This window comes from Gymnogyps californianus, chromosome 28 (genome assembly GCF_018139145.2).
Source record: "Gymnogyps californianus isolate 813 chromosome 28, ASM1813914v2, whole genome shotgun sequence".
Taxonomy (NCBI): domain Eukaryota; kingdom Metazoa; phylum Chordata; class Aves; order Accipitriformes; family Cathartidae; genus Gymnogyps; species Gymnogyps californianus.
In genome coordinates this window covers 7,559,420-7,674,149 of record NC_059498.1, presented here as the reverse complement: position 1 = coordinate 7,674,149, position 114,730 = coordinate 7,559,420, and the positions used below count along the sequence as shown (strand labels likewise).

General features: G+C 41.8%; 5 protein-coding genes across 10 annotated transcripts; 2 read left to right on the top strand and 3 right to left on the bottom strand.

Moving 5' to 3' along the window:
* The first annotated feature begins 3,513 nt into the window (after nucleotides 1-3,513).
* On the top strand, nucleotides 3,514-21,996 carry ETV4 (ETS variant transcription factor 4). The gene is made up of 13 exons (XM_050911875.1): nucleotides 3,514-3,684; nucleotides 3,774-3,870; nucleotides 4,054-4,101; nucleotides 9,719-9,772; nucleotides 13,471-13,597; nucleotides 14,218-14,376; nucleotides 14,767-15,011; nucleotides 17,363-17,437; nucleotides 17,537-17,605; nucleotides 17,980-18,149; nucleotides 19,235-19,336; nucleotides 20,000-20,509; nucleotides 20,602-21,996. The coding sequence occupies exons 1-12, from the start codon at nucleotides 3,640-3,642 to the stop codon at nucleotides 20,219-20,221; spliced, it is 1,413 nt and encodes a 470-aa protein (XP_050767832.1). The 5' UTR covers nucleotides 3,514-3,639; the 3' UTR covers nucleotides 20,222-20,509; nucleotides 20,602-21,996.
* Nucleotides 21,997-29,619: 7,623 nt separating this feature from the next.
* DHX8 (DEAH-box helicase 8) lies at nucleotides 29,620-45,185 on the bottom strand. Of its 3 annotated transcripts, XM_050911655.1 has the most exons (23): nucleotides 45,116-45,185; nucleotides 44,570-44,655; nucleotides 43,919-43,991; nucleotides 43,389-43,474; nucleotides 42,651-42,760; nucleotides 42,231-42,542; nucleotides 41,784-41,928; nucleotides 41,016-41,219; nucleotides 40,423-40,510; nucleotides 39,978-40,075; nucleotides 39,284-39,431; nucleotides 38,714-38,895; nucleotides 38,104-38,298; nucleotides 37,715-37,900; nucleotides 37,009-37,219; nucleotides 36,496-36,677; nucleotides 35,579-35,719; nucleotides 35,138-35,293; nucleotides 34,142-34,279; nucleotides 33,588-33,716; nucleotides 32,315-32,511; nucleotides 31,986-32,165; nucleotides 29,620-31,417 (listed from the first exon to the last, which is right to left on the bottom strand). In XM_050911655.1, exons 3-23 carry the CDS (start codon nucleotides 43,950-43,952, stop codon nucleotides 31,198-31,200), a joined length of 3,342 nt encoding a protein of 1,113 aa, XP_050767612.1. In that variant the 5' UTR covers nucleotides 43,953-43,991; nucleotides 44,570-44,655; nucleotides 45,116-45,185; the 3' UTR covers nucleotides 29,620-31,197. The 3 variants fall into 3 exon arrangements, with proteins under 3 accessions (XP_050767612.1, XP_050767613.1, XP_050767614.1); XM_050911656.1 differs by lacking the exon at nucleotides 45,116-45,185 and having other exon boundaries at nucleotides 42,231-42,461; nucleotides 44,570-44,610; XM_050911657.1 differs by lacking the exons at nucleotides 39,284-39,431; nucleotides 39,978-40,075; nucleotides 40,423-40,510; ... (6 more) ...; nucleotides 44,570-44,655; nucleotides 45,116-45,185 and having other exon boundaries at nucleotides 38,791-38,881.
* A 708-nt stretch (nucleotides 45,186-45,893) lies between these two features.
* On the bottom strand, nucleotides 45,894-53,521 carry TMEM106A (transmembrane protein 106A). Its single transcript, XM_050911982.1, has 8 exons — nucleotides 53,300-53,521; nucleotides 52,399-52,620; nucleotides 51,877-51,940; nucleotides 51,317-51,476; nucleotides 50,657-50,797; nucleotides 50,042-50,085; nucleotides 49,348-49,401; nucleotides 45,894-47,561 (listed from the first exon to the last, which is right to left on the bottom strand). Exons 2-8 carry the CDS (start codon nucleotides 52,601-52,603, stop codon nucleotides 47,441-47,443), a joined length of 789 nt encoding a protein of 262 aa, XP_050767939.1. The 5' UTR covers nucleotides 52,604-52,620; nucleotides 53,300-53,521; the 3' UTR covers nucleotides 45,894-47,440.
* Nucleotides 53,522-54,584: 1,063 nt separating this feature from the next.
* On the bottom strand, nucleotides 54,585-74,342 carry NBR1 (NBR1 autophagy cargo receptor). 3 transcript variants are annotated; one of them, XM_050911664.1, is made up of 21 exons: nucleotides 74,209-74,342; nucleotides 71,783-71,845; nucleotides 70,448-70,466; nucleotides 70,040-70,062; nucleotides 68,986-69,204; nucleotides 68,345-68,419; nucleotides 66,983-67,200; nucleotides 65,717-65,881; nucleotides 65,018-65,224; nucleotides 63,565-63,724; nucleotides 62,766-63,053; nucleotides 62,174-62,326; nucleotides 61,624-61,699; nucleotides 61,191-61,301; nucleotides 60,531-60,719; nucleotides 60,273-60,407; nucleotides 59,296-59,659; nucleotides 58,898-58,992; nucleotides 58,257-58,335; nucleotides 57,380-57,485; nucleotides 54,585-56,996 (listed from the first exon to the last, which is right to left on the bottom strand). In XM_050911664.1, the coding sequence occupies exons 1-21, from the start codon at nucleotides 74,308-74,310 to the stop codon at nucleotides 56,820-56,822; spliced, it is 3,024 nt and encodes a 1,007-aa protein (XP_050767621.1). In that variant the 5' UTR covers nucleotides 74,311-74,342; the 3' UTR covers nucleotides 54,585-56,819. The 3 variants fall into 3 exon arrangements, with proteins under 3 accessions (XP_050767621.1, XP_050767624.1, XP_050767623.1); XM_050911667.1 differs by having other exon boundaries at nucleotides 54,585-56,993; nucleotides 74,209-74,338; XM_050911666.1 differs by having other exon boundaries at nucleotides 68,345-68,416; nucleotides 74,209-74,338.
* Nucleotides 74,343-75,519: 1,177 nt separating this feature from the next.
* On the top strand, nucleotides 75,520-101,832 carry BRCA1 (BRCA1 DNA repair associated). 2 transcript variants are annotated; one of them, XM_050911600.1, is made up of 22 exons: nucleotides 75,520-75,601; nucleotides 77,728-77,781; nucleotides 78,113-78,193; nucleotides 78,705-78,793; nucleotides 79,721-79,866; nucleotides 80,566-80,671; nucleotides 81,627-81,672; nucleotides 82,721-82,863; nucleotides 83,364-86,744; nucleotides 87,416-87,501; nucleotides 89,069-89,243; nucleotides 91,582-91,714; nucleotides 91,906-92,072; nucleotides 92,552-92,877; nucleotides 93,546-93,633; nucleotides 95,154-95,231; nucleotides 95,724-95,764; nucleotides 97,100-97,183; nucleotides 97,607-97,661; nucleotides 98,870-98,943; nucleotides 99,475-99,535; nucleotides 100,653-101,832. In XM_050911600.1, exons 1-22 carry the CDS (start codon nucleotides 75,522-75,524, stop codon nucleotides 100,754-100,756), a joined length of 5,598 nt encoding a protein of 1,865 aa, XP_050767557.1. In that variant the 5' UTR covers nucleotides 75,520-75,521; the 3' UTR covers nucleotides 100,757-101,832. The 2 variants fall into 2 exon arrangements, with proteins under 2 accessions (XP_050767557.1, XP_050767556.1); XM_050911599.1 differs by having other exon boundaries at nucleotides 80,563-80,671.
* Nucleotides 101,833-114,730: the final 12,898 nt, after the last annotated feature.

Here is a 114,730-nt window from a genome sequence, read left to right as displayed (position 1 = left end):
TGGTTTCTTTGCTTTTAAGGCGACGTACTATGTGCTTTTTGTTTCCAGCCTAAGAGCTCGTAATACAAGTGAAATGTGTCAAATAATTGGACTAAGTTGCCCAGACCAGTGGAGGAAAAATATTTTTCTGTTTTTATGAATTTTATGCTTCTTCTCTCTTCATCACTAATTACTGCCTGGATACTGGAACCCAGAAGTAGCCTATTGAATCCTACTCAGTGGAGTCAGAATGTTTCCTAGAGACAAAAGGAACAATATATCAGTTTATATTAATGTCAAACTCAGCTAATCGAAACTAAAAAAAACCGCTTCCCCAAATCTCTTGAAATTGACCAAAATCATGAGGTACTTTAAATGATAAGTTTAGCAATTTAGTTCCATGTGTCCATTTGCTTTCTAACCTTCTTAGCATTGGGATTCAAGCTTTCCAGCTTTTTACTGCTAGCACATTGCTTTGACAAACAAAAGATGCTAAAACCTGAATCTGCTCTAGGAGTTTGTGTTTGAAGGGGAAAAAGAGCTACAATAACATAAAAGTTATAATACATGGCTTGATCCGGAAGCCCCAAGTTCTCAGTGATTTTCCCTTCAGTGGCCACTATGTCTAGCCCTAATTAATACCGTCCCTCTAATTAGGCTGTATGGCATTTTTTACAGGCTCAAAAGCAATAAAAAACCTGCAAAGTTTATCCCAGATCCTGCCTCTGTGCAGCCCTCAAAAAAAAGCTTTTATGTAGTTCATCTTCTACAGAGTACTTTTATGGGTGTCAGGAAAATTTCAGGTATACTACGTAGGTATGCACAGACATAAAAACACATACATATGTAAACATGTATATACATTCACATTACAGAAGGATCCCAATACAAACGAAGATGAGTTGATCTTAATTTAATTCAAAGAAATAGAAAAAGTCATTGATGGTACTGGCACCACACCTCAGTCACTGCAAAAAAAATAGCATTACTGCCTGGTTAGTACAAATGGTGACTTTGTTACGTCAAATGCATGCAGTCAGTCACTGCAGCTCATATCTATGCTGTGCTCTTCTGCTTTTTCATTCACACATATGCACTCATGAACCGTAGTGACCACTCTGACTAGGAATCATAGAATCATTTAGGGTGAAAAAGACCTTTAAGATCATCAGCCATAAACCTAACACTGCCAAGTTCACCACTAAACCATGTCCCTAAGTGCCACATCTACACATCTTTTAAATACCTCCAGGGATGGTGACTCAACCACTTCCCTAGGCAGCCTGTTCCAATGCTTGGTAACCCTTTCAGTGAAGAAATTTTTCCTAATATCCAATCTAAACCTCCCCTCACGCAACTTGAGGCCGTTTCCTCTCATCCTATCACTTGGGAAAAGAGACCAACACACACCTCGCTACAGCCTCCTTTCAGGTAGTTGTAGAGAGCAATAAGGTCTCCCCTGAGCCTCCTTTTCTCCAAACTAAACCCCAGTTCCCTCAGCCGCTCCTCATAAGACTTGTTCTCTAGAAAGTCTCTAGTCTCTAGTCCCTCTTAGTCTCTAGTCCCACAGCAACAGGGAAGTGAAAAGACAACTGTGCTGAGACCTAAGGCTCCTCCTACATCAGCAGTTCCGTTACTGCCAGTTGGACTGGAAATTAGAACATCATAAAGTAAACAAATGTTACAGTAGAAAATCCCATCCGGTTTAGAGTTCAGAGCACAGCCATATATTGAAATCAGATCTAAAGTAACAAAGGTTCCATTATCTCTTAACCAGGAGGTGTAGCACTAATAACTGAGAGTCAAACTGCTATTTTGCTATGATATGTATAAGTGCAAAGAATGAGTATCTGTTGACACTTAGACTTTGTAAGACATTTAAAGTATAAATTGCCTAACAACAATCTAACCAGGAGAAATATTCTCTTCCAGTTCTCCAATAAAACTAGATTAAAACTAACAGCCTGAATAGATTGTTACAAAATATGTGGAGCGGAAACAAATTCAGTAAAACTGGAAATTCAGAAGATTAACTCATATGCTTCGGTGATCTTCTCAAACCAGAGTAAGTTCAAATTCTAGTGCTGCATTTAGCCACATGTCTACCATGTTTGGGGATGCAGGACCAGTTGCTGGATGTAAACTTCCTGACAGTTAACATGTTTTCATTCTGCTCCCATAGACAGGTCAGAATTGTGTTTCAGTCAGGTTTCCTGACAGAGTGGGGTCCTAGGAACACAAGCTGTAGCCTGCTAGCAGAAAGATCAAAATATATGTTGACTAGATACTTAAACATGTTATTCTGCATAACAGATACCCCTTTCATAGTAAGCATATGAGTACATCACACTCGTGGTATTAGCTATAGAGAAAACATGTCAAAAATGTACAGTTTCCATCTAGCTTTAGGGATAACTTTTCCCTTTCCTTCTTCTTCTCTTATCTACTTCTCTTCTAGGAGATGACATTCCATGAATGATTATCTTATGATTGCCGGGTGCCAACTGGTACTGACATTTTTTGTAAGATAAATAGGATCAATAAATGTTAAATATGATCATGGAACTTTAAAGGAGAAATTTGAAAAAATAACAGGATGCATGCACATGGCACAGAAGACAGCACCTGGTATGCACAAAAGCATGCAAACCCACTTTTTTGGTGTGCAAATCCCAGGACTAGATTTTTATTTTATGTTCTTGTCCCTTAATATTTGTAAAAGTAAAAATGATTTTGGTAGCCAGGGCTTTAATTATTTTCACTCCAGATGAACAAATGAGATTTTTTCCAAATCTTGTTGAAACTTCAAGAACTTCCCCAGAACAGAACTGAGCATACCTGAAGACTGTTTTAAAATGACTGCAGTGTGCGTGAGAACGGGCAGGCCTGGTCGTGTGCCATGCTGGGTGCGAGTTTGAAAGTGCAGGCTAAGCATACTTCTGCCATGCACAGTAGGCATAGTTGGAGAGCCTTTGCAGCCTTTCATGAATGAACTTCAGGAGGTGCTTTCGTGAATGGGAGCACCGTCCTTGAATGAATACCAGAGTACTGCGATCTGATTGGCCCTGAAGGCTAAAGCGACGCCCACCTCCCACTGGGTGCGGGCCAAAAAGAGCTGGGATTGGCGGGCGTGTCCCAACCCAGCGCTTCATTCACAAATTCGATGAAACAAAGGAGCAGGCGAGCCGAGCCCGTGGACGGGGCGATGCGCCAATGGGAGGCCGCCCCCGGGCCCACGGCGGCCTGACCGCCCGGCCCGGCCCGGGCGGGGCGGGGCCGCTCCCGGCTGCGCGTGGGCCGCGAGCCGCCGCCGGGTGAGGGACGGGGACTCGCCCGGGCGGGGGCCGCTGTCCCGGGGCGGCGGGGGCTCGTCCCGGAGGGGAGCTAGCGGGCTCGGTCCCGCCTCGTACCCCGAGTTTCGGCAGCTGCGGCGCGATTGCCGCCTCTCACGGGCGGCGGGAGTGCCGGGGAGCCGTGCCGGTCGCGCCGCCCGCCCGCCCGCCGGCGGGGGGCGGCGGGCGGGCTGCCCCGCTGCGGCCGCTGACCTCGGCAGGTGGAGGCCGCCCCGCGGCGCCGGCCTGGCCTCCCTCTGTGCCTCCCCCAGGTGCCTGCCGAGAGCCGGCAGCCCCGCGCCCGCGGAGGCAGTGCACGGGCGGCAGGATGAAGGGGTACCTGGACCAGCAGGTGCCGTTCACTTTCCCGCAGGTGAGCGGCGGCTCCGCCGGGCGGGCGGGGGGCTCTGGGCTGGGGCCGGCTCCGGGCAGGGACCCCGCGCTGATCTGCTCCTTCTGCAGCAGCCTCCGGGACAGGCGGCTCCCGGTGGCGGAGCTCTGATGGGCGCTAGGAAGAGACCCGGGGACCCGGGCTTGCCGGCGGCGCAGGATTCGGAAGGTAAGGGGGGCTGGGGGGTGGAGGAGGGATGGATGGGGATGCTGAAGGCTTCTGGGCAGGGACCAGGTCCTCCCCCTGCGCCTCCGCCCCCACCTCCTCGTTCCGCCCGGCATCTCCGTCGCTGGAGCATCCTGCTGTCCCTCCCCAGCGCTCCACTGAGGAAACCTCTCACTTTTCGTGCAGACCTCTTCCAGGACTTGAGCCAGTTCCAGGAGACTTGGCTGACGGAAGGTAGGCTCCTTCCCCTTGCTCTGTTTTGTTTTGTTCGCCTTTCAGTTGTTTGTCTTTTGATGTTTGTACTGCTCCTTTGCTTTGTTTGCCTAGCTCCAAACATTAAGTGTCTTTTTCAGACTTGCCAACCTCTGGCTTGTGTAAATGAAGACGCATGAATCACACTATTGTGCTGGGTATTTGCTTATGAATGGAACTTGGCAGTTGGCCCGCTTTCCTGGTTGCAATTTTCGTTTCAGGCTACTTGTAACTGGTTCGATTTTATGCTAATTTGTCACTTATCTTTGTTGGTTGCCAGAAAGTTGATATTTTCTTAAACAATAAAGTATTCTTTTAATTTGGGGAACAAAGTGCTTCTCAGGTTTTTTTTTTTCTTTTTTTAAAGATAATTCTTTGAAGGGACCTTCCTGGAATTTACACACTGTTCAGTTCGGTATCTAAATTGTTCTGCCTTTTGACTTCAAGGAAGAGAAAACTTCAAATTGCAGGGAGTCCCATTAATTCCAAGTGAAACTAGCTTTAAACAGTCTGGTGAACTTGCTCTAATTCCAGTACTACAAATGATCTATTTTCTAGAAAATTCAAAACATATCCTCAAGTACAGACTCTTGATAAATATAAAAGTACTTACTGTGATATAGGTTCTTAACAAATATGTAACAATAATAATATAAAAATATGCATGGTATTTTGAGCAGGGTTATTCCCCTAATTTTATCATAAGTGAAGGACAATCCTGTCGAACAGTTCTTTTTTTAAGCCTCCAAAAAGGTATTTGCCAACTAAGTAAGATTATTAAGGGGGGGGAGGGGGGCGCAGGAAATCAAATGTTTTATGTTCATTTCAAACTGAAATGAAAGGACATTGATCAGGCAGTGTTCAGGAACGTGAGGATTGTAAGGATGCAAGAGGAATTAACTGGAGGCTGTACCAGGATTGAAATGCTCACCTAATTTACATCAGAGCAGAAAAACAGGTATTAATTGCTGGTCATCTAATAGATCTGCTGAATGTGCACACATGCTTGAGACTGGTTTCTCTTAAATCTTCAAAAATCTTGAGCTGCCAATAAGATAAGTCTACCTCGGAACTGATTTCTGGTAGACTTTCAATTTTAGGCTTTCTAATGTTTGGTAACATTTTTAGCTCGCTAATCTAAAGAATTTGCATAGAATCTCTTACAATATGTTTGTCAGTAGCAGAGTGCTTGTAGAATGAATTCGTAAGTACCCTAGGGTGAAGGGAAGGTCACACGTGGTCTCATAGCACTGTACAGAAAGAGGTAATCTGCTATTATACATGATTAGTAAATGATAATGCAAACCCTATTGCATGTTTTTAGAATATAGGCAGATACCTTTTTTTTTTAATAGCTCATAGCATCTAGTCAGAGTCCAAGTGAAATCTTTGGGTAATTCAGTGCATGTTTTAATATTCTAGCTTATGATTTTAGACCGCATATATGGGGAACTACTTTCTCCCATGGTGACTCCCATTCCCAGACTTTTAACAAGAAAAGTTGCCCTCTGAAGCAAACTACCGTTTGTTTTTCTGTATTCACCAGTATGTAAAATTATTTTTCTGAATGGTGAAAATAATTTTTTTATTAGTCTTGCACATGTCTATATGTTAGCATTTGTTCACAAGACAACAGCAACTGAAAACTTAAGAGTACCTTCCTAAACAAGGCAGAAGAAAAAGCAAAGAAAGTGAAAATATGAAATATGTTATTTATTCTCTGCCTCTACTACACTTAGTTAAGAAATCTAGCTATTTTATTATTTTATTAACAGTTCTTGGTATTACTTTTGAAACAAAAGAGAAACAAACCTAGGAAGGAAGCAAACTGGAAATATAAATTCACAACAATCAGCCATATGAAAAATGTTAACAAATTTAAACCACATAGACGTGTTTGTGTATATGTGTCAATATGTATTTTTGTGTGATTTCATTCACGTGGTATCTCTTTGTTAGCTTTTTAGAATATTTTTAATAGTGTCAATTAACACCTGATTTCTCCTTTGCATGGTAAAAGAATAATGTCTGCATATAGATCACTCTTAAAAGAAACAGATGCTGAAAAATCCTAGGCCTTGTTACTAAAAATCTCAAGTTTTCCTCTACACCATTTTTACCAGAATCTGTTAGAATGCCATGATGTGAAGTTGGCAGTTGATAACTGTATGGAACTGATTTCAAGCCAAATAATTTATAAAAGTGATTTGGCATTCGGAGAAACAAAAAAACTTCCTTGGAGAAAAGTTGCACAGGTAGTTATCTGTGCTGATTGCAAGGAGGAGAAAGATGTATTTCTTTGTGTATCCTTAGTCAGAAAGCTTTAGTTATGGTGCTCCAGATCTTGAAAGCGGTGTGGGAGATGGTGAGGCACATGTTGACGCATGCAGTCTGAGTGAGTAAAATAAGCCTGGGGTTGGGCTTTAAATGTCTGATTAGGTATCCCAGTTATTTTAAGTATAGATGCTGGTTTGGGGAGAACAAGAAACTGTCTATCTGTATTGCAACTATATGAAGTAGCTAATGAATATAAAATTTAAGTTTTCTTCTGGCAACTGGCACTTCAGCATTCTAGTACAGGACTGTAGCTGTCTGCAAGCATGACTGTCCAGCAGTGAGGCTGCATGCTCTCACTCCAGCCATGCCCTTCATTTCACATCTTTTCTGTGGTCTATTGCTTTTAGTATGTCATTCTCTTAGCGAGATTGTCAGCAATGCGATAGACTGTAGTAGCTTCAAGGCAGTAGGCTGTGAAACCCAAACTCAGCTCATACAACGTGATCCCCATTATTTCTTCTATTACAATGTTGCCTGTTAAAGATAATTCATAAAACTAATTTTGTAGGGTTTTTTTTGTGTTGCCCACCCTTCATCATTTGTATTTCCAGTTTGTTGTCATACAGGTTATTTTAAGGAACAGTGATTGCAGTGCAAAGAGCTTGGCTAGTTCCATTCTAAACCACGGCCTCAGTGTTATTCCCTAAGGTTTATTTTTGGCATGTCTTCTCTAGCTTAGCTTCAAGTGAGTGAGATTAGTGGGCTTCCACTCCTCACGTCCCTTTACTTTGACTACATCACCTTTGCTTTAGAGCTGAGAGAGTGCAATCTTTTGTCCACTCTGCAATAACAAAAACTCCAGGTTTGTCTGCTATGTATTAGCAGCAGCATTTCTTTCAGCAATAGTTTGTGAGGGATTTTGTGAAATAACGATCTGCTGCAAGCTCTCCCTTCCCTGCAGTAAAAGGGATGTAAAAGTTATTGTTAGAAGTAATAAAATACTCTAACACGACAAGTGCTCTGGTTAAGGTTCTCCCCCTGGTTTCTCCCAGGGCACACCCAAAAGCTTAGTTCTTTGTCAGACCTGAATTTACCAGATTAGTTGCTATCTCTGGGTGATGGAGGACTGCTCGGGAGGTGGACTGAGGCCATATCTGAGCCAGGCTCTGAGTAATGGAGAAAAAATAGCTGTGTATCAAAATACGGGCTAAATTCTGATTAGTAACGTGTTCCTGTCATCAGAATGGTGTGCCTCTCTTGCTTCCTTAACACCTTTTCTTTCTGTGGTAGGGAAGAATGCAAAGGTATCTGTAAATAAATACAGATGCTGCTGTCTGGGGAGAAAGCCAGACTGGATCACTTGTTTTGGTGTCCTGTTGCTTAAGGATGTGATTTTGAGATGTGCTCCAACAAAACCATACATTCTTGACTGTGTGTAGGCTGTCCAAGAGTACTGTTCTGTCTTGCTTATATAGCTCTTGCAAAGGAAAGACAGGCACAAACCATCTTGTAGAATGGGGCAAGCATGCACAATTATATTTACAGTTGGAAAATCTGAATGAATTGTTCCTTCTGTAAATGTGCAAGGGCAATGTTGATTAAAGCTTTTCTCAGCAAATAAGGGAAGCAGGAGCTAGAGGAGACTGTGTAGCTGATTCCTCTGTGAAATCAGAAAAGCACTAATTACATATGAACTGTTTCAACACAGGAATTTTAGTATAATAGCAATATGGTCTATTATAACATTTGATTTTTGTATGTTGGGATAATCTCTCAAGGACACACCTGTGTACCTTGTTGAGTCAACCTGTGGGTGAAGAAGGACAATAAAACTCTTTTTCTTCCACTGTGCCGTTTCATTGTTTTATTATATGTTTTGCAATGGCTTCAATGCAACTCAGACATGGGCTAAGGCCACATTGTGGTAGGTGATCCATGAACAGAATGATCTAAGCTGGAGACCAGAAAAGGCAGGCAGCCATGTATAGGCAGATGAGGAATTCGGACGAATGATGCCATAAGGGTCAGCACAGCTGCCAGATTCACCAGATACCGGCTTCCAACCACTGTTGCATCTTTCATAGGCGTCACAGGAAGAAGAATTCTGATATTTTACATTCTAATTTAAAATAAGTATTTACTCCAGGAAGTGATGAAACATACTGTGACGTACATAGGGAAAGACTCTTCTAGTGCCTCTATTTTGGATGCTGTGGGAAACTATCCATGTGGGCTTTACAGCTTTTGCAAAGTTTAGTCTTTCCTGTAAATCAGAATAAATATGACCCCCTGAGTTATGAAGAGGCATCAACTTATAAAGTGTGCCGCTGACTTTTCAAGTCAGCAGACAAACACACATGAGCCTGACCAGTTTGTCTAAAGGAGGCATTAAGCCTGAAGCTTCTTAACATTGAGATGCTAATGTTGTTAACTATTTCACTGCTTACCACATTCAGCAACTTCTTGTTCCAGTGAGGTAGGCTGTTCCAAAGTAAATGAGCCCTCTGCAGATTTTCAGATATCTTTATTAGACAATCTTTGAAATATTCAAATATCTTAGACCTTGCTGTTATTCTTGGAGTTGTACTAACAATGCTGTCCACAGGGCAGATGCCTAGGAATAAGCTTTACTGCACTGATTTGTGGGGAAAGAGCAGCTATTTGCTGTCAGGTTCTCTATGACTACACCAGCACTTCCTCTTACATTTCCCGTTTGCGAAATCACACATACATGCAAGGCACTACTAACAATTTCTCTCTCCTGCTACTGGATAATTTTATTTTTTTCTTCTGGAATGTTCTCCTCCTGCTGATTTACAAATTGTAGCCTATTCCACTAGTGCCAAGCGATCCACTGCTTCTGGAGCTACTGAAAAGATTGTATATTAAGGCATAGATGTCTCCTGTTCTGCTCATCACTTTGGCATAACCTTTCCAAATTTATCAGTTGGTAGTTGTTTTTCCTACTCTAAATACTTAAAAATCCCTGCATGTTATGTTTCTAAAGAAAACTGTGAACCCTGCGATAATAAACTTGCTGTTGTCCTTATTTCCAAGGTAAGGGAGAAAGAAACTGGCAGGCTGTTAAGGGGTAAATCTGCAGGCAGAACAACTGTATTCATTAAACCCAAAGGGAAACTATCCTTAGTCACTAAAGTGCATCCCAGCAGAAAGCTCCGATCTTTCCTGCATATTATTTCTGCCTTACTGTTAATTATACCATACAACTGTCAATTATACCATACAAAGTGCCAAATCTAATTCACCTCTCTCTCTCTCCCTCCCTCCTCCCCCCCCCTTCCTTCCCTCCCGCCCCTGGCAGCTCAGGTTCCAGACAGTGATGAGCAATTTGTGCCTGACTTTCATTCAGAAAACTGTAAGTAGCATGGGGGCGATCACACGTCTCAGGGGAGAAGGGCAGGATACACTTAAACCAAACAAATACGTAAATGCAACACACAGACATTGAGGCTAAAGTACTCGTTTTATTTCTACGTTGTTGTGACGGTGACAAAAAAAAACAGGCTAACTGTCCACATCTGGACAATGCAAAAGTATCTTTGTGTGGCGGTAACTACCACAGTCCCTTATGCAGAGTGGTTTCAAAAGTTGTCTATTTTAGTTGGTGTATGTGTGAATAATAGGCACCCCTGAACAGCTGAGAAAGTGCATTACTGTGACAACGGTAAAATTTTTGTTATTACTCCTCCCAAAGCAAAAGAAATTGGACTGTACATGGAATTATGGGTGCTGTGTCTCCTGCAGGTGCTTTTTTGGGGCTCTGCTCACCTGCGAGGCCTCTGGCTGAGCATCTGCTACCAGCATGGCCTCTGTGAGATGATGGTCCTGTCTTGCTGCCTGCCACAGCATGAGGGCACAGTATCCCTGAAGAGATATGCTCGCTAGCCTGCTTGCTCTCTGTTCTTAGGAACTGTCCACTGAAGAGATTGCATGTGTTTGCACAGGATTGTACAGACTGTACCACAAATGTTTGCTCTGAGAACTGGTCAAAGCACTTCACCTTACAAAGGAGCTGAATGTTGCACAGGTACAAGTGTACATATAGGAACCTTCCACACAATGGCCATGCAACTCTTTCTGCTTTTCTCACACTGGACCTGCTTCAGGTGGTCCTCACAGCACGCCACCGTTTCATTTGGAAGCTGATGCTGGGCTCAGACCACATACCTGAAGTGAATACTGACTGTTGGGAATAGCTCTGTGTTGCAAGCAGCCGCAGGAACCTGGAGGAGCCTGACTTTTGACAGGCACGTCAAGGTTACAAGAAGATGCCTCACCATTCCCTGGGCATATACATGTCTGGCAGCTAACTGAGAGTAGAGATGTCCATTTCAAGGTGGTGCAGTCGACTTTGGCACCCTTCCTATGCTGATACCCCTCTCTGGCCAGGGCAGTTTTCCCCATGAAAACTAAAATGAAGTACTTTCACTGGTTGTTCTTGTCTACCTCCTTTCCCTGGACTTGGCCCTGCAGCACAGCCGGGCTTGCTCTCTGAGTCATGTATCTTGTTTCTTCTTCTTTTTGACCTAGAACTGAGGAGAGGGCTGGTCCCGTGTTTCACTCTGAATGAACGAATGAGCTAGTTGTAATGCAATAGCCTGTTCCAGCTATTAGGGGCCGGAAAGAATTGGCTGCTCCTAGCACATCTAGCTTCTTGAAACTTCATTTGCAGTCCAGTGTACTGGACAGAGCAATTTTTTTTTTTTCTCCCAAGACTCAGCCAACACATCGGCATTTTTAGATGAGTCTATATATCTGTTTACTCCCTACATTGAAAAGAGCTGCTGCAGACAGAAGGGAAATGGATGGCCCAGGCATAGAAAGACCCTTTTCTCTTTCGACCCTTCCCTGGGCCTGGGGTGTTTGCACAGATGCAGGAGTGTCATGCTTGGGATACTGAATCCATCCTGGGTGTGGGGCAGGGCGGCTGGGTCAGCACACTCACACCTGCCATCAGTTTGGACGCTGCCAAGAGCTGTTCGTGAACAGGCCCCTCTGCTATGATTGATGGCAGCCCCAGGATTGGCTGTGGGAGCCAGAAACAATACGAGGCTCTGGTATCTTATGGATTTATTTATTTATATTGATTTTGTCAAGCTGTTTGGATCCCTTTGGGTGCTGGTGTGATGTAAATATGGGCTTTTCTGGTGTAGGCTGAAACCAAACACAGGCAAAAGGAGTCAGGTTTGGGGTTTCTTGGCAGGTTTTCTTGCTGAGAAAATTAATTTTGGGAAGGGATGTTCACAATAGAAATTGGCCTTAATATCCTGTGCTAAGAGAGACAGCAGCAGCCCTTTCTCCAGCCTTTTTGATAGCTGCTTGCTGCAGCACTTCTGAAGGGACAATTAGTTCTTTATGTGAGGGAGAACCAGCTTGAGGATGGCTGGTGCACGTACAGTTCAGGTCAGTTCTGAAATAAACACAGCAAAAATATGAAGTATTAACAGATCAGGATGTTACTTTCCATCCTTAAAACTGTAATCACAGCTCTGAAAGTCCCAGGCTTTGTAAGCAGCGTCGTGTCAGCTTGAAGAGGTGGGAGTAAGCTGGTGAAGAAGGACTGGAGCTAGCTTTATTAAAAGCTTACAGTTTTGATTTGGAGGGTAGATCTTTCCCTTGTTTAAAAAACAAGCCTAAACCTATGTACCTTTCTGGCTTTACTTTTCTTTCCTTCCTAAGTGTCTGTGATGTCCTAACAGCACCAGCAGAGCCCACAGGCAAAGGTAGAAGATGCTTACCATGTCCTTCAGCCAGGATAGGCTTTTCTGAGCAACTAGTGAAGGAAGTTTTGCTCCCTGCTGGATTTAATTAAGCATAAGTAACAATACCCACATCCTACTTCCTGGTGCTGTAAACTGCAACCCCCATTTGTTATTCATGAAATTCTAACCAGCCCAGAAATATCCCTCCTCGTCTGCATCAGGCCATGACCACAGACCAGTGCACTGAAAATGAAAAGGAACCCTTTTACTTTTTTCCTGGACTGTCACTGGTGTTTTGGGTGAGCAGAGTGGTTACAAGATTCCCCCAATCCCACATTCAGGGATGTTGGACTGTTAGCGCAGAAGAGATTCAACAAAGGGAAACCTGCATTTGGAAATTACACGGGTAGCTGCTGAGTGCCAGTGTGGCAGCCTCCTGCCCAGGAATCACAGTATCCTGTAGAAGGGCCTGGCCTTTTTCCTGAGTACTGAAGTATAAACCTGATACGATTAATGAAATTAGATACTTCAAAGGGAGGCTACTGAGAGGACTGCAAGCTGCTCTTCGAACTTTGAGGTATATTATAGTGAAAGCAAGGACTTGGAAGTCAGACTTCTGTTTTGTACTGATGCAGTGCCTTTGGAAAAGGGATTTTAGCTATCTAAATTGGTTAGGTGCTTCTGAAAACACTACTTGTCTGTGAGCAAGTTAGCCTGGTGACAGCCTGTAATAGCATGCGATACATATAATAGTATTTTCCCACAGAAAACCTTCAGCTTTTGTAGCTGTGTCTACAAAAACCTTACATTTATTGTCCTACAGGACAAACAATACTATCAGGAAATCTACAATGTGTCATCATATTAGTGTGTTATAATTTAATGCAGTGCTACTTGGTAATGCTACTCACAAGACATGCTTACCACGTATGTCAATGAAAGAACATTTTGCATGATGCAAATCAAAACTTTGCTTTTATGTGTTGAAAAATAGAGTATGTGCATGCTACCCCTTATGACATAACAGAAAATGTGTGTCCCAGCTCTGAACAGCTTAGGAAATACCCACTCTAAATCCTTTTCAAAAAGTGCTCTGGATTATCACAGAGCATGTTAACACTACCTTAGATTTGCTCTTTTAAGGTTGATGTATCATACAAACCTTACTAAATCAAGGGCAGAGCTCAGGGAAGTCCAGTGAACAGTTGTGCATATTGGTATTTTATTTCTCTCAGAGCCAGCTGAACAAGGACAAGGTGGTGGCATATCAACTGACTTTTTACTGGCTGATAAAAATATCTCTGCATAAACAAGAAAAGTGTCAACTTGATCTTTCATTTCTCTCCCACAGTAGCTTTTCACAGTCCTCCTGCTAAGATTAAAAAGGAGCCGCAGAGTCCCTCCTCAGACCCCACACTGTCCTGCAACCATAAGCAGCCATTCCAGTACCACAATGGCGAGCAGTGCCTTTACACCAGGTAACACAGCTTACACAGGGGAGGGACACAAGCTGTTACGAAATCAAGTGTACTGCATTACCTAATAATGAAGTGTTATGACAACAGTTGGGTCTATCTGCTGGGTAAGGGCAGTGCACACGTGTTGCAATACAAATTAACCAGTGGGTCAGCTCATGGCAGCCTGCTCAGACTGCCATTTGTTGCACTGGATAGCTCAGACCTGTGTAGAGTAGATCTGGGCTTGCCTCTTTTTTTCTTCTCCCTAGTGCTGTTCCTCAGCTGTCCTGATGCTGAGAGCAGACTTGACATCTGTCACGAGCCTCTCTCTCCCCATTGCTTTCCAAAATCTGTCCCGCAAGGAGCTCCCTGACACCATTGCCCACAGTCCCAGCTACTTGCCTGAGTTATAGTATGGCTTCTTCAGTACAGACACCTCCAGTTTTCTGCTTCAAAGGTTATTGCTATTGTGCGTGGGGGCAACCAATAATCAGAAAGGAAGGAGTTTATGCTAGGAGTTTTCTAGCCTAGGTGGCTGCATAGAGGGACAGCGTGTCTGCCTATGACGCGTTCTCCCCAGGTGCTGCCACAAGTCCTTCTCGGAGAACTGTAATGCTCCAATATCTGTTTGATTGTCCCAGTGCCTATGATCAACCCAGACAAGTTGGAATCAAGTCCCCCAACCCAGGAACGCCGATACAGTCACCGGTCCAACAGTTCCCTAGACAGGACAGGAGCTTCCTGACCCCTGCGGGGCCACCCCACTCCACATCCAGCTGTGGATACCTCAGCGAAAACAGGTGAGTTACTGCCAGGAGGAGGCAGCCACTGGCAAGAAGGGTTGCCCTCCTTGGTGATTCAGGGAGGAGGGGCTGCAGCATCCAGATTAAAGTGCTCAGTTTCCAGCAATCACAGGATCCCCCCCCATCCAAAGTACCTGGGACCCACCACTGCTGCCTAGGGTTTGAAGAAGTCTAACCCGTCAGATGCTGTGAATGATAGGCTGCGTAGCTGCCCTTGGAAACGTCTTTCATTGGGGTCCCTTCCTTGCCCCAGCTATGCGTGCAGCTCCTACAGCCCTAGTAACAGGCTGAGGCCGAGGAAGTTTCTGTCCCTCAACCAGCCCTGCACCAGGGCCGAGATCAGAGAGCCGAGAGAGCAGCCATCCTATGTCCTCTCCCCTCTTCCAGCTCTGCGTACCAGCCACCCGTGGAGATGTGCCATTCCTTCCCCTCCTCCCAGGGCATGGCCCAGGAAGACCGCATTGCCTACCAGCGCCAGATGTCCAAGCCCTGCCTCCAGTACCCTCACCAGGGCTTCAAACAGGAGTACCACGACCTGCAGTATGACCAAGCAAGCCGAGCGGGCAGCAGCCATCAGTACCCAGCAGCTGTGGTGATCAAGCAGGAGCAGGTGGACTATGTGTATGACTCAGGTAGGCAGAACTAGTTCTTTCTGACTGCGTAAACCAGGCACCAGTGGGGATGAGAAACCTCCTGGGTGAACATCCATCACTGGTGGTCTTTGGGCTTTGAAACAGTACTACTTCATCTTCAGGAGCACGTGTGGTCTGGGAAACTGGCTGTGTAGCAGGAAACGCAAACAGTTCTGTCTGTTGACTGCATCCAAGAGAAGGCTGGGACGTTCACTTTCCATACCGTGTTCTGAGAGGACTTTCTGGTAGATAGTAGAAAGCTTTAACAAGACATAGGAGCTAGAAGGTGATGTTAAATGGATTCAAACTAGATTAAAGGCATGCATTTTTTTCCAAGGGAATAAGTAGCCATTGGGGAGACTCTCAAAATTCATAATTAGCCCACTCACACCATCAGAAATGGAGAAAAGGGCATTCCCAGTGTCACAGGGAGTTTTTGTCTTCAGGGGGATGTGTGAGCTGGTAGATCATAGAAAGGGAGAGAAGTGAGGTCAGTTTTGAAGAAATTATACTGAAGACGTTCTGTAAATGGCAGCAGAAAGGAAGGAATCAAATATCTTGGAGCTTTTACAGAAAAACTGTCTCAGATCCCTGCAGCAGGAGGGGACCTTCAAGCACTGGCAGAGGAAGGCTGCTCTGGGTGTGTGGATTGCACTGCACAACCCTGAGCTGCAGCTCATGACACTGTCTGGCCCTGTGCCTTTTCCCTGGCTGAAGGCAGAGGAATTTAATTCACAAAATGGAGGCAAAGATGCAGCTCTCCCAGCCCAGCTGGTGGGTGTCAGCTTTCACTGCTGAGGTCTCTCACCGGCAGCTGACACCCGCTGGAAACTCGCTGCAGCAGGTCACAGAGGAAGCTGACACCCCATTTTGGAGCTTACCGTGCAAGATAAACCAGCTTTGTTCTGACAAACAGATCTAAAAGTCTAAAACTAAAACAGTCTAAAGAGACTTGGGTGGCTAACAATAAACTGGCCAATTCCAAGGACAGGCATAAGCGCAGGGCGGCGTCTGGGTTGACTCGGCTCCGTGCAAGTGTGCTGCTCTGTGTCTCTTGTGGTGTCAACCTCCACCTGCTACTTCCCATAGAAACAGGGCGCACAGAGCAGATAGCAGAGATTTTAGAGGATCACAAGAGCAAAAAGTTCGTAATTCCAAAAACAGCTCTCTAAATACCAGATCAATCAGGTAATCCTCTTATTTTTCCACAAGGGATAAGTCTTATTTTTTCAGCAGATCTGTCCAAAGACTTGCTACCCTGACATCACGATACCCTCTTCTAGAGGGAATGTTACTTCTGGTTTCCTGGTATTTTAATGGACATTTTGAATTGTTTCCTTTAGCAGAAATAAATGCATAAATGAAAAACTCCTATGAGGGTATAGAAACCACCACCGTGGCTATGCTGATACTACACTTTCACTGGGTCCTTCTGTCCAGACAGGGGAAGGAAATGTGCAAACCCAGAAGAATGCTTTTTGTGAGAGTAGTTTATGATTGTAATAATACACAGTCTGTCAGCTCAGAGTACCCTTCTGCCCTTAGCATCAGCAAAATGTCTGCTGAAAGCAATGGCTATACACAGGAGTATGCGGGAAACGTAAGGTAAATCTTTCCAAAGCTCCCAGCTACAGCTTCCTTTTCAGCTGTGGATGGAAAATAGGTTTGATTCAGAAAACACAAGATACAGAAGATATAAATTGCAGTGCCCAGGCAACAATATATGCTGCACAGAGATCATGAAAAGACTTTCTGCTTGTTTTCAAAGTCAGGCTATTTTTTCCTTTATGTTTTCTCAACTGTTGGTGAGAATGCCCTATCATGATGTGAAAAAGCCAGGGAGACTTAAGACATCTGAAATGACATTTGTGAGACACTGTCTGTAGTAAACATTCAGATGCTGCTGCTCTCTATTAACATCATCACAGTACACCTGGAAAAATGTAATGCCTTCTCACCTGTGAAAACAGTAGCAGAGCTAATGTTAACAGTAGTTATCTTAAACTAAGATGAGGGAGAGGTGTCATACAAATTTATTGTATGTATTGTCCAAGATTTTGTATTAAGAGTGGTGTATAGGTGACTGACTGGCTACCCTGGCTACTCTGAAGGACGTCATGTGATAGTACCACAAAAATTTACTAGTGTAATTCATGTTTGGAAGCATGATGGAGACAAAGTTGTGGTGGGATGGCTGAGACATAAAAAATTATCAGTCTGCCACTAACGCTTTAGGAGGGCCCTAAGAGGACGTTGGTTAGACAGCTGCACTTACCTATCCACCTCTGGAGAGCAAGATCATTCTGCCTCCTGTACTTTTTAATTGAATGAGTTTGTTAATTGTTCTGTAGATGTTCCTGGCTGTCCTTCCATGTACATAAACGCTGAGAGTTATCCAAGCCATTCAAATACAGAAGATACATTAGGTAAGAAACTCAGTGACTGTCGTCTTTTCCCTGCGTTGCATTGCCCTCTAGTACTACCCTGTCTTTCTCTATTACTGCCTATGTTGCTTTCTCTTTCAGGCTGCAGCTATGACAAGCAGATGAGGTCCTTTACAGATGATGTCTGTGTTGTTCCAGAAAAATTTGAAGGTCGGAGAACGAATGGCTTGCAGTTTGCGTGTAAGATAGGGTTATCCAGCATCTTTGCTAGCCACTTGACCACTGTCTACATAGTTCGTTACACTATGTTCTTGCAGGTGTGTTAGCTGTGGTTCATACCTGGCTTTTTGGTATCCCATTTTTTGAGCTTTTTTAGCAGCGAACAGGCCTTCTAGCATAAGTAGCTTAATTGTGAAGTTCATCAGAGCTCCTCTTGGAAGAGCTGCTGGTGAATTGGCCGCTCTGTTTTATGTGAACTGAAATATTCCAGGTAAACATTTGTGAAATGTGCTTTTTTTTCTTTTTTTTTGCAACTGTTTTTGCACTGTTACCCTTAGAAACATCCTGTTTGTTCTTCTCAGCAGGAGACGTCAAGCAGGAAGCCGGAGGGTACCGGGAAGGACCTCCATACCAGAGACGGGGATCTCTCCAGCTCTGGCAATTTCTTGTGGCTTTATTGGACGATCCGACCAATTCCCACTTCATTGCCTGGACTGGTAGAGGGATGGAGTTCAAGCTCATTGAGCCAGAAGAGGTGAAACTAGCTTCTCTACAGGCTCAGGGGGAGCAGCCACTATTTCTGAGGCTGCAAATTCCCAAGTGGCTTTTCCTCTGCCCTGTGAAGGCTGCTGCCTACCAGTGCTGCTCGCTAGACCCTTCAGCAAGTCAAGGTTTTTAGAAGAGGTCAAAACACTTGGGGGACACAAATATCAGGTTTAAGAAAGGCTGCTTGTGAGTTTAGAGTCCCAGCAATGCAGTGAGTCAAATTACCCACTGCCTCCACTTCCCTAGACACTTCACTCTCAAGCTTGCAGTGACCTGTGCTGTCTTATCACGCTCCATACTTGAGGCTGACATTGAGGTTTTGAGCTCTGAACCCTACTGATCGCAGAAGTTTTCATAAAAATCTGGAAGAAAATATGTCCTAGTCTAAATATATTTTTATATCAAAATGATGTCAACTAAGGCGTAATTTCTAATGCTGCCGTGTTCCAAAAAACCCAATGACATCTGACAATATCTGGGAGATGTGTCTGTAATATCCGTTCATATCTTGCTCCAATCAGAGCTGCATTTAGCACTGTTCTTGCTACATATCAACCTTTATGGGCACTTTCAGTGCAGATGAGTTGTTTTGGTGGGCTGATATAGGCTTACAACAGATTTCTGAGTCTCATGGACAAAGCTGAAAATCATGTAGGAGGAAGAAAGGCACATGAGTCTTCCAATGGAGGTGTTCCCTCGTACTTGGGCTCCTGGTAAACATGGGCTCCTGGTAAACATGGGCTCCTTGAAGATAAAGTGCAACATAGGATGAAGCAGTCCTTTGGCATCCTCAAGCTTTCAAAGTACCGGAGAGTGAGGAGAAGTGGTGATAGCAAATGAGCTCTGTAGTGGCAAGGAGAATGCCTCTCTGTGATGTAGGGTGCTTCAGTTTGAGTTCTACTCTTCTTGTTGAAAAGCTGCTAAATAATTATTGTTTGAGTCTATTATTTAAATGTTGTAAATGTTTGTATGTGGTGTGGTACCATTCCTCAAAAAAGAATCAGCTGGATAATGTTCTTTTGCCCTTGGGTTGGGTTCACAGACATTCATGCATTTTGATGCTTTATTCTACAGGTAGCCAGGCTGTGGGGTATCCAGAAGAACCGTCCAGCCATGAACTATGACAAGCTGAGCCGATCCCTTCGCTACTATTATGAGAAAGGCATCATGCAGAAGGTCAGTTTGCAAAGCAGATGGAGTTTTTATGCCTTTAGTGATGCTTATCTTGTTTGAGACAGGAAGTCTTATAGGTACAGAATGTACTTGAGCTAGCCAGGCACCCTGAGCTTTCTTTCCCCATAACTTCTCTTCGCAGCAGTTAAATGAGGAAGGTGTAAAGGAGCTGAATCTAGGCAACATATGGGAAACAAAACAAAGGGGAATCATGATTTCTTTCTTTTTCTGTATGTCTGCAGTCAGAAGAGTTGGAATTTATGCAGCTGCAAGGACATATAATCAGTCTAGACTTGCTGTCGGTGAGAGAAAGGCTGCCTGGGGGTTGGTCCTATGTGGTAGGGATGGTATCTTCCAGATCCAGGGTACTGGAGAGGATAACTGTGAGTGTAATTATGTCACAGTACAGACTGGTCAGGGACTGTTGATGCTGTTGCTACCTGGACAAAGAGTCAGCTGGCAGCTTCCCATTTCCCAGGAGCCATTCCAGGGGAGACCAGAGCAGCAGAGACGCAGGAGGACAGCACAAGAAGTTTACAACTCTGACGTGTCTCAGGGCAATGTGCTAGAGCATCCAGATGGTTTTGCAAGCCTTCTCCGCTGCTGAGGAGCATTGCCTAGTGCTGCCTGTGTGCCTGCAGCATTCATCTCGTATCTTCCCTGCAGGTGGCTGGAGAGCGCTACGTGTACAAGTTTGTGTGTGAGCCTGAAGCCTTGTTCTCTCTGGCCTTCCCTGATAACCAGCGGCCAACTCTGAAGGCAGAGTTTGACCGGCAGATCAGTGAGGAGGACACAGTGCCTCTTTCTCACCTGGATCAGAGTGCCACTTATCTGCCAGACCTTGGGAGCCTCCCTCCACAGCTTTACAGCAAAGGCTACACATACTAGCATTGCTGGGAGCACACTGTGCCACCCTTGCTTGTGTATATAAGGAGATGTCTGGTTAGTATTCAATCAGTATAAGCATTTTTCCAGGCCAGCCTAGGGCAGCAATAAACTATGAATACCTGCTTTGGTCAGGAAAAGTGTTCAGGTACACATGTGGAGAATCACCTGACAGTTGACAGGGCTCTTGTGTGCTTGTGATAAGACCCTCATATTTGTCAGGATGGGACTTGTTCTCAGTGATGCAGACATCTTATGCTGCTCAAGCTGCAGCTCCGCTGCTCGGATCAGGTAATTGCTGCCTCCAGCCAGAACAAACGACCCTGTCACAGTCCCTCTCTTTGGCGAGGGAGGAGATGCCATCCTACTGGGCTTTTTTTCAGATATGAGGATGCTACAATGTTGCTGCTGACTCCATTCCTCCAGTACATGTACTGAACCTCTGTGTAACCTGCCCTCAGCAAGGGATGGCTCTGACCCACATGGACTCACCTCTGCAAGGCCAGTCTTGCCTTCTCCCCAGGACAGCTGCAACACAGTGGTCACAGATCATATGCCTTCCCTGTGAACTGCTTTGTGGGAATGGGGAATACTTGTTGTCTTGTATGTGCATGCTCCTGCCTTATTACCTCCTTGCTCCTAACACTTCAGGCCAGGGCTATCTGGTATTTAGGCACTGTCTGAGCAGGGTAGCTGCAGGCACTGGCCGGGATTAGAGCAGTCCTGGAGTACATGGCACAACATACAATTTAGGGGAACTACAGAGCTGCCTGATTGCATCGGTCTGGGGCACAGGTCAAAGCCAATGTCACCTTCAGGTAGAGGGATTGCAGGAGGCAGCAAGGCCTGAGCCACCAGTTCATTGTAGTGGCTTTTCCAAACTGAACAACTTCTTCAACAAACATCCTCACGATCTTTGAAGACCTGTCAGGCTCTTGAGCGTGCCCATCCTGGGCTGAGCTAGAAAATGATCTGAGGCAAGAAAAGAACCTGGCGGAGGTGCGTTAAGAAAATGCTTTACAAAGTAACCTAAACCATACATAGTTCTTAATATCTGAATTTAGACTTAACCTCCACTGATGTTTGCATGTTTGAGGGAAATCCAGATGTGCTGGAAAGGCAGCTATGTCTACAGCCCAATGCAGCACATGCAGCTTAACTAGACTTTGACTGGTTTTCCACAATAGTGAACATTTATAATAGGCACCACATCCTCATTGAGAGGTGCCTCACTTTTTAATTAGCAGCTCCAACCATGTGCCCAGTTAGACAAGGACCAGTACAGTGTACCCATACAGAAAAAGCCTGTTTCCTACTGCTTCAGATGATTGATGTTCCAGCTGCTGAATACAGAGCATTGCCAATCCTGCCACTGTAGAGGAAACTCTGTATATTGATTGAAAGCCTGATTTCCCCTGATGACTCTCCTCTGCATGGCTAATGCCAACCCTCCCAGCCTTGTCCCCGGGCATGAGGGCCAGGAAAGGCAGCTCTCCCTGCCTGAGGAGAGGCCAGATACTCAGAGCAGCCTGCTCTGCTGATGCCTTTGTGTGCCCTGAGCAGTCCAGAGACTTGGTGTTCTGGCAGCTCCTGGACATCCTGCCTTGCCCTGCTCCCACCTGGCAAGCACTCTTCCTCTGGTGTCCCAGAAGTGAGGGTGAAGGGGAATCCTTCCATTGGTATAAGCTGCCTTTACTATTTATGAGTGTAAAAATACTACAATTAATAAATTGGTCTATGTCTTTGGCCAGTGCACCTTCATTCAGCCCTTGGCTAGTCCTCCCTTACCTCCTGAGCTTGCTTTGCCTGTCTCCTTGGCACCAGCTTGCAGCTTTGGGTAGCTGATCCAGAGAGTTTAGGGATGCGTGTTTATTTCTGAATCTTGGTGGAGTTCAAGAAATGAACACTTCACTCCCTTAACATCCTCACCACCAGTCATGCAACCCAGACTGAAAGATCACAATGAAATATGTAACCTCTGGCTGCACCTGGTATCAGGGGAACAGTTCTCTGCAGCTGCAGAGAACATCGCCCACGCTCCCACACTGACAGTACACTGGCCACTGAGCCAAGCCCCATGGTTTTAAGTAGCTTTTCCCGGAACGTCATCTCTGTCTTGAGCAGTGGCACTTCCAGGTTGCTTACTAGGAAAGTGAGCATGTTACCACCTGCTGAGCTGGTAACATGATCAGGGCACGCCAGCAATGAGAGTGGCACCCTGTCCCAGGCAGCAGAGCTGAGAGCTCTGCCAGGACACAGCCACCCATGCGGGCCTCAGTGAAGGCTACAGCAAGGACAGGAATTACCCTGAAGCAGAGGAGTCCTTTCACACTGCACCTACCTCAAGAGAGTCAGGTACCTCCCTAAGGGAAGTATTTATGCCTTCTGGAGGCAAAATGTAGGTGCGGGCTGTACCCTGCTGCAACACTGTGTTTCTAATGAATGAGACTAGTAGCTTGCTTTTACTTAATATCTCAGTCTGCAGGATTCCCGAGGATTTTACATTTATCCAGTATTCTTTGGGCTACCCTCTGCCCAGCCAATCTTCCTTCCAGAAAGGGAATTCAGGGAGCTGGTTCACATTTGGGTGAAATTTTAGCTCCATGTTTCACTCAGGTTTGTCAAGTCAGTGCAACAGATCGATAGCTGCAGAGCAGTTCTGGGAATCAGCAAGATCAGGTTCTGATAATTGAGGGGCAGTGACTTCCGAAGGGCAGAGATTTATAATAACCAGATCAGAGAGCTGGGAGTCAATAAATACACTCTGTGTTTCCAGTTCAGCAAGACAGAGAGGCAGCTGATTAGGGAAAGATGCTGGAGGTAACAGACAAGTGTCATAAATTTCTCATCCTGGTCCTGAAGGTGCCAGCCTCATCCCACCACACAGAAGATGTTTCAGCTTTGCTATCTAGTCACTCACATTCCTGTTCATACAGCAAAGTTGCAACAACTCGATACAGACAGCAGAGCTGTCTTTTCCCGAGCCGAATACATAGTGACAGCATATACAGCCAGTGTAACACACCTTTGACTCAGTATCCCTTCACCATACAAATTCACAGCTGAGCTTTGCTCTACATTAGGCAGGTAAGAAAGGTACGACAGAGATTATTCTTCGTCATGGAAAACCCTCTAAAGACAGGGTTCTGCTCATGACAAACACTCTGACATCTGGATGCAAATATACCTAACATTCTCACACTTTTTTTACTATTGTTTACTCATTATATTCAAGATTTATTCTAGTGGCTTATTCCTCAGAATGTGATGACGCTTTGGGACCAGCCAGAAATAAATTCTCAGCAGTCATTTTTTCCTAATGTAATTTTTTCTAGAATTTTTTTTTTCTGTGTCGTTGCTATTATTACAATGGCTTTGCTGTTACTCCTGCTGTATCAACAGTACAAAGCCAAGCAGGAAGCACCATAAATCTATTACCCAGAACATGACGCAAAGTTCCTTTCTGGTCATAGTAAATAATTAACATGTAACATTACAGCATGTCCCAGATGTACCCTTAGAGTGTACTGTCTAGGGCAAAGGAATTACCCCTAATATTAATGGGTTGCCAAGCAGAGCTCAACTATCTGATGCAATTCACTGAGGCTAACCCAGGAAATATTTCTATTACCAGATTCCATACCCTGAAATAAGTATGAATAGTGATAACGAAGAACAAGGACAGCAGCAAATCTCACTTTATGGGTTGAGCACTGAACAGGAAGACAAGGGAGTTATTAGAAAGTGCATTTATCGTTTTCAGGCTGTATACAACACAAATGGCTGATGTCATCTGGCTAGGCAAAGCCTTGACAACGTGCCTAGGGCCTGCAGGCAGGTTGGAAGGGGCAATGCATCATTCCTAGCAGTGCTGAGAAGAGTGCCAGGATGAGATCTGCCAGGAATGAATTTTGGCCTTGCCAGGCCAAGACTCCAAAAGCCACATGAACCGAGCAGTGTCACCTCAAAAGATGAGGAGAACAGCAGATACCTTTTTGCCCCTTTGGTGCCATTCCTGTCCCACCACACAGAGCCTGGTGGGAGCATCGAGCTCTCTGTACCAGACAGACACGCCCGTGTACAGCATATTCTCATTCACACCTATTTAAGAGGCTCAGCAGAGCAAAGGAAACCAGAGCTGGCCATGATCCCTTCTGGTCAGTACTTTTAACCTGAGCCCAAGAGGGACTTGTCTCCTTTGCAGCACTAAGCCTGTCAGTTACAGTGTGGGGTCAGCATGTGGAACTTGCCAGCTCCCTGCTCTGGTGAGCCACAAACCTTTGGCTTTGCCACAGTTGAGCTTCCAGGAGGGGGATAAGCAGCTCCCACGCAAGCCTGTAAAACACTCCCATGGAGGTTTCCATAAGACAGAGTCTTAGGAAGAACTTGTGCTTGCTCTGCTCAGCATTCAGGCTTGGGGATGAGGTGACCCCAACAGGAGCAGTGTGTCATTTACACCATTAAGCCAGCCACAGGGGAGTATAGGTAACTCCAAGGGCAATAAGACCATGACATTTGACTCCTTGTAATGTTTTATGGAGGTATAAACGCTCCCAAGAAGGACATTGGCATTAGTTTTGTGGATACACTCAGGAGATTCATTCTGATAAATGAATCAGCCCTAACGACACCTATACGCATCTCCCCATCCTCCTCTGCATTTGAATCACAGCAACATTGTAATCTACCACAATGTTGGAAACCATTTTGCATGATGAATATTGACCTCTTTATGCCTTGATGGCTGACACGTTGATGAGACAGCAAAGGGGGAAGTGCCCACCAGCATGCTGAACACAGAGGCAGAGACGAGCAAAGCTGAACTCAATGGAGGCCTCAGCAGGAGACTACCATTCAGTCAACCCTGAGGGCAGCATTTACTGCCCCAGAGCAGTATTTACCCCTCAGGCTGGCAAAGAGAGTACATTCCCCTCCCTGCTTCCTGCAGCCAGGGAGGGCAGCCATGCACAGCCCTCCTCTGCAGCCCACTCCTTTCTGAAGAACACGTCTACAGATACCAGCCTATGTAGTTGTAAACTCCTTAACGGCTTTCCTGTGTCTGGCCTCTTAAGAGAGTAGCTGAACAAACATATTCCTTTGCACTGCAGAGAGTCACTGCTTAGTCAGGGCCTCTGCTTAGGAGATTAATAACCATTCTCTTGGCCATTATGGAACTATGGACAGGTATCAGGTGAGAAAGCAAAGCAGTAGAAAGGGAGGTATCTCAGGGGAGCTTATTAGCTGAAATAGCTAATGGCACCTGAAGTGCCTCTGACATTCTTGCTGAGCTGCTGCTTTGTGGCACCTGTTTCTATTTCCCTGAATTAGCTTCAAGCATGTTTTGGAGGCACTACCATTGCTGTCCTTTTTGCTTTGATTCTGAGAGACAGAAACATGGATCCCCCTCAGGCAGGGTTACCTAGGCATGTCCCACTGGCTGACGCTGCATCTGCTAAACTGATGTGTACTTATTTGAAGATTTCCACATAATTAAAGAATCCCAGTACAAATGAACTAAACCCCATGAAGGGGAAAAGTTATTGAAGGAAAAAATGCTTTTAAACAGTCCAGCAGATACGGGGTTTTAAAACCACTTGCAAGAACACATAACAGAGAAATTATGAAACCTGCCTACTTTTGTTAAGAGAAACATAGCAAGAAATCAGCACAGCAAACTGCACTAACATCTCAGCAGAAGCTGAGGAGTGCCTATTCTGACCATTTATGTCTGTAGGGACCAAGAGACCTCACCAGCTTGCAGAGTCCTTGGGAGGTGTCCCAGGCTCTGATTCTGGAGAGGTTTCCTCAAGGGTTGTTCCTAGAGAAAGAGGTCAGTTCACTCCCTTGCCGGGGTGGGGTCCATGCCACCTGGAGACCGCTTCACCCCAGCTTGCCCTGACACCACCCGCCACCTCAGCCCGGCCCTGTGACACAGAGAACAGTGGTAGCGAGGCGCCTTTGGCTGCCCCAGCTCAACACCGGCACTTCTAGCTGAATGTCACCCCCACTTCTCAACACACAGCAAATACGGTCCTGAGTGCCTCGTACTCTATCAGCCACTGCCTGTCCTTTCATAGGCCATACAATTGTGTTTGCGAGCAGCAAGGGCTCAGGAGCTGGTGGGGCCTGGGGAAGCACCCAGGCCAGAGGCTTGTGCTGCAACAGAACAAGCTCTGCGCACTGCAGCAGGAGACAGCCCAGCAATGCTGCTTTAGCAACGTGCGCTAATCCAATGCTACTCGAGATACCTTGAGGTAGGGCATGTTCTACCCTAACTGCCCCCAAGTCCTAAGGCTAATTAGACACAGAAAAGACCCTAGAGACCCAACAACCCCCCCCCGAGATGAGACACAGAGAACAGCCTCCAGCTACTGCCCCTCTCAAAGGAAGGGGAGGGACTGGGAGCTCCGCTTTCTACACTGGCAGCAGCCCCCTGTGTGCCCTCAGGGCACTGATCAACACCTGTCCCCCAGCAGGTCCTCATCCCTTCACTGGCTCTGCTCAATTCGACTGTGCAAATGAGTGCTCCTTACCTCCGCTGCACAAGAGCTTGTTTGCAACACGGCATGTGGCCTCAGCACATGGCTTTCTCGGAAGGCAGGCTACCTGCAGTCCTGTGGTTGGTGACAGCTGGTGTTTTTCACTCTAAACACTCTAAATCCTGGATGCAAAACTGGCCAGGGAATTCCTGCTTCAGAGCGAGGCTGAGAGCTTCATGTCTGTAGAGAAGAGCTTGAACATGAGTGCAGCCCGGGGCGGGGGGGGAGAGAAACACAGCATTCAAATTACTTAAGTAAAAAACAAATCCGCCTCAGGGCTATGAGTCCACCTCGACTTTTCAGGGAGCCAGGCTTACGTGTAGGGGGATAAGGCAGAGCAGAAGCTTCTACAACATGCCTGTTTAAGTCCTAAATGGACATGGTGGAGAATTAACCAAAGGCAAGAGAGGCGTAAGAATTTATAAGGCTTTTCCCCACACCTCTGATAGATTTTATGTTTCTTAAACTTGAAGAAAATGTAACACTGGATTTCCATCAACAGGCTTTTCAGACACTCTTACTGTGGCAGACCTAAATGGTGGAAACTGACATTCATATTCCAAAATAGCCAGGATCTGCCACTGAGTATGATTCAGTTCACTTCTACCTCCTTGCCTTTCTTCTAGTAAAGTGAACTAATACTGAACTTAGATAGGAGACTTTTCTACATTCAATAAAAAAGCACTGCTTTCAGTGTAGCTTGCAGAGCAGAGCTGTGTTTGGACAGACCCACAGGCCTACCAGCTACAAGAACTACAAGATCATTTTTGATCCAAATAAACCAGCATATCCAGATCAGTGCAGCCCTGCTTCTCCACCTCCAGTGTATGGACAGACCAGCCAGAGGATTTATGTAGGTTACAGAACATACACATACAAAACACATTTACTAAAATTAGATACTCACTCACTGTATTCCCAGCTGGCTTGAAAGAACAATACATTCATAAATGAAAAATTCCATGAAACTGCTAATGGGTCAGTATCACAGCCTTCTGCAATTGTCACAGAAATCTCATGAAAACTGAATTACTAAAAAACAAAACACCCATTGTGTAAGTAGCACATTGCTGTCACACTGGCTCTGGTAACAGGCCCATTAATGAGGTTAAGGTAGTCACTATAACAGATGGAGCATGTGTGGGGCTGGCTGTAAAAATCATATTTATCTTTCTTGCATTAAGGGCAAAAGGTTGTTTTTGCATGTACATGAGTGCGTGTGCATGTACACATGAATGTGTGAGTTATTCTTTTGCTGTGAATCCTTTGCTTGTGACAATCAGCCCACGCGTGGAAATAGGCCTATGGCACATGCTGCTGGAGTTTGAGACAAAGGGTTGTTTGCTCCATCCATTCAGAAGGATTGACATCTCCACAAGCAGAATGAGGTCCCCAGCTAGGCGAGGGACATCACATCAGGCTCTGGGGAACCAGAGCGGGGGGCAGGAACCAGCAATGCTTAGTCCATGCTACTTGCAGTACATGTTCCACAAGCCACAATGTTGTTGAGCAATAGAGAGGTTCACAGATGGCTTGGAATTCCTCAGAGGTACCATTCAGCATTTCACATTGTTCCTTGGTCTTCCAGGAGGAGAAGAGAAGAGAAAAAAAAAAAAAAAAAAAAAAGACAACCATAGCTTGAGCCTTCATCTACACCCCCTCCACACCCCGAAGGCTGGTGCCATTTTACCAGCCTCTTGTGGGAATGGCACTCATTGTGATCCTTCAATTTATTCTTACTTGGTTATTCTCACCCTGTCTGTATCCGGTTCTCCCCTCTGTTCACTTGTAGCTAACTAGCATTACTTTGTTCTCTGCCAGCAGGTGTAAGAATAACCCCAGTGCTTTGGCAGCCCAAGCTTTCTCCCTTAATTACAGCTGAAGCCTCTTTTCAACACAACCAGGTATTACTGGAAGCAGGGAGCCACACAAGCCTGAGGGAGGGCCCTTCAGCGGCTGTAGTTGCTGCTGTTGCTGGCAGTAATGAGACTGGAGACAGGGCAAGCACATCTATCTCCTCCTGGCATGTTCAGGGAAACTTCCACCCCACACTAGCACAGTCTGCAGCACAAGACCTGCTAAAGGCAAGGAGGCTATTTATTGCTGACAAAGGGACACATGCAAAGATTGCATGCACAAATACGTACTTATATTACTCAGGAATTTTTAGCAGTTATGCTAGACATAACACCTCCAAAAACATTACAGACTAGACACATAGCCTCTGCTGGCAGAATTTTTGCTTTTAGGTAAGAAACTTGTGTTACCAGTCCTAGTGCATTAACTCAGTACAGTCAAAATGAACCAGAAGATCTACAATTTATACCATTTAAAATGATGCAGTACATTTAGACAGAGGCAGGTTGGCAAGTGCTTACACAAGCACCTCACACAGGAGAGCTCAAGGAACACTTTCCCCAGCAAGGGGCTAAAACACCTATTCAGTCATGTAAGTACTGCCAGAATAAAGCATTAAGTCTGTGGTTTTATCCTCGGATCAGGCAGCTTATTTTCAGGTTTTTACACAAGATAACCAGCTAAAAAATCACATAAACAGTGGAAGACATTAGGATGTTACGCTCAGAAACCTCAGAGCAGTAATGGGTTGACAAAACTTTCTTTAAAAAAAAAAAGTGTAAGTGGTTCAAGTTTGTAAGCCAGCATTCTTGTTTCACAGGCTAGTTTTGGATGCGAGGTATTCCCAAAGCAAGCAGCTGAGGTTGACATGGAAAAGTTTCTGTAAATGAATTAAAGGATATCACTGAAAAAATTACACCAAGGAAAGAAATAACACACACAAAACAGATGACAATTGTTCACTTAAAAAAAAAAAAAAAAAAAAAAAAAAAAGAAAATCCTCTCTGTTGATGCATTTTCCCCTACTGTAAAGTCAGAAAGAGGCTACACTGGAGAAGCAAATACAAAATGAATTTGGAACAGAAATACCTCAAAGTACACTGTACAACTGGGTCTTCCACTGTGTACATTTTCTCTTTTACATCTTTCATTTGACTTTTGAAAGTCAAGTGCAAATCTTCATAGAAAACAGTAACAGACGCAGCTGCAGAGTTTGTGGAAGGAAAGTATGCTTGGAAAAGTATTCAATAGGACAACCTTCTCTGCCTAATGCCATAACGCAAAAAGCCTCCAAACCTACAAACTTTCTAATTCTATTTAACTTTATGATGATGTAACACCACGGGAAAGCTCAGGGCATTTATACAACATAATAAACAGTATATACAACATCCCTGCCCACCTTTGTACACAGATACAGATTTCCAATAGCTACTTTTCAGTGTGAAACATACTTCAAATTCATTGAGTGTAAAACAACCAGCCAACTTCATTCTACTCATTTCAACAATAATTTTAGCAAGTGTCCTAGCTTTGGAAAAAAATAAAAAAATAAAAATAGGGTATCTGCAGCTATGGAGTCAAGTTTCAATTGTTTGCCACAGAAAAAATAATTTACAGATAGCTTCAGCATGACATAGCACACACTGGATAGTCAATTTCTTTTTAAAGAAGGAACTGTTACACAATGTTTTACAGATATTTTAGCTGTAAGAGCATATTCTATTAAAAAACCCAACAGTTGTGATGTCACCAAATGTTTTAAGAGGAAATAAAACACATGACACATTGTATAGAAAGTCTAAACATCTGTAACCACTTACATTCACAGACAGAGCCGTGCTACAGAGTGGATGTGGTTAATTACCATTTGATATACTACCCTTCAGCACACAGGAGTTGGTGATGAAGGATAAGACTTGCAGTCTGACCTGTGCCATTGTCCAAGTATAACTGACATTCTAGCTGGGTTTCAAGGGATCTTTCCTGCCTTATCCCAAAGCCACAGATACTAAATATCTCACCACAGATGGCATGCATAAAAGACAAATAGTTACAGTGAACAGAAAAATGCATAGAATAGGAAAAATGGAGAACAAGCACCTCCCAAAAAACAGCCACTGTCCAAAAGCATAAGTAAAAATAAATCCCTTTTAGCAGGGTAAAGAAACAAACTATTCCAGCCTCTATTTGTCTGGTCATTCAGAACACAGTTAGGTTGGTGAACAACTATTTTTTAATCATTATCTTTTTGTTGTTGTTCAGGTCAGTGCCCTGATTTCTGAGTCTTAGGTTTTGTCTCTTAAAAGGGGAATGACTAAAGTAGTGCTTCAAGAACCATTTCTGAAATGATGCAACACACTGAGGAGACTCAGGACATTCGTCATGCAGCTGTGGAATCTAAGGGGCAGCTGACATGAGCACACATCGCCCCCTTGTGCTTTTGCTCTGAAAATACTTATTTTCTGTTCATTTTGTAGGTAAGCTTCAATTGAATGTCCTTTCTTTCAGGACACTTGCAACAGTGCAAAAATCACAGTCCCACAAATATAAAACCAGTAAGAGTCCATGAGGGAACTAGGCTCATCGCCGTCTGAATGCACGCGATATCCTCCAAGCATTGGGCTCCTCATAGCGATTGTACAGGGGTTCCAGCCGCTGCTGCTTTTTCTGTTTGCTCAGCTTGGTTGGATCAGAAACCTTGAAGAAAGCTGGTGCAAATTCCACCAGCCAGCGAGGATCAATAGTTGTCACTTCACGCATATATTCCTTGGTGGTCAGCACCAGTTCATGATACACCACCCTGTGAAAAGGGACAGCAACTCTGGAAATGAGTTTTTCCAAACAAGAAGAGACAAGGCAAGGGCTGGAGTACCTAAGCTTGCCCCTTTATCTCCGTTTCACCCTCCGTCAGCATAAGGCTCCTTATAAGCTCCAATGCAGGCTCCAAAAGAACCATCCAGAAGAGCTATCTTCTTTTTCCTCTCCTGCTTCACAACTACTCTTCAGCATAGAACTACTTCATTCCATCTAAAACAATTCTCTCTCTCCTCCCTCCCTCCCTCTCCCTCCCCCCCTCCCCCCCCCCCCCCCCCCCCAGTGTTTTAAACTCACTCCCACAATACAGAAACACAGAACTGCAAGCTTCAGGCCTGGCCTTGCCTCAAAACATAAGCCTCATTGCTGCCCAGGCACTAATTTTAGCAGCAGAAAGACCCAAAAGCAGACTTGAAACTCCTCTCACTCTGCTCTTTGCTGAGAAATCAGCAGCCTATACTTTGATCTGAACTCCACAAATAGCGCACACCACAACCTTTTCAGTTATAAAGTCTGAACTGAAATAGAAAATTACATGATATTGCCTTCCTTACCATTCTGGCTGCCTGTTGAAGAGAGCGCTGGATGGGTGGATATAGACTACTTGTTGATCAATCAGTGTCCGATAACCTTCCTGGGGATCCTTCTTTGCTGCATTTCGGAAGAAGCCACTACAGATGGCCTTCTGAACTCGAACTGTAGCCTTCCCACAGGATACCACATCCAGCTTGTGCCTGCCAGACAAGAGTTAGAGAGAAAAAAATTAGAGTTCTCCAGATTTGGGTGCAGCTACCAACATCAGATCAGCAAATTTTGTTTAGCTACTACAGTGTAAGAACACTAAGAAAACAAAGTCACTACTTGTCCTTCTCGACATGCTCACCTGTCCATAATGCCCAACATCTGCTTGCGGATGTCCTGTGCCCTGCGTAAGGATCGGGCCTGGATAAAATTTTCATAGCACCAGGGATTTGAAAACTTATTATTCTTCCAGGAATTGTACACAGCCAGCAGAGTGAGGTGGTCACCTTCTGTCTGATGGAACTTGGCTTTCTTTTGATCAGCAAGTGCTTGCTTATCCTAACACATAAAATATGTGTCAATCAGGTATCTACATCATAGAGACAATACTTGTGCAACATGAAGGACACGGGCTCCTTGTCACTCATACCATGACTTAAGTCTACCAAGAAACAGATGATATAAGAGTGAGAAGACAACACAAAATTTTGAGTGGTGAGTGACTAAGGACCAAGTGATGAGAATCTAAAGGTCACCAGGACTGCTCTCACTAAGTGAAAACTATGCCTGTACGAAAGGAAAGCCTAGAACTGTTCTTGCCAAAGAGAGACCTCATGTAGACTCTCCTGAAGACTGTCCCATGGGTGACAAGGAGCTGACTAGAAAAGATGAACTCTTTTTTTTTTTACTGATATTTTTTATTCAATGTCAGTCCCAATTTTTGAAAGGACACTTCAAAGTAAATGGCTCATTTATATTGTAGAAAGTATATACATGCATTGAACTAGCTAGTTTTTTATTGCTCTAGAAGCAACCTCAATTACTCATCAACAGAAATGCTGAAGCAGCTTTGACCCTGCTGACCTATGCACCTCTCCCCACTTCTCCAACCTACAGATAAAACATTAATCAAACACTGTGCCTACATAGATCAAAATTGAAGTTAACAGACTAAACTGCAGCAGGCTATCATAATGAAGAAATAATGGATTCAAGAGGAGCCTGCTGTTGAGGAATCCTACCACAGCATAGTCTGCTGCTTGCTGACTTAAAAGAAATCAGCACAGGATAGGATTGCCATGAAGAAATACATTCTCTGTATCTGAAAGTGACAAAGGCATTCTGAACTCCAGAGCTGGGACTGACTTGGTTTAGGGTTGCATGTGTTCACCGGGAAATGCAAAAGAGAATGAGACTTCTAACTTCCATCTTCCCATCTGCAAAGAAACTACTAACATCCACAGCTACAACAGGGTGCTTAACCAAAAGGTACACCAGAAATGTAATGTATGAGCAAACAGCCTAATCAAGCTACAGGTTTATTTTGGCAAATATGCTCACTCTCTAACACCTGAGGCAGGCACACAAAAAACACCCAAACTGTAACACTGCTGCTTCTTGGCTGCATTCCTTACCTTTGGCCTGTAGAACACGTTCTGTACAGACAGCATGGAGACTATTGTCAACATTTCCTCACTGCAACCCAGATGTACAGACATGATCAACATCTTACACAACATCGGCTCCAACGGGAATTCTGCCATCTGCAAGAAACCTGTTTCAGGGTACCCTGCAACATCTTGGAAAAATCTTGAACTCTCTCTGTGCAAAAGAGAGCAATGCCCTTTCTTCTGTGCTTCCTTTCCAGAGCAGTGTGCTTTACCCAGAATAACTTTACTCAACATAAAGCAAATTATTTGTCTATATTCACTGTCACAAGAATATCCCAATACTTAGAGGAAATTTTTAGACATTAGTAAAAGTAACCTTATGAATAAGAAATAACAGCTGCTCCTTAAAAAGCAGAAGGTATGTAACTATGGTAAGTGAAAAGCTACCAATAAAACACAAGAGAATAATAGGAAAAGGAAACCAACAGTGCTAGGCAAGTCCTTATACAACTACTCTCATGTCACCTCCTAAATATTTGCAACCCAGCCAGTGCTAAGTCGTATTCTATTTTGCCTACCCTGCGCCCAAGTCGAGTGAGCAGTCCCTCATCATCCAGAGCTCCCAGGGTGTACAGCTGCTCCATGGCAGTTATGAGAGTTTCCATTGGGGGAGCATCCATAAAGTCAAAGGAGAGCAAATCATTGATGCCCATAGCCTGAAGAGGGAGTGGAGAAAACCCAAGTTAAAACACTGAGAAGGAAGACACCAAACTCCAGCCAAAGATATATAACTATCAAACAATGAGGCACTACAGAACTTCAAGCAACCCTAGCCTCATGTCCTTATCCTGACTGTAACCGCAGTCATGAGTACATGGCTATATTTCTACACTTGAGATAATCCGCACTGGCCCATGGCTTTCACCCACCATTCAGTTTTCTGGTCTGTTTCTCTGGTACTGTTCCATACATCTCTGAAGCAAGATGATTCAAATCGAGGAGACACACAGGCTAAATGCTGATTCTGAGGACTTCCTGCCTTATAAACCAGTGTGGCTTGACAGCTCCAATGGACACTAAATATATCTCCACCCTTCCCCTTGTTCCCAGAAAGGAGGAAAAGCAGCTGAGGAAGCTGCTGCCATGTACTGGGTTAGATCCAGTTTGCAGACTCCTGGAGGGATGGTACACACTTAGAAGATGTATATGTTTGGAGATCAAAAACCACTCTAAAACAGTGTGTCTTATCTGTTAACAACATAAATGTACCTTACATAGGAAATCTGTACTGCCCATAAGATTCCTGTTTCTCAAACCTTCTGCAACTAACTGTTCTGTGCAGCTGAGACTTGTAATTTAGGTGGATATTCAACACTATAACCCTCAACAGAAAAATGCAGGAGCAAGCTCAGTGCCTGAGAATTGCATTTGATGCAATCTCCCTTCCAAAATACCTCTGTTCACCAGAAGGATCTGAAGTTACAGAAGTACTTCAGGAGGCTCATAAGGCAGAGACTCATTTATTGAAACGCTTATGATCATGTTGGCTTGCTAGAAGTTGGTGAAATACCCACCTTCAGGGAAAGTACTGTACTGGCCAAATTTGTTCTCTGGATTTCAGGCACGTTGGTGGTTAGCATTTCATCTCGATAAGCACGCTCTGTATATAACCTATAGCATTTTCCTGGTCCTGTTCTCCCAGCCCTTCCTGCTCGCTGCTTTGCTTGAGCCTAAAGGTAACAAGGCATCTCAGTGAACAGGTGCAAACAGGCACAGGCGAAAAGAAGTAAAATAAAATGATTAATTATTCACAATACTGGTATTAATAGAAAGAGATTTCCAATACAACCCAGGAAAGTATGTATTCCTTAGGCACAGCCTCAAGGAGTCTCAGGGAGTTATTAAATATGTGGTTTTATCATTGCCTCACTTTGCTTCCATGTGCTTGGATGCCACATCATCAAGATTCACATTACCAGCAGCAAAAAAGAAAAAGTCAAACACAGAATGCCTACCTGTGAAATCGGTGTAACAACCAGCTGGTCAATTCCAGTCTTGGAGTTATAAACTTTCTGCTTCACAAAGCCAGGATCGACTACGTAATATATTCCATCAATAGTCAAAGATGTCTCAGCAATGTTAGTGGCTATGACAACCTGCAAACAACAGTTTGATTCAGTACCAGTTCTGTGTCTGGTTGCAAGCCAACCATGCAGCTCAAATTAAACAATCCATTCTACATGATAGAGCAGTTTGTTACAAATGCAACTACTATCATTTAACATTGAAAGGAGAAATGTGTTCACAGAGGTACAGAAAGAAGTGTTATCTACAGTCAAAGATGGACAGGTTTTAAGTATCTACATTTGTTTTAGATTCAGGCAATATGGGAAAAGAGCACGATAAAATCCATAATTAAAAGCAAGTGAAAGATCATTATAAGTTTGTAAGCAGACTGCACTGACTTCAGGGAGAATTTTTTTCTATCACTCAAACACAGTCCTTATTTAGAGAAGAATCTTCCAGAGAATGTATCTCTAGATACTCACTAGCTGTTTGGTAGGAAATTTATATCCATCCAACAGGAATTGCATTTAGATTTCACTAAAGTTAATACCCTCTAAAGGCAGCATTAAAAAACACACCAAGAACATTCCACACAGAGGTTTGCTACACCAGATGTTTTTATATACATTTTCAAAGGCTTAGATAACATGTATAGGCATGTACACAACCAAAAACATGCTCTAAGCTACATATAAGCCACCTTTTCTCCAAAACTACATCATTTTGTCTGAAGTTGTAACTAACAGAATCAGAAGTGCTTAAAAAAAAAAAGGAAAGAAAAAAGATTAAAAAAAGTGTGATTAGCAGCATAATACACCCCACTATTAAAATGTATCGGCAGAAGATGAAGCCACACTGAAATTACCTTTCTGCTTCCTGGTGGGGCTGGGTCAAAGATCCTGGTTTGCATTTCACTGGGTAAAGCTGAATATACTGGTAGGATAATTAACTCCGGAACATCAGGTCCTAGAGATTTCATCCTTTCATAGAGGATTTCACAGGCAGTGTCAATCTCTTCCTGACCAGTTAGAAACACCAAAATGTCACCTACACAGGAAGTAAATTAAAACGTCCACAGAATCAATTCTGTTCAGTACAACTCCTGCATTACCACATTTCCATCCCTCACCTTTTCCATTTAAAGCAGAGGATCCCCATCTTTTGCTAGTCCCTTGGCAACAATTAGCCAGAAGCAACATACTTCAGTCTTTCACCCAACTTTTTCAGCATTTCATTTACTGTATTTTCAAACAATAGAGAATAGTGCTGAGAGCATTTTACTCATGTTACTAACACATGATCCATGACTTATAAAGGCCTTGCTCATAGGTATTAGAGTCCTTGAATCACCAATAACCCTAGACCATTCTCCACTCACCTGGTGGCTCTGTTAAGTGGATCTGCATTACTGTAATCAGACTGGCATCCAAATAATCTGTCTCTGGCTCTTTTGTGTACAGAATTTCTACTGGGTATGTTCTGCCAGGAATTGTGAAGATTGGCGCTTCGTAGAAATACTGAGAGAATTTCACAGCATCCAGCGTTGCTGACGTCACTATCAACTTCATATCCTGCCGTTTCTGCACTGTCTAGCAGGATAGAAAGTTCAAGTCATTTATTGTCTTTGGGACTATTAACATATGGCACTTGACTTAAATCAGAGAAATACGACCAGTAATATCAGGCGTTTTAATCTCTGAGTAGAGGGGCAGCTCATTCCAGTACCCAGAATTTAAAAAACCTGACCGCTAAGGTCATATTTCAAACCTTTCTTAGCAGCACCTATCACAGAAAGCCTTTGCACAGAAGGAAGAGCAAAGCAAGAACACTCCTCTGCTCATCCATCATTATAAGCATCCTGGACTGCCAATTCTCATTGTTTCTGCTGAATTTTGCTTGCTTTGTCTTCACACAGAGGCTCATCTTCTGAAAATTTGGACTACAGACCCTTACGAGCATTTGCTTTGCTTCAGAAGAGACTCTTAGAGCACATGAACGAACTTGACTTGTGTGACCTATGCGCTCCTACCGATAACGTAGCATACAGAGGACACTGACACAATGAAAATCAAATGCTACATTACCTTCTTCAGGAGTCCAAAGAGCACATCTGTATGTATGGTCCTCTCATGGGCTTCATCCAGCATGATAATGGCATACTGGGTTAGATCAGGATCTATCAAGCACTCCCTCAATAACATACCATCTGTCATGTATTTGATAACAGTTTCAGGGCTAGTGCAGTCTTCAAATCGAATGGTGTAGCCAACCTAGAAAGAAGAGTTGCACAGAAACTGAAGCTACAGAATTAAGTTATTAGCACCACCAATTCCCAGTTTGATTATTCTGCAAGCTCATTTTACAGCCTACAAGGGAACAGACGCACGGACACACAAGCAAACTAGCTCCAGTACTGATTTTTCCTACTTTTCCTCATGCTTATTTTGGCATGTTCTTCAGCATAGAAATTCACCTCTTGTCCCAAGCAGCAACCAAATTCCTCTGACACCCTCTTCGCAACAGACATTGCAGCCACTCTGCGAGGCTGAGTACATCCAATCTTTCCTCTTGATGTATACCCCGCCTCAGCCAGGTATTGGGTAATCTGTGTTGTTTTCCCAGATCCTGTCTCTCCAATAACAATCAGAATCTGGTTGTCATGCACAGCCTAGAAAAGGTCATAATGGATACATCTGTCAAAATTTAAAAACAAAAAACAAACAAAACCAAACAAAATCAACATAGTATATCTAGGACTAGACTGAGCACCTACTGCTCTTGCTCCAGCTGACCCAGACCAAAAATCATACCAGTGTTCTTACTGATCAAGTCAGCAAACTGCTTAACCATTTAGCTGACTCATCCCTTGCCGACATAATCCTAGTTTCAATTTTGACTTACATCAATAAATTTCTGGAGCTTTATTAAAATATACAGATATATGTAATCCTTTAAAATAATTATTCCGAACTACAGTTCTGCACTTAAAATTATCAACTGGCTATTCACCTGTCAACAGGCTAAACCAAGAATATTTATTTTAAATTATTGCTCAAAAAAGAATGCCATTTCAAGAGTCTTACTTGTATCAGCTGTTCCTTCAGTCTGAAGATTGGGAGACTCTCTCTCTGTTCAATGATAGAAAGCTGGGTCTTCTTACCATAAGAAGCTTTGTTGCCACCAAACGCATGTTTCTTCCACTCTGGGATATCGTTGGGCATCATCCCAATACCTCGCATGTTTGCAGCTATTTGTCTTCCATCCACTAGAAAAGAAACAATTTCACCACTACATCTAGGTTCACACAGGACAGACCCTGATGATCCTGCTCCTATTGTTCCATCATCCATGCCTTCTATACTTGTTTAAGTATTTTTTAAGTTCCTACATGTATACCTCCACTATTATGTTAATTTCCATGTAAAAAATTGCTTCACCATCCATCGCACCTTTTAGTAATGCATCCTTGATGGATAGCAGGATATACCTGTACATTTCCCTTGCCGTTCCTATTTCCACTTCAGTGGAAAAGTATTTCTTCTTTTCCTTGCTTTTGAAGTGAGGCAGACAAACACAGTATCAAGACATTTCTCCTGGGCTGCTCAACTATCACAAAAAAGGCATAGTTCACACTTAGATGTGTTCAGACATACCATCAGGGAGAGGATCCACCCAGTGCGTGTTGAGTCCCATGGGGATAGAATCCATCTCTGCTTCTCTCTGGGCTTGTTTAAGTTCTCGTCTTTCTTTAGCTAAAGCACTCTGCATCATTGCAGCCTGGGACAAGGAACCATCTGGATTCTGGAAAGCAAGAAAAAAAGATTTCAAGCACTCCCAGTCCTTCAACTTTGATTATCTCTCTGTCATCACTGTCCTTTAGAAGCGTCTTCTAAAGATGCTTTAAAAGATGTTAACTTTTTATCTTTGACTTCCAGGATATTTCCATTAGTCCAGCCTCATGAACTTCCATGGTCACGACTAATATAGAGCATCCCTCCACTGCCCAGTCAGAGGAATTATGGGCACAACCAATGAAAAAATAAGTATTTCTCTACCACCTTCTACTTTCAAAAGGTAAGAAAAAGCAGAAGAGAGAAAGCATGTACTAACACACTTATGTGAAATGGTTGCTGCTGCAGGCTAATGCGCATTTCAGTTCTATTATTTCACTCCACTGTCACCAGTTAAGTAAGAATCCAGCTTTATAAGTAAAGAAAGGATCTTCAGTTCAGTGGTAATGTTTTTCAGGGCTCTCAGTAATGTCCAGGTGGAAAACTGGTTGTTAAATTCCCAAATATTTATTTAATTAAATCAAGTATATTGGTTTTAGTCCTGGAAATCTCTTACCTTTACTATTTTGATGGGACTCATATCCATGCTCTGTTTAGTATGACCTCGAAGGAATGGTGGCTCTTCTTCAACTAACTCAATCTCAAGGTCCTCATCTAAAATCCACAAGGGACAATTTTTATAGAAAAGTTAAACATCTTCTTTCAGGTACATAAAAGTACCTCTTCAAATGGTGCTTCCTGTGTATTCGTGATTATGATGTACTTAAGATAGTTTTAAAAGTGAAAACACCACAAATTAAAAAGAATGCACAGACAGGGCACAGCCAAATATCACTAATAACAAGGCTAGAGCAACCCTAGTTCCAAATGTTTAAGATGACAGCAAATTGTGAGATGCTTCACATCCACTTATATCATCATCATCATCATCTTTTTGAATCAAAACACATCCAGAAACACAAGGAATTTACAACAACAATAAGACTGCTTGGAAATACTACCTTCTTCATCATCAACTTTAGGAAGAATCCCAGTCTCCTCATCAAAGTCAGGAAACTCTTCCTTGGAAAGCACATTAGCTGCAATCATCTGGGAACAGAATGAATACAACATGAATTTGTCCCCATGAACAAACACAACTCACCCCTACGAGTTCTCAGTTCTAATGCTATTGCCAGACTTGTAAAACAGGAACAAAGGAATGGTCCTACATTCTGGCACACCTCTCCCCAGGTCATCCAGTCTCTGAGCAAATAGTCCTTTTGTTATTCTAAATACCATCAGTGTGAGGCAGCTGGCTTATGCATGGCAGGACTGCACTGATAATCAAATACCACCTAAGTGTCACTGTATAAAGATCGTGATCCCCCAGGTCAGAGTGATCTCTGGATGTTACCTGGTCCAACCTCCTGCTCAAAGCAGGGCTAACTTCATAGTTAGAACTAAGCCAGAAGTCCCAAATCGCAAGAAGGCAGCAATTCAGAGGTAAGGAAGAAGTTACACAAACAAACAATCAATGAGCTGTATTCTAGTTCATGAAACTCCCTAGCAATTTTACCGACTGACACCCTATTTCCCTGAATACAAACCACACCTGTTTTATTTCCCATTTCTCTGGGTCTGAAATTCGGGTGAGGCGTTTCCGTTCAAGGCTATCATCCTCCACCTCTGGGGCATTCACCAGGGACAGGTGACTGGGTCTGTCCGGGTTTCTCATAGAGGTTTCTTCATTGGTTTCTCCAACCAGGTTTCTCCGCCGGTTTGGATTCAAGTCTTCCCCAGTGTCTTGATCAACATCCTACATTAGATCGATCAATCAATCAGCTCTACCTATATTGCACTTCTCCTTATCTATTAATACTGGTGCTTTCTCTAACACAAGAGAAAAAGCAGAGTACATTTCTCAGAGAGACTACTGCCGACAACAGCCCATACACAGAAAAGGCTATTTTGCATGGGGTTTTTTTTTCAGCTGGTATTGTGAGGTAAATACACTCCAAGTCCTGGAACACTACTCTGCCTTGGCAATAGCAGTGATTTCATTTAAAATGAGATGCTTCTCTCATACTGAAAAAGGAAGACAAACGTAGCAACAGCTTGAGGTTTGCCTTGTCGCTTAGCTAACATGTCAAGTCAAAAAATTGTTAGGAGCATTACATCAAAAACAAGAACCTACAGAAAATGAGTAAAAAGTAATAGGCCACTTAAATACAGAACAGTAACTCAATTTTTTTAACTCCCACTTGAAGGGTTATGTATTAGTTTTCATCAAAAAGAGCAAATAATAGCAAAAAGAGGCATAAACTTTAAAAAATTTGGCACCACAAACTCTATTATAAGCCCTATAGAATGTCTTCCATACCTTCATGCTCAGGCTGGTTTTGGATCCAGTAAAGGATAACACTTTGACTTTTACTCTTTGTCCTTTGCTCACAACATCAGCAACATTGGCAACCCGTCCTTCTCTTCGAAGCTCCGAGATGTGGACCAAGCCCTCCCAACGCTTCCTGTAGGTGAAATAAACAGAGGGGCATGAGATGTTGTACATTATTACTCCGACAGTCCGTCAGACCATTCAGACTCTGGATTAAAATATTTTGTTGTCCACTGACTGTTCGTGTACGTTCATAAACTGTTTTTTATAAGGAGAACATTCTCTGCCGACAAATTTATTTTTCTGAAACAGACCTTCATTTTGGCATCAAAACTCAGCATACTTTATTGTAGCCTCATAACCTCTTTAAGATACTAGCAGAAAAGAGAACTCAGATGGAATAGTACCAGATTTATTGTGATCATCAGAAGGTACCTTAGTCCTTCCAGCTGCACAAAGCATCCAAATTGCATTATACTTGTGACTTTGCCATTGTAAATGTCCCCAATGGACGGCTCCTCAGGTGGTGGCCGGTCTATGTGCTTGTCTCTCCATCTCTCATTGCTCTTCTCGATGTACTTCTCTCGATCCTTACGGTCCCTACTGGGACTCTGACTTCTGCTCCTTGACCGGTATCTGGATTTTCCCCTGTTCTTATCCCGAGTCCTAGAACGAGACCTAGAGCGAGATCTGTGTCTTCGTTTCCTGTCCCTACTACGACTTCGGCTCTTCCTCTTTTTCTTTGCCCTAACAAACAAACATTACATATTTGCAGTGAAATTCCACATAAGAACAGAGCGAGCAGGCAATACCAACTGCCAATACCCATCCCCCAGAGCAATACTAGAAACCTACCGGTGGTCACTGCTCCTTTGCTTGCCTTGCCTGTCTGCACTAGGCATCAGAGCTTCAAGTTCTTTAAGTGCATCAGCTGCCACTTTCACATCATCTTCATCCAGCATATTCTGCAAGAACAGAGAACCATTCGGTAAGAAGGCTGATAAAAAGTCTGTCACAGAGAATTAATCTACAGAAAGGACAATCACATGCATATCTATTTAGAAGGAATGTAAAATAAAAAAAAGATCAGACAGAATATGCAATATAGGAAAAAAAAGTAAAGCAGCTATCCTCCTATTTTGCCACAATATTGAAACAATTCTGCTTTTACACAGAAGTCAGCTTCATCTCAACACCTCAAATTACTACAGAAATATAAAAGTGCAAGTCCCTCGTAGCATCTGAATATCCAAAATTTTTATCTAGTTCGTAATCCATCATTACTTTGAACATTATGCAAGAAAGGCCAGGCTACAAATTTCATGTCACAAGAGCCTCATCTTCCAGGTATTCTGCAAAACAGTATCAACGTGGCAACTACTGTAACAGCTATTCTTGATAACTATACGCAATACCACCAGCCTTCTACCTCTTTTGTATTTTGTTTCTCATAGTCCACTTTTATCCATGCATTAGCAGGGGACACTCACATTAATGCAAAAAACCCCTTGAAACTAAGACAAACAGGAAAAAAAAAAAAAATAAATTATGTTTTCACATACTCACAAAAGAAATCTGAAATTATGACCTTACCCTGATGTTGGGATTGTCTGGCCTGCAAAGGGCTGGAAACAATTCCTTCAACTTCTCCTTCTCCGATTTGGGTTTGACAACTGTCTCTGATTTTGAGATATAAGACAAAAAACATACAAAAAACCCCAAAACTTAGAAGAGCTAGAACGATTCGCTCTTCATTTTTCTGTAACTGAATATAAACTTTAACTTTCATCTGAATGCAAAGGTTGATATAGATTTTACAGAGATTCTATCCAAAGATTACAATGTTACCTTCCTACCAATAAAATTCTGATTAGTGAATCTGTGAAATACATTAATACTCTAAATAGTGTACTCAGTATGTTTTTAGTGCCTAAACAGCTTTGCTAATCTACCACTAACAACAGAGAGAGTGCCACTGCAACAATAAGATACAAAGTCTTGCCTTACAAGACTAGAATAATAACTACATCAATCTCACCAAACACGGCCAAAAACTACAAAAGGCTAAGAGTTTTGTTTTTCTTTTTACACTGAACCAGTAAGAGAAACAAGATTACGCGTACCTTTGCTTGTAGATGGTTTTGGTGGAGGCCGCATTGTCTGTATGAGACGTAGCAAATTACTAATAAGGGAATCCTGAAAAATTTAATAAAATACTTTAATCTAAGAAATTACTACAACACTGTTTTTCATTGTTAGAAGGCACAAGTAAGGGCTTATTAGCAGGACAAAAAAAGCTCAATTCTGAAGATGCAGGTTCATTTTTAGAGCGTATCACTGGACTTCATGTACATCCTAAAAAGATACAATAACTTGAATCTGAAAATGATTATGATAATTCTATTTAAGTGACTTTTCTACTTGTCATTTTTAATCAGCTATTTAATCCAACTACAGTTATTTCTGAGGAACTCATTAACCCCGCATCTACATAAAAAGACTTACGACAACGTTTGCCTTCGTGAAAAGTTGTTTCTTCCATATTTTATATGCTCAATGAGACAATAAGTAGTTCAAGTCCTCAGAAGGATGCTTCACAAAGACTACAAAAGTTTTAAAAAAAGGAGGGAGTGGGAGGCTTGGCTTGATGAGACAGAAATACTCAAGAGCTAATTAGTGCATAGTTTTCCAATTGAAGAAGCCCAATAATCACTCCTCACACCTCTCCTGAAAACGAAAAGCTCTCTAAAATATACCAAAATAAGAACACTTACAGTGAACTCGGCACCATTCTTTAGAAGAACTGCTTTAAATGCATCAAACGAAGTATTTTTCTCAGCAAGACTTATCACAAACTCGGCTGCGAAGAGGGAGCAGAAAGTAAATAAGAACGATTAATTAAAAAGCAGTATAAGTACTTTATGTTTAGATAAAAGTTGTTCTCCCGGCAACACAGTGACCAGCTAGGTCGGTCTACCTACGGAAAAGCTGCAACGCTGCTCGCAATAGCAGCGGCTTCCTTTCCAAGTCCTTCCGTAGGAGCCCAGCTGAAGCGTTTTCTCACGCTCACGACAAGTTTTTTTGAAGAAAAATCATGGGTTTTTTCCTGAATTCGACAAGCCCCTTCGCAAAACGCGTCCTGGCCGACAGAAACGGCTACAGCAGCCCTTCCCATAGCTGCCGCCAGGCCCGTAACGCGACAGACGCCGGCTGCCGCGCCCCAGCAGCGCCCCGGGACGCGCTCGCCACGGAGATTCCCCAAAGGCCGCGCGGCCCGCGGGCGTCTGCCCAACTCCCGGGCCGGAGCCCGCCTCACTCACCCAGGTCCTTGTCGTTGATGCCCAGGTGGTTGTCCAACTCGGTGCAGACCTTGGAGACTAGCGACAGGTATTCGAGCTTCGCGAGCTCCTCCACAGCCGCCGGGTCCGCCATGATTCCGCCCCCCTCCCACGCACATCCCACACCACTTCCGCATCCGGGGCGCGACGGAAGTGGTGAAGCGACGGCGCACGGATCGCGCTGGCACTGATCATAGAGAGGGCGGACGGTACTAGAACGACTCGCGCCTGGGGCCAGTCTATGACACCAGCTTTGTGATTTGTGGGGGACGAGGAAGGCGGGGGGTGCGCGGGGGGGAAGAGGCGGCGCGGTCGCCGCCGGGGCCGGGGCCGGGGCCGTGCCCGCTCGGCTCCCTTCGCGGAGGGGTCGCACCTGGGCCACCTTCAGCGAAGAGCCCATCGCAAGAAAACAGGCAGGGCAGCCGGGGACGGTCGCAAGGATGTGGGCAAGGAGAGCGGGCCGCAGCTATGGAGGCTTTCCAGCTCGTAGGTAGAGTGAACTACTCTTTTTTTCCACTGGGATGCTTGCATCCACATATGCAAGGGCATAGCTGGCCACAGCTGTCTGATTCAGCCTCAAGTACATTTCAGGGAATGGCTGTTCCCTGGTCTTAGCTCCGCATCTTTCTTAAAGCCTTCTCCCCATAAAGTCTCCCATCTCCCTTCATGCCCACGTACCTGCTGATGAACAAGTTGCTGTGTCACTGGAGCTGTACAGCAAGGCTGAAGACTTGCTGTACAAAGACAAGTCATCCATCTCTGGTTGCACAAGGCCCTTTATTTGTGAACAGATGATAACGGTACAGGTAGATAACAGCACTATAGAAGCACAGCTGGAAACTCAACAGCAGGGGAGGGAAGTGCGTAGCAGAATCAACAATATGGCAAATAAAAAGCACTGTAGAGATGTGACGAGCAGGGAGGATTTCAGAATGGGACATGGAGCTTCTTCATCCCTGCTTCAGGGAGAAAGCTGACTAGTTACCATTTCAGTGTGATCTTAATGGATGGTACAGTGAGGAGCAACACTCCGCAACAGCTCTGTAAGAGGTGCTAGTTTAGGAAGCATATTTTGAAGACAGGATCAGAGACTTTCTTCAACTTCAATAGTCTTCAACTATTCTGACGCTTTGGTTCTATCCTTCAGTGGGACAGATGCAGGAAAATGCTGAACTGCTGAGTAAAAATTTTAGTCCAGGAACTCCCAGGCTCCTGTTTTACCATCTAGAATGCATCAGGCAGCATCTAAACTAGAACCTAAGGAATAACATTTAACCCCTTCATCATTTGGGGGATACAACTGCCAGCCCTGGGAGGAGAGAAGGCTGCCAGGGCTGTTCCTCCTGTAAAGTATGTTGGGTAGTTTTACAGCTTTAGACAAAAAAACCCAAAACACCACACCCCCACACCAGCTGTTTCCTGATATTTGTGCAAACTAAGCTTTTCCAGTCAGATATGAACTCTTTCATGCTTGTTCAAGTTGAAAGCATTAAATGCCAAAGCATTCAAGAAAACAATACCACAAACAGCACGTGCTGGCCACCAACCACCACTGGCAGCAAAGCAGCAATCTTTTTTGTTCATGATACAAAATGCATTTTCTTCTCACTGAAATGGATGCCCTTAAGGAATGGCTAGTGGATGAGCTTGTTTTAAAAATATATATATATAAATGCATATTCTCACCCGCTATACTGGACAGCTTAAAACAGCAGTCACCCAAGAGTCACCCTCACAAGGTGTTTTGACATGACATGCAGTAGTTTTTCTTAAGACTCAGAGAGAGAGACATCAGTCCTGTTTCTTGCTCTTGTTGTGCAGGTTGTGCAAGTGTCATTAGATTCTGGTGATGCAGATGCAATCCAGCCAAAAAGTCTCATCATAGTCCTTTTCCAAGTTATGAAATACTTAAAATTCAGGACAGAAGTGCAAAATTATGCAAGGAGGAAACAACCAGAGTTAGTCTGACTAATAGGGCACTGCCTCCAAAGTAGCAGTGAAACATAGTGTGGCCCACTCCTATCAGCCACACAGAGACACCCCACGCACTGGTCAATCTGCTGAAGCATCAGCCATGATAAGGCACTGAAAAAAGAAAGCTGCAATCTGAGGGCAGTAGAGTCCACATTCATAAGGCCAAGTATGTTACCAACTTTGCATGAGAGATGGAAGTCTTTCCTTATCCAGGAAACACCGAGCCTCCTGTTTAAGGCATAGATAGAGAAGAACCCCCAGAAGTTTGTCTCCCTATGACTTGCCTTTGTGGTGGAATATGCTGCACGCAAAAGCTCTGCCAATCTGGCTCTGTCATGGTGGGCAGTGGTACAATGGGTGAGGTAGCGTGGCATTCCCCCGGCAGTCCACATACTGGTAGTCTTCAAAAGCCAGTTCCTCTGAATGACATAGGTATGTGCAGGTCAGGGTACCCCTGCAAGGCAAAAGCAGACCAAAACTGCACTTGTGATTGTCCCAGATGAGACTTCTCATAATGTAAAGGTCCCATGGTGAGCTCCCACTGCCATCCTGTTTTGTCCCTATTACATAGCCCCAGAACACAACAGTCAGGATACCCTCGGCTCAGTTTCACGTGTTGGAAAGGGAAAGCATCTTTCAGACTGCATTAAAGAAAGCCTTTACAAGATCACTACCGTTACAACAAATGCTTTGGCCATTCTAGAAGCCCATTAAGACTTCCTACCCCAGCATAACACTCCTGTGCCATTTCACCATTTACCTGTTCCCAAAGTGCTAGTGCAAGTCACAGTGGATGGCTGTTTACGGAGTTAGCTAGACAAAAGCATGTATCTTTCAATCACTATCTTTTTGTGCCACCTCAAGAGCTGTTTACATCAAGTAGTTTCTCCTAACACTACGCAATCCATCAGTGGGTAATATCGGCAGGAAGAGATGTGATGCAGAAAAGTGTAGAGGTGACTGGAATCATCTTCAGCTTCTGGCTAATGGAGAGCTTGCAAGTAGAGAGCAAAGGCCCTGTCAGCCCATAGCATCAGCTAAGAAGGACAAAGTTGCCTTAGCAGCCAGAGCCATTCTCCATGTTGTCCAAAATGCACCATTTTTACCATGCTTCGAGTAGCATGGGGCTTCTCTGCATACTTTACCTGTTTAAACTTCACATCACTCAGCACTGATTACAGTTAAAACCTGCATTAAGACCCATAAAACAAGACACTTGACAATACAGCCCTTCAAATTGCAACAGAAGACCAAGATTTAAACCCCTATGTTTCAGGAGATCGCCAGTGACATTTCTTTAGTGACTTGGGAGAATTCCAGCCTGGCGTGCCTCCAAGAGATTGACATACTTTCTCCAATCAAACGCTTTTCCTAATATTCACAGTCCATTTCCAGATACAGCAGGTGAAGCCCTGGCTTTAGATTAGCACAAAAGACTATGATGCAAAAGCAGTTCCTCTTTCCTGAAGAAATCATGGACTCAGTGACAACAGTCTGCAGATGGTGAACCTAGAGGTCCACCTTCCAAGAGTGGGCTCACAGCCTGGAGTCTGTCAACACAGATGTGCAGGGAGATCCTTCTAGTGGACATGGGCTACACAAGGAGACAATTTCTGCTGCAGAGTTTTCCAAAGTGGCTTAAACTCAGCTAACGAAGACCAGCCTTCTTTCATGGCTGCACGGAGGCATTCTAGCACTGCTATACCTCCTAAGAGCTTCCCTGTCTCACATACCGGGTTTAGCTCTAACTCAGACCAGAACAGTAGCAACCTGTCCCAGCAGCAGCTGTATTGTAAAACTGCAGTTGCTCTCAGCAGCTGCTGTCAGAACACTTGGAGGCAATCATCCACGCATCCGCACAGAGTCCAGGCTGAACGAGTCTGCCCCTAGCACCACAAGGCAGGCAGGCATAATCGAACCAGTCAGTATTTCTAGCTCTGGACCAAAGAATTACTTTCCAACAGCTACAATCAGTATTCCAGAAGGAAGTCTGCCAGGCCAGCTTGCCTTAAGCAACAGTGACAGCTTGAGCTGTCAGTAAGCCTGAATCCAGGGCAGCAATGGCTTTGGAGAATTATCTCCTCCTCGCACCTCAGCACACCTATCTGGGTAACAGCACATTCACACTGTAGGCAGTCCTGGTCTTTAATAACAGTGACTGCAGACCTTCTTGAAAGGAGCTGAGCAACAATGTAGGTGACGTGGATGTTAGTTGTAGCTCTGAACCACGCATCACTTACTGTATATGCAGCAGAACATTGTGAACTCTGACTTTTGTCCAGGTGCAAATGTTACTACAAGAGAAAAGAGAGAGTTAATGTCACAGGAGCTGCCTGCATCATGTGTCTCCCGTCCTCAATTATTCCATTGCTTCTCCAAAAAGGTCCGTCTTTGCAATATTCTGACAACAGCTATGCAGGCAAAGTTCTTCAAGCACAGCAATATCTACGCCAGTAAAACATGTTTTTGCTGGTGTAACTCCGTAACTGTGGATCTAGTAAGCATGGGCCTCATAAATATGCAATGCACCACCCTGTCTGCACAGCAGCTTTGGTTGCTATGAACTTCACATAGTTCGCTGGTCATTTGCGGAGAAATGCAGTTCATACAAGGTACCTTTAGCTCCACAAATGGAGCATTTAAAGTTGACAACCCAGACATCAAATTGATATCATCACTCACTAATCAGAATGTATGGAAAACGACATCGTTGAGCCAACCCTAAGCAGAGAACACCAATAAATAGAAAAGGAAATGAGTTTAAGATGGATGTGCCAGACTTATAACCAGATCAGCTCCACACATTAAACTGAAAAGGACACACTCACACTTTGCCCTACAGACAGGACCAGCACAAGAAATCTAGTCATGAAAAGCCTATAAGTGTCAACGTTACTTACTAACCAAGGGAAGAAATCTTCAAGAATTACTCACTAGGTGTTGTCGTCCAATATCCTACTGGCCACCGTATAATAGATCTGCAAATGTGAACAGAAGAGAAAGCAGGAAGTACACAAGAACTACTGTTATGTTTGTATACAATTCAGAGAGCTGAAGTAGGGAGAACTGGATTCTCCTTAGGTGTCTGAACCTGAACTTCAAGATCTAGCCTAACAATTGTTTTTAACAGTAGGCAAGAAAATAGAATCAGAAATTAGATCTAAAAAGGCCTTAAAAAAAGGTCATCTAGGCCACACACCTGACCTTTATACCAAGAACGGATCAGCTGTGCTCAAACTGTTCCCACCAGGGTTTTGTCTAACCTGTTTTTAAGCTTGCCATCATTTGAAGGCAAGCGCACAACCCAGCCCACTACACAAAGAGCAGACAGATGTTCCTTGCCCAGGAATGTATTAGCTTCAAACTCAGCAACACGTAAATTCTTACAACACCCCTTCCCGAAGTGGGATGTGGGAAGCTGCATGTGGGAAGGCTTTGAGTGTTTGGCAGGCAGATGACAAAGGAGCGGATCAAGCATACAATAAGCACCTCCCTGTCCAGGACATCCAGATTAGTTTAGGAGAAAATGCAAGAAACAGCAGAGCTCACCTGGCCGCTCTGCAAAGGGCTCATATTCAGCTGGGTTTTCACGGTGGTCTTCCCTACTACTAGGGACTGGTGCAAAACCTCTACGTCTAGCTGCACAACAGCGACCAGGTAGAAGTTGTTATTAGTTATGTTCAGCACGTTCTAGGGAGAGAAACAACAACAACAACAACAACACCCAGAACACAAGTCACCTTGCAGCAGGGCCATAATGTTACTGTTGCAAAGCTACTTTAAATATATCCCTGCTATGACCTTACAGCAACACTGGGCCACACTGTCCCTTTCAAATCCTCAGACGTACACCCAGCCTGGCCACAAAGACGTGTACGCTGCAGTGTCTCCCATGACAGTCAAAGGGGGACAACCAAGCAGCTCAAGGATGCAAAAGAAAAAGGATTCCCAGAATTAATCACAGTGCTTCTTCTACACAGCTCCTTTGGCCACTTTGTGTGACTTGCTCACTCGCAGCCAGGCCAGCCACACCTCTGATGCTGTAACGCACTCTGAACATTGATTCCAAGCAGCCAGAGACTGGACTGAGATGGTGGGAACGCCAAGACTAACTTCAGACAGTGATCAGTTAGCCTACACGTGGAGTGGCACAGCAGATAAGCACAGAGCCCTTCAGATCCACTCTCTGACTGTGAGCTGAGCACTTACCGTCATGTTGAGGTATATACTGGTGGTGGTGGCATTAAAGCCAATGGAGGAGGCATTCAGCCCTGCAGGCAGCACAGTAATGGAGCGAGGAAACAGGAAGAAAATACTGAGAGATGTTGTCAGCAGGCAGATTGTCACAGCAAGACATACATAGAGTTTCCTGCAAAACAGCACCAGGGCCACAATCATTCTCTTGGTTTGTCAGCTGCAAGCACCTGCAGTTCTGCTCCAGCTCAAAGGGAGGAGACGATAAAAGCTTGGGTGCCAGAAAACTGGGACGGGTTTGTGCAAAACTATTTGCCAGCCACCAAATCACAGCAGAAGCAGGGTTGAGTCCTGCACGCTGACATGGTGCATTACAGTACAAATTGCTGGAGATGCCCAACAACTGCACACAGAAGACTGCCCACCATCTGCTATTGCTGAAGAGACACAGCAAACACCAAACTTACTGCAAGACAGAGCACAAAGAGCAAAACACCCAAAGGACTAAGGCTTTCCTTCATACACAGAAGCAGCATTCAAAAGGTGAGAAAAGGGGAAAATTTAACAGGACTTACGTTCGTCTAGGCTTCAGCCTCTGGTCACCATATGGAATCAGAGCCACCAGCTGCTTCTCTTGCTCTGAAAGAGGTGGCAGCAGATCAGAGACCACGCTAAGCACACAAGTAAATAAAGCAAATTGCATTGCAGGACATTGCATTGCAGGACATTCCACAGCAGCCTAGTGCCCATCTGCACTCACTTCACAGGTGATGCTGTCCAATTAGAAGGCAAGTGTGATGCAACTAACATTTCAGTTTGAGCATTCCCATCTCTGGGCAGAAACAACTCCCCAGGGGCTCCAGGGTGGGCTTTGAGTAATCACCTAGAAACAGCACTACTTGCCTTCCGACCCCATCCTCCCCCAATAGAGACAGCCCACAGAGGTCACAAGTGAGCTAGAGGTACCAAGACAGGACATTCCTAGACCGGATACAATCAAGACCAACTGGTTCAACCAAGGTCTTTAGGCAAAGAGACACATACCAACCTCAGAAGGCCCAAGAAGCACTGACACAGTACACAGAAGAATCACCTACCCCCAGGGATCCTTCCTGTTCCCTGACATGTTGGACAGTTGACATAGCTTCGACGTGCAGTGCCCACGCAGGCTGTAGCAGAGTCATTGATACTAGCATAATTGGTGATTTCATCTTCAGCATCCAGTTGCCTGGGTAAGATCAGTTTGCCTTCACTCTCCTTTTGGCCAGGTGTTTTCCAGAACAGTGAAAGTTTTCCACCCATGGTTGAAAGAATCCTCACTAGGTGTCCAACACAAAAACGCATTGAGAAAACTGTCTCTCTGAACCAACCTCCAAGAGCATCACCATTAGCATTTGTAGTAGATCACAAGTATCCTAACATTTAGCAAGTTTCCTAAAGCACAGCTCTGAAGTTGCTTTAAATGCTGAGTTACTGCAAGTAACTCACTCTTTTAAACATTCAATCTTCTAGACACCCTGGTTGCAGGAAAAGTGTCTGAGAATGCCACCCTATAGAACAGCATACCAGATTCTTCTTTATCTCGTAGTATTTGGTAAGAGGAGGGAATGCTGACTCAAAGCTCCTGAAGGTTTCAAGATGACAACATAGCGCAGAAGAACTGCCGAGTTCTTGACTGGTCATTATTCACCCACATCCAACAGGGAACTCACCTGAACATCAAGGCCTTGGCATTCCCAATCAAGCACAGCGTTACTAACAGTAACAGCAGCCTGACTAAAATGAAATAGCGTGCAAACAGAATCTAAAAGTAGATGAAAGAATCTAGTCTATTTTTAGAAGTTAAAAATACAGTTGAACTCGTTTTCCCAGGCTTCTGACAATCAAAAACTTTTACCTCAGCTCCTAGTAATCCTCCCAAAAGTATTAACAATACCAAGCTGAGGAAAAGCAACTGTATTTTCATCACAAAGACATCAGTTCAATGCAGTTTCCTACCTGTGCCAGCCTTCCCTCTAGGCAGTCTTGTTTCAGCAACTCAGATACAGGTAGGATGTTTAGCTTTGATAAACAGTAGCTTCTACATTTGCCCAGATGATCCGGAGGCTTTGCATGAATAACCCCTCAGGGCTCTATTATAAAACATACTGGGGATGAAAATCACCATCTGGCAGTGGAGAAACACCATGACAGAGTTGCCAAGCATAGGGCTCATTCCACAGCCAGCAAACCTGGGCCACGATGTCAGGACATGGGCTGATTCCAGGGGCAGCTGCTGTTTTCCTTGCTGACAAAGGAAGAACCAGGATCTCATTTAACTAGCAGAGGTGGACACGGCTGCAGCACTGCTCATTCAGCCCTGGAGGCCACAGAGGGACCATTCAGCAGCCCAGTACCCCAGACTCTGAAATTCTGCAAGACACTGCTCGGAGGCTCAAGGTAATTCAGTGTTCCCCACCCTCTTGCAGCATGCAGAGGGGAAGGGAAGGACAAAGATGCCTGCAGGATCTGGGCTTTTCTAAAGCAGGAAGGGCCTCATCATATTGTACCGTAAGTCCCCATCTCTGCAGTCTCTTGAGGGCGCCAGGCAGTGAAGCTGCAGCTTTACCTGCGCTCTCAGTTAATGTTTACTAGCTTTTCAGAAACAAGCAGCGAGGAGGAGTGGCAGCCTTTTCACAGAACTGGGACAACCAACCACGAAAGCTGGGGAAGTCATGAGCGGGTATCAGAGAGACCTAGCGAAAGGCGCAGTGTGCGCAGAACTTTAACCCCTTCACGTACTCAGGCAGTCTTTCAGGGTCACCATAATCCCTACCGCCCCCCGCCTCACGCGCCAGCACCGCTGGGGAGAGTCCCGAGGTCTGCAAGAGGGAGCAGAAGGCAGAGGCAGCAACTAACGCGAGCTTCGAGGAGCACCGCCGGCGCAAGGCGCACCGCCGGCTCCCGCAGGCCCGGCTCGACCCCGCCGGTCGCGGCGTGCTTCTCCGGGCCCCGCCCCTCGCGCCCCCGCCCGCCCCGCAGCCGCCCCGGTCGGGCGCTGCCGGGCGCCGCCGCCCGCCCCTGCTTACCGGGCGCCCACCGCGGGCGGCAGCCGAGGCCAGCGAAGCGGAACCGAAAGCGCCGCGGGGCGGCACCGCTGCGGCCCGGGGCACGTGCTCCCCGCGGGGGCGGGGGCGGCCCTGGCGTCGCCGCCGGAAGGCCGCGGCCCGGGCCGCCCACGGCCGCCGCCGGGCGCTCCTGCCGGGGCTGCCGCGCCGCCCGCACAGAGCCCGAGGGACAGCCGGAGGGATAAAGAGCTTTATTGTGGGGACGGAGGAAGAGGCGGTCCTCCCCGCTCATCACAGCTGACTTTAAAGTGCTCACCCTAGATCAGATACAGAGGTCATATCTGCGCTATAGAATATATTATAAATTATACCATGCATCCATTAACAAAATATACAAAGCCAACAGAAATAGACCTATCTTAAGCCTGAGCATACATCATCTAAACCCTAGTAAAAGGTAACCTAAAGAAAACAGCATTTCACACTTCACATTTCAATCTGCAATGAAGTGTTCCTCCTCAAACGTTTTAGTGTCTTGTTAATTTATAGAACACATTAACATTCTAAGTATGAAGGTACACACAGAAAGAACATGCGTCCTGCTGGGCATTCCAGATCAAAGCAGATAACCACACTACACCTAAAAATTTCACCAGCTACTGCACTTCATCCATGTCCTTTCCTCCTCCTCATTCTAGAGTAGGCATAAGCCAAAAGGTACTCAAAACAGGATGCGTAAGTTCAGGTGGGAAAAAACAGTGGTTTCAAGTCGCAGAAGGATCTTTGTCTGGTCCACAGCAGACAGCTGTACTGGTGTACAGAGAGATGGAAAACACTGCAAAATAGTTCTACTGTATTTGAAAATAAACATTTAAGAGCATATCTTCCACAATCTATAAAAATAGGTTTAAAACAAAAATGGTATGATACATTTTTCTTCTTCAGTTATTTTAATGGTATCTTATCTCTAAGGGTATTATGTCTTTTAAAAAGTTACTACTACTGATCACCTGGTCAGCCACAATACTGATACTGCTTCAGCTCCATTGTGACAAAACAGGAACACCTTAGTTTGAAGCAGCAGTAATATCAAATATTTTAGGATGAAAGGTCTCTTACTGCAGCAAGGAAAAAAGTTTGCTTGAAAGTAAGAACGTAGCTAACACTGCTGTCACCTTCAGAGGGACTGGACTCTGAAAAGTTATCTATGGATACACCACTGCATAGCAGTGTATGTTGCTCATTTCTCGTGATTCTTCAGAATCAAATCTCTCTCAGCACATGTAGAAGGGAATTCTTAGATTTCCAAATTAAATATGGGCATCTAAAGCAAAATCCCATGAAAAAAATGAATCCTACAGATGTGCCTATGGAAACACAGGAGCAGCTAGAACCATCACAGGAGACAGTACACTTAAAGCTGCTTAAGTTAATGCATTTTTCAAACTATAATGTAAGTCACACAATCCCTACCTCAAGCACTCTTCCCATTCCTAAACATTACCAGAATTTGTACTCCAATTCAAGTCTGGGTTTCTACACATTCTTCAATTCTTCTATGTGGTATTAACAGAATAAGAGGTTTGCACTATACTGAAAAAAGACAGTGGTCAAGTTTTTAACATTTTCACAAAAAGCCTGTAAAGATCCTTAGAAAGGCATTTCCTACCCTTACACTCATTTTTAACAAAATATTTTATGTAGGCTATATTTTCCTGTTAGAGATATGTTTTGCACTACCATTACTAGAGCTGGTTCAATTGCTGCTGGTAAATTCACTCTCCTGCTTCACTCTGCTACAAGAAACAATGACTTTCCTGGTATTCATCAGTTTAACAGTTGTTACACTTTCAGACTTTTAAAAGTTGTTTGATGGTTCAAGATGGCTTTCATGTATGAGCAACCTTTTTCTTCTAAGAATCATTTGTAAGGTTTAAGTCTGTTACACTACTATCATGCATTGGACAAATCAATTACTAAATCATACCAGAAGAAACAACTTGCTAGTTGTGGGCATCTCTTGTAAATTAGGCAAGCCTACATTTTACAGCAGCATTTTACATTGGTTCCTATTCCAAAGCTTGTTAAAAGTCAACAAAACAAGTCTCCAGCTGCCTAAAAAAAAAAAAATAAAAATCTTACACACAATAAAAGGGAAGTTCTCATCTGGGTGGAAGTTTAAGTAATTCTACAGGATTCCCTGATAAAAGGATTCAGTATGAAATTAGAGACTTAAAGACTCATTTAACTATGAGGTCCAAATAACAGTTGAAATTCTGGTCTCCAATTCATAAGATGCTGTGACAAGCACTGTTTGACATTTCCATGAGAAAAGAGTCAAAAGCTCAAAGAAAAGCCAAAGTTTTAGTCACACCTCCAAACAGAAAGCAGCTGAGGAGCGGCCTGCTACTGTTGCAGTGTTTAATGAGAGTTTACGCAAAGACGAGGATTCCTCCCTCCACGAGGAAGGTTCAGCATCTGCTGCTGTACCAGTCACTGTTACTGATCTGAAGCAATTCAGTTACCACTTGAACCATATTATTGTTGTGTTTCTTCAGCAGTCGCAGGTTTAACTGCCTGTCACAGAATCCCATCTCACACAGACTAGATAGAAGAGTAGCAGTGTGCTCTTCTGTAGCTGCAGGCTGCTGAAAACAAAAGATAGTAAGATAAGCTATAAAAAGATGATTTATTTTTGCTATTTGAAGCAGTATCCTGCATTATACTGGAACATAATTAAGGCACAGGGGCCCTTTTGTCCACAATTAAGCTGTTTATATTCACTTTCACTGTTCACTTACAAAGGTGAATTACTACTGTCACATGACTAAGAGACACGCTTCTATCCCCATTATATGGATTTCCCTATCTGCTGGTGCAGTAGCATACTTCAAAGGGATGCCATCAAGCCTAACATTTTACTGTTGCATGAAGTCCTGTATAGGATATTGATACAGTTATAAAACATACACCTATAATTTTAAGGTTGGCATTCTATGAAACTCACATAGCACACAGGAAAGACATTTACCTGTTCTATAATGGGTGGTCCAGCAAATAATGCTTTGTAGGCAGAAGCAGCAACTGACAAAGCTCCTTTAACTAGTTCTCCTGCAATGCTGCTTCCTTGAGGGTATCTGCAGAGAAGTCAGGTATTACTTTATGGTCAGTAAAGCCAAGTGTTTGTTTCATGTGAAACGCAAGTGTCTCCCTGTTGATGTGCCAACTGAGATTTAATTCTTGTTGGAGAGGACAACCTATGACCCAAAGGAATCATTGTTGTTCGGGAACTGAGCTATGCAGGAAGCTCATTCTTTCTTTCTTGATACCTTCTATTAAATTGTGGTTTTCTGCTAAAGTACATTAGTTTGCTTTCCATAACATGACCTTTTGTAAAGAATTAAGTATTCTCATCCAGAAGAGTACATCTATACATGAAAGCTGTGCACTGTGACACATCCATTCAGGCCAGCGTAACTTCCGTTTGTTTTCCATCAATTCTTAAGTCACTTAATATTCAGCTCAATGTTTTGTCTTATTCCTCCAGTCTCAGTATCTTAAGATGCTTAACTTTGTAGCTAACTTATAAAATCCCTATTTTAAGAATCCTGAGATTTTCCAGGGGAAAAAAAAAAAAAAAAAAAAATCACAGATTTTAGAAGCTTGAGCTCTTCATACACTTTTGCTTGCCAATTCTGCATCCTTCACATTTGTGTCTAAGTAGAAACCAAGATCTTATGAAAACACAGCATTATATAATTCAGCATATGTTTCCTTTAAGGAGAGAGGCCTTTCTCCAAAATATGGACTACATGAAATCTGTAAGCCAGTGCTTTTTCCTAGGTGCCTAATTTAGCAGTTCTCAGTTTAAAACAGTATTTGTGAAGTCACAGCTTCAGCTTCATTACCTTGGGTATTCTGAGCACTTCTGCTTACTAGTTAGAAATCCAGAAGATCCTGGTCCATGACTGTCTTCGCCACTGGGTTCTACAAGAGGAAGAAAAAAATATCATATCAACGTGTCCAGTTAATGAGAAGCTGAAGAGATGTCACATGTACATAAAGGAGGGGGATTCAGTCTAAAGTTAATACTTTCAAGTTTATTTATCCAGACACAAACTAGCTATACAGGATTCTCACTGCAGTCAAAACACTCAAAAGAATTTCAGAGTCAGTTGGCTGATTAGTCAGTGGGTGTTTACTTTAACAGGAGATGAACGGCTGTCTAAGCTCCCAGTGACTGTAACAACAACTTAAATACATAGCTCATTAATTTCAGAGCGATGTAATTTTCCAGATGTCTACAAATACTTCTGAGTACCCTCCTACCATTTCTAATGAATAGATGCTCTTAACTGATCTATAAAGCTAATTATTTCTTTATTCAAATCTTCTATATCGTAAAATTTCAACACCCAGAGGAAAAAAACCAATCGTTACTTGGTAGATTTCTGCTCTCCTCAAGAATAACAAGACATCAAATCCAATACTAGGCATAAGGAATAGGCAATAACAATAGGATGCACCCTTCATTAAGTACTCTCAATACCTTCTCTTATTTGATTATGAAGAGTGGAAGAGAGATTCTCTGAAGCTGGTATGTTTGGTTCTTGGAAGATATGATTCTGAAGAGATGCAAGATTCCTGAGAACGTAAGGCAAAAAAATTACTTTTACTACTTTCATTCCACATGTACACATGTAGGTAAGTCAAGATCAACAGACAAAAGAAAAAGCTTCACATGCTCCCTTCTTTCCCTCTCTTGCACTCACCTAATGAATGAGTACAGGCTTTATAAAAAGTTGCAGGATTTAGGACATTCACTCCAGTATGTGACAAAACTTGCGTTGCAACAATTTCTGTTTGGACACTGAACTTAAGCACAATACCCTGCAGACTCTACAGCAACACTAACATAATCATTTTGTTCTTGTCCAAGAAGCATACCTTTGCATTCGGGGTAAGGTGTCCACAATCTCTGGGGTTAGTGGTACTACAGCCAGTGTTTGTGAAGTTGTCAAAATATCACTGACACTGTGGATCTGTGGCTGGCTTCCCCCTTCTGGATTCTCTGCTCCTGTTTCAGGTTCTCCTGTCTTTTCCAAACTGGGCTGAGAAAGAGCTGAACTATACATAGACTCCCCTAAAGGACGGCTAGTGTCAAAGCACTCAGGGAGAATAATGATATAATCCTCTGAGGAAGCAGAGGAGCCTTGACTTTGAACATCATCTCTATCATCATCTTCCTCTTCATCAGAATTGCCAGTATCACTACAGGGGCTCGCTCTCTCATCAGCCAGTGGAAGGTCCCCTAACAGGGAAAAAAAAAGTACTAACAATTGTCCATTTTGTACGGATAACAGCAAAGGCAGTATTGTCCCAGATACGAGAGGCAAGTATTCAGAAGCAACTGCAAACCTTCGCTGCTGATATTAATGGTATAATTTTCTTTGTCTATTGGGGGGGGAAGGGTGGGGGGTAGTGTGAAAGAGTAATAGATCTTACTGTTAAGCCTATGCAGATATGTTGCTGATATATATATGCTGCTTATAACAAAAACAGGAATAAGCGCTACACTGAGAACTTAAACAGTAGTTTTCAGCTCCTAAATCACATGCATCAAAAACAGTTCAAAGCACTGACTTCAAGCTACATGTACAAAATACAGAAGCACCAGCCACGCTTAACATATGAGCACTTATTTGAACACCCAATTGGAAGCTTTATGTCTCAATTTCACTTTTTAAAGCAGCTGTTAAACTAGCTGTTTGTTCAGAGTACTGACACCAATTTTCTGACATAATAATGATTCTCTTGATCTAATGAGGATCAATTTCCTAGAACAGTGTCAGATCTTTTTACACCTGATTTTTTTTGTAGCCCGTATTACAGCTTTATCTTAAGCTCAAACCTATTTTACTTACCACAGTCATTTCCTGTCATTGCCTCTGACTGATGAATCTTTGCTTCCTTTTTGGAAGTGGAATTAGTTTTTATCCTAGGAGATTCTTCATTTATCATATTGCAACTGAAGGTGTCTTGCAATGTTTGTAAAGAGTCTAATAAAACAATCAGGAAAAACAATTAAAGCAGTATCGCCACCTGCAGTGCAGGGTAACTTGAGGCCAATGTGTGACCGCAAAAAAGTAAAGCCACAGAAGCCAGCTAAAGACAGTACTTACTCTGGAGGATCTTCTTTTTTTGTGGAGGCTTATGGTCGGGCGCAGCATCCAGGGTTAGAGAGCGAATTACAGTTTCACAGACAAACTGAGTCCCACTCATATCTTCCTCCCCTTCCTCCTGACTCAATGGATGTTCAGCTTTCACTTTCACTATGCAAGTATCTGCAGGAAAGCAGGCTTCCGCCATTCCTTTGAAAGAGAAACATAAGATTATTTTAACACCACCACAAGGAAATGTAAGAATTTTTTAGGCTAGCCAAGGCTAATATTGACTCTATGTGTTAACTCTTTTTAAAAATTGAAAGATTTTGGAATTCAGTTCAAGTTGAATGCAAAAAGTGATTGAGAAGTATGGGGGCCACACCTGGAGTGTTTGAGTATAATCTAGTCTATAAAGGGTAAATTGTTAATTCTCCCAACAATTCTAGTGGTTGGACAAATCAAGAGAAGCATTTGTATTTCTGAATTCTACATATATTATGCTCCAGACATACATATGTTATGCATCAGACTACAGGTTTGAGCCAAACAACTGTTTGCTTTTCCACAGAAGGGAAAGATAGGAGTTAGAATTCTTTTTAGACATCAAGTCTGCTGACTGCACAGAAATGACAATATCCTCCTCCCCTCACCCCCAAGCTCCCCACAACTACTGCTTACCAGACACTGGTTTAAATCCACTCCCCTCATTCTCCTCCTCTATCTGACCTAAACCAGGTTTCTCCAGCAAGGGGCTATCGTGTGGCAGAGGGGACATGCATGGAGTCATGTCTGAAAAACAAAGGTAGCAAAGATAATTGGCACTAAGAGAGTAGGAACCTCTTCAAGCTTTTTAACCTTTTAAGAAGTTATCCTTTTTTAAGAGATATTCTTCCAAGACTGAAGAAACCCAGTTATCTTACAAGATAATTTGGTGAAATAAACAACTAGCTCTGCATTACACTAGCACTGGTTGAGCAAAGAAAACGGCAGCCACCTTCAATGTCTGGAATCTTACGGTCTCGGGGATGTGAAGCTGAAAAGAAGCCAAGACTGAAAAATACAAAAGGATAGCTGTCTGTGCTAGAGACAGCACAGAATATGAGAACCTTACCAACAGGAGTATTGTGTGGCACTCGCTCCAATTCCTGCACAATATTAATGTCCAACAGCTCAAAGGACAGCAAATCCTACAGAAAGAAACACCACAGAGTTTTCATCAGCAAACTCTGAAATGGAATCCTATGCTGCACTTCCAGCATCAGATCCCATGAACTTACAAATAACTCTACTCTACTTTGTTAGTTAGTCGGCATGATCTCAGACAGAGGGCAGTTTTCCCATGACATGCATTCACATCATAGAATATGGTACACAAATTAGGGCAGCAAGAGGCTAAGTACTCCCTTGTTAGGGGCCAGAGAAAGACCCAACTCTGTGACTCTTTTTTGAGAATCTTAGTCCGTCTTGCACATACCTTCCACATAGTGACAGTCCCCGATACCAATTCAAGAAAACAGTTCTGCTACATAAAATGCAATACACTCTTCCTGAAAATACAGTGGCTATTTTAGAGCTCAGAAGCTTTTTATTCTTATGGATGTCTATGTACCTAGATATCAAACCCAGGGTGGTTTCTCTCTACCTGAATGTTAGCACTTTACCTGTGCAGTGAGGAGATCAACAGATGGGATATAAAATTCTCTCTCACTTGGCAGATTTTTGATCTTTAAAGGAATAGTTGGCAGAGGTATTTCAGCCTGCTCCATGATTTCACCCATCAGTTGAGCACCTGCTTCTGTCTTTAAGGAAGCATCCTGCAAAAGCAAAAAAATAATGCTCCTTAGGCAGGCAGCAAATAAAACAATTACATGAAACGTAAAGCCTGAATTTTGTGTATAAGAACACAAGTAACTTGAAAGACATTTAATTCAACTCATTTTAGAGCCAAAAGGACAAGATCTAACACAAAGAAATCCTGCAGTGTTTCAGTTCAATCAAAGAACTAGACAAATAGCTGCAACAGACTGATAACTAATCTCATGCCTGTCAAAAAGAATGACCATTTTAGAACTTACAAGTGCAATAAAAGTTGTGTTTCTTTTCGATTAAAAATAAAAGTTAGAAGCAAAGAACTAAAAGAATCCCCTGGAAGTCAATACAGTTAGGGACACTACATCACTGCACCAAACAATATACATTGCTCCTTCTACTAGGCAATTCAAAACTGACCCAAATATCGGATGAGTTACTTGCCTGTTTGGTGCTGGAAGCTTTATCCTTCTGACAGGAGTCAGAATCCTTCCAATTGCTTTCTAGATAGTCAGTAGTTGGGGAGGGATCCACAACAATACTGCACCAGATCCTGGGCCCAAACTGTTCCCCTCTGTGCGACAGTCTCCAGTGAGAGGTGTAAGTTCCTTCTATATTAGGAGCTACAAACTCAACTGAAACAGTTCCTACTTGTCCCGATAGAAGGGATGGCACTAACACATCTTTTTTTTCAGAAGACGCCAAGGTCAGATTTCCCCACATAAGTTTCAGCTGAAATATACAACAAAAAAAGCAAAAGTTAACTTCACAAGCTTCTCTGCAAACTGTGGGCAGTAAGGAGCACTTAAAGTTCCTCTGCTGAAAGGCGTCATAGATACTAGGCATGGACAAGAGAAGCTGCTAGTAAACATTCTCACATTAGTCACTATCACTACAAAGTAAGAAGATACCCCACGTTTCAACATGAATGCAGTCACTCACAGAAGAAAGGCTTTTTGAAGTCAGAAAAGCAACACACCTGCTGTAAACAAGGTTGAACTGTAACATCATAACAGCACTGGAAGATAGTTCAGTGATGTTAATCTTGATTGTTTTCCTCCCATAGTCTGCAGTTGTAAAGAGTAGCTAGACACCTTATCGCCCCAGAATTCCCAGCCTGTGAATTAACAGGCCAAATGAAATCCTAAACAGGTTCTGACAGAGAATTCAGATTCCTAATGCATACAAATATTATCTCCTAGAACTATTTTAGTGTGTAAAAGTAATAGCAAAGACAAGATACCTTTGTGTCTGAGCTCCATTCCACATTGCCAGTATTTTTCATTCGCCAGTGTTTGATAAACTTTGTTCCTGGTTGCAAGTGAGTCCCATCTGGCAAATTCTCATCCACAAATACCGCACTTAGTGTTGGGACAATTGCTTGGAAGGGTTGACTAGGACTCCTGGGATTGGGGGGAGGAAACAAACAAACAAAAAAGAATACACCAAAAAACCCACCAAAACTGAGGAAGTCGTTCAGCTGCTATTTCACTGGCTAAAAATGCAGGGGACGATTTAATTTGTTTTCTTCTATCTCTAGAAGTGTTTCAAAATTCTAACGTCTTAGCTACTGTTTTCATCTTAAGTCTAAACACCACATAGCAGTCTTTTTTCCTTAAGCAAAGGAAAGGAAAAACACATCAAAACAAGATTTGCTTATCTGGAAGAATATTATAATTACAGAACTCAGGTTTAACAGAGAAAAGTTCACTGTTCTTCACTTGATCTGATTTAGTCTGACAGCACTTCAGGCTATGCTATTCTGTTAAAGAATTAAGTCATTATCTTTATGATGTTGAATCAAAAAGATTGTGCTATAGTCTAAGCGCTAGTGTCTTATTTGGCCTTACAAGCAACATTTTTCAGCAAGATACCACAGTTTTTGCCTGAAAGGGGCTCAAAAATAGATTTAATCCAAAGCTTTACTGTTAATTTGGGCACACTAAGAGGACCGGTGAAGCAGCTCATATGCATGCCAACTTTAAAAGATCTAAAAGAAAGAATTTGGACCTAAATTAGCATTGGTTTTGTTCCTGTAATACTCCTGTTCAGCAAAAAAAGATGCAAAGATACCTATTTCAAGCTCCCCACAAATGTAACTGATTAATGTTAATTTGACTTTTAAATGCCCTAAATGGAAGGGATGAATTAAAGAAACTAGAACTATACAAGTTTTACACCTGTACATTCATAAAACCAAAAGGAATGGAAAATGCAAAGTGGTTGCCTGCAAAGGCTGCTGTCTAATAAGCCTCAGCATAAGATCACATAAAAAGGAAAAAAAAAAAAAAAAGCACTGAACATAAGCACACAGAATGTACTTGACTTTACGCAGAGACACTTAATATAACAGGAAGATAGACTGTTTTAAAACTGGCAGTAACGTTAATCTACGCTGTATGGGCATGCATGCGTATATACGTAATCCTAGGCATTCCCCTTCCTCCTAAACCTATATAAATCTGTAAGTTTCTGGTAATAACCATCAGTTGCTTTTCTTCTTCTACTCTCCTCCCAAGTAAAAACAGTAAAAACACTCCACCTTGCAAATTCCATTTAGACAAAATTCTCACAGGGTCCAATGACAAATGATACTTTAAATGAGCAATTTCATAACGTTCCTCCTGTTACTTTAACTTGGTCTCATCACAAAAGGTCAGACAGCACAACTAAGAAATGCTAACAACATCTCTTACAGGAAGGTGTTAGGTTGGAGACTCTCAGATTTCAGAGTGGGTGAGCCACTACTTTCCAATACATGGACGGAGTTCCACAGATGAATTTTCCTGTGCAATTTTAGCTGCTTTTTGAGCTCTCGGACCTCTGCCTTTCGCTGTTTCTTCTCTGCTCGTAGTCTTTGCTTTTCTGCCTTCAGAAATCTTTTGTCCATCTGTTTCTGGAGCCTGCAGAGAGAATAAGCCACCTTGTTACAATACATTAAATTGATTAGAATTTAGCTTTGGCCAACACAGTCTTAGTCTCAAAGGGAACACTTCAGGAAATGTCTCATGCTTCTAGACTGGATACCAGATGATTTTAAAAGAACATCTTCATAGTTGCTTGTGAAGATATTTTGAATGGCCTCAGCGAAAGAGCAAACTTAAAGGCAGATTACAGTATGCTCAAAGAAAAAGCAAGCTCTCAGTTTGCGACCCACCTATAACACAAAATTCTGTCTTTTCTACTTTGTTATTAAAAATGCTGTAAGATTTGTGACTTCGGCCATTTATAAGTATATAGCTATTTTTAGCTACTTGCAATAAAAGTTTGAGTACCATTTCCATTTCTTGTTATCTCTAAATCTAAAATAAAAGCTGAATATCAACCCCAATACAAGTGTTTCCACTTTGCTATCAGGATAATCTTGTCAGGTACTGACAGGTGCCACCATTTACCTAACTTGCTCCAGAGTAGCTGGCAGGCGAGGTGAAAACTCTGCAAGGCTGTAATTCTCAGCAATACATAGTACAGGTCTCCGCAGCTTTAACAAGACATGATTAGGATCATGTGCATATGTTCCTGCTTCACACTGTTCACAGATATTGTAGGCTGGACAAATGCTGCAAAGCATAAAAGTCAGAAGGTTACCAAGACACAGACAAAGAATTAATGCACTAGAAAAAGACACTGAAGGATAATTAATCCTTACATTTCTGCAGAGAAACAACTCTGTATCATGCTACTATTATAAGCTGTGCCTGAGTGAAACAGAAGCTGGTTCTCTCACTTATACATCAATATTTGGAGCCATCTGGAATATCTAGATCAGTATCTCTCTTCTTGGCAAAACTGCAACACAGTTCCCACCTCCCTCTTGAATATACATGGAAAAAACCTGATGCTTCCTTTAGCACAAGTGACTAACAATTGTTTCTATAAAGGATAAAACATTATACTGAAATCCAATGCCAGAAACAGCATCATACTTATGAAAATACAGAGGACAAGCCAACTGAAGTATTCAGGGATGCAAAGCAGATTGGTCCTGCAGGAACAGGACTGGTAAAAAACAGACTGTCATCTCCTGCTAGCAAGAAAAATAAACATCCAAAGAAAAACCCCTGTTGGCATTCCATTCACTGCTGCTGCCTAGTCCTAAAATACTTACTTTTACAGCAATTGCCTCATTCAAATAAAAACCTCACTTTTGACACCTCACTTAAGACCTTCATAAAAACCTATTTCATATTATTAAACTGACAACAGTGAGATCATTTAAAAAAAAAAAAAAGCATGACCTGCCTTAGTCTCATTGACTGTCAGAACTAAATAAAAGACTAAAGGACTGGTGGTTGTAAGTTTTGCTTTTTTGTTTAGTTGACTGAACTGAATGAAACATTTTCCTTTACAATTACTGCATGTTATATGCAAAAAAGCTAAAGAGCGTTTGAGAATATAGCAAGTGTTATAAAGTTCTCTTGCTTTGTTTTAACAGTTACACTTTCTCAAAATAGTATTAATCTTGCTCTTACACAGATAAGGTCTAGTCACCACAGCAGAGAACATAAGCTGTTTGTGAGACACATACTAGACATTCTGAAATGTACAGCATGCTGCAGATTAGAAATCTAGAAGTCTACGACACCAAGATAGTTTCTCAGACTCATTCACACGCCCTACGTGTTAGGTTTCCCACACTCCCATCTCTCATCATATTCTACCTGCACTGGTAGCGAACTCCAACAATTCGGGCCTGGCAGCTGCAGCAGGAGATCAGCCAGTCACACTGCTTGCCATTCCCTGATTGGCTCTCTGAAGTTGGAGGTGCTGCTGTAATAGAGCTCTCAGAAAAATCTGGAGGCTGATTGTGATGAACAAGCTTCTCATACAGCTTCTGCTCCAGCTTCTCAACAGTTTCCTTAACTACTTGTTCCCTGAACTGGAAAAAAATTGAAGTAGTCATGGATGAGACCCACCTATACAGCTTCAAAAGTTGGACTACATTGTCCCTAGTCTCCCAATCCATGTCATAAAGCAGTTCAGAATCTACTTCCCATCCCCCCAGCACATTCCAGATGAAATTAAACAAGTATCACATTCCTCAAAGAGGATTTGTGTTTTAGAAAATACCAGCCCATAGCTTTAACAAGGCAAATTAAAAATCATACACTCATGCTTACAGTATTAAGGTTCTTCTTCCATAACCTTGCACGAAGGGAAGGAAACTAATCTCTGAGACAATTAACAGAACTCCAAACAAACCCCTCTGGAGTCTCTATCATTAAGTCCTGATTTTGTCCACCAGGGGTGTTTTAAATACAACCATTAAGTTCCCCTATCTTCAGTTTGTATAAAGAGGTGGCAAAGGAAGGGAGACTCTAGGAAAAAAAGCTTACAGATAAATGCATATACTATTGTACACTGTACCTTTTTGTTTCAAGAACTCAGTAGCTAATTAATTCTTAGCATTCTTATCTAACTGCTTCTCAATGATGTTTACTGGCTGTTCAAAACAAGTTCACACCCACATCTTATTAACCTATAGGTTATACTCAATGGTCTCCTGAAAGTATTTTCTTAAACTGAACGATCAAGAAAAGCAAGGTCATCAAATGCTATGCTTCAAATCTCAGGAAACTAAGTATTACCCTACTGAAACTGGTCAAACGAGAGTCTCCCAACAGCAACACCGTATCTCATGCTCTCTCTCATGATGAGTGCCCTGAAGTTCCTACGACTATCTGGAGTGCAACAAGGATTCTATCATGGGAGCTACTTAAAACTACACTCAAACCAATCAAGTGCATAAACCAAACAATCCACTTTTCACAAGAAGTGGCATGTATCAAACTTTTTTTAAGGTAATACCTACACTGTACAGTCATAGTTAGACATCTAGTTTCCATTTATCACCACAAAAGCAAAGTGATTAGATGCCTAAATGCCCTTTAAGATCCTGGTCACAAGTACTGAGAGCAAGTGCGATCAGATGTATAGAGTTAGGCATCACAGGTATCTCTTCTACCCACAGCCTCTTATGTATTCCTTCAAGAATACTAAAATTCAGAAGAAAATGCACTTACTGTTTCCAAGTAGCTAGTAAACCATTCTGGAGGATTTTCATTTGTTCTTCCTGTTCTAGTGTGATTTAACTTCTGCTGAGGAAAAAACCCAAAACAAACAAAAAAACACACCACAAAAATAAGTCACAAACCTTAAATATGCAAAGCTGCGAAAAACCTCAATACAGCAAATTAACCACTTTCAAATAGCTCTCCCCTCAAGAGTCTTTACAAAAAAAAGATTTCAAGTTCTTCAGAAAACCGTGGAAAAGGAACACAAGGAAGCCACTGACATTTGCCTGAAAGATTTCTGCCTTATTAGCATTTGAGTGTAATTATACATCAAAGCCAAAGAAATCAACTCAACCAGAAGTTACTAGATGGCAATCAGGGCTTCAGGAGACCACCTGCTTTGTTTATCAAAATACTTAAGAATGGTCAACATGAAAGAATCTGTATTTCTAAATGCAGCATCAAAATATCCTCTTGAAGACATTCAAACAATTTTGCGAGCTTCAATGGGTGCAGGTAGCTGAAAATGAAGACCAACTTCTGAACTCAGAGCTTTCATGTATGAGTAAAGATGACGATCAGCCTATAAAGTGAATTACACTTATTAATTCTTTGTTTTAATGAACATATAATCCAGCTCTGCATCCTACCTGAATTGTCAGCTCCTTTTCATTTTTTAAGTCTTCCTCTAACCCCTGAGCTAGCATGGAATAGCGCAAAAGAGGTTTCTTCTCATCTTTAAGAAGTGCCAACTTTTCTGTCACTTTTTTTTCATGTAGTTGCAAAGAACAAGAATACGAAGTTTCTTTCAGAGAAGAGTTTTCTTCATACACGTTCATCTGAAGTTGATTTCCTTGTTTAACTGCAATCTAAACAAACATTACATACAGACACCATATTTACTCCACTTACAAACAACATACAAAATCCTGTAAAAATACAGTACTACACTACACTGGAGAGGTTGGAGAAAGACTAACACATACAAAAAGAAAAATTGAGTGAAATGCTGATATTCTGTTCTGCCTTTCTTACAGGTTACCAATATGCGTATTTAAAAGTTTATTATAAGCAAAAGGATAATTATGCAGCTACTCTGCAGGAATTTTTTAATCTACAATACAGCTGTTCATACGGGCCAGTAAACAATAGAGATTCTGTCCAGGAACTTACAGTAAATTTCAATTTATGATTATTTTCAAATTATTATCAGATTTGAAATTCAGACCATGAGCAAAAAGTTCTGAAAGCATTAATATTGTACAACTGAAATTTAAAGGAATGCAATTCTTATTTTGTCTAAGTAAAATTAACTGCTTATAAAGTAACTAAGCATTGATACTAATTAAAGTTTTAACATTGTACTCTCTGGCAATAGAGTCTACGTGGCAAGATTTTTAAGGGATCTCATTATAGCCCAGTATCTCCAAACATGGGATTAAAGTGTTTGAGAAAGCCAGTCATTTAACTAATGAATTGGTGGCTCAGGGCCCTGAATCACAACTGCCTATTCAACTAATTTATACAAATCAAGATTAGCCTGGATGGAAAAAATTGTAGCAAAACATTCAAGCTAGCGTCCAATGCTAGAAAACTGAGCTATTCCGATTTCCATGGGCCAAGTAATGCTGTTTTTGTCTCGGCTACACCAATTTTAATTGGAGAAGGATGAATATATTGAAAAAAGTCAGAGAGAGCACTTACCTTCAGAGCTTCTTCATACTCCTCTAAAGAAAAAGGGAAAGAAATGTGAATTTTCCCCGTCTCAAACAACAGATGTAAGTTTAGCACACAGTATTTAGAGACCTTTACATCAAGGAGTGTCTCCCATACCTTCTGTAAGTTCTTTTAAAATAGTGCTACTGAAAGAAGTTGCATATATGGCAACAAGCAAACATGTTCTCACAGCCTAGAGACTTAACATCCCATTAATTTAGTCATTTCCAATTTCTTCCTATGGATCAAACCCTCTTTCCTTTAGGAAGAATTTGATGCCCAATTATACATAAAATCCAAAAATCGACAAGCAAGCATTCTCAATTGCTTCTCCAAAAACATGAACAACAGTTGGGGTCTGTTTACTGATTTCACTTCAGTAAAGTAGCAGCTCACCTTTGCTATTCACGGAGACCTGCAAAGAGAAATAACAGTGAGTAATAGCCACCGATATATTTTTGTGATTCTCTTAAAATTAACATGCTTTCAGAATAAATGTACTTTTATTCAGTTTCCAAAATACCACTCCTTCAGATATTTGTTATTGCTGCCATGTTTAATCATTAATCAATGTTGTGGTGTTCTGGAGTAGACCATGTTCTTTATTAGATTTGCACAATAAGCAAGGTCTCTGGCACCTACTAGCATCCAAAACAAGCTTGGTCTCATCTACTGGAAGTGGTGCCGGTACCACTGGGTTCACGACAAAAGTACACAGAGGTCGGACCCAGTTGCTTTTAATGCCCAACAAAAGAACAGTTAAGTGTTTCACGATTTAGATACAAGCCAAGCCCATCTTCTACAGGTGCTCATTTATCAATTTTGCACATAGGAGTTACTAATACAAGAAGCTATTTAATCACTACAGTATTGCATGATTCTGAACAATGTTTACTCTATTCGTATTTGAAAAAGATCTTTAACAGATGCATCTATAGATTTATATAGATACAGGCTGGAAAATAAAGGGAGAATCTTTCCCTGAAATGTTGCTGGAAGCATCCTGACACTTCCCCTTAGGGGAAAAAAAAAGTAAAAACAAAGATGGGATCTCTGCAATTTAGTAGAGCTACAAACCAAGTAGTGGAACACAGAGCTTGCAAAAGTTACATTCTGTTTGAGAGCTACATTCTACTCTAAATCTCTAGATAAACAGAAAGAATATGAGAGGGTGAGGTTATGCCAAGCAGGAAGTTACTCAACAAGGACAACTAGAAGTAACCAATTTGTTTTCTGAGTCAGTAATCTGCTTGGAGATTATAGCATTTGCATAAAACAAGCAGAGGATTTGAGTACACCAGATCACTGAGGTAAACATATGCTAATGACAGGGGACCTACTTTTTCAGAGGAAGGAGTGTAGACTGAAGAGACAGGGCTTTACCATGGCTGCAAACACAAATGGTTACAACTACCTTATTGTAGTCCCTCAACAGAAGCATCCCTCCCTCAGAGCACATAGAACCCCTGGCTGTTTCTATGAGGCGGGAAAAAGAAAGGCAGTAGCTTCTAAAAAAATATTTTAAAATAAGTGTGCTACATTAAGAGTGAAACCACAAGACTAATGGCTGTTTTCTTCTCAAAGAAGGAAAAAAAAAAAAAAAAAAATCACCTCTGATCTGCATAATAGACACTCCTGAAGGACCCACTACAAATTATCAAGAGGCAGAAAGGTTCACACCAGTCATATTTTGGTAGACCTGTTGGGAGGGTGGGGTGGCGGGTATTTTACCTCATCATTATCCTCATCAATGTATTTGATCTGAATGTTGTCCAGGTCAAATGAAACTTTAACCTGTAAGGAAAAAAGAACACAAAACCACAATGAGACAGGACTACAGATGTTTTCAGTTAATCATGATTATTAATAGGGAAAAATGTTTTAACCCTTCCACCCCTCCCATCAGTTTCTCAGTTGAAATAAACACTGTTTTACAAAATCCATTCTTCTGGAGTTGAACAACTCTCCCCAGTGCCTTGCCTCCAACCTTTACTAACTTTCTATAATGAAAACAAAAAATTCATTTCTTTCATGTTTCACCTTCCCTAGTTAATGTTTAGCCCAAAATAAATAATAATAACCTTTCCATTAGTAAGAGGACTAGCTCAGGGTTAACGAACTCAGTCATGGTAAACACTGCAATATACAAAGGCTAAAGCCAACAATCACAGAATGCTAACTTTTACATTAAAAAGCACCAGGAAGACAGCTCACACAGGTGATCAGCCTTTTTTCCACAAACCTATTTGTGCTTTGGGAAACTAGGATTAATTAAAGTACTAAAAAGAGCAAAGTATCTCATTCTACTACTCACTGGCTGATGCACTGTACATCTGAACATATAAATCCATTATAGAGATCAGAATTAGGAGAATACAGCTGAGCAGCTATTTTGTATTTTGCATTAACAGGGCAGAATGAACAGCCTCAAATGAACCATAAATAAAGGCGGTTGTTTCCCTATGTTGCATAACAGTCTTTGAGGCTCATGTGCATTTTTGTATCATTTACATACACAAGCTGTATTCTTCTCAACAGAAACTCTCTCTGAAAAACTGATGTATCTGAGACACATTCTGCTAGCCTGGACCTAACAGAAGAACACTAGCAGCCTTAGAAGACAGCAGCTGGTTGGGACTTACATTCTGCAATGAATGTGCTACAGGCAGGTTCTTCCAGTGATATATCCCAAGTTAATTTTGAGACTGCAGCGAGAGAACCAATTCAGCTTGTCAAGAAGAAACTGTGGTCTCTATCTACATTGTCTAGTACCACAGATTGTTCCCCTAAAACTCAAGCTAGAACCAGAGATCAGGTTACCCCTTATAAACACCACACATTTAATAACACATTAAAACATAGGAAAGACACAGTTTAACTGATACTACCTTGAAACAGCGATTCACACAACATAGTGCAGAGACACCCAGTGGTACTACCTTGGTTAGAGAAACATCGTAATAGAACACCACACCTTCAACAAACACACCCTCACTCTCAGACTGCTTAAGATTAAGGGCAACACCATGCTTACATAGCGATCTGCTTCCAGCTTTGATGCAAGTAGGATTCTGACTAGTTCAGACATTCCCGCAGGGTCTACTTGCCACCAAGTATTTTAAGCCTGAACTAGTGCCTCTTCTAAAAGACTGAAATACAATGAGTGAAGATGATGCAGTTCAAACTTTGAATTTGAGTAGTTCACAATGCAAGAACCTCCTACAAGGTACAGTAGAATATGTTAGCTAAAAAAAAAAGAACTGAAAGAGAGAAAATAAAATACTAGCAAGATCTCTTAAGATGCAGCTTTGAGAGTAAGCTAAAAAAACCAACCAGAACAGTTGCTATAGAATTTAAAAAAAAAAAAAAAAAATCACTGCAGCTTCATAACCAAGGGAATCCTTACTACACAATTTCAACCTCAGCCAATACACGAATTTTCACTAAATAGCACTGGAAATAAACATCCAAACAAAAACTCTTCAATATACCAAGTGCATGACATACAGACCTTCATAAGCTACTGTCTATGCATGCATGGCCCACTAACAAAAACAGTTATATCCAAACTAGCACACACAAGGCACCAGGAAGCAAGAAATAAAAAATGCATTAGTGACTCTACCCTAGAGAGCAAAGGTAAATCTTCAGAAAAACGTTCTATAAGCAACAGAAGAGTGTTACTTCACCGTATCTACTTCAAGGAGTAAAAGAATGGGAGATAAGAGGAACAGACTGTACTTTATAGGGGTACAGTGCCAAAACCAAGTATCCATAACTGTGGAAAAGAGCAAAGCACACAGCTAAGGCCACCTGCTCACACAGAAAAACAAGCGACCCATAAGAAGCTTTATCCAAAACAGGCTTTTCACACCACTCTAAGTATATAACAGGAGTAAAAGTTACTGTTAACGCCAAAAGGAAAACTTAGACCGCAGCAGAATAAAACACCAGTTCTAACAGCCTGTGAAACGGGGGACACGGCTTAGGAAGCCGAGAGAAAAGATGCTGGGCCCTCGGAGAGGCGCTTACACTCCCAGCGCCTCAGCGAGACGGCTCCCCACGGCTGCGACACCGCGGCTACGGCAGCGCTACCCCGCGGCGGGCCCTCCGCTCTGCCTCCCGTGGCGAGGCGGGACGGGACGGGCAGCGCTCACCATGGCCTCCACATCCGCCCACGTCGTGTGCGCCGAGTCTGACACCAGGAAACTTTGGGTCTCCCCACGGCAGGTGACGCGGAGGTTCACCTGCGGCTCCATGCCGCGCTCCTGAGGAGGCAAGAGAAGCCCTTACAGGCGGCCCGACGATCCTAACATGGCGGACCGAACGCGGCCAGCCCCACGCCCTCCGCGCGATACTATTGGCGGTCCCGCCTGCCACTCGTCCTCCTCGCTGCCCTGGTTGGCCGGCGGGGGCGGGGCGAGACACTGTGGAACCACAACAATAAACAGAGCCGGGGAGCGCGCAAGCAGGGGGCAGGGCGGGGCGGGGCGCGGCGCGCCGCCAGCAGACACGCACTTCCGAGGCTGCGCCGCAGCTCCCACAACGCGCCGCGCCAGCCCCTGCGCACTCCGATGAAATACGTGAGGCGGGATCACGCGGCCGCGGCAGAGCCAATCAGCCATGCCCTTCCCTGCACCGCCCCGCCGTGGCAGGAGCGGGAGTGTCACGTGACGGGAAGGAGCTAATAAGAGGACGCTTCTCGTCCCACGTGCTGTGGCCTAGGTGTAGGATTGGCTGCTCAGGTGCGTTGTGTTCTGGGCTGGCGGAAAGGGCGCGAAATGCGATGCTATGGGGCGGCTCCTGAGGGCGGGTGAGCGGCTCTGGGCTGGGCGGCTGCGGCTTGCTTTTGCCTTTGCCTCGGCGGCGTCCTGGTGGGCCGTACCAGTGGCCACCGGCTCTCCCTGTGGTGGCGGGACGGTCGGGGCCGGGCGGCTGGAGCGCGGCGAGCTGGGTGCTGGGCCTCTTACGCTTCGGCCTGCTGCTTGGCCTCGCTGCAGGGGCCGTCCCGGCTCCCGAGCTGCCGCCGCGTAAAGGTCAAATGGTTTCTCTTTGTTTTCAGGATTTGCGATACTTGCCGTTGGGTCTTACCTGTGCTGGTTGGTATAGGCAGTTCCCAGGGTCCTTTGCATGATCACATCTGCTGTCTCCTTTACATCCCTTCCACCTAGAAAGCTCCTTTTTTTCGCTGTTATGCTTGTGTGTGCCTTTGCTGAGTTTCTGCTGAATGCTACTTCTGTAAACCCTTTCAGTTTGCCCCTTTGACCACAGGTTTTAGCTGTAAACATTCAGAGTAAGAACTCCACCAATGCTATAAAGCCTCACTCAAGAAATAGCAGCTAAGTATTCGATACTCTTCAGCATGTTATAGAAAAGACATACAGGAGAAAACATGGTCACAGGATGCAACAGATCAGAAACAAAGCTGATTACTTTTTTTTTTTCTGTAGAGTATTTTTGGATGTGAAGGATGGACTTGTCAGTGATTGCTATTGGAGATGTACAAAATGTGCTTTCAGCTATGCAGAAGAACTTGGAGTGCCCAATATGGTATGCCAGGAGAATAATGTGAACTCTATATTAGTATAGTTAATGAGTCTTTTGTTTTTCTCTCTCTCTTTCTTTTCTTTTCAAATGCTTTGTCAGTTCTATGGGTTATCAGAAAGCAAAATGAATTGTATTTTAAGGCTAAGTATATTGATGTTTTGTAAGGCTCCAGTGAGAAAGTGCAAGACAGAACTTGTATTTTGCTCTTCTGTCCTAGTAAATTTTGCTTTTCTATAACAACCTAAATGTATCAGTTCTCTATCCTGTTAGGAAAAAATTATAGCTGATTGGATTAGAGTATTGTTTGTAAAGCAGCCTGGATCTTTGTCCTTTGTCTCCAAAAGGTAAGTGAGGTCTGTAGTTCTTTAATGCAAACAAATGCTGAAATAGCATAGATTTTAGTTAAAGCCTAGATACCTAGAATGTCTGATAAGCTTTTGAAAGACTCTTGCTTCTATTGAACCAAACTGCTGAAGTTATTTTGTCCATGGTGGCAAATGTTTTTAAATCTTTACATTTTAAATCCATTTGGAAAGATTTTACTTTACTGCCATTGGAAAACCAAAATAATTTCTGTGTTGGTAATAACATCTGTTACAAAGGCACAGAGCAGAAAGCATAGAATGTCTGTAGTGCTATGCAGAAAAAAACTTGTATCCAAACTTTTCTGAAGAGGCAGCATGCTTTTTGCTGAGGTATCACAATTGGATGGTTGACTTGGTTATTCATTGACTTAAACAATGTTACAAGAGCTAGAATAGAAACTATTTCCTACATCTGTTCTTTATTGCATGTGGAATGTGATGGAATAATGAAATATCTCTGAAAGTGATTTTACACAGTCTGGTACTGCTGATTGATGGGAGGAAGCTGACTTCAACACGGAATGGAGATTTTTCAATGTGTACTTTTTTTTGTATTTGTGCAGTAAAGATCACGGAAGTGTGTACTGTTTAGCTTAAATAGCAAGACACATTGTGAATGGCAGTTCAAAACCAGGATTTTAATGCACTTAGCAGTTTTGTTGGTAGTTATTAACTGGGCAGAAGGCTGTGAATATGGTGAGGTCAGGCCTGTCTTGCTTTATTTCCACATGTGACATTAAGGCATAAAGGTATAATCTTTTTTCTCTATTATGGCAAATTAAAATATTAAAACATCCCAAAATATGAATGAATGAGATTGGGGAATGAATACTGCATGCAAAAGTAATACTGAGGCTGCTTTTGGCTCTTGGTGTATGTTTTGCTATAGGCACAAGTTAGACTTCTGCAGTAATAACATTATATTTGTTTTGGCTGTTTTCATCCAAGTTCTGTTGTTGTGGTGGTTTAATTGGAGTCATTATATAAACTTTTTTACATACTACTAGCATGTAGACAGAACACAATGACAGGGAGGTTTCCTTATGTACATACCCAGTCTATGAAACTCATGAAACCTTTCTTATGTAACTAGGGTTTGTAACACAATGTATGCCTAAATTAGAGCAGTATTTTTTTAAATTATTTTTTGTTTGTTTGTTTTTAGTATGTGTTCAAGGTAGATTATATTTTAAGGTGAGTTGAACAAGTGAATTGGTTAGAGCTTTTCTGAGAGCTGTAGTATCAGGTTAAATGTTAATTTTCACACTGTGCTAGACAGGAATGGGTTTAGAATAGAAAACCACAGGGAAAAAGTGAATAACTTCAATATTTATTTGTTGACACACCTGTGCATTTGGTTTATACAAACATAGTAAGAGTCCAGTGGGCTCCTGAATCCAACAGAATTACACTGTCCTTTACTCTTGTCACAGGAGGTCAGTGTTGAAAAAGACGACGTTGGTGTTCTAACACCAAGTTTCCTGCCCTGCTGAATTGGCATTTCCAGAAAATGCTGTCTTTTTGCCAGAGGCAGACAAAGATTGTGAAGAGCTAATAGATATGTATATATCACATAATGACAGTATTCATTACTGTACCTGGTTCTCAAATAAAAAATTGTCAAATGTGTCCTACTTCTCTTCCCCACCAAGGTTGTGGTTTTTTAAGTTCAGAAAAATGACTGTATTTCTGAATCTTATTTTGTTGCTCCTATTTTATATGTAACTTTGGTGTTCTTCTTTTCCTTCATGTTTCTTTTTGTAGCTTGGATGTGGTACAAGAGCCAGTTTCAACAAAATGTGATCACATATTCTGCAGGTAGGTTTAGAAAATTGTAATTGGAATGCTTAGTCAATCTGTTCTTATTCTCCATGTATACTTCTTTTCTTTAGTGCTAATGATGTATACTGTGTTTCAATAACTTAATATGTAGCTATTCTAGGGGAAAAATCAAGTCTGAATAAGAAATAACTGCAGTTTCACAGATGTATCAAAGGGGATTGATTAATTCATCGTAACACCAGAACAAGAATACAGGCATTCCACTTGATAATGAAGGACTTCTACTAGGTGGTGCACACCTAGGATCAGTTTTAAAGAAAATAAAATCCTCCCTTTTGTTACCATTGTAATTATGCTTTTTTCCTAGGTTCTGCATGTTCAAACTCCTCAGCAAAAAGAAAAAAGGTGTGATACAGTGTCCTCTGTGTAAGACTGAAGTTACCAAGAGGTAATGTATCTTTGCAAGTGGGCTTTAGGATGAGAAGTCTGAACTCTAAGGACAAGTTAATCATTGTCTTAACAGTGTCATAGCAGAAGACTGAAATGAACAAGAAAAGGTGGTTATTAAGTAAACTGTCAGTTTCTAAAGGAGTAACTCTTTAGTGCCTTACCTCAATATAAACTTTTTTCAAGTCATCATAGGTGAAGACACCATTCTTAGCAAATGTTTGTGCTATCAAGTACAGACTGTATTATTGTTCAATCGTTACAACTAGTTTCTCTGTGCTGAACCTAGGTGAGGAAAAATACGAAATTTTCACTTTGTGATAGTTTTAATTCCCGTAGTAATGGTTGTTTTGGGGAATTGTGTTGTTATTCCTTGGCAACAATTTCTCATTCTCTCATCTTCCACTTTAGACTTTTACTCCTTTTTTTGTTCAGCTTAAATTCTAGGAGAACTATTAATAGTTGACCCATACATTTGTCTTAAAACAACCCATGTGGTGATGTTATTTCAGAAGTCTGAAAGAAAATTCCAGATTTAAGCAACTAATTGAAGGATTGTTGGAAACTATCCATGCGTTTGAGCTTGACAGTGGAGTAAAGTGTAAGTGTTGTGAATGTATACCCCCCACTTTTTTTTTTTAAATAAGATTTTGACATTTGTGTCATCATTATTTGCAGGGTATCTCATTTACTGTGCAGTGCTCAATATGGGAAGAATTAGCAAAAGCTTTTTCTTGGATGTAGAAGCACAAGTTCCATTAAGTTCCCAAGGTTTTCCTACAACAACTTCTTGAACAGTCTTAAGGGTTTTTACTGTGCATTTGATGACTGCAACCAATCTTATTTTCAGTTCCTGAAATATGGCTGAGTCTGTATGAAATAATCTTTAATCTATAACTGTGTGGCAAAGTCCTGCTCTTAATTATGCCCAACCTTGCAGCTTTAACTTCTTAGACAGTCTTAAAGCCTGAATTAGCAAGTGCTATAACAGTGTATATAACTTGTGCTATAACTTGTCCCATTCAGGTATATCCTTTTGGAATCCAAATTTATCCTTTCTAGTACTCAGTGCCTTGTGAAGGGTATTGGCAAGTCAGACACATGCTTCTTTATGTTTTGGGAAACAAGATACTGTTGTTGGGGGCGGGTGGTGGTTTGTGGGTTTTGGTTTGTTTTTTTTTTCCTTAGGATATTGTGCTATCAAAACTAGACTTTCTTTTCAAATTCTTTTCGACTTGTTCAGTCATTCTAAAATCACTAGTATTAGATCCTGTTCTTGCTAGATTATCCAAATAAGCAAAATTGGTTGGGAAAATTAGTTGGCAAGATCAAGATTTTACTTAATACTTGAAGAGTACTCATAAAGAACAATCAGAGTAGTAATTCAATTAGATTTCTTTCTTTGATAATTGTATTTTAGCTGTATATGTGCTAGTTGTATAGGGTCTATGCAAGGCTATTTTATTAATATATAATACCTGTTGTCATGCTCAATATTTTTGCTTTTTTTTCTGTTGACATTTTTCAGTTTTAGACAGTCGTCACTTTCCTAAAACATCCACAGAAGCCACTGCTGCTGAGTTCCTGTGTAAAGAAAGTTCTGTCATTCAAAGTAAGGGCTTCAGAAACAGGAAAAAAAGTGCTAAAGAAAATGGACAAGAAAACAGCACCTTGGTATTTTTTTTTTCCCCAATTTATTTTTATGGATTGTTTAGTATCTTATTTGTAATGTGTATACATGCATGTGCATAAATGAATGGAGTAGGAGATTTTGGTTTGCTTTCAGATCACTGTTTGACTTGAATATTATTCCAGACAAGGACATCTAAATATTTTTGACTTCCTAACCTACTTTAAAAAGTTGTTTGCGTAAAACGACCTGAACTTAAAGATAATATTGCCATAATATATTCTGTTACTGAAACTAGGATTGAAGGCTTTTTCGTACTGCTTGTTTAATGAGGCTGTCTAACTATTGGTAGGTTTTTTACTTTTTTAGTGGTAAGACCATAAATATGTCTTAAGAATTCTTAAGACATTACTCAACTTAGGGTGATTGCTGTGTGTATGAGTTTGTTGATGGTATGTTGTTTCTTGTCTCATCTGCTCAATGCTGAACAGAATGTCAGGTAAGATAAAACTGTTAATGATTTGAGCTGTTAAATTCATGATAATTGTTTCTATTAACACATTCCATTACTGACATCAGTATGATAAATTCAATCTATTGGGTTTTTGTATAGAGGCTGCCAATTTAAATACTTAGTTCATATGTATCAGGCTCCCCTGCTGTAGTTTAAATAATTACTACTTATTTTTTGGAAATAGCCTACTGTTACAAATAACTATTCCTTTCTCTTCTTCTGTCAGCAGGAAGCTAATGTGGATACACAGCTTACAGATACCAGGGTCAAAAGGTGTCCCCTAAGAAACAAAACCCAGAAATGTGACTCTGAAAAAGGGATTTATATAGAGTTTGGTAAGATCTGTTGTAGATCCACACTAGTTGAGCTTATGCATAATGCTTGCAAAGTAATGAAAGGTGATGAAATTCAGTCTTTATAAACACTAATTTCTCCTTAAGACCCAAAATGAGAACAATGGGACAAATGATGGACAATTCCAAGTTGATAAATCAAAGGGGTTTTTACATAATTTATTATATTGTAGGAAATAACACTGCTGTAGTAAATCTTAAGGCTCAATATACAAGATCCAAAGAAGAGAAGATGCTTACAGATGTGAAAAAAGTTATAGTTGTTATAATTAATGATAACTACTGTTTTCTAAAGAATATTAAGCCTTGTCACCAGTGCCTGAGGCTTTAGTTAATAACCAGAGATAAGAATGAAATGTAATTGAGAAAAGAATATTGCATTTCTGTCTATCCTAGCTCTTCAGAACTTCCTTTTTATCTGGTGCTGACTGCTGCAAGAAACAAGATAGGTGCTATGCATAGTTTATTTTCTCCATGTTCCTTCAAGGAAGGAATTGCTCCTTTTAACAGATAGTGTTCATTGCCTCTCTTTTTTCCTTATTGCTTCTGCCAAGATCAATCAAAGGATTCAAGACAGATATTAAAAAATATTGCTCTGACTTCCAGTTCAAAATTCTAAATACTAGCAGCTGTTTCATGTATAAATTTAGAAATTAAAAACTAACTCTTAGCTAATTAACTCTTAGTGGCTCTCTGTTACCAGTCACTGTATTTAAACAGAATTTTATGCTGGAGCCATGTAGATATTTATACATAGTAATCATTATAACTAGGTAAAATGCTGCACAATCGAACTTGATTTCATCTGATAAAAGTTGAAAGAATCTACCTCTAGAAAGAACTAAGCACGCATGCTTCTGTGATAATAAACACTCAGTCTGGCAAGTCATCTTTCTCTGAATCATTTCAACCAGAGTAACAGCTGATTTGTTTTTAGGTTCTGATTCATCTGAAGAGCTTTTTAAACAGGCAAGCAATGCTGGGTAAGTAAAGGTGATTAAGGAATTCATATTTTCTAAAGACAATAGTTCAGTATTCTCATTCCTATGTTTTAGTTTCTTAGCATAGGACTGAGAATTCTTCAAGCTGACAAGTGATTTTCAACTTTGAGGGCATCAGAGTAGAATGGGTAGCTGACTCCTACCAGTTTGTTGTATAATATTGTCGTGGTTTAATCCCTGCCAGCAACTAAGTACCACACAGCCACTCGCTCACTCCTCCCCGCTTCCAGTGGAATGGCGAGGAGAATTGGGGCAGGGAAAAAAAGTAAAACTCGTGGGTTGAGATAAGAACGGTTTAATAACTAAAATAAAATACAATATAGTAAAATAAAAATAATTGTAATGAAAAGGAATATAACAAAAAGAGAGAGAAGTAAAACCCAAGAGAAGACAAGTGATGCACAATGCAGTTGCTCACCACCCACTGTGACCAATGCCCGAGCAGCGATCTGCCCCTCCCAGCCAACTCCCCCCAGTTTATATACTGGGCATGATGTTCTATGGTGTGGAATATCCCTTTGGCTAGTTCGTGTCAGCTGTCCTGGCTACGCTCCCTCCCAGCTTCTTGTGTACCTGCTTGCTGGCAGAGCATGGGAAACTGAACAATTTTTAACTTAGGATAAGCACTACTTAGCAACAACTAAAACATTGGTGTGTTATCAACATTATTCTCAAACACAGCACTATACCAGCTACTAGGAAGAAAATTAACTCTATCCCAGCCAAAACCAGGACAAATAGGCTTTCAGGCTGTTTTCTAAATGTTTTGTTGCTTACACAGACATTAGATCTTCAAGAGAAAAGCATGTACTGTGCTTCAGAAAGTAAACATTAAATTCAGGAATGTGGGAGGGGATCTTTTAAAGAAATGGCCTGAAACTCTGAAGGGATCTAGTTGTGGCGAGTGTCAATCATGCAGCCTGACTTCTCCAAAAACTTTCAGAGAGCAAAAAGGGAAAATTAAGTATCATCTTCTATTATGTCTATTGTGGTTTTCTCTGTAATGAAAGTAGATTTCCCTTCCCAACAGGTTAGAAGACAAAGAAGCACTTCAGATTTCATCTCAAGAAAAGCTAGAAGAACTTAAGAGTGCTGAGAAGGGGAATAAATATTCTTGCAACACACAGCCTGACAAGCTGGGTGCTAAAGAAATAGTTCTACCAAGTGTCATAGGTGTGTTTGTTATTTTGGTGACAAAAATGATTAAGCTTGAAAGAAAGACCACAAGTTAACGTTTTGATTTCACATGATTAAATATATATATTTACAGTCTTGTATGTTGTAGTTTTGTTGATGCCTACAGCTAGTGACAGTATAATACAAGACTATACCGGTAGACTAGATACTTACAATGTGGATATTCTGTGCACAGGAACAGAAGGGGAAAAAAGTAACTTGATCAAAGTGCAAAACTTATTCTATTCTGCATAAGCCATATTATCCCTTGTAATACACGTTGAGAGCACTGTTTGGTAATTCATGTAGGAAGTTGGATGAGCATATGTCATATGTAATTTGATCTTTTTCTCTAGAGGGAGATTTGTGCAGTGTAATATTCTGTTTTGGGGGGAAATAAGAACAGTTCTTTTAAAACAAAGTAGCCATTAAGCTTGTCATTGTTCTTGTGCATGTAAAATAGGGCTTAATAATTTATAATACCTATAAATCTTCAGGTGAGAGTGATTTCTCGAAGGAAGGCTTGAGCAAGAAAAGCACTCGGAGCATCACTGAATATGCCAAACCTGGCCAAGTGAATATGACTGAATACCGGAGTTCTCCTTTGAATGTTCTTGCTGTAGACCTACTCACAGAGCAGTGTGACAGAATAGGTAATGCCAGTCCCTTAAGGAATGGGGACACATCTTTCTTTAAGAACACAGAAGAAATGGATGCAGAGCAAACTCAGTGCAATAGTAAAAGCAAAGAGTTTGACTTAAAAGATAGCTCAGAGAGCAAGTTGGATAAAGCCAAGGAAATAGATATTGTTGTACAAAGTGTGGAAGCTGTGGAAATGTATGAACCTGAGAATGATTCTTCCCATGAAAAAGAAATTCCTCTGGAGAAACTGCTTCAGCCAGAGACACTTCACTGTGCTACCCTGAATCAAGTCTCTAGGAAGAGACTGAAGCGAAGCATTCAGAAAGTCAATGAATGGTTTTCAAAAAGCAATGAGATTCTGTCTTCCAATTCTTCCCAGGATGATTCTGCTGGAGCAACTGATGTTTCAGGTGAAGGAGATACATGTTTATCAGATAAAGATTCCTGTATTTCAGAAAAGACTGACCCTATGGTAGATTCCATGGAAAATGCAGTGGTTGAAGGAAACAAGAGATGGTCAAAACAAACAGCAGATAGCATCAAAGACAAAATATTTGGGAAAACATACAAAAGAGAGAGGAAGGCAAATCCCCCTATTATCTTGAGAGACATTTTACCTACTACAAAAAAGGAAGATGTGGCTGCTGATGAGAAGTGCTTGAATAATTCCAGCAAAGACGGACTAAAACGAAAAAGGAAGACTGCCCGTGTCCTGCAACCTGAGGATTTCATCAAGAAAAAAGATATAGAAGAGGCAGATGGGTGCCCTCAAAGTGTTAACTGGTCCCTTGGAGATGCTGAAAAGAAAAGAAGTGATGAAAGTTCTGCTGTTAATGAGAGTTACCTCTCTGAGAATAGAGAGGATAATACACTAGCAGAACTTGAGGAAGGAGGATCCATATGGAAAAAAGCTACTGAAAAGGTGACTCACAAGCACTGTGATGGGGAGCTAGAACTGAATAACTGTGATCAGAAAAGCACTAAAAAAAGAAGTTCTGCAGCAAAAAGATGCAGGCGTTCTACTAGAACCATGTGTGCTCTACAGTTAGTAGTGGATAGACACTCTGTTTCCCCTGATCCAGCTGAGCCACAGATCGATAGCTATCCAAGCAGTGAAGAACCAAGGAAAGTAGATTCTGAGCAAAGACAAGTCAGGCGCAGCAGGAGGCTTCAGTTACTTTCTGAAGAAATGATAGAAGAAACAGGAAAAGGAGTAGCAATTAAGGGAGCCAGAAAGTATGACAGTGATCATGATGGGTCTTTCTTTGGGCTCCAGAGGAATGTCTTAGTTCACGCTTCTGAATGCAAAGACCTGTGTGAACCCCAGGGTACGCTGGGTTACAAGCCACTCACTAATCTGAAGGGTGGTGATCTGGAAGCAAATGAAATACAGATTAGTCTAAAGAATTTGTCTGACACTGCAGAAACTGGAAAAAGTCTCTTCGATCCTACATCTTCATGTCAGCATTCAAATTGTAGTTCCTTTGCACCTGATGCAGGTTCTCAAGAAGGTGAAATACTAGGTAGCCCTTTCCTCGTACAGGCTCCTTCAGTGGCTGTTGTGCAAACTGCTTCCCACTCGACTGAAGAGATGACTGAATCACGTACTACTTTTCCCCAGGATAGTGGACATGATACACAAAACATTCCAGGGGACTTCAGAACTGAAAAGTTGCCAATGGCTAAAAATGTTTCGGAATTGACCAAGGAAGCTGAAGATAGTGAGTTAGACACACAGTATCTGCGAAATATATTTAGGCATTCAAAACGCCTATCATTTAGCCTTTATCCTACTCCCATGAAGGCATGTGCAGTAGAAGATGCTGCTTCTGAAACTTTAAAGATACCGTGTGCTGCTAAGGTAGAAAATAAGCATAGCAAATATTTAAAAACAGAAGACTTGCAAGAAGAGAAAACAACTGCTGAAAGCTTGAGTAGGGTTTGTGAGAAAGAGACACTTAAGACTTACGAATCTGCTTGTGTTAGTCCTGTGACTTGCTTTGTCGGCAACACTGAATGTATGCACACAGGGGAACATAAAGAATACGTTTCACAGGTTGCAAATCAAGGGAATCTGACACCAGTAAGAATGGGTACTGCTAGGACTAAAGACAAGAACAGATTGCAAAAAGGAGAGTGGGGAAATGAAAAGACAGTGTCAACTGACACAGGGATAGAAAGCGAGTTGAGACAGAATCCAATCAAAAGTAACAGAAGCCAAAGTGATCAGAGTAATACAGAAGAGCACATTTTCAAAAGAACCGATTTAAACACAGTTGATGAAATATGCTTCAGTGCAGAAAGCAATCAAGCAGGAAAGGCCAAAGTTGTTGATGGCAAAGGACCAATACTACATTTTCAGTCCAGATCAATGATTTGTCCTGCAACTTGTCAGCAAAGGCCTGCTGAATTCAGCTGTGAAGTCATTGGGAAAAAAAGCAAAAGAGAAAGAAAACAAGTAAAGGGGAATGAAGAACAAGCAACCCAAACTGTTAGCACAGGGATGCCTGAGTGTTTACTTACTGAGGCTCTAGAAGAACCTCTTAAAGGGAATAGTGATTTTATAGGTTTGTCTGAAACCCCTGATGGCTTACTGTGCTCTGATGATGATATTGAAGAGAACACCAGCTTTTCTGAAACTGATAGGAGAGAGAGATCTGCTGTGTTTGTAAAAAGAAGTGACAATGCCCTGGTAAAAGAGCTACACAATAGACACGCTAATTCTAAGCCAAGATCTCAAGGTATCCAAAGATCTCGAAGAAGAGCACAGAAACTGCAATCTTCAGATGAAGAATCTAGCGAGGATGAAGATTTACCGTGTTTTCAGACATTAATATTTGGCAAATCAGTAAGCACACCTTTGCAGATCAATAAACAAGTGACTTCTGTGGTAGAGTCTTCAGTAAGTCCCATCACGTTGCCTCACAATGGAAGTCATGATGACAATAATATGCAGAAAATGCCTGAAGCTGCCCTAAGTAATGAGTGTGGTTCACCAAGCCAGGAGTCAGAATGTTCCGTCAACTTATTTTCTTCCCAGTCCAACGTGTCTGAAGAATCAGTTGATGGAGCACAAGAGCTGAAGAAACCTTTAATACAAGTTCATACATCCAAACAAGTGAGCAATGTGAATGAGAGTAAAGAAACTTTTCAGAGTTTTAATGGAGGGCTGAAGAGAAACAAAACTAACTTCAAAGATGAATGCCAAGAAGACCCAAACATGGGAGCAAACCTAGGTACAAACCAAGATTTTTATCTCTGCGGCTGTGTTTGTAATGTCATTGCACCTAGGTTTTTGGTGTTTGCGTGGGAACTTTGGTCTGTATTTATGTGGTGCTTGCTCTTTCAAAGGAATGTATCAGCCCTAAACAATCAAACAAAAAGCCCTCAGTGGTTTATTTCCTGACAATTAAGTTCTTCCAGTATTCTTTGTTCAGAGCAAAAATGAATAGACTGGGTACTAGAGGTCGGACTGAGTCTGTCTGATGGGAATTAATTTTTGAGTGAAACGCTAGCTTTCTTACTGCAATGTGATACTTGCATCTATCAGCAAAATTTCATAAAGCCTACCTAAGCTGTTTCCCCAGATGAAATGTTTGTTGAAATTGGCTGTAGAATTCTGTAGTGCTTATTTTGACCTTTTTATGGCTTTCATAAGTATTGAGGACTTTCATCGCTGTTGAAACACTTTGAGTTCTATTTACTTTGCCATATGTGTGACAGAGTATTCTTCAAAACGTTCACTTAAAGTAGATCTGCGCTTCTAACTTAAGCATTTTCAAAACTTGTCACTTTATCATTACAGTTAACAGTTGGCTAAAAGGTCTGTGTGGCAAGAGAATATGGATAATCTTTGGGTTGTTTTTTTTTCTTTAACTAACTCAGATTTTCTTCCACCTTCTTCAAGGTGAAGCATCTGGATATGACAGTGAAACAAGTAATGTAGAAGATTCATGTGGACCATTCTCTCAGGGTGAAATCCTTACTACACAGGTAAGTGAGTTTATGCGCTAAATTCTAAAAGTAGTTTGCATTCTAGGATATAAGCAAGTACATGAAAGCTGTGAAGTCAGTGTAGTGGGAAACTGCTTTCATCATAATTCTTTGTGTTGCTAGATTACTTCCAAGAGCATAATTAATGAAGAATTGTAGAACTGCTTCTATGCCATTATTTGTCCAATTTTGCCTTCTATGGTAACATTACATTCTAATGGCCATAACTTGTTACGTGGTATTGATTATAGTGCTTAATTGTGGGGGATGCTAGTTAATGAATCTCCACACTGGACCAATGCTGGAAACCTCAGCTTCCTGTATTTAAAAGCTTCATTGGTAGGAATTTATGATTGGTGATAAGGATTGGATTTGCTATATTATAATATTTAGAAGCATGGAGACTTGCCTTCTAAGGGTAAAGATTAAATCAAATCATTCCATATTAGAATATTATAGATATAAGACCCAACAGGCAGTGTCCAATGAAAGGTGTGTCTAGCACAGTATGTTTTCTCTACTATTAATTTCCTGATTACTGCTTAATGGACTAACTTTATGTATTGGGTGATTGGTGTGGGGGTTTTGGGGTTTTTTGTTGTGTGTTTTGGTTTTTGGTTTTGTTTTGTTTGGTGGGGGTTTTGTTGGGGTTTTTTTGTCCTCTGTAACTTCAAGATAGGTCTTATGCTAAATCTCTCTCTTCAGCATTAACAGCCCTATGGGTTTTAATGTATGTCAAAGATGATTGAATTTCATTTTTATGCTTTATGGGTGGTTCTGTTTACCACATCAGTGCAAAATGTGGTCAACTGGCAGGACATTGCTCCCTGATGTAGCTTCATTGATAGAGATTCTAGGATATGCCTGGGTTGAATGGAATAGTGGCAGTATGGATGGGTGGGGAATTTTTTGGTTTGTTGTGTGGTGGAGGTTTTCTGTTTCGTTGCGGGTTTTTTATTGATTCAGTAACACGGAAGTTCCACATGGTGCCAGTGCTAGAGCTACAAATGTAGTATTCAGTGCTGTGGAAACTGCTTTATCCTGTATGGTGAAGGCTTTAGGTTTCTAAAAGGATCCTTTGAAGCCCTGAGTTCTTCTTACAAGGAGGTGTATATGGCATGTTTTTAATAGAGGGTATTGTAATTTTTGAGAGAGAAGGTAAGGAAGAGTTAGGATGAAATATTTTATTCCTTTTAAACAGTCTTTGGGGCTTTCAGTAATGATGGAAAATGCAGAGACTCAATACTTGATGTTTGCTAATGCAAACTAATGCAGTTGGGACAAAATGACTTCTAAAGAAATCTGTGCAGAAGTTCTTTTTTTTTTTTTCTTGACTGATTAAACTCCAGTGAGCTGTCTAAATGGAAATAATTTGAACAGCAAAATGACTGTGCAGTTGTTTGGATTTTTTTGCTTTTGATGTAGCATGTGTGCATTATTTGTTACAGTAAAAGCACCACAGTCACCTTTTGAACACATGGTAAAAACTAATTCAAAATAATTTTGTTTCATCTTACTGTTTAAAACTGAGTTTGCTAATGTTGGCACAATTGTGTATCCTTTGCAGCAGAAGAATGCTATGCAAAATAACCTAAAAAAACTTCAGCAAGAAATGGCTGTACTTGAAGCAGTGCTAAAGCAGCATGGAAGTCAGGACTGTGAATTTGTACCTATCCATAGGGAACTGCCACATTCCAGTAGTGAAGGAACACTTGGAGTGGAACAAATGAGACAAGAAAGAGGTAAATAGCAATGAAAACCTTTCCCAGCTTTCTTACAAACAGTTGTGTGACTATTACTAGTTTTTTTCCCTCTATCACAAATTATAGTATTAATTTAAAATTGATATGTTAGCAGAATTTTACCTAAATTCAGCTGTTCAGTGAGACATACATGTTTTATTTATAACTTAGGTACTACACTTAGTCTAAAAAACTCCTGTTACAGATCTGTGTGAGATTACATGGTGTAATTGTATAAATGGTGTGAGTAGGCCTTATGGCTTGGCAGTACTAATCCATGTTGCTATTCTGTCAGTTCTAGTTGTACTTTTGTTTTCTTTCACTGGAATGGGTAAGGGACTGGGAAAGTGGCTGAACACCCAAAAGGACTTGGCCTCTATTGCTGTGGTAGAATTTGTCCTTTAGCATACAAGGAACAAGACAGAAATTAGGTTAGGTATGTATTGGCTGTCAAAAGTAATACAGTACAGGTCAGGCTGCTGATGGGCAAAGAAGAGAATACCTGTAGTGGTGTGTAAATCCCCTGAACAGGACATGAACACACAGTTCCTAGCTGGAAAGTGCACAAGGCAGTAAATAAATGGTGAAGAATACTTTAGTAATCGCCAAAGGCTTATTGTATATTGAAGATAAAGTGACTTGCTACCAGCTATGTAAGTAATAGTGAGAGGGCTTTATTTAAGGTTTTTCTTTGTTAAGGCAAGACAGATACTGAGATTACTGTTCTGACAACCTATCTGCAACAGAGCATAGAGCATTCTTTGAACAAAGCCTACAGTAAGTCCAGATGTTCATTGTTGAACTTCTCAGTGCTCTAGAAAGGCTCCCAATGCTGATTTAAAGATTTCCAAAGATGTAATGCTTATTGAATTCTTAGATAAATTGTACCAGTGCTTTATTATCCTACTTGCTGCTAAAAATTTATTTCTAATTCTGTGGCCTTGTTTCAGTCAGTTATCTTTCTTTTCTGAGGGCAGCTAGAATAACTTAACATCCTGGAATTCAAAGTTATTTAGTGTCTTATCATGCCTTTACTGCGTATAGTTTTCACTGTAGAGTCTTTTCTATCTAAATTCAAAGGCTTTCATCACTGCTGTGGGTGCTAGTCAAATATCACAAAACGATCTGTAGGTTGCTTTTGATCTCCTGAATGATGGTGTTGTACACTGTAAGGTATGAGACCTTTAGGTTAACCTCTATCTTAAAAAAAAATACAAAAAATCTGAAATTGTCAGCCAATATAGTGCAGCTGTACCAATAGGTCTTCTGCTTGTGTGTTAGTAAGTTAGTTTTTGTTGTCAGAGTGTAGTCTGCATCAGGAAGCTCCTTCATGGAGAAAAGGGAGCTAAGACAGAAAAAGTGAAGAGGCTGAGCCTTTGAAAGTACTGTACACAGTGGTTTGTTCAGTTCATTCAAAAATCTGATGTAACAGCATCCTTCCCTACTGTGGCTGCTGCTTTGATACCTGGATTCCTGACAGGAAAGTAGGGCCATTTATTGCGGAAGAAACTCGCTGTAATTCTCTTGTGATTTTGTGTTACTGATTTAACAGCTGCACTGTGTTTTCAGCCTTCTCTCTATCTCATCTTTTGGACATCTTGAGCTGTTAAAACGTTAACAGTATAATTAACACTAAGAGACTGGTTACAATCCATGCTTAGTTAACAAAGCTTGTTGAATTGCACGGCGTTCAACTTTATTACAGTTTGAGAATATTATTTCGTAGAGAAGACTTTGAAATGTGACATTTCTAAGCCCAGTAGGCCAAATTCATAAGATAACTATAAATAGACTGCTTGAAGATTAAGTCAGCAAATCAATGGTTAGTTTCCTTCAGATGGGAAAACTACTTAAAATAATTTCATTAATACAATGCATGTTTACATTGTTATGCTAGAATATGGATTCCTGACTCATAAAAACTTAAACTGATCAGAGTTATTGATGGTTTGATAAAAATTACAGGCATCTCTAGCTATCAAATAAATGCCTCTCTACTGCTTGTGAACAGAGATACAGTAATGTGTTGAGGGGATTCCTAAACAAATTGCACTAAATAGTGTAAATTTGCCTTCGGCCTATTTTATATTCTACTTTTTCCACCTAATGCATAGCTGACATCGTAGTTTTGTAGATGATTTAATATGTGAAGTAAAATGTAGTTGTTAGCCGTGCTTCAAATGGCTTAGTATTTTGTGTAGATTTCTGTTTTGGGACACTTGCCTCTCTAAAGTGTATCTGGGTTGAGATTTTAGAGAATGCTTGACTTCTTATCTGAAGAAACAATTAAGAACAGTTGCTTTTATTTTGCTTGTTTAATTATTTTTCTTTTTTAAAGGGGCAGAGTCAACCTCAGAAGGAAGCTTTGAAAATCATAAATGCAGCATTTCAAAGGGATTTTCAGCCAATGATTTCCATGTTATGCCAAGTGATTCTCTCAACAGTAAAATCAAAGAGTTAGAAAAAGAAAGGTAGATGGTTTTTTGTTTTGTTTTTTTTACTTTTCTTTCTAATCTTGTATTTAAAAAAAAAAAAAAAGAAAAAAAATCTTGAAATAAATACTTCTCAGCTTTTGAGCAATTACAATAGCTTAGCTGTGGCTACATGGTTCTGATACTTAGAAGAGTAGAAAAGGTATTAAAACCAATTTCCCTCTCTCAAGGTCTCCAGAATTGTTGCTTCCATCTTCTAAATCCTGTTTGTTTAAGAGACCAGATTTGGAAAAAGGCCTTCAGTGTGACAGTGTTCTGAAGAACAAAGCTCCTTCTGAAAAGACAAAACCTGTGCAGGAAGCAGTGCAAGAATATAGTCAGTGTCAGCTTGAAGCAGGTAACGTTTAAGAGGGATCCAACATGTTTTGATTTCTGCTTTTTTCCTGGTTTTTTCCATGTTTTTATATACCAGCAAGATACAACTTTTTCTTGTAAATCAAGGATTTAAATTTATATATTTCTGGTCAATTTAAAAAGATGTTGTTACTTGTTTGCTTCGTTTTGTTTGGTAGCCCAACTTTATAGCTGCCCATCAGGATGGGGTTGGACAACATTTTGAGAGTAATGGGAGTTATTATCTGTCTCACATATAAATTGGTACTTCTTGACAGATGCACTACTAAAAGTTTCACAGGTATTCTAGTGTCTCAGCTATAGATCAGGAAAAAGTAATGATAGAGGCAAAGATGAAGTAATAAACAAATAAGTGGAGGAAGTGACTGCAGCATTTAAACTTAAGAGGTAGAGCAACAGCCTTCCACCATGACTACAAGAAGGATGAAATTGTTTCAAGGAGTGATTTCTCTTTTTCTTCAGAAAATGCAGATGAGCAGAAATCTGGGACCAGGCTAAACAGTGCATCTGTCTTATCAAATCTCTCTGGAAATGTGACCAGGAGTCCAAATAACGCGTCCTCCTCTGTAAGGCTTCTTAACCCTCGAACTGCAGAAGCAACAAATAGTTCTGTTGTAGCTCAGAATGCTAACAAAAGCTGTGCTCAAGAATGTAAATCGAAGAGAAGTGTGTGTTTTCCTATATCTGTTCTGCACAATGCAGCTGGGAAAGAAAATGCTACAAGTCCAGTTGCGACTAACAGGAAAGAAATGTCAATTGTGGCATCAGGTCTGAATCAAAGTGAACATGTAAGTATATTTCAGAAGTTTTAGAGATTACTTGTTAATCATTCCTCATTACCACTAAAGTCCTCCACATAGAGAGGTCTAAGTATAATGGAAACTAATCTTACAGGAATTGCAGATTAGTCATACAGCAACTCAGGTCAAACTTTTTCACTCCTAAAAATATGAAGAATGCTGCCTGTAAATGGCACTATTAAGCTTCGTGAAGTTTGAACTTTTTAAATGACTGCCTACTGTCTAGGAGAAAACCACATTATTCCAAAGCAAGGGGACTTTATTTCTAGAAAGCCTTGGGACTTGGAGGGGAGGGGGCTGTTTGGTTGGTTCCCTTAATGTTCTCAGATGTTGCTTCTTTACCCAAATTCTGATCCATAGTGAGGATTTCTGTAACTGATCAGTTCTGAATTGCTAATAAACCTGTTTCTACGATCCATTGTCAGGAGAATATGGCTTTTGGTTTATAAACTACTGACCAAGAGCTGCTCTTTACTCTAGCCTGTTGAATGGTGCCAAAATTAATGACTTTTAAGGAAATATACATTCTGTGTGCCAACACAAGTAAAACCATTACTTTAAAGTAACTATCTTATTATGTTATACTCCTATAAACTGGAGTTGTTGGGTTTTTTAATGTGTTTTGCTAGCTGTTAATTTTCTTAACTACTTTTCAGTTGGTGGTCCAGAAGTTTGCGAGAAAAACTCAGAGCACTTTATCTAATCACATTACTGAAGGAACAACCCATGTCATAATGAAAACAGGTTTGTTGCAAGCTATGTGAACAAGTCCTGTATTTACACACCATATAGAATTTTGACTCTAGGCTAACCAACAAGCAGACAGTTCAGCAATAAATTTGAATAAGTTTGAGGAGAAGGTATTAATTGTTGTCTTCTCTATCATAATTTTTTTGTTTAAACTTGGGAATCTTTCTTATTATTTCACAGCATCAGAGTGAGGGTATGTTTTGTTTCCTTGTGTGATTTGAAGTTAATGTTACTTAATTTTTTTTTTCTCCAGCTGTTTGGTCACAATTTTCAGGTGTTTACAGCACGTTAACATGAAGTAGTTCAGAACCAACCAAAAAGAAAGCAAGATAGTTCCTAAAGAAATGGGATACAGACATTCTGGAAATAAGATGCTATTTTGGTTTCCTAATTCCTTGCAGGGATTATAAATGCTGTCTCTTTCTAAATTTTTGAAAGAAACTTATCTTTAATAGAAAACTGGAAGTGGGACTTAACTGTATGTATAACTGATGGTAGTTGATAGTGAAGGCGTGCTTCCATAGGAACAAAGCAGCACTACCATTTCATTGTAACTATTATTTGCGTGCTTAATTAAGGTGCTTAAATTAGTTTTTGCTCTTTGGTAGATCTCAAGAATCCCATTATTAAAAGCTTGAAGGAACTTTATAGAAACTTCAGTACAATACTACAGTTTCAAATTTGACAAATGTATTGTATTCTGAAACAGCATTATATTGACTTCAGAAAAGCATAACATTCATCAGTAAAATTAAGTTACTATATTGCTGTGTCTAGGCATAGGTTATATTTAAGCTCTCTACTGAACCTACCACCTAGCTTTTAACCAACACTTTCTTAAAAAGCAAAATATTTTGAGCCAAATCTGTGTGGGGGTATGCTATATACTGTGCTTGCATTTTGCTTCATAGAAGCACTTCTAGCTGGCTCATATTTGAATACAGTCTTATCACATAAGCCTTTCTTGCTTTTGAAAACCAACATAGAAAAGGAGCCAGAAAATCCTGTTACTCCAAATCTATGGACTCAATTTTTGCCTTTTTCTTCAGGGAGTGTATCATAGACACCATGACCATATGTTTTTGGAGAGGCAGATTGTTCTGTCTTCATACAAATACAGATAGGATAAACTGCCTTCTGAAGTTGTGCCTGTTCTGGTAGAGTAGAAGATGATCTTAAATGGCTAGTCATCTAAAAGCTTATGCCAATATTAGGCACTGAATCCTACTGCTAGTGTCCTCTGTCTTGACTAGCATTCATGCTTTTTCTTGCCTCTTATCTTTACTGAATAACTAAAAAAGGGTTCCGAAGTTGTACATGTGATTAGTTTCTGCTCATTTCCTTCAGTTTAGTAGAATCAGGACACTAGAATTTCAGAACCTTTCTATAGATGGTCGTGATATTTTGCTGCTGCACTTAGCAAAAAAACTTTTGCTTTTAGGTACAAATAACCTGAGCTGTTTTTTTCACTAATGGCAAAACTGAAAGAGATCTTGTTCTTGTTTGCTCTGCAGATAAGGACCTGGTGTGTGAACGGACACTGAAGTACTTTCTGGGTATTGCAGGAAGAAAATGGGTAGTTAGTTATCAGTGTAAGTATAACTTATTTTGGAGCTAAACGGTCTCTGCCCTTCTACTACAAATGTACTCTTCACTTGTTCCAGTAAAAAAAAAAAAGGATCTCTTCATGTCTTGGCATCTGATGTTTTGCAGAGTTTCTTCTAAATACTTTAAAATTAAAAAAAAATTTAAAAAAACCCCAAAAAACAGCAACATCAAACTTCTTTCTCTTCAGAATACTTTTCCTGCTTTCAAATAACCACACTGGATTGCTCCCCACCTGGACAAAAGCTTTTCCTCCCTCTTAATTTAAATCTGAGATGCATGGCGTTAGTTAGTGCAAAATTAATATTATTTATAAAAGGTAAAAAAAGTCTTTAAGTTCTTTCAGGCATCATACCATATTCAGTTTCCCTTAATACAAATACCTTCAATTTAATATAGCAATGAAGTCAGACTATTGGCAGTGGAAGAACAATTTTGCTGGATAAAATGACTTGTCCTGTTCTGATCTTTTTATGTAGGGGTAATTCAGTCTTTTAAAGAAGGAAGGATACTGGATGAGGTAGGTCTTTTGTCTTAAGAGTGAAATGTCAAATGTGTAAGCAATGCTGTTACGTTGATAGACCTATTAGTAACCTCAGATATTGTCTAAATATTTAATATATGGAAACTTGGCTCTGAAACTGGGATTCTAGTTTTACCAAATGCTAGGACAAAAAAACCACACTTAGGCTATATGTATTCATTGTTATTGAAGACCTAATGGGTCCCTATTATTTTTTGGAACAGGTTATAGGCATATTTTTTAATAAGTGTTTCTACTGATATCGATGGATTACAGCATAGAGGAAAAGATCTATTGTTTGCTTGTGGAAATAACGTTGGAGCATAGCTATATACATAGTTTTGTTTTGTTTTTAAACTTTAGAAGAGCCAACTACTGAAAACTCATTCCAGCATTTACTACCTTTCCTAGTAGAAATGGCTTATTTGATATGACCCTGATTTAGGTGGATTTTTGTATTACTAGGTAGTATTTGGATTTTCATTCTCTAGTACAGATTTTTGGAGAATGTCGTATCAGTGACACAGTATGGATTTCATATATCTAATGAGCAGAAATGCCCACTTTCTGGTATGAAATCCATATGCCCTTTTGTCAAGCTTAGGGTGAAGAAGAAAAATCTTAGCCCCAAAAAGGCCCTAGGAAGGGGTATTAAAGGCCCTTCTGTGCTTGAGGTGAAAGGAGGAAGTTGCTACCAAGTTGACTGGGAATGCTAGAATATGGGACAGCTGTTAACATTGTCATACACTCTCACATTGCTTTAAGCAAGGAGAAGAGCCTCCAATTATAATGAAAACCAAAATTTTTTTTTCAAGTAGACTGAAAATATGCAGCTATTCTTCATACTCTTGTAGCAGGTTAGACTGCATGGAAGTTTTGGAGAAGTTTCAAGAAAGTATTGGAGAAATGGGAGTTTGAGTCTGATGTTATGAAATGCAGCACTGTATTTGTTATTAATCTATATACTAAGTGAATGCCTTGAAATAAAATAGATGTTGAAGATCTAGGGGTTATGTACTGATAATTAGTTTCTATCTAATGAGACTTTACTGATAAGTTAATTATAGTCTTGGAGTGTGCCCCTTCTTTTATACAGTTTGCTAGACTACTATACAGTTTGACTGTAATTTGTTTCTTTAAAAATTGTCTGATGCTGCAGGGTTTTCATTACTGCTCTCCATTTTTCTTGAAAAGCCTTTTAATTAATTTTCTGCACACACTTAATTGTAAGGTTTCCAGTTCTGAAATCTGATCACCTCTTCCTATTCTGATGCAGAACTCTGACCAGGAAAGTGTTCTCGGTTCTGATTGCTTGCTTATGTTATGTTCCAGGAGAACTTTGAAGTTAGAGGAGATGTAATTAATGGGAGAAACCACCAAGGTCCTAAGAGGGCTAGACAGTCTCTGACTGAAAAGGTAGGAGCACATCAGGGATGAAAATCCTGTCCTGCTGTGACTGTTTCAGATATGTGGCTATGCTAGCTGAATATCTGGAACTTCTTCCAATTTCTCTGCTGCTCTGTATACACAGAGTTGTACAAATTAAGCATTTTTTATATATGAAAGGTGAGCTCTGTCAGCAGCAGAGCAGATATGCTCAAGTGGCTCACTATGCTTAGAGTGAATGCTATCTTTTAATAACATCAGTATAGGATAGCACAGGGTTGGGGGTTTTTGATTATATTCTTTTGTTTTGTAGGTTACAAAGAGCTTCAGATATACTTTGTGAAACAGTGATAGCTTGGTAACCAGTCCTAGAAGTGCAATGAAACCAGCATATTAAGTATTGTCCTTTAAAGATAGCATATGTACTCTGTTAACATGTTCCTTGTTTTTCAGATCTTTAAAGACTTTGAGATCTGTTGCTATGGACCTTTCACTGATATGACTACAGGTGTGTCATTTTAGTGGAATTAAATGAACTCTTAGCATAAAAAATATTTGGAGGGGGATTGTGTGCATTCACCAGAGTTTTACATTTGACCTCTTCTTGGATACTCTTATACCTCTTTTACTCTGAAACTTTCAAAATACCTACATGAGGTATAGTGTAGGTAAAGAACTTTATCCAGTTCTATCTCCAGATAGAATGGAAACGGTGATGTCCTCAGAGAACTGCTCTGGTAATTTTGCTGTATTTCAAAACAGGCCTTTTATCTAGTTTATGTCTGATTCTCTACCAATGAAGGAAAAACATTAATATCATGCTGTCTGGTAATTGGTTTAGATGCTGTTGAACACTTGTATTTGAGCATTTTTAGTTCTGTCTTAGTAAACAGTTCCTAAGTATTGTTTTTCTAGCAGTTGACACATCTTCAGTGTAATCTTCTCTCTCTACCAGCAGATGTTAGAAGTGAAACACACAACAAACCCAGAAGTTTATATACAAAGAAAAAGCTGGGCAGGATAGCTTCCTTTTGTTAGTTTAAAACTGAATAAAGTATAGTAGATGTTTTGAAAATTTAAGCTAGAATTTTTCTACTTAAAATATTTGTACCTCTCTTCCCATTTTTGTGGCTTATACAGCAGGTATTTTCTGATTTGTCCAATATAACTTTGTTTGTGACTAGGTGAAATATCCTCACATCTCTTGACATTTACAGTAATTACTACAGAGGATGCCGTGCTTTCACCTGCTGCAGTGATCAATTATGGCTCTTACACTTGAGAGACTTATTTATCTTCTTCACTATCAATTCAACAAATTGGTGGAAATTAAATACTTTGGCTACTTTTGTTAATGAGAGATAATCACAGTTCTAACTTCTGATTTTTAATTTTAATTTCATGTCTTACATCCTTATGATAAGAGGATATAAATTGTTAGTGACTTTCTCTTTTAAGTTTTGGGCATGTGGTGTTTTACTTTTTCAGGGGTTTTTTGTTTTGTTTAGTCCTGACTAGAGGGTGAGGGAAGAGAGTGAGTTGCTGTTCCTCAGCAGGCTGCAAAGTGAAAGGACTTATTCTCTACTAAGGCTTACATTTCTTTCAAATGATGATAGTTTATATCTTGGAACAAACACATGAGGGCTTAGGGAATAGTATCAGTTTCAATGCAATATAAAACATTGAAGTAACAGACTGTTTATCTGATTTCTTCAGAACATCTAGAATGGATGGTGGAGCTTTGTGGTGCCTCTGTCGTGAAGCAACTTCATCTGTTCACACACACAACAGTGAGTGTTAATGAATGTTACACTTACATAGTGAATGGTCTATAGTTATGTAATACACAACATGTTGAAAGATTACATAGCCTTCATGGGCTTGTCAGACTGATGCGTGCAGGTATGTTAGAGAAAACTGTCCGCACAGTAATGATACCAAACCGCATGGCAACAGTTCTTGTGTTCTAGGCTCTGGCCGTTCAGTATTAGAAGACAGGCTAACGTAGTGGAAAACTGATCAGAGAGTACTCTATGTAGGCCAGATAGCTAATCGCTCTTGAAATCAGCACTGAGCCTCACTTTCCGGGGCAAAAAGCCTTTAATGCCTTAACTTAGTCACAGTACTCCTGGAGAGAAAACACAGAAAAATCTTAGGAACTAATGTCTTTCTCCCTCTACAACTCCTTCTTAAAGTCCTCTCTGAAGTGATGCACTGAAGCAGAGTTAGCCCAGTTACCGCTCTCTGCAGATAGGTGTGAGAGTGATTTAATGACAGACAGATAACAGTAGCGTTTTTATTTTCTTACCTTGAAATTCTAGAATTCGACTGCTGTCATGGTTGTGCAGCCAGATGCTTGGGTGGAAAACATGGATTATAGAGGTAAAACGACACACTGTCATGGACTGTTTTACGGTACACATTGAGTGTCTTTATCACCTCAGTCCTTTTAATAGTTAAATATCAGAGAGGTTTGTAGACGAATCAAAATAAAATCCTACTGCATCTGGAGATGGAGGTACGTCTTGGAAGAAAAATCTGGGAGGACAAGGTATATTATCTCAGAATCAGCATTAGAGTCTTAAAAGGTAGCCTGGCAGGCAAATCTTATTCTTGGCTCAGTTGTCCTGTATATCATCAGCTTTACAGAAATTTTTCTGCTTGGAGATAGTTTCTAAAAGGTGGAGAAGCATGCCATTGGAGGACTAGTAAGATCTAGGAGAAAGCCTCAAATGGGACAAGATTCTCTTGGTCTAGAAAAAATGTCTAGCTACAAAGCGTTAACTGATATAGCTTGGCCTCTTTTTTTTTTTTTTTTGCCTTGGGGTGGGGGGGCCTTTTGGGGCTTTTTTTTTTTTTTAAAATAAAAATGCTCCAGAGAAACCGTGAGACTTTGAAAGTGCAAGTGTTCCAGACTAACTTACTTTTAAATGAGATAGTGGGAGTTAAGGGCTGAATGGGAGCTAGTTAGGCTACAGTGGAGTTTAACAAAAAAAATGGAGCAGGAGGATGATGTAAAAAGCACAGCAGTTTCCATGGCACTGGGAAAATGAGAAAATAAAGAAAGATCCTGAAATGGTGAAGAACAGTCTGGGAGCACTTCAGTAACTTTCTGTTGCTCCTTTCTTAATGAGACTCATTGCTTGTCACATACTCAGTATGCCTGAGCAGACAGGAACTGAGGCTCTGTCACCAAGGTCCTAAATTAAAAGATAACAAGAACTGCTCTCTTTGCTTTTAGTGTTTATTCTGTAGTGTTCAAAACTTCCTGCCTGACTATTTGCCAAACAGCTATTCTTTTTGGAGCAGCAATATTACCTGCATTGTTAAAAGGAGTAGTGGTACCACATCACTGTTTTCAGACTCTTGTTTTTTACCAAGGCCTTTAAAATGTCAAAGATAAAGCAAATAGCTTAATCTGAAAGACATCAGTAAGCTCACCTTAAGCTTGCTTTGACTCACTGATAACTGTTTTATCATTTCTGTCTTTGTCTTACAGCAATCCAGCAAAAGAACAATGTTGCCATGGTGACTCGAGAGTGGGTATTAGATAGTGTTGCTTGCTATGAGTGCCAGGAGTTCGATGCTTACCTTGTGTCCTAAGGGTGATCTGCACTTCTTTTTCCATTGCTCAGAAATTCTCATCAGTGCTGATAGTTTGTTAATTATTTTAAGGACTGAGAATTTTTAAGTCACTTATGCAGAGATTATGTGCGTGTAGTGTTCTTGTTCAGAGTAAAATAACTGCATTTTTATTAACAATAAAGTTACTTAAACAACATTACCATATAAAGATGGAATTACCCACTGTTCTTTAAAGATTAACATTTCAAATTTCAAAACAGTCCTTTAAATTAATGTAAAACAAATTTTAAAAGTTAGAAAATGTTGAACACGGCCTCCTCGGAGAAATGGTGATGTATTATTTACCATTGCAGCCAGTTCCTGTTTATATACTTGAGGACAATTTGGAGAATTAAAACATACTTGCACTCCCGAGTAACCTCCATATTTTCATTTTGCATAAATACATACCCTGAATAAGGCTGTATACCAATACAATGGAATATTATTTTGTGATTACTAATGCGTCAGCCTTGGTTAATCTTAGGCCATGGATTATAGTTGTGTTGAAAACTACACAAACAGCTCTCCTGTTGTATATAAAAGTGCCAGCTTGCCCTAACCAGGAAAATTATCCACAAGTACAGCCCCTGAAAAGCCAACACTTGATTCTCAACGTAAACCGATCCTTAAAACAGCAAGCCTATACCAGTGTTGTCAGTCTTATTTCTGAGAAGCATATGTGGCACCTATGAACAGATAATAAACAGATGCACTTTAGTATCCCAGTGACCTATAATAAGCCCTATAAAAATCTGCTTCTAATAGTCCCTGCCTGCAAAATGAGACTGCAAAGAAAATGAATTGCTTTTTATACAAGAAAATATGTTGCCTGTTTCTGTTGCCAAGCAATTCAACTTCATAAATAATTTTGTACTTTCAGAGCAGAAAGAGAACTTGTTTTCATAAAGTTGTTGTTTAAAAAAAAATAAAATTGTAGCTAAGTTCAGAGAATTGTTTAGTGCTCAGATGCTGCTAGGTTGTCTTGGAAAGTTATAGAAGGTATGTTTATAAATATTGGAATGCTCAAAGGAAATAAAATTATTTTGGCAAGTATTTTACCTAATTGTTTAGCTCTTCTTATGTGAATCAGTCACTCAGTCTCTGCATTGAGGCATATATGAAAAAATATCTGAAGTCCAGCTTTGTGGAACGGGGGGAGTGGAGACTTACTGGAGGAGGTCAAGAATGTAAATTAGACTTCCAGAGCTGGAGTCAGAATTGTAATTTCCATCAACCTGAGAAGCAGATCTGTTCTCAGTGGGGCAAATGTGGTCTAACTGGGCATTGCTACTGGTAGTGCAAGTGCTGGAAGCATTTGCTCAGTTGACGTACATTACTGTTTTCTTCTATGTGACAGTATTTCATAACTATCGAGGCTGTTCAACATGGCCTCACCTTTGATTGATGCTCCTCTTATCTCTAGAGCCCACATTGGTGGTTTGGTTGTTTTTGGTTTTTTATAATCTACATTTCAAAAGATAGCTGGGGGACTACGACTAAATGCTGCCTGTTAGATGCAAGTAAAAGGCCAAGCAAGACTGTTTTGCATCTGCCATTGTGAAACTGTCCCTCAGATCTTGACACAAAGGTTGTCCTTTCTAGCAGGGAAGGTACTAGCTCCAGCTAGACAGTTGTCCGTAGGAACGACACCTGCAACATTGCCCTTCTTCCTTGGAGGTGACTAGACTAGATCTGTGGAAACTCTGTTTCTAATAAAGTATCATCTGTGAACTTTTGTAGTAATCTGCATCTCATTTAAGATTTGAATGAACTGAAACAGTTGACTAAACAGATAGCTAGGTAAAGGAAGGATATGCTTCCAGAGAAGTAGACAGTTTAAGGGGAGCTGATGTGGCCTCCATCATGGAACCCATATTGACTTCTCTAGTCTGACTTCCAGCTTCAGTAATAAAGCCCCAGCGCTCGGAGCCTCACAGTCACTATATGGCTTGGAAATGCCATTTATACATGAGGATCAAGCTGCATTTCCTCCCTGTTTGCTCATATGCAAGAGCAGCTTGCTTTATGACACTTTCCAGGGTAGAAAGCCTCTGAGGTGAATGCATTTTTGCGGCATGGCTAGGCCATGCTGTGCCTTTTACAGTAATTACCTGAGGGTAACGAGTAGCAGAATCAAACATCATTAAAGAACTAGACACATAGTTAAAGGGGCTGCATACAAACTGTCCTAGTAAGCAGCATGTGCCTTTTATACTATTCACTAGAGTGAGGGAAGAAACAAAGGAAAGGCTGGTGCTTGCTGTAGGTTTGCCTGAGGCTTTGCCATCAGGTAAGTACTATATTTGTAATTAAAATGGCTCTGCTTTCGTAACTTAACAGGAGCTTTTCTCAATGCATCAGGGTCAACTTCCAAGAAACCTGAGCTCTGCTGCTGTTCAGTGTACATACCCTCTCCCATGGTCCCAGCTGCAGGAGGAATCTATTGGACACAGAGCTTTGACCCGGTCTTTCTGGTCAGTACTTTCTTGACATCGTGTTCAGGCCATGCTTTCTCTGAATCAGTAGGAGCCGGTGCATCAGAGTAATGCTTTACTGTAGGAAGTTTTCACAACTACATGAGGAGGTGGGGCAATTGAATTCTTTCCTTCGGCTTTTCTCTAGGCTATTAAATGCTAATTCCTAATGCAAAGGAGGGGAATTTACTACTTTTGGGGAACAAAGTACCTCCTGTGCTAATGAGAGCTAACCTTGCAGTGGGGCAGTAACAGGCTGGCTTTGTCTCGCAGCCACTGCACTAGCATTGTTGCAACCCGTCCCTTTTTCCCCTGAAGGTGTTGTTGAGAATCCTTAGCATCTGATTCTGGGTAATACATTTTGCCTGATGCGTGGCTGTGCCATGCGTGGTTTCTATTGTTCTTTACTTCACTGAGCCTTCAGCTATGTAGAGTAGGAATCACAGCTGTAGCACCAGGGAGGCTCATCAAAAACATTTAGCCTGGATCTTGTCTACTATAGCATCTGAGATCAGGCACAGCCCAAAGCCTCAGGCCCTGCAGAGGTGTTCTGGGGCTCTGTTCCTGCCTTTTCACAGCACAAATGAGTTGAAGTATTTCTGTGAGGCTGCCTTATCTTACCAGAGAAACTGTTAACAAGCCATGGGGGCAGAAGCTGTCCAGGGCTTATTTTCTAATAGATGGGAATGGATTCCTGGTTAAAATTCATGTATATTAATTAGGTATAGCTTTGTCTTGCATCCTTATCAGCCATGCTGATGCGGAGGCCAGCAGAGAGTAAGCAGCCTGTTACCCATTCAGATGGTCCTTTACATTTTGCTGCTAGGCAGCATGGAGTCATGCATCGACGGAGCCCACTCAGGTTACATTAATGTTCTTGGAATAAATGTGTAATTGCTGTTTGCTTCATAGTTATTGTGGAGGCTGCAGACTGAAGCAACGGGGAGAGGTTTGTGGACTGTAGGGGGTAATTAAGCATCAAAGTAAAAATACTACTCAATAGTTAAAAGCCCTTTGCGTTTGGAAATATTGAATTTTGACGTAGGATTCTACTGCTTCTCAAAGGGAGTCTCTGGTCCATAAGAGAACAAAACAGCAGACTTTCTCCTGGAACATGCTGCAGCACATCTGTATCTAAAATTTTTGTGCAGTGCCTCTGATGCCTTTCTCCTTGCTATTCTAAACACTTCCCGCGTAAGGAGTTGAGACCGAACCATATTGTCACTCCTCTTTTTCCCTCCTTGGTCCAGTTCCTTGCTCAGAACACTTTAACATGCAACCATAGCTGCTGATGATGATACTGGAAACACCTGCATGGCATGCATGTTGAAGACTGATATACTGGAAGAGTCCACATGCTAGAAATTCCAGCTGGGTTCGTTTAGCCTGGAGAAGGCTAAAGCAGTAGGGGGTGGGGTATAATTGAGAATCCCCTTTAATACAGCTGCCAAATTATGTCAGTTTTTACTACAACCTGAACATGCAGGATGGTGCCAGCACACTGCTTTTTCCACCTCTGACTCTGCATCCTGATTTGTAGACTTGTCAGTACACAGGGTAATTGGTGGTGGCGGCGGCAGCGGCTCTTTGCTGGGGTGTTGCCCTTTACGTTCCTGATAGGTTATGGATGGCAGCTTCTGCTCAAAAAGGAGGTGAAGGGGGGCTTGCTCTCCATGCTATAATGGAGAGATTTTAAATGCATCTACTAGCAGAGTCTTGTAGTCATTATGCATTGTAAATTAGCTTCTTTAATATTCTTTTAGGGCAAGCCTCAAAGTGGCAAATCCATTTAACATATGTAGGAGGCAAAGGAAGGAGAGGACGGCAGCTGGGATTCCCACAGCAGGCTCTGTTCTGATTGGGCTGCACAAAGATCTCCCTCGTTCTTTCCTGCTTGGGGGTTTGGGGGAGGAGAGGGGGGAGCTCTTTAGCCTGCGCTCCCTGCCTTGCCACTTCACTTTCTCATCATTGTTTGGAAAGGGATTTTATTGCAAAAGTGCATCTTTAATTTATTGGAACTCCAACTTGCCTACCTCCTTCCCTCAAAGGAGCAGTAGCTCCCTGCTTTATGGGACTGATGGCAGAATTTGGTGTGTGTGTTAGCGTGGCACAGGGCTTCCAGAAGGGAAAGTTGGATTCCAGTGGGGCTGCAGCATTGTCTGGCTAGGGTCTTTCTCTACATAGCCCCACAGCAGAGCAAAGATTCGTGAGACTTCACTGATTTATAGAGAGTGCCTGAGCCTTTTCTACACCGGGACTGGTGCAAGCTGACTGAAGGACTGTGGGCTCTGGCAAACACGTTGTGCTGGCACTGCCTGCATTACAAGGGTCAGCGATACAGCAATCACATTAAATGGTGGATCTCAAAACAGTTTACAGATATGATTGATCCTTTTCTCCTATTCCGCTTCTGCTTGAGGCTAGATATTACTGCCCCTACTTTGAGTTGTGTCTGGCCCTAGGTAGATCAGGAGCATTTTTGTGCACAGGCTGGAGGCATCCCAGCCCTAGACAGTGTCTGTTTGCCAGACCAACTGCTCCTTCCCTGTGAAAGGAGACTGACAAGGGCTTGATTGTGGCTTGGGATGGTAGGGATTTGTTCAACAAAGGTATCTTTTGCAACAACTTTATTCTGCTGCTTTAGACTGGCTTTTCTGTGGGTGCCTTAAATTTGAAATAGTGTTCCTTCTGAATTCTGTAAAGTCGTACGTATTTCAGTACCTGACCTACTAATACTGCTCATGAGCAGCAATGACTACACGTATAGATTTTTGCTGAAGTAGTTTACTCTTTAAAATCCTCCCTCTGCATTTGGATCCATACACAAAGAGTTATTTCCTTGCAGATCTGAAGCCATTTATAAGAGAGCAGCTTAGTCATGGATGCAATTAGAACACTTGTCTGACTCATTACTAGAGTTAATGGGAAATCAAAGAAATATTCAGTATGTTCCTATAATTATTCTTGGTGATTTGCTGGATTGTTTTCATCTTGGGTCTGGTGTCAGTTTTATTTTGCTGATATTATGAATAAAAACCTTGTGCATAATCTATAATGATCCATCTTGGTAGAAAATGCCCATGAATTCACCTGGTTCACAGGACAGGTGATGCGAGCTGAGGCTAAGCAGTGAAGGTAAGGGCTTTGTCCTCCTCTCCCTACGTTGTTCTGAGTGTTTGCTGGCTCTCCTTTAGAATCTTAACTATGATTCTGAGACTGCAAAAGGACTGTTCAGACTCTCCAGGTTTTGTGCAGGGATTCTTTAGCGCAAATTGCGCTACACACCTTTCTTCGCTGAAGATGTATATTAAGCGTTTGGCTTGAATCAAAGTGGAGTCTGCAGAAGAAGATTAATTTGATATAATGTTAATTGTTTGGAGTATAGGTAATAGCTTTTCTTGAACAGGCAGCAAGAACAGACACCCTCTCAGAAAGGAGGTGAGAAGGGCTTTTCTGAAGGGATTTCAAGACTCATGCTTATGGAATCAATGCAGCACTTTCAGACAGGTGGGGAAATGTGTGCAGGGGCTACCTGCAGGGTAAGGCCAGAAGGTGTAGAGGCCAGGGGTAGAGTACAGGCTCTGTTATTCTGGGACTCAGATAAGAATGCCTGCACATCAGGTCTTTGCTTTAACAAGTATTCACCAGTGAAGCACAGCAGTGCGTTTTCCAAAGGTCAAGAAATCTTCATTTCTGTGGTGGCAGTGTGACTGTATCCTGCAAAAGCTGCTGGAGCAAAGCAAAACTGTGTGGATTGTCACTTGTGCTGCCTATCTGATTCTAGGGCCACTGCAATACATAGAACAGCCAACACACAAAGAAGGCTGATTGATACTCAACCACCTCTCCCAGAAGCAGTGGTCTGAGTTTAGGAGTCACTTAAGGAAAACAGAGAAGCAGTTGGTGCTGCAGTCCTTCCAAGCATTTGTGCGTGAACTAATCTTCATCCTGTCCTGGATAGGAATAACAGAGTGTCTCTTGGTTTGCCTTTTGCCCAAAGCATGGAGACAGTCCATCTTCAGTCACAGCTAACTGCTGGGTAGCAGCAAGATGAGGGCTGAAGAAGAATTTTTATTCCTTGCAGTCTATGAAAGGGCCGGGATCTGAGACAGGTAGTTTTAGCCTTGGACCAGCGTATTACCAGGAGGTTACAGAATAGAGGAGGGTGGTACAGTTGCTCTCAAGTCATACACGCATTAGACTCTGAACTCATTCTTATCTATGCAGGTTCATCTCTATTTGAAAGGATGTGCTATGTATTATGTGCCTACCAGCAGCTTGTAAGCCTTAGCTTAGACTTGAAAATCATCAACTCTTGTTTGCTTGTTTCTTTGATGTAGAGAGCACTTTTGCAAAGCAGTTCCTTGTTCTGCTGTGGAGCAAAGACATTCACAGCTCATCAGGCTCGGAGCCTTTAATGTTGAGAATGCTGGAATGATGGTATTTGGCAGGCAACAGGTACTTATCTTCACAGGCACATGAGGGAGGGCAGATTCTGCAGGCTGTGACTTATTCATGTGTTGAGTGCTGCTGCTGCTGCAATATCTAATTAAAAAAAAAAAAGCTTTCAGGAGATGATTTACTGTAAAGTTCAGATGTTTAGCAGAACACAAAGTCTTTTTCCCTAAAGCAGGATGCAAAGCAATCGTACCTTCATGTACCTGGTCAAATCAGTAGCCAGGCTCTCCCTTCTACATTTTTCGCTGCCATGCCTGCTATAGCACTTAGCCCTTAGAGAGGTAGGAGATCTGAATGCAACTCAAGATAGGCATCTGGCTTGACATGGACTTTTGATGTTAAGGTGACATGCCACCCATCTGCAGAGGAACAATTCCAGTACTGAAGTTGCTGTTGGAAGTCAAAAGATCGCAGGAGAAACATTTGCCGGGATTTTTTTTTTTTTTTTTTTAATGAGCTGCAAGTCTGGTTACTGCAGGCTTTGAAATGAAGTACTTAGTTGTACAAAGATTTGACAAGTTTTCTGTGAAAAGCAACCTGTGATCTGACTGGGTTTTTTTCTCCTTCCCTGATCAGTACCCAATTCCTGAGTGAAAAGCACAAAAGAAAGGCTGTGCTCAGTTGGACCAAGCTGTACAGCGAAACAGTTCTTTCCTTCCAGTTCCCTGTGGGGATGGCACCCTACAATATGAGAGCTGGCTTCCCTGTATCTGCTGAACAGTGCTACTGTTCATCAAAAAAATTGTTCAGGTGCACAGCTAATTCTTCTGACTCTCTGGAGTACTAGCTGTCCTGGCTCATTGTGCCTACCACGCAAGGGTTCATGTTTCCATCAGACAGGATGGGCATGTAGCCAGCGCACTCATGCTGGTTACAGTCCCTTCTGTTTCTGTCCAGTCACAATCCATGCAGCAAACAGATTCCTGGATGCTATGGCTTTATCAGCTAATGAAATCTGAGACTGTGTCTGTTTGGGCATCTCCCAAGCAACCTCTAAATTCTCTTCCCTGTGAACCAAAATATCCAGAAATACTAATGCTGCATCATTACCAAAGAGTTTTCATGCATGTATCTTGCAGATGTGTACAGCACAATCACCTGTGTTCACATGTGTGTGCTGGGTGTTTCCAAGCTGATGAAGACACATCTGCAAACAGAGGCTCACAACATCAGTGCCCTGTCCTAAAGACGGGAAGAATTCCCCTAGCTGGATTTGGGTGGAGGCTGTGGCTTGTTTATCTGTGGGCTCTGTTCTAGCTGCCTGTTGAGGATTTCAAGGGGTGGTACTGAACTTATAGCGGATTAAGTGCTTCAGTCAGGGCTACGCTGTAGTGGGTCTGTGTTAGGCTGGCAAGTTGGACGTGTCACACTGTGCCAGGTTTTACTGAGCAGAAAACCCTCATGAGTTGAATGGCGAGCCAAAGATAGGAAGCTATCAGCATGTGGCTGCGTCCTGCTAATGAATCCTGCTGAAATGCAGTTTGTAAACGAGATAAAAGCACCATTTCAGCTCAAGCTGGTGTTAGTGCAGAACACTGTACTGTACGGTTGCTACTTGGAGATAGCTCCTTTGTATAGTGAAGGGTTGCCAGCCACGTTAGCTGTATTAGGGTCTGGCTTAGCTCTTCCAGCCAAGCCAGGCTATGGGAGCCCATTTGGTGGAGAGGTGCAGAACAGGAAGAAACCCTGAAGTTAAGATTGAGCCTTCTCCTGAAGCTGGCAGAGCTGCTGCTGTGGTACTTTTCAAGCATTTACCAGGCAAGATTTGACAAAGGGCAGACGGATCCAATGTGAATGCAGTGAATCAGGGCAGCTATTTATACTACTCCTACAGGGATGCTGGGTCAACCATTTCCCACGAGCTCTTAATTCCTTTGTTCATTTTCTCCTATTCATAATAACCTTTCCAGAAACTTTCTTAGGAGGTGTGTGGAGGCTTTCCGCTCTGCTTGCACTCTCACACATTTCTCATTCCTGGCTTGGAGGACTTTTTGATTTACTGAGGCTCTGTTTCTTAAGTAATCTCTTGGGGAAAATCGTCAGTACTGGTGAGAGAAACGCCTCAAACCTGTTCAGGATTAGCTAAACATAGATGAAAAGCTTATACTTCAGAGGAAGAGGAGTTGGTGCCCAAAGCATCACCATCAACCAAGTACTGACAGACTGTCACTGTGGCTAGAACTGAGTGTGTGTGAGGGAAATCTTCAAAGAATTTTCTATAACCTGTTTCTCACCTGGTGATTGTGATTATTTGTCGTGGCAGGGAACTAGAGGCTTTACTTGGATTGGAGGTCTTTGACATACAGGGAACTCCAGAGGCTGATGGTGTTCTTGTCCCTCTATTCAAAGCATCAGGTCTGGCCTGCTTTCTTTATGCTGGTCTGGGGAACTAAGTTCTTATGTCTAGTGCACCTGATCCTATAGCCTATTAGGATGCCCCTTTTCCTCACCAGGCTTTTGCTCTAGATTAGCAGCTGAAGAAAACCTATTTTCCCTTGTCCCAGGAAGAAAACTCAGTGCTGAGTCCCTATAAAGGATGCAGACTTTAGACTGTTTAGCGTATCGTATAGAGTTCTGTACCCATTCCTTGAGAACTGCTCAGCACAGAAATATTAATTTTAATTTTTAAATTTTTAATTTTATTTTTCATATGGCCAGTGAATTGTAGAGAGGTTTGTGTGGTTTGTCCTGCAGTTAATATTCCTCTTTACAGTTGCAGAGGCGGGGGAAAGAAGACTGAATTGTCTCTACCCTTAGCCAAGCAACCAGACGTGCATCTGTGCAAGCGTGTGCTGGCAATACTAATCAAAGAACTGCTGGCAGACCCCTGGCCCAGCAAACTCTCTGTTTTATGGTAGCAGCTCATTATTTTGCTGATCACCATGCAGTTTTCTAAAAACCACTGACCCCTTCTTAATCTTAATTTGACTCTGGCAACCAGACTACAGGGGTTGCAGTTTCCCCTGCCACAGTCCCATAACAAGTACAATGCTTTCTGCTGTTGTAAATGAAAACCAAGCAGCTGAGAATCTGGCTAGATGTGCGGAAAGCCACATCTAGGGTAAACAAGTAAAGACATGGACTTATACTTGACCTACAGAGTGTTTCTTTAAATTTCCACAATTATGGAGGATTATAACAAAAACAGCTGTAAAAAGCCAAGGCTAAGCCACAGTGCTGGGAGTAACCATACAGAGAGGCACAGTGTAATTTTCTCATACCTCCATCAGATAAAATCTGTGGAAACCAACATCTCTACATGAACTATCTCTAATTGATCCTATAAATGGAGGTAGAAGGCTGAAAAGGATAGCCACCGACTGGAACCATTTCAGCACTATGACTGGGCGATATGTGAACTTTCTCTTGCAACAACATGTCCTGGACATACTTCTTGGCCTTGACTCCAAGTAGAAACTCTTCAGTGGGCTTGTGACGGGAGGGAAATGTGCTCCTGAGTGAAATGAGAGATGGTTTCCCTAAGGGACAGAGTCTTGCCAACTGTTTTAAAAGGTTTTCCTTTCCCTGAAACATCCAAAACTCATCATAAAGCTCATAACTCTAAAAGAACCATGTACAGAGTAGCTGGACCTAGGGCTAACTGCTGGCAGCAACTGGGACAAAGGCACTGGGGGGAGCAGACGTGGACGTGCCTGATGAGGTGCTTGGGACATCTCTGTTGCAGACCACAGTATGGTGTAGAGGTGCCTAAGTGGGCCTGAAGAAAAAGGTAACTGCAGCAACGCAGCCTGGTTCAACAGCCTGCAGCATAGACAGAGCCCCAGGTACATACAGACCCTTGCCAAACTAAAGCTTAACAATTACCCTGAGGCCAGAGGCTGTGTCGTTGCTCCTCTCATCCAGGGAGCGCTGCTGCAGGGTGCTATGGCAGTGTTACAGCAGAGGTCAGGAGGACTGTTCTGGGCAGCACGCTTCAAGCCCAGTCTTGCTGCTTTCACTTGGGCAAGACTTCACTTGGAAAGACTCCCAGAGATGTATTGCAAAGAGGGCTAGAGACTACTCTAGCCTACTGCTAATAGTCGTAACATATCCATGCAAGACCGTAGCTCCAGGCAGCAGGAGCCACTCTTCAGTCTCAGTTACAATTTCAAAGCAACTTGCCAGGCTTGTTCCACTACCTAGATATTAACAAGCTGACTCAAAAAGAAGGAAGAAATTTCATCTGTGTCTTGCACATCATTATCTTTCCTATCTGACTGCCTTTGTACCTCCCCTTCCCACCTTTCTGTGGAGATAAATCAAGGGCCAGAATATATTCATGCAGCACAGGCAATAGCAAGAGACTCAGGGAGGAGGTTCTGTTTATGGAGCCTCCCCAGGCCAGGGCCTGGCATGCTGTTACATGCCAGAATAAGCATGTTTAATTACCTGCATTAATATTCAGGCCATGAAGTCATCAGCATTTGTATTTATTCATTTATATAAATGGAACAAGCTTTCCAGAGCACTGCTGCTGACAGCACATTCCCTCAAGGCCCTTCCTGAGAGAAGCATTTCCCATTTTGCATGCATACATTTCAATTAATTACAATGGGTTGATTGATTAAATGAAATAAGATGATTAATTAAGTGACAGTTGTAGAAATCAGCTGGGGTCAGAGTAAACACATGGAAAAGACAAGTGGTTCACTTGCAGTTCAATTTTCACCTCAGATCAATGGTTCTCTGTCGTTTCTTAGATACAGGGATTTTGAGCACTTTATTGGAACAGTGCATTGATAAAACAGAAGAAAGAAGTTTATGACAGAGGCAGACACTGTTCACTGAAAAACAAAGCAGCGCTATTGCCAGGACCCCCAGTATCTTCTCTGTGCTTCTCCTGGCCTCAGATCCACGCTCTGAACTAGGCATTTCTTTCTCACATTATTTGCCATGACTGTGAAAGGTTAATGGTGCTGGTCAGAGCTGAGAACAATGCTAGATTCTTACATTGATCTCTTCGCATCCATACGCACGCACAAATTGCAGCATCACCCTACAATACCAACACTGCTCCCGTCTTGCTTCTGATCGCTCTGCTGCAGTGATACACCAGCCTGTCTCTGCATACATCTGTTGACAGGCTGCCTTTCTCCCTGCGGCACCTCCTGGTGCTCCTGGTCTTCCTCTGAGCACAAAATAGGTGAAACCAGTCCTGTGCTTAATAGATGTACTCCTTCAGTAATAGATGGAGAATGTCGCTGAGGTAGGGATAGGATCATCTAAAGGGTATGTGCAGCCTAGTAGAGTTGTCTGAAGGTCCAGCCTTTCAGTAATGTATGTTTTAAAAAAAAAAAAAAAAAAATCAAAAAAGCAATGGTCTGTGTACTTAAAAACCCAGCCTGGACTCATGTCAAATTCCTCCTGGAAATGAGTCTGCACTCCGGTGTGCCAAAACGTGGGGATTGCTACAGGTTGCTTTACTGCCCTTGGCCTTTTGTCCAGAACGCCAAGATTGCTGTAAAGAGCTAGCAAATGCCAAGCGATCCTTGGGCCACATGAGACGTGAGTGAAGCAGGTAAACCACACCCAGGGAGTGCTCAAAACCACACAGGACCTGAGAGTTCAGATAATGCTCCATGTATTGCTGAGACTCAAGAAACACAGAGTTGTTCCTTCCCTAATCTCCTTCCAATCTATGAATCCATGTGCTAAGATCAAAGGGCTTTTCACTAGAAAAAGATTACTATTAGAGAGTGTCCATAGAAGATCTCAGGAGAGCAGATCAGCGTGTCTAAACACGAAGGCAGAATTTGGTTACCCCAGTACCAGATGTCATCTACCAGCCCTGTTTCAATGGCCTGTACTAAAAGTATGTAATGATGCTTGGTGCCTGAAGTCAACCTGAGTATGGCATTTTCATTGAGCTTGCACAGCCAAGGCCGTAAGAAAGGAAAACAGACTCCCAAAAGGCTGCTCCAGAGGACGTAGGTTCTGGCATACAAACTGGAGTTGCAGGGGCAGGGGGCCGGGAGAGAGAGATGCTGAATCAGCAGAGGGACAGGGCAAAGAACTCATAAGGATACCAGTTCCTTAATGTCAGGAAACAGGTTTTAATTCTACAGCCACACTGTTAGGATTGGCTAGAGGAAGCTCTTGCCTCTTCATAAGACCCTGGAATCCTTCCCTGGGCATCTATCTTAGAGTTATAGAAATCAGATGTTAAAGACCTCTTGTATCTTCCAGTCTAGCCATCTGTCAATGCAGGATTGTTCCCAGTAGCCTGACAACGAGGTGACTTGTTGCCTTTGACTGCGGTGCGAGGTAGTATGTTTTGGAACTTTGGCATCTGGTTCCCCACACCCTCTGTCCTGATACCTGGCAAGTCTGCACTCAACATTTTACAATTTATAACTGTGTAATAAACCCAGTGATATTCCATATGGTATTTTCCATATATCTGTGTCTCAGACTTGATTCTATCCTTAAGTTAGGCTCATTTGGAGCTGCAAAAGTGACCCCAGTTTTGACAGATGAAGAAAGATACAGCAGTCCAGAGAAGAGTCCAAGGGATGGGATTGAAGCAGGGCAGGGTGGCAGGGCTGGATCCCCCTCACTGTGGGAAACTGCGCACCAGCAGAGGCTGACAGCAGCATGCGGATCCGTCATCCAGTAGCACCTGGTACATGGGATCCCGAAGTGGGAGAGAAGCAGCATCCGTACTGCAAATGTGTGATGTGAGAGGAATGTGAACTGAAGCTAAAAGAGGGAGTCTTCTGCCCAGTGGTGTGTTCCCTCTCAGCACGTGAGATCTGACTGGATCCAAGTTGTCAGGTGGCCTTGTAAATGGAAGGAGTCCCTGGGACCAGTAGGTTTTATGTTTTCCATCTCTTAGAGGGACCGGCCTTCGTTAGGTAGGAGGATGAAAACCCAAGCCTTTCAGAAATCTACATGTATAGGAAATTTTGTTTTTTACATATTCCGTGGGGATTTTTCAGGGCAACCAGCAGCAAATGTTACAAAACTAAATATGAAACTGCCCTTCGTTCCCTACACTCACCCAGCCAGGGTGGCACCT

Coding starts and splice junctions, on each gene's coding strand:
- TMEM106A (XM_050911982.1), bottom strand. CDS start 52,603: ATGGGTGGAAAACTTTCACTGTTCTGGAAAACACCTGGCCAAAAGGAG. Junction 51,941..52,398: donor AACAGGAAGGATCCCTGGGG/GTAGGTGATTCT, acceptor CACCTCTTTCAG/AGCAAGAGAAGCAGCTGGTG. Junction 47,562..49,347: donor AATGTTCTGCTGCATATACA/GTAAGTGATGCG, acceptor TTTGCCTTGCAG/GGGTACCCTGACCTGCACAT.
- BRCA1 (XM_050911599.1), top strand. CDS start 75,522: ATGGACTTGTCAGTGATTGCTATTGGAGATGTACAAAATGTGCTTTCA. Junction 95,765..97,099: donor AAGGAAGGATACTGGATGAG/GTAGGTCTTTTG, acceptor GTTATGTTCCAG/GAGAACTTTGAAGTTAGAGG. Junction 98,944..99,474: donor ATCTGTTCACACACACAACA/GTGAGTGTTAAT, acceptor TTGAAATTCTAG/AATTCGACTGCTGTCATGGT.
- NBR1 (XM_050911664.1), bottom strand. CDS start 74,310: ATGGAGCCGCAGGTGAACCTCCGCGTCACCTGCCGTGGGGAGACCCAA. Junction 61,700..62,173: donor TTGATCTCCTCACTGCACAG/GTAAAGTGCTAA, acceptor TTCTTTCTGTAG/GATTTGCTGTCCTTTGAGCT. Junction 57,486..58,256: donor AAGTGCTCAGAATACCCAAG/GTAATGAAGCTG, acceptor ACTTCTCTGCAG/ATACCCTCAAGGAAGCAGCA.
- DHX8 (XM_050911655.1), bottom strand. CDS start 43,952: ATGCGGCCTCCACCAAAACCATCTACAAGCAAAG. Junction 37,220..37,714: donor TCTTTGGACTCCTGAAGAAG/GTAATGTAGCAT, acceptor CTATCCTGCTAG/ACAGTGCAGAAACGGCAGGA. Junction 33,717..34,141: donor TCACTCGACTTGGGCGCAGG/GTAGGCAAAATA, acceptor GGTTTCTTGCAG/ATGGCAGAATTCCCGTTGGA.
- ETV4 (XM_050911875.1), top strand. CDS start 3,640: ATGAAGGGGTACCTGGACCAGCAGGTGCCGTTCACTTTCCCGCAG. Junction 9,773..13,470: donor TGACTTTCATTCAGAAAACT/GTAAGTAGCATG, acceptor TCTCTCCCACAG/TAGCTTTTCACAGTCCTCCT. Junction 18,150..19,234: donor AGCTCATTGAGCCAGAAGAG/GTGAAACTAGCT, acceptor TTTATTCTACAG/GTAGCCAGGCTGTGGGGTAT.